General features: G+C 45.5%; 4 protein-coding genes across 7 annotated transcripts; 2 read left to right on the top strand and 2 right to left on the bottom strand.

Annotated features, from left to right (window-relative positions):
• The first annotated feature begins 16,911 nt into the window (after positions 1 to 16,911).
• Positions 16,912 to 17,786, top strand: LOC121536273 (potassium voltage-gated channel subfamily E member 2-like). The gene is made up of 2 exons (XM_041843538.1): positions 16,912 to 17,045; positions 17,246 to 17,786. The coding sequence occupies exon 2, from the start codon at positions 17,252 to 17,254 to the stop codon at positions 17,582 to 17,584; it is 333 nt and encodes a 110-aa protein (XP_041699472.1). The 5' UTR covers positions 16,912 to 17,045; positions 17,246 to 17,251; the 3' UTR covers positions 17,585 to 17,786.
• A 39,076-nt stretch (positions 17,787 to 56,862) lies between these two features.
• On the top strand, positions 56,863 to 73,938 carry LOC121536850 (calsequestrin-2). The gene is made up of 11 exons (XM_041844447.2): positions 56,863 to 57,434; positions 64,193 to 64,277; positions 64,436 to 64,536; positions 64,640 to 64,751; positions 65,511 to 65,584; positions 67,464 to 67,594; positions 67,706 to 67,751; positions 67,896 to 67,950; positions 71,333 to 71,433; positions 71,545 to 71,619; positions 71,749 to 73,938. The coding sequence occupies exons 1-11, from the start codon at positions 57,198 to 57,200 to the stop codon at positions 72,037 to 72,039; spliced, it is 1,308 nt and encodes a 435-aa protein (XP_041700381.1). The 5' UTR covers positions 56,863 to 57,197; the 3' UTR covers positions 72,040 to 73,938.
• A 4,487-nt stretch (positions 73,939 to 78,425) lies between these two features.
• Positions 78,426 to 122,865, bottom strand: LOC121536274 (vang-like protein 1). 4 transcript variants are annotated; one of them, XM_041843542.2, is made up of 11 exons: positions 122,742 to 122,865; positions 120,535 to 120,565; positions 110,414 to 110,443; positions 110,194 to 110,334; positions 99,636 to 99,810; positions 88,143 to 88,574; positions 87,883 to 88,058; positions 85,708 to 85,841; positions 81,412 to 81,577; positions 79,191 to 79,425; positions 78,426 to 78,937 (listed from the first exon to the last, which is right to left on the bottom strand). In XM_041843542.2, the coding sequence occupies exons 4-11, from the start codon at positions 110,253 to 110,255 to the stop codon at positions 78,677 to 78,679; spliced, it is 1,641 nt and encodes a 546-aa protein (XP_041699476.2). In that variant the 5' UTR covers positions 110,256 to 110,334; positions 110,414 to 110,443; positions 120,535 to 120,565; positions 122,742 to 122,865; the 3' UTR covers positions 78,426 to 78,676. The 4 variants fall into 4 exon arrangements, with proteins under 4 accessions (XP_041699476.2, XP_041699474.2, XP_041699475.2 ...); XM_041843540.2 differs by having other exon boundaries at positions 110,194 to 110,443; XM_041843541.2 differs by lacking the exon at positions 120,535 to 120,565.
• A 4,825-nt stretch (positions 122,866 to 127,690) lies between these two features.
• LOC121536275 (helix-loop-helix protein 2-like) lies at positions 127,691 to 129,781 on the bottom strand. Its single transcript, XM_041843543.2, has 2 exons — positions 129,151 to 129,781; positions 127,691 to 128,221 (listed from the first exon to the last, which is right to left on the bottom strand). The coding sequence occupies exon 2, from the start codon at positions 128,167 to 128,169 to the stop codon at positions 127,816 to 127,818; it is 354 nt and encodes a 117-aa protein (XP_041699477.1). The 5' UTR covers positions 128,170 to 128,221; positions 129,151 to 129,781; the 3' UTR covers positions 127,691 to 127,815.
• Between the last annotated feature and the right edge of the window lie 14,398 nt (positions 129,782 to 144,179).

Raw genomic sequence — 144,179 nt, 5'->3', positions numbered from 1 at the left:
GCATTTGGATGATCCAGAAGAGGATTGGGAGAATGTCATATGGTCAGATGAAACCAAAATATAACTTTTTGGTAAAAACTCAACTCGTCGTGTTTGGAGTACAAAGAATGCTGAGTTGCATCCAAAGAACACCATACCTACTGTGAAGCATGGGGGTGGAAACATCATGCTTTGGGGCTGTTTTTCTGCAAAGGGACCAGGACGACTGATCCGTGTAAAGGAAAGAATGAATGGGGCCATGTATCGTGAGATTTTGAGTGAAAACCTCCTTCCATCAGCAAGGGCATTGAAGATGAAACGTGGCTGGGTCTTTCAGCATGACAATGATCCCAAACACACCGCCCGGGCAACGAAGGAGTGGCTTCGTAAGAAGCATTTCAAGGTCCTGGAGTGGCCTAGCCAGTCTCCAGATCTCAACCCCATAGAAAATCTTTGGAGGGAGTTGAAAATCCGTGTTGCCCAGCGACAGCCCCAAAACATCACTGCTCTAGAGGAGATCTGCATGGAGGAATGGGCCAAAATACCAGCAACAGTGTGTGAAAACCTTGTGAAGACTTACAGAAAACGTTTGACCTGTGTCATTGCCAACAAAGGGTATATAACAAAGTATTGAGAAACTTTTTTGTTATTGACCAAATACTTATTTTCCACCATAATTTGCAAATAAATGCATTAAAAATCCTACAATGTGATTTTCTGGAATTTCTTTTCTCATTTTGTCTGTCATAGTTGATGTGTACCTATGATGAAAATTACAGGCCTCTCTCATCTTTTTAAGTGAGAGAACTTGCACAATTGGTGGCTGACTAAATACTTTTTTTCCCCACTGTATATGTGCTTTCTTGAGCAGGGGGACCTTGCGGGCGCTGCAGGATTTCAGTCCTTCACGGCGTAGTGTCTTACCAATAGTTATTGGTGACTATGGTCCCAGCTGCCTTGAGATCATTGACAAGATCCTCCCATGTAGTTCTGGGCTGATTCCTCACCGTTCTCATGATCATTGCAACTCCACGAGGTAAGATCTTGCATGGAGCCCCAGGCCGAGGGAGATTGACAGTTCTTTTGTGTTTCTTCCATTTGCGAATAATCGCACCAACTGTTGTCACCTTCTCACCAAGCTGCTTGGCGATGGTCTTGTAGCCCATTCCAGCCTTGTGTAGGTCTACAATCTTGTCCGTGACATCCTTGGGAGCTCTTTGGTCTTGGCCATGGTGGAGAGTTTGGAATCTGATTGATTGATTGCTTCTGTGGACAGGTGTCTTTTATACAGGTAACAAACTGAGATTAGGAGCACTCCCTTTAAGAGTGTGCTCCTAATCTCAGCTCGTTACCTGTATAAGAGACACCTGGGAGCCAGAAATCTTTCTGATTGAGAGGGGGTCAAATACTTATTTCCCTCATTAAAATGCAAATCAATTTATAACATTTTTGACATGCGTTTTTCTGGATTTCTTTGTTGTTATTCTGTCTTTCACTGTTCAAATAAACCTACCATTACAATTATAGACTGATAATTTCTTTGTCAGTGGGCAAACGTACAAAATCAGCAGGGGATCAAATACTTTTTTTCCCTCACTGTACATACAGTGGGGGAAAAAAGTATTTAGTCAGCCACCAATTGTGCAAGTTCTCCCACTTAAAAAGATGAGAGAGGCCTGTAATTTTCATCATAGGTACACGTCAACTATGACAGACAAATTGAGATTTTTTTTCTCCAGAAAATCACATTGTAGGATTTTATATGAATTTATTTGCAAATTATGGTGGAAAATAAGTATTTGGTCACCTACAAACAAGCAAGATTTCTGGCTCTCACAGACCTGTAACTTCTTCTTTAAGAGGCTCCTCTGTCCTCCACTCGTTACCTGTATTAATGGCACCTGTTTGAACTTGTTATCAGTATAAAAGACACCTGTCCACAACCTCAAACAGTCACACTCCAAACTCCACTATGGCCAAGACCAAAGAGCTGTCAAAGGACACCAGAAACACAATTGCAGACCTGCACCAGGCTGAGAAGACTGAATCTGTAATAGGTAAGCAGCTTGGTTTGAAGAAATCAACTGTGGGAGCAATTATTAGGAAATGGAAGACATACAAGACCACTGATAATCTCCCTTGATCTGGGGCTCCACGAAAGATCTCACCCCGTGGGGTCAAAATGATCACAAGAACGGTGAGCAAAAATCCCAGAACCACACGGGGGGACCTAGTGAATGACCTGCAGAGAGCTGGGACCAAAGTAACAAAGCCTACCATCAGTAACACACTACACCGCCAGGGACTCAAATCCTGCAGCGCCAGACGTGTCCCCCTGCTTAAGCCAGTACATGTCCAGGCCCGTCTGAAGTTTGCTAGAGTGCATTTGGATGATCCAGAAGAGGATTGGGAGAATGTCATATGGTCAGATGAAACCAAAATAGAACTTTTTGGTAAAAACTAAACTCGTCGTGTTTGGAGGACAAAGAATGCTGAGTTGCATCCAAAGAACACCATACCTACTGTGAAGCATGGGGGTGGAAACATCATGCTTTGGGGCTGTTTTTCTGCAAAGGGACCAGGACGACTGATCTGTGTAAAGGAAAGAATGAATGGGGCCATGTATCGTGAGATTTTGATTGAAAACCTCCTTCCATCAGCAAGGGCATTGAAGATGAAACGTGGCTGGGTCTTTCAGCATGACAATGATCCCAAACACACCGCCCGGGCAACGAAGGAGTGGCTTCGTAAGAAGCATTTCAAGGTCCTGGAATGGCCTAGCCAGTCTCCAGATCTCAACCCCATAGAAAATCTTTGGAGGAGTTGAAAGTCTGTGTTGCCCAGCGACAGCCCCAAAACATCACTGCTCTAGAGGAGATCTGCATGGAGGAATGGGCCAAAATACCAGCAACAGTGTGTGAAAACCTTGTGAAGACTTACAGAAAACGTTTGACCTGTGTCATTACCAACAAAGGGTATATAACAAAGTATTGAGAAACTTTTGTTATTGACCAAATACCTATTTTCCACCATAATTTGCAAATAAATTCATTAAAAATCCTACAATGTGATTTTCTGGTTTTTTTTTCCTCATTTTGTCTGTCATAGTTGACGTGTACCTATGATGAAAATTACAGGCCTCTCTCATCTTTTTAAGTGGGAGAACTTGCACAATTGGTGGCTGACTAAATACTTTTTTCCCCTCACTGTACATATGCTGCCTGCAGGGTGGTATTTGACCCTCTCTGCTGCTGTTGGGTCAATGGTGTCTCAGGCTCTCAGTCTCACATCCTCAAAGAGAGTGAAATCCACAGGGATCTAACAGTTCATCTCACTGGTTAGGATCAGTCATCTGCCACTCCACATCCCCAGCCGAAACCAATGATATCATCCTCCTCGGTGGAAAATTACAGGCAGTCAGACCACTCTTTGTTTATTGTTGTTTTGGGCCAAGATAACAAGAGCAACAGGACAAAGAACAAATACTATTGTAATAAAGTAGCCAATGTGTTATGATGAGTTCTCTGGTATCAAGGAATTCAGGATGCAAGAAGATAATTAAACAATTGCAGTGGAGAGTTGATACAATGTACAGTGAGGGAAAAAAGTATTTGATCCCCTGCTGATTTTGTACGTTTGCCCACTGACAAAGACATGATCAGACTATAATTTTAATGGTAGGTTTATTTGAACAGTGAGAGACAGAATAACAACAAAAAAATCCAGAAAGAACGCATGTCAAAAATGTTATAAATTGATTTGCATTTTAATGAGGGAAATAAGTATTTGACCCCTCTGCAAAACATGATTTAGTACTTGGTGGCAAAACCCTTGTTGGCAATCACAGAGGTCAGACGTTTCTTGTAGTTGGCCACCAGGTTTGCACACATCTCAGGAGGGATTTTGTCCCACTCCTCTTTGCAGATCTCCTCCAAGTCATTAAGGTTTTGAGGCTGACGTTTGGCAACTCGAACCTTCAGCTCCCTCCACAGATTTTCTATGGGATTAAGGTCTGGAGACTGGCTAGGCCACTCCAGGACTTTAATGTGCTTCTTCTTGAGCCACTCCTTTGTTGCCTTGGCCGTGTGTTTTGGTCATTGTCATGCTGGAATACCCATCCACGACCCATTTTCAATGCCCTGGCAGAGGGAAGGAGGTTCTCACCCAAGATTTGACGGTACATGGCCCCGTCCATCGTCCCTTTGATGCGGTGAAGTTGTCCTGTCCCCTTAGCAGAAAAACACCCCAAAAGCATAATGTTTCCACCTCCATGTTTGACGGTGGGGATGGTGTTCTTGGGGTCATAGGCAGCATTCCTCCTCCTCCAAACACAGCGAGTTGAGTTGATGGCAAAGAGCTCCATTTTGGTCTCATCTGACCACAACACTTTCACCCAATTCTCCTCTGAATCATTCAGATGTTCATTGGCAAACTTCAGACGGGCCTGTATATGTGCTTTCTTGAGCAGGGGGACCTTGTGGGCGCTGCAGGATTTCAGTCCTTCACGGCGTAGTGTGCTACCAATTGTTTTCTTGGTGACTATGGTCCCAACTGCCTTGAGATCATTGACAAGATCCTCCCGTGTAGTTCTGGGCTGATTCCTCACCGTTCTCATGATCATTGCAACTCCACAAGGTGAGAACTTGCATGGAGCCCCAGGCCGAGGGAGATTGACAGTTCTTTTGTATTTCTTCCATTTGCGAATAATCGCACCAATTGTTGTCACCTTCTCACCAAGCTGTTTGGCGATGGTCTTGTAGCCCATTCCAGCCTTGTGTAGGTCTACAATCTTGTCCCTGACATCCTTGGAGAGCTCTTTGGTCTTGGCCATGGTGGAGAGTTTGGAATCTGATTGATTGATTGCTTCTGTGGACAGGTGTCTTTTATACAGGTAACAAACTGAGATTAGGAGCACTCCCTTTAAGAGTGTGCTCCTAATCTCAGCTCGTTACCTGTATAAAAGACACCTGGGAGCCAGAAATCTTTCTGATTGAGAGGGGGTCAAATACTTATTTCCCTCATTAAAATGCAAATCAATTTATAACATTTTTGACATGCGTTTTTCTGGATTTCTTTGTTGTTATTCTGTCTTTCACTGTTCAAATAAACCTACCATTTAAATTATAGACTGATCATTTCTTTGTCAGTGGGCAAATGTACAAAATCAGCAGGGGATCAAATACTTTTTTCCCTCACTGTATTTAATAATACGGTACCAGATTCAACATAACAAGCTGCACGTGAGTGGCCTCTTGCTATCTGAATGATAGACAAAGAAAATAGTCTATGTTACACAAGTCTTCAACAACATCTGATAACCATCAGTGGACACTCCCCACCCTGATGGTATCAGCTTGTACCCCAGGCAGAATATTCCATCTATCAATCATTCTAAGATAAACATCAGTGGGCTCCCTAGACCTCCTAGCATCCAGACTCTGTGGCACCAAGAGTGACCTATATTAATGGATTGACCTCATTCCTAAAACCCTGTAGAAACACGTAATATCACTATATTACAAATATATTACATATACAGTACACTGAGTACACGAAACATGAACACCTGCTCTTTCCATGACAGACTGAACAGGTGAATCCAGGTGAAAGCTATGATCCCTTATTGATGTCACTTGTTAAATCTACTTAAATCAGTGTAGATGAAGGGGAGGAGACAGGCTAAATAAGGATTTTTAAGCCTTGAGACAATTGAGACATGGATTGTGTATGTGTGCCATTCAGAGGGTGAGTGGGCAAGACAAAAAATTTGCCTTTGAACAGGGTATGGTAGTAGGTGCCAGGCGCACTGGTCTGTGTCAAGAACTGCAACCTTGCTGGGTTTTTCACTCTCAACAGTTTCCTGTGTGTATCAAGAATGTTCCACCACCCAAAGGACATCCAGCCAAGTTGACACAACTGTGGGAAGCATTGGAGTCAACATGGGGGGGTGAAACTCAATATTAGGAAGGTGTTCCTAATGTTTGGTATACTCAGTGTATATTGAATATAAATACACTTTAAAATGTGTTTGATGTTTTTAACAAATTATTATGGTGTAATGAAGTCAATTAAGTTCTGTTCTGTCTCCAGGGAGATGCCCTTGAGAGAGTTGAGAAGAATCTCAATACACCAATCACGTCTCAGCAGGGCCAGACAGGGTTAAGAAAGCTCCTCTGAACTAGTCTAAATATCTTGTGTGAAGGTTAAGATAACTGAGGTTGTGCAGCTAGAACATTATGCTCGACAGGTTCTTACTAGATATCATTGTGTATCTAAGTTTCAAAGTGTGTTTGGAACCCCATGCCGGTTAATGGGGTAGAGTTTCAAACAGCCAACCTCCTCAATCTTCACTCACGTGTAAATTCACCTGTATTTACAATACCTGCAGGAGAGGGGGGAGGTGAAGGAAACGTTTTCAACCCCAGAGCCCATCAGAGCCCACTCTGGGAACATCACGCCAGCATCCTCACATCACACGTGGGAGTATGAATGTTTGCATCAGAGCCCATCAGAGTCAAATTCCCAATGAGAAGGAATTTCACTGGAACCATCACACCAGCATGCTCACATCACTTTGTTTGTGTGAGTGTGTGAAAATATGAAAAGTTATCATACATATTCAACACAAATGATAACAATCAACTGAATTGTTTAATGAATTATATATGCAGGACTCTGTACAGTCAATTGCCTTGTGTGGTTGAGAATATCCTACACAAGTGAGTGAGTCATTGACCAATGGTTTGTGAACGTAAACACTTAATTCCAAGGTATTCCTGCTCATGGGGGGTGACGGTCCGGAATCAAACATGGTGGGAATGTGGTCTGAGCATTAACTAACGCTGTGTAATATACCACAAACACAAACCAGACGCATTCCACTCATACCATATACTCCTGACCAAACTATGGGCGGCGTGTCTGGGATTCAGAAGATTACAGAATTAATCCACAGAAAAAAAGACCTCAATGGCAAAATGAAATATGTACCTCTCTTTGGAATCACAGTGTCAGATGAGCAGGCTATTTGGGGACATGGGAATCAGTGGACAGTCAATGAGGCTTATCATAAGCTCAGCTCACTTAGCTAGTAATTTTCCTCTCAATGTATTGTTAGGTTTAACATTCCACAGCCAATGACGTGTTAGCAATGCACATAGTTCCTCCTATATGTGCAACTTAATTGGTGGTTGTGAAATAGGTAGTCACGGGACAGAGACATAGGAGAACACACACACATCCACTGACATATGTACACAGATACAGGACACGCATAATTCCATGTGGGATTGTACAGTATAATCGTGACCTCTGACTCTCACAGACACTCACCCCCTATTCAACCCTCAAAGCTGTTGACTGTTTATGTATCATAATAATATAATCCAGGCATGACTTCACACACACAAACCCCACACATGCACATACACACACACACCAAGCACATTTAAAAAGGTTGACCCTATGCTTAATCACTATGGCACCCAAGTTGTTAATTGTGTGTGTTTGTGTACATGGGTCTTTGCATCCGTTTCAATGTCTGATTATGTAATATGAGTCTCTAACAGGAGGTCCATGACACATTGGTTCCTGTGATGCTGCTCTCATAAAGAAGTCCTTCCTCCAGGTCATTGTTATTCCGGTCAACTTGTGCGTGTTCTGTTTTAAAATGTCCCTCAAGTCATCCTGCGGCGAGACATCAAATGACCTTCCAGTCATGTCTGGGTGTTGTTATGCCTCTAAATTCCCCCACCAATAGAGAGTGTTAGTTTCCAGTAACACCTCCCGTCTCCAATCTGCATGTTACATGTTGCAACATGCCCTCTTTTCAATAAATTAACTTTTGGGTGGTGGTTTCTTCACAAAACAAATACATAACAATATCTTACTTAGAAACAACTTGCTGCTAGTATTCATGGTTGAGTCCTGAATGACTGATAAACAAAAAACTATATCACTACATTTTGAGTGTTTTGTTTCTGCTGAGGACTCTTAAAATGAAAGGATTAGTTTTTTTATTTATTTTTATTTATTTCACCTTTATTTAACCAGGTAAGCCAGTTGAGAACAGGTTCTCATTTACAACTGCGACCTGGCCAAGATAAAGCAAAGTAGTGCAATAAAAAACAACACAGAGTTACATATGGGGTAAAAAACATAAAGTCAGAAATACAACAGAAAATATATATACAGTGTGTGCAAATGAAGCAAGTTATGGAGGTAAGGCAATAAATAGGCTATAGTGCAGAATAATTACAATAGTATTAACACTGGAATGCTAGATGTGCAAGAGATTATGTGCAAATAGAGATACTGGGGTGCAAAAGAGCAAAATAAATAACAATATAGGGATGAGGTAGTTGGGTGGGCTAATTTCAGATGGGCTGTGTACAGGTGCAGTGATCGGTAAGGTGCTCTGACAACTGATGCTTAAAGTTATTGAGGGAGATAAGAGTCTCCAGCTTCAGAGATTTTTGCAATTCGTTCCAGTCATTGGCAGCAGAGAACTGGAAGGAATGGCGGCCAAAGGAGGTGTTGGCTTTGGGAATGACCAGTGAGATATACCTGCTGGAGCGCAGACTACGGGTGGGTGCTGCTATGGTGACCAATGAGCTAAGATAAGGCGGGGATTTGCCTAGCAGTGATTTATAGATGGCCTGGAGCCAGTGGGTTTGACGACGAACATGTAGTGAGGACCAGCCAACAAGAGCGTACAGGTCACAGTGGTGGGTAGTGTATGGGGCTTTGGAGACAAAACGGATGGCACTGTGATAGAATACATCCAATTTGCTGAGTAGAGTGTTGGAGGCTATTTTGTAAATGACATCGCCGAAGTCAAGGATCGGTAGGATAGTCAGTTTTACGAGGGCATGTTTGGCAGCATGAGTGAAGGAGGCTTTGTTGCGAAATAGGAAGCCGATTCTAGATTTAACTTTGGATTGGAGATTCTTTATGTGAGTCTGGAAGTTGAGTTTACAGTCTAACCAGACACCTAGGTATTTGTAGTTGTCCACATACTCTAGGTCAGACCCGTCGAGAGTGGTGATTCTAGTCGGGTGGGCGGGTGCCAGCAGCGTTCGATTGAAAAGCATGCATTTAGTTTTACTAGTGTTTAAGAGCAGTTGGAGGCTACTGAAGGATTGTTGTATGGCATTGAAGCTCGTTTGGAGGTTTGTTAACACAGTGTCCAATGAAGGGCCAGATGTATACAAAATGGTGTCGTCTGCGTAGAGGTGGATCTGAGAGTCACCAGCAGCAAGAGCGACATCATTGATATACACGGAGAAAAGTGTCGGCCCAAGAATTGAACCCTGTGGCACCCCCATAGAGACTGCCATAGGTCCAGACAACAGGCCCTCCGATTTGACACACTGAACTCTATCTGAGAAGTAGTTGGTGAACCAGGCGAGGCAGTCATTTGAGAAACAAACATCATCTGGATGAATGTTGACCTGAAAAAGAGAGGTGTACCACTGCAGATTATTGTTTTGTTGGACACACCGATATTAGACACCTGACCCTTTGATATGAAAAAATAACAAAAAAATTACAATATAAATTAAATAATAGAAAAAATAGAAAAAACATAACAAAAAAGGAATGGTTGTCCCACTGGCTATAAGGTGAATGCACCCATTTGTAAGTCGCTCTGGATAAGAGCGTCTGCTAAATGACTTAAATGTAAATGTAAAACCCAGAGAATAGAACACAATGTGAATGCACTTATTGTACTTTACATTAGCATATCTGTAGATATACATGCACATTTCATTTGCACATGGAAGATAGTGGTGGTGGTGAATGGTGAGAGAGCGCTAACTCTTCCATAAGTATTGTTATCAATCAATAATGACTGTCACGAATTCCGCCGAGACTGCTCCTCCTCCTTGTTCGGGCAGGCTTCGGCGTTCGTCGTCCCCGGAGTACTAGCTGCTACCGTTTGATGTTCTCTATGTTTGTTTGGTTTTGTCTGTTTGGTGCACCTGTGTCTTATCACTTATTGATTATGTCACCTATAAGTTTCCTTTGGTTTTGTTTGTAGTTGTGTGTTGTTGTCCGCCTGTCCGTTGGGGTTTTGGATTTTGCTCTGGTGTATTTAAGTGTATTGACGCACTGTTTGCGCATCGCTTATATTTCGTGTTTTACGCACTGTTTGCGTATCGCTCGCCTCCGTTGCTTGAGGCCCGTTCTTTTTGTATTGTCATATTTCTGACTAGTAAAGTCTGTTGGACTAAGCTTCTGTGTCCTGCGCCTGACTCCAACACCACATCCACTTCAAACACTGACAGAACAACACACCATCAATGGAGTCAGCAGGAGCAGCGGCGGCGAGCGAGTCGCTGGAGGATCGGGTCAGCTGCCAGGACGCCAGGATCCAGCAACTCGGATCCAGTGGGATTCGGCTCTCGCTCCCGAGGGCGTATGATGGTACAGCAGCCGGGTGTCAGGGGTTCCTCCTTCAGGTGGAACTCTACCTGGTCACCATACACCCGGCGCCCTCGGGATACGAGAGCGTGTCCGCCCTCATCTCCTGTCTCTCCGGCAAGGCGTTGGAGTGGGCCAACGCCGAATGGAGGGGAATAGACGCCGCCACCATCAGCTACGCGGAGTTCTCCCGCCGCTTCAGGGCTGTTTTCGATCACCCTCCTGAGGGTAAAGCGGCGGGGGAGCGTCAGTTCCACCTCCGACAGGGGAAGAGGAGCGCACAGGATTTCGCCCTGGATTTCCGGACTCTAGCGGCGGCTGCGGGGTGGAATGAGAGGGCCCTCATCGACCATTATAGGTGTAGCCTGCGAGAGGACGTTCGTCGAGAGCTGGCCTGCAGGGACACCAATCTGTCCTTTGACCAGCTAGTGGACATGTCCATCCGTCTGGATACCCTGCTGGCCACCCGCGGACGTCCCGAGATGGGGCCGTCCATTCCATTCCCCAGCACCTCCGAGCCGAGCCCAATGGAGCTCGGGGTGCTGGCGCTAGAGGGAGAAGGAGAGAGAATCCGAGGGGGCTGTCCCCTGCACCAGCTGTGGCCGTGGAGGACACACTGCGGCTAGGTGCTGGGGAGGGTCTCCAGGGAATCGGGACAACAGGTCGCGCACTGGAGAGTCATTTCAGGTGAGTAGGCGCCCCACTCACCCAGAGCTCTCTGTTGTTCACTTTTGTATACCTGTAGTATTTCCTCAGGTTGCATCTCATTCCCAGCATAAGGCGCTAATCGATTCAGGCGCAGCTGGGAATTTTATTGATCGGAAATTTTGTTCTAGGTTAGGGATTCCCCTCCTGCCCGTTGATGCACCCTTTCCTGTCCATGCCCTAGATAGCCGCCCGTTGGGGTCTGGGTTGATTAGGGAAGTCACAGCGCCACTAAAGATGAAGACGCAGGGGGGTCATGAGGAGATTATTCAGTTGTACCTAATTGACTCTCCTGCGTATCCCGTGGTGCTGGGGCTTCCTTGGTTAGTCACCCATGACCCCACCATTTCGTGGCAACAGAGGGCTCTCAAGGAATGGTCTGGCCAGTGTGTTGGGCGATGTCTAGGTGTTTCCGTGGGGGCGACCACGGTGGAGAGTCCGAACCAAGTGCCAGCAATGCACATTCCCCCTGAGTATGAGGATTTGGCACTCGTGTTCAGCAAGACGAGGGCGACACGATTGCCACCTCATAGGCAGGGAGATTGTGCGATAAACCTCCAGACAGGTGCGGCACTTCCGCGGAGCCATGTGTATCCTCTGTCTCAAGAGGAGACGGCGGCTATGGAGACATACATAGCTGAGTCCCTGAAACAGGGATACATACGGCCCTCCACTTCCCCTGCGTCCTCAAGTTTCTTTTTTGTGAAGAAGAAAGATGGAGGTTTGCGCCCGTGTATTGATTATCGTAGTCTCAATCAGATCACTGTGAAATACAGTTACCCTCTTCCTCTGATTGTGAGTATGACTGAATCATTACGCGGGGCATGGTTCTTCACAAAACTGGATCTCAGGAGCGCTTATAACGGTGCACCCGGAACCCGCTTTAGCGTTCCAGGTAGAGGTGGACGCGTCAGAGGCCGGTATTGGGGCAGTACTGTCGCAACGCTCAGGCACGCCACCTAAGCTCCGTCCCTGCGCTTTTTATTCTAAGAAGCTCAGCCCGGCGGAGCGTAATTATGACGTAGGGGACAGGGAGCTGTTAGCCGTGGTTCAAGCCCTAAAGGTGTGGAGGCATTGGCTTGAGGGGGCTCAACACCCTTTTCTCATTCTGACCGACCATCGTAACCTGGAGTACATCCGGGCAGCTAGGAGATTAAACCCTCGTCAGGCTAGGTGGAACATGTTCCTGACCTGGTTCGTTTTTAAGATCACGTACATCCCAGGGTCCCAGAACGGTAAGGCAGACGCCCTGTCCCGGCGGTATGACACAGAGGAGAGGTCCATTGAGCCCACTCCCATACTGCCGGAGTCTTGTCTGGTGGCACCGGTGGTATGGGAGGTCGATGCGGAAATTGAGCAGGCGTTACGCACCGACCCTACTCCCCCAGAGTGTCCAGTGGGTCGGACGTACGTGCCGCTCGAGGTCCGTGATCGGCTCATTTATTGGGCTCATATGTCACCCTCCTCTGGACATCCAGGTATTGGCCGGACAGTGCACTGCCTTTGTGTTAAATACTGGTGGCCAACATTGGCTAAGGACGTGAGGGTTTATGTCTCCTCCTGCTCGGTGTGCGCTCAGTGTAAGGCGCCTAGACACCTGCCCAGGGGGAAGTTACAACCCCTGCCCGTTCCACAATGGCCGTGGTCTCACCTCTCGGTGGACTTTGTCACGGACCTTCCCCCCTCCCAGGGGAATACCACTATTCTGGTCGTTGTGGATCGGTTCTCTAAGGCCTGTCATCTCATTCCTATGCCGGGTCTCCCCACTGCCCTACAGACCGCTGAGGCTTTGTTCACCCACGTCTTCCGGCACTACGGGGTTCCCGAGGATATAGTGTCTGATCAGGGTCCCCAGTTCACCTCTAGAGTCTGGAGGGCATTCATGGAACGCTTGGGGGTCTCGGTTAGCCTTACCTCGGGTTACCACCCGGAGAGTAATGGGCAGGTGGAGAGAGTAAACCAGGATGTGGGTAGGTTTCTGAGATCCTATTGCCAGGGCCGGCCGGAGGAGTGGTCGGGGTATATCCCCTGGGCAGAGATGGCTCAGAACTCTCTCCGCCACTCCTCAACTAACCTGACCCCTTTTCAGTGTGTGTTAGGTTATCAGCCGGTCCTGGCACCATGGCATCAGAGCCAGATCGAGGCTCCTGCGGTGGATGAGTGGTTTCGGCGCTCGGAGGAGACGTGGAACGCTGCCCACGTCCATCTGCAGCGGGCCATCCGCAGGCAGAAGGCGAGCGCCGACCTCCACCGCAGTGAGGGTCCAGTCTACGCCGCTGGAGATCGAGTCTGGCTCTCGACTCGAAACCTGCCCCTTCGTTTGTGGGGCCATTTAAAGTCCTGAGGAGATTGAATGAGGTGTGTTACAGGTTGCAACTGCCCAATGACTATCACATTAACCCCTCATTCCATGTGTCTCTCCGCAGGCCGGTGGTAGCTGGTCCACTCAAGGAGAGTGAGATAAGGGAGACCCCTCCGCCCCCACTGGACATCGAGGGGGCTCCGGCGTACTCAGTCCGGTCCATCGTGGATTCGAGACGTCGGATGGGGGGTCTACAATATCTCGTGGAGTGGGAGGGGTACGGTCCGGAGGAACGGTGCTGGTTGCCTCGGAGGGATATTTTAGTTCCATCCCTCCTGACTGAGTTCCATCGTAGTCATCCTACGCGCCCTGCTCCACGTCCTCCTGGCCGTCCCCGAGGCCGGGGTCGGCGCACGGCTGGAGCCGCACGTCAAGGGGGGGGGTACTGTCACGAAATCCGCTGAGACTGCTCCTCCTCCTTGTTCGGGCAGGCTTTGGCGTTCGTCGTCCCCGGAGTACTAGCTGCTACCGTTTGATGTTCTCTATGTTTGTTTGGTTTTGTCTGTTTGGTGCACCTGTGTCTTATCACTTATTGATTATGTCACCTATAAGTTTCCTTTGGTTTTGTTTGTAGTTGTGTGTTGTTGTCCGCCTGTCCGTTGGGGTTTTGGATTTTGCTCTGGTGTATTTAAGTGTATTGACGCACTGTTTGCGCATCGCTCGCCTCCGTTGCTTGAGGCCCGTTCTTTTTGTATTGTCATATTTCTGACTAGTAAAGTCTGTTAGACTAAGCTTCTGTGTCCTGCGCCTGACTCCAACACCACATCCACTTCAAACACTGACAATGACAAACCTCCTGGCATTGACAATTTAAATGGAAAGCAACTGAGGATGGCAGCTGACTCAATAGCCTCTCCTATCTGTCATATCTTTAATCTAAGCCTAGAGGAAAGTCTTTGTCCTCGGGCCTGGAGGGAAGCCAAAATCATTCCGCTACCCAAGAGTGGTAAGGCCACCTTTTGTCACGTCTCCTCCCGTTGCTCTTCTCCGGCACTCTGTGTCGCCGGTCTACTGAGCCACCGGTCTGAGCGCACCACCTTGGCAACACCGGAATGGAAACCCAACACACCCTAATCACCTCCAGCGCACCTGCACCTCATCATCTCATCACCACCCCTATTTAGCCCTGGACTGTTCTGTATGATGTTGTGTGTGATTGTTAAGCTTCGTGTTGTTTACTCTATCTTTGTTATTTCTCTTTCGCATTGATAAGTAAACCTTGACCTTGTTAATTCCTGCGTCTGCGTCCTGCCTCTTTGTAAACTCAGTACTTGTCACTCCTTTACTGGTTCTAACAGCCGACCTATCAGCTTGCTGCCAGCTCTTAGCAAACTGTTGACGTTTTTTGGGGACCAAATACAATAATATTTTTCTGTAAACAAATTAACAACAGACTTTCAGCATGCTTATAGAGAAGGGCAGTCAACATGTATTGCACTGACACAAATGACTGATGATTGGTTGAAAGAAATTGATAATAAGAACATTATGGGAGCTGTACTGTTAGACTTCAGTGCAGCCTTTGATATTATTGACTATGACCTGTTGTGAAAACGTATGTGTTATGGCTTTTCAACCTCTGCCATATCGTGGATTCAAAGCTATCTATCTAATAGAACTGAGGGTTTTCTTTAATGGAAGCTTCTCTGATGTTAAACTTGTAAAGTGTGGTGTAGCGCAGGGCAGCTCTCTAGGCCCTCTACTCTTTTCTATTTTTTACTAATGACCTACCACTGGCATTAAACAAAGCATGTGTGTCCATGTATGCTGATGATTCAACCATATACGCATCAGCAACCACAGCAAATGAAGTCACTGAAACCCTTAACAAAGAGTTGCAGTCTGTTTTGGAATGGGTGGCCAGTAATTAACTGGTCTCTAAAACTAAGACCATTGTATTTGGTACAAATCATTCCGTAAGTTCTAGACCTCAGTTGAATCTGGTAATGAATGGTGTGGCTGTTGAACAAGTTGAGGAGACAAACGTGTGTGTTCGCGTGTGTGTGTCTGTATGTGTTTGCTAGCTCTCAGCCACATTAAACAGTTAGTATATCAGGTTTATGTACCTGTCCTGTTCCAGGTCCTCCATCCAAGGGGAGTGGCAGCGGTGTGACCATGGAAAAGGTTCAGCAACTTTACTCAACGGTTTCACTTGGAGCCCTGTCTGATTATGTAATACAGTATAACTATCCTCAGGTGAACAACTTAATGCCTAACACAAATATGTGAGGAAAACCAGTGATTCAATTGAGCTGGAGCTACCCAGAGCCGGGCTCCTGCACCTTGGATCAAAGAGAGACCCAGGTAGAGCTAAGCTCCAGCACCTTAAGGGTCCAAAGAGGAGTAGAATAGAAAGTAGGATCAAATTCCTAACCCTAACCCTAGTTTAATGTCCACACCCCCATTCAATCCAAACACTAGCAATAACCCTAACCCTTACCCTAGCTTCATGTCGACACCCCGGTCCAACCCTAACCCTGGCCTTAACCTTAACCCTAATCCTTACCCTAACTTCATGTCCACACCCCAGTTCAACCCTAACACTAGCCATAACCCTAGCTTCATGTTCAACCGTAACCCATGCTTTGTCCCGCAACGAGACATTATTTACAGATGGCTTGTTGCGGAAGCTTCCTTAGCCTGGCATCCTTGATCAACCAAACCTAAAATATTTGGTTTACTAAACCCTAACCCCTCCAAATAGGGCTCCCTCACCTCCGAATTCCCAATTTAACCTGAGGTACACATGGTGACATTACACCAGAATAAGTTGTCTGTTATCTAGTGGCAAATGTGGGTACTGCTATGGAATTTCACAAGCGGGAACAATGTCAGTACTACAGACAATAATTGGCAGAGGGCAAGACAGTGGGGTAGGCTAAAGAAGAGCTCCACCAATAGCGTCAAATTATATATATACACTTTTGCAAAGACTATTACACTTAACACTATTGTCTTGAATGCTAGCATGTTTGTTGTGTCCTATTGCTCAGGGATAAGATTGTATCTAATTTTTGAGATCATGAACCTTGATACTGTGCATCGTGGTACTGCCTGCCCCCATGTGGACTTCTCAAGTATTAGAACACATTCCACAAATGATAGTAGTGCTGCTGTTTAAAATTAAAATGTAGGCTACAGTGTGTGTTTGCGAGTGGCAGGGTGAGAGTGACCCTCACCACTACTCCCCTTTCCATATCAGCTGAGCTTGATGCTTTTCTCAAGGTCATCAGGAACACACACGCATACTCTCTCTCTCACACACACACACACACACACACACACACACACACACACACACACACACACACACACACACACACACACACACACACACACACACACACACACACACACCACAGGCAAACACTGTAAATAAAATATGAGTAGTGTTTCTTTTTGTAACTGGCTCTGTCCTAGGCTGAGGTTGACTGGTTAGTTGGTCGGTTGTGTGGTAGGATATTTGTCTCTTTCTCATCCTACTTCCCTCCTCCAGGACCCTGCCTCTATCTCGACGCCTGTGAATGTAACATCTCTTCAACCACCCTAGACTGATACTGGAAACCCTGAACAGGTCAGATTTTTTTTCTCACAACTGGACGGGATGAAGGTTCACCATTTGTCTGATTCTTTATATAATGTAATGTCTGTGTATGTGCTTGTTTTTGTTCTTATATGAAGATTCAATGCACAGATCATAGAAAGACAGTACAATGTCAATGTCTTCTCTTCTGCCATTGATCCAATTCGATCTCTGCTTACCCTGCCCACCAGGTGATCATGCTGCCTAATTGGTCAAATATGACCCTCCACCTGGAGGACTCTCTGACCCGTGCCCTGGGCCGTTATCTTGACAACTGGAGCCGTAACTCCTCAAAGGCAGAACAGGCTCTGGACAACACTCTGGCAGAGGAGAACTTCAGGAACGTCGTTTGGTACCTGATAGTAATGATTGGAATGTTTGCCTTCATTGTCGTGGCGATCCTGGTGAGCACAGTGAAGTCAAAGCGGTGCGAGCATTCTGACGACCCCTACCACAAATACATCGAGGAGGACTGGACTGCCCAGCTCCAACAGCAGAGAGTCGTCATAAACAACCCCACAGCCAACTAATCTAATTTATATGCACACACTCCATGTACAAACACACACATATACCATGTACAAACACATAGGCACACACACACGCACGTACAGACACACAATGCTACTAAAGTCAAATAATCTTATAGTATTAGTAACAAAAGTGTTGTAGTGACTGTATAACTGATATGTTGATCATGGATAGTAATCAAAATAAAGAAGTGGTTCATTACTGATCTGGCCTCATTACTAGGAGTCTAATTGTCTGCGTTAAAGAAGTAGGGACAAGTAATGGGGCTGTCAAACCACGAGTGCTCAGTAGAGGGCAGCACACACACACACTCCTACCAAAAATAGATTAGATAAGAGTCTAAACCATGTCTAAGCCGGGGGAGGGGGGCGGGGGTTTACTAAGATATATGGAATTATTTTAATATATATGGAATTGTTTTAAGAAGGTCATACCATGATCATTTTGCTATTTGATTTAGAATTTTAAGACCCTTGAAGTACTAAATATACAGTACCAGTCAAAATGTGGTGAGTGTGGTGAAAGGAGTCAGGCACAGGAGGGTAATTACATTTACATTTTAGTCATTTAGCAGACGCTCTTATCCAGAGCGACTTACAGTTAGTGAGTGCATACATTTTTTCATACTGAATACAGAGTTTATTCCTTCGTTGACACATAAATGCGCTCCAATAGCGATCAATAAACAGGCACAGGGGAAACCAACATCCCTGGCAATTACACTGTAACAGAATCCAATAATACATAGGCACAGGGGGGAAATCTACCCTGGTAACACAATGTTATGAGTAGCTCACCCGAGCTACATTACTCTCACAATTAACAATCACCCACAAGGACAAGGGGGCAGAGGGAACACTTATGCACAGACTAATTAGGGGATAGGAACCAGGTGTGTGTGATCGACAAGACAATTGTGATGATGATTGGGGCGGCAGTGGTTAGTACTCCGGTAATGACGAACGCCGAAGCCTGCCCGAATAAGGAGGGGAGGCAGCCTCGGCGCAGCTCCAGCAGCGTGCCGACCCCGGCCTCGGGGACGGCCAGGAGGACCCGGAGCAGGGCAAGCCGGATGGCGACGGTGGAAATCCTGCAACAGGGAGGGATAGAGGATATCCCTCACCGGGACCCAGCACCGTTCCTCCGGACCATACCCCTCCCACTCCACGAGGTACTGAAGGCCCCCCACCCGACGCCTCAAATCCAGGATGGCACGGACAGAGTACGCCGGGGCCCCCTCGATGTCCAGAGGAGGTGGAGGAACCTCCCGCACCTCAGACTCCTGGAGCGGACCAACCAGCACCGGCCTGAGGAGAGACACATGAAACGAGGGGTTAATATGGTAATCAGGGGGGAGTAACAACTTCTACGTAACCTTGTTGATTCTCCTCAGGACTTTGAACAGCCCCACAAACCGCGGGCTCAGCTTCCGGCAGGGCAGGCAGAGGGGCAGATTCCGTGTCGAGAGCCAGACCCTATCCCCCGGTACGAGGACCGGGGCCTCACTGTCGTGACGGTCAGCGTTGGCCTTCTGACGATGCACGGCGCGCTGGAGGTGAACGTGGGCAGTGTCCCATGTCTCCTCCGCACACCGAAACCAGTCATCCACCGCAGGCGCCTCGGTCTGGCTCTGGTGCCACGGTGCCAGAACCGGTTGGTAACCTAAAACACATTGAAATGGTGTTAGGTTAGTAGAGGAGTGGCGGAGAGAGTTCTGGGCATATTCTGCCCATGACAAGAACACCGACCACTCCCCCGTCCGGTCCTGGCAGTAGGACCGCAGGAACCTACCCACATCCTGATGTACTCGTTCCACCTGCCCATTTGACTCGGGGTGGAACCCAGAGGTCAGGCTGACCGAGACCCCAGACGTTCCATGAACGCCCTCCAAACCTTGGACGTGAACTGGGGACCTCGGTTGGACACTATATCCTCTCGCACCCCTTATTGCCAGAAGACGTGAGTGAACAGGGCCTCCGCAATCTGTAGGGCCGTGGGGAGACCGGGCAGAGGAAGGAGGCGGCAGGACTTGGAGAAACGGTCCACAACGACCAGGATGGTGGTGTAACCTTGGGAGAGGGGAAGATCAGTCAGAAAATCTATGCTAAGGTGAGACCATGGTCATTGTGGAACTGGTAACGGTTGTAGCTTACCCGCTGGGAGGTGCCTAGGTGCCTTACTCTGGGCGCACACCGAGCAGGAGGAGACGTACACCCTCACATCCTTAGCTAAGGTAGGCCACCAGTACTTTCCGCTCAAGCAGCACACTGTACGACCGATACCTGGGTGACCAGAGGAGGGTGACGTGTGTGCCCAGAAGATCAGACGATCACGGATAAGAGCTGGCACGTACCGCAGCCCAGCTGGACACTGCGGTGGAGATGGATCTGTGCGTAATGCTCTATATCCGCGTCCATCGCCCATACTACTGGCGCCACAATGCAGGAGTCCGGGAGTATGGGGGTATTGTCTCTGGGTATGTGTCATACAGCCGGGACAGTGCGTCTGCCTTCACGTTCTTCGTACCCAGAATGTATGATAGTGTAAAATCAAACCGGGTGAAGAATAGGGCCCAACTGGCCTGGCGAGGATTCAGTCTCCTCGCTGCCCGGATGTACTCCAGGTTACGGTGGTCCGTCCAGACGAGGAAAGGGTGTTTCGCCCCTTCGAGCCAATGCCTCCACATGGTCAAAGCTCGGACAACAGCCAACAGCTCCCGATCACCAACGTCGTAGTTCTGCTCCGCCGGGCTGAGCTTCTTCGAGAAGAAGGCACAGGGGCGGAGCTTGGATGGCGTCTCCGAGTGTTGGGACAGGACAGCGCCTATCCCTACCTCGGACGCATCCACCTCCACTACGAACGGTAGTGATGGATCGGGGTGGGCCAGTACCGGAGCTGAGGTAAACAGACCCCGCAGTCTCCTGAAGGCCAGATCCGCCTCAGCAGCCGGGACGGCCCACCCTTCAACAGGGATATGATGGGAGCTGCGACTTTGCCAAAGCCCCGGATAAACCTTCGGTAGTAGTTGGCAAAGCCAAGGAATCGCTGCACCTCCTTTACCGTGGTTGGAGTCGGCCAATTACGCACGGCTGAAATGCGATCTCCCTCCATCTCCACACCTGAGGTGGTAATGCGATATCCGAGGAAGGAGACGGACTGCTGGAAAATACACTTCTCTGCCTTGGCATAAAGGTCATTCTCCAACAGTCTGGCCAGCACTTTGCGAACCAGGGACACATGCTCAGCGCGAGTAACGGAATATACCAGGATGTCATCGATGTAGACCACTACACCGCGACCAAGCATGTCCCGAAACACCTCGTTCACAAAGGACTGGAAGACGGATGGAGCATTCACCAGGTATTCATAATGCCCCGTAGTTGTGCTGAATGCTGTCTTCCACTCATCCCCCTCCCGAACACGCACCAGGTTGTACGCACTCCTGAGATCTAGCTTTGTGAAGAAGCACGCCCCATTCATTGACTCGATCACTGAAGAAATGAGGGGGAGAGGATAACTAAATCTAATCGTCTCCTTGTTCAGTGATCGATAATCAATGCACGGGCGCAGACCGCCGTCTTTCTTCTTCACAAAGAAGCAACTCGAGGAGGCGGGTGAAGTGGAGGGACATATGTACCCCTGGCCCAGGGACTCTGAGACGTATGTTTCCATAGCCTCCGTTTCAGCCTGCGACAGGGGATACACAAGACTCCTGGGAGGTACAGCGCCTACCCAAAGGTCTATCGCGCAATCCCCCGCCCGATGAGGTGGTAATTTAGTAGGACGCATCTTGGAAAACGCGTGCGCCAAATTGAGGTATTCGGGGGGAATGCGCATGGTGGAGGTACCGTCTGGACTTTCCACCGTGGTTGCACCAACGGAAACATCAAGACACCTACCCTGACATTCATGCGACCACCCCGTGAGAGCCCTCTGCGGCCATGAGAATGTGGGGTTGTGGAGTGCTAGCCAAGGGATACCTAATACCACAGGGAAAGCAGGAGATTCACTAATCGAAAAAATTACTTGCTCACAATGAGTCTCCTGGGTGATCATGGTGACCGGTATAGTGACTTCCGTAACAAACCCGGACCCTAATGGTCGACTATCGAGTGCTCTGATGGGGAGTGGAATGGAGAGGGGAACCAATGAAATGCCTTGACGGCGTGCGAATGCCCTGTCCATAAAGTTCCCAGCTGCGCCTGAATCGACTAGCGCCTTACACTGGGGAACTACCATGTGATCGGGAAAGTGGATAGGTAGGGTACAGTGCACAACAGAGGGCTCTGAACAAGTGTGGGTGTTTGATACCTGGGGTGATGCGTGCTCCATCGGCTAGGGATCCGAGTAGTCTGGGGTGGAAACGGACAGACCCCTACCAGGACGTCCTCTGGCTGCCAGCAGGTTGTCCAAACTAATGGCCATGTCCACCAGTTTATCGAAGGACAACATGGTGTCCCGGCAGGCTAGCTCCCGTCGGACGTCCTCCCGCAGATGGCACTGGAAATGGTCGATCAAGGCCCGCTCGTTCCACCCGGACCCCGCTGCCAGCGTCCGAAACTCCAACGCGAAGTCCTGCACGGTCCTCGTCCCCTACCTCAGGTGGTCCAGCCGCTCACCTGCCTCTCGACCCTCGGGCGGGTGATCGAAGACTGCCCGAAAGAGGCGAACAAACTCCCTGTAGTCCTCCAATGTGGCTCCTCCCTCGTCCTACACCGCGTTGGCCCACTCCAGGGCAGAGGGAACACTTATACACAGACTAATTAGGGGATATGAACCAGGTGTGTGTGATTGACAAGACAATTGTGATGATGATTGGGTCGGCAGTGGTTTGGGTCGGCAGTGGTTAGTACTCTGGTGACGACGAACGCCGAAGCCTGCCCAAATAAGGAGGGGATGCAGCCTCGGCCGAAGCCGTGACACAAAAGTTCGGACACACCGACTCATTCCAGGGTTTTTCTTTATTTTTACTATTTTCTACATTGTAGAATAATAGTGAAGACAACAAAACTATGAAATAACACATATGGAATCATGTAGTAACCAAAAAAGTGTTAAACAAATCAAAATATATTTTATATTTGAGATTCTTCAAAGTAGCCACCCTTTGACTTGATGACAACTTTGCACACTCTTGGTTCACTCAACCAGCTTCATGAGGTAGTCACCTGGAATGCATTTCAATTAACAGGTGTGCCTTCTTAAAAGTTAATTTGTGGAATTTCTTTCCTTCTTAATGTGTTTGAGCCAATCAGTTGTGTTGTGACAAGGTAGGGGTGGTATACAGACGATAGCCCTATTTGGTAAAAGACCAAGTCCATATTATGGCAAGAACAGCTCAAATAACAAAGAGAAACGACAGTCCATCATTACTTTAAGACACCAGACCAGGGCGGGTGATATTGTGGGGGCCAGTGCAGGCTGTGAAGAGGGGAGCCAACAAGATGCTGTGGTAGATCCGGTGACGGCTGCCCCCTCTGCCTCAGGAGTACCTCAACGCTGAGGGCTTGTAAGACCACCAGGGGAGGAGCAGGAGTCATATTGACCACTGGCATGGTGTCAGCTGAGGACACCAGGATGGAAGACCGCAGGGCCACAGCGGCAGAGCTCGATGAGGACCCTGGGACTGGATACTTAGGCAGCTGGAGCCACGAAGCAGCAATGGGAGGTGGCCACCAGACAGGCCGGACCCAGGCAGAGGGACCTGGTGAGGGCCCCAAATCAGGACGTTGGGCCTCAGCAGCAGAGCTCGATGATGGTCTCAGCAAGACAGGCGGTGGAGGTTCAGCCGCAGGTCTCGACGATGCTCTCAGGACTTGAGACCACAGATCTGCAGCAGCAGAGCTCGATGAGGGTCTCTGGGTTGCAGATGGCGAGGCCGCCCCATCGACAACAGGAGAGGTCACAGGGACAGGAGTTGGGGTCGGCTAGATCTCCACAGCAGCGATTGGCGGAGATCTCAGGACGATAGAAGGCCGGACCACCACGTCAGCGAAAGCAGAGGGCTCTGGGACCGGAGCTGAGATCAGCTGGATCCCCACAGCAGCAACAGGCGAAGATCTCAGGAGAGGAGACAGCTGCACAACTGAAAGAGAGAGAGAAAAAGACCCAAAGGCGGGCGAGCGCTGGACCCTGGGTCCAAGAGAAACTAAGTGAGTGCCCAGAGCTGTTGACTTGGGACCTGACAGAGCTAGTGACTTGGGGCTTGACTGGGCTGCAGACTGTGAGCTAGGGGATGTTAGATCTATCAGGACAGAAAGCTCGGAGTCTACTGGGATAGGAAACTGGGAACCCAGCTTAGCAGGAAACTGTGAAGCCACTAGGTGATCAGGGAACTGAGGGCTAAGATACTCTGGACCTACTGGGCTATAGATTGAGGACCTAGTAGGGCAGAAGGTGAGGTGTCTCCTACGACAGGACACTGAACACCTCGGTCAGGAGGGTCCCCCACGGGGACATCAGGAGGGTCTCCCAAGGCTGGAACTAGCGGGAAATAGTTTGGAGGGGCTAGCAAGAACCCCAGGGCTGAGACCGGCAGGTTCCACCAGGCAGGGACTGACAGGGCCTCGACAGCAGACATGGACCGAGACACTGCAGCAGAGACTGGAGGGGGCTCCCAGGAAGGAGCAGGGAGCCGTCTTTGGACAGCAGTAGGCTGGACATCGAAGGTAGGACTAGGCAGATCCCACCAGACAGGGACCGGAGAGGTCTGAGTGGCAGGGCTGGACATGGCGCCTTCAGCAGCTACAGATAGGACTCCCGCATTATGGACCAACTGACATCCAGAGGTGTCAGCTGGAGTAGGAGTAGGGTTCTCCCTCAGGGTGAACTCTGGTATCTCCTCCGTCCCTGAAAAAGGCTGTAGGTCTTCCTGCTCGCGAACAGGCAGGGAGGTAAGGATTAATCTTGGGTCCAGAACAGGGGTCGGCAGAACCTCTGTCACTGGAGATGGCACAACTGTGGGAACCAGTTTAGACTCTGTGACAGGAGCTGGTTGAAGTACAGCTGTGGGAGTGGTGAGCTGAAGCTCAATGGCAGGAGCCGGTGTAGTAGGCCCCTCTACTAACTTGAGCTCCATTGTCGGAACAGCCTGGATCTGCACGGCTGGGGTTGGCTGGAGCACAGTGGAAGGGTGCTCTGGCAGGGTGAGCTCTGGTAGCTCCTCTGGCCCTGGAGAAAGCTGTGGGCACCGCTGTGAGGGACTCCACAGCAGGGGTCGGATCCGAGACCTGGACTAATGGTGAAGCTGATGTGAAATGGCGCTGTGTCTAGAGCATCTTCTGACATCTGGCGTCAATTAGCTGGTCGGGCTGGCGCCGCAGAACCTCATTCTGGCGCTTCTGGTGTAGTATCTGTCGCATGACAATCTCTGAGATGATGTCATCAACTTCTTGGGCAGCTTGGTGGCACAGGTCCCTGTTCTCCCCCTCTAATATGTTTTCCAGTTTTAAGAGGAAAGAACTGTTGAAGGACTGGCTGAGACGGTCAGGTGACAGCTGGCAGTGTCCATCAGGTAAGTACTGGCGACGGTGATCGGGTGGACTGTAGGAACCTTCCATCTTCCGGACTAATTCAATGAGCTCATCAAATCTCGTCACACTGGCTGTGTAAACGCAGCGAGACCTCTCCGGTTGTCACTGGCGATCCACGCTCAGGTCGACGCTGATCCCGGTAATCTCTAGTCGAGATTCGACGCTGATCCTGAGGATCTCTGGTCGAGGTTCGACGCTGATCTTGGCGATCTCTGGTCGAAGTTAGCATGAGGTGGGAACCTGGTGAATTTGCAACCAATGAAAAGGCTGAGGCTCTGTCCTCTATTCTGCTGATCAGCCTCAGTGGTGACTTGGACCGGTGATGAGTTGTTGAAGGGGAAGAAGGCCACTTTGACTGCAGTATATACCGTCTCAAGTGCTCAAGAAAACCCTCTAGCTGCTCTCCCTTGTAAGAGTGGTATGTGGATGTGTGTGGTAGTCTGTGCCTTGACTCATAGCCATCGCCGTAATTGTCGAGATATTGTGGCAGGTGAGCTGGTCGGCGTGGACGGACCACATCTTGTGGAGTATATTCTCTGTTAACTGGCATCCTTGGGCTGGATCCGGCTCGTAAGGACCATGAAACATAGGGGTAGGGTTGTAGAGAATCAAATGACCATGAATATAATAAGAAACCTTAGGTGCTGGCTTAAGGCCGATAGCAACCACTACAGAATGTACGGTCAGAACAAGGATGAGGCGGATGTCCAGGTTAAGGGGAGTTTACTGGAAGATGTCCACACTCACTCACACACACATCACACACACATCTGACCGCTCATGGTTCAGATAACTGAGAATCATATCCAGTGAGAACTGACATTAACTATGTGGTCCTGAAAGGAAAGAGGAGAAAGAAAACTTAGGCTATAGCACTGCTATAATATGAATGACATGGCTTCCCGAGTGGTGCAGCAGTCTAAGGCCCTGCATTGCAGCGCTAGAGGAGTCACTACAGACCCGCCCGGGCTGTATCACAACCGTCCGTGAACGGGAGTCCCATAGGGTGGCGCACAATTGGCCCAGCATCGTCCTGGTTAGGAGAGGGTTTGGCCGGAGGGGCTTAACAGGTAGGCCGTCATTGTAAATAAGAATTTGTTCTTAACTAACTTGCCTAGTTAAATAAACGTTAAATAAATATAAGCTAGCACAGGTAAGTATATAACAGTTAGGGCTATACACTACAGCAGGCATAAGGCCTAGTCACATGGCAATAGACTAAACAGCCTATTGGACTTGTACACATGAAACTCAGGCAAATGTGCTCAAATAAACATTACATTAATGTTGAAATGTATACATAAAATAATTACAATGAGCATGAGTGATATACACTACCGTTCAAAAGTTTAGGTTCACTTTTTTTGTCCATTAAAAAAACATCAAATTGATCCGAATAAAGAGGCGTGAAGAGGCGACTCCGGGATGCTGACCTAGGCAGAGTTGCAAAGAAAAAGTCCAGTGTCTGTGTTCTTTTGCCCATCTTAATCTTTTATTTTTATTGGCCAGTCTGAGATATGGCTTTTTCTTTGCAACTCTGCCTAGAAGCTGCCAGTTGAGGACCTGTGAGGCGTCTGTTTCTCAAACTAGACACTCTAATGTATTTGTCCTCTTGCTCAGTTGTGCACTGGGGCCTCCCACTCCTCTTTCTATTCTGGTTAGAGCCAGTTTGCGCTGTTCTGTGAAGGGAGTAGTACATTTACATTTTAGTCATTTAGCAGACGCTCTTATCCAGAGCGACTTACAGGAGCAATTAGGGTTAAGTGCATTGCTTAAGGGCACATCGACAGATTTTTCACCTAGTCTGCTCGGGGATTAGAACCAGCGACCTTTTGGTTACTGGCACAACGCTCTTACCCATTAAGCTACCTAGTACACAGCGTTGTACGAGATCTTCAGTTTCTTGGCAATTTCTCGCATGGAATAGCCTTCATTTCTCAGAACAAGAATAGACTGGAGTTTCAGAAGAAAGTTATTTGTTTCTGGCCATTTTGTAATGTAATCGAATCCACAATTGCTGATGCTCCAGATACTCAACTAGTCTCAAGAAGGCCAGTTTTATTGCCTCTTTAATTAGCACAACAGTTTTCAGCTGTGCTAACATAATTGCAAAAGGGTTTTCTAATGATCAATTAGCCTTTTACATTTAACATTTACATTTAAGTCATTTAATAGACGCTCTTATCCAGAGCGACTTACAAATTGGTGCATTCACCCTATAGCCAGTGGGTTAACCACTTTACAATTTTTTTTATTTTTTTTTGGGGGGCTAGAAGGATTACTTCATCCTATCCCAGGTATTCCTTAAAGAGGTGGGGTTTCAAATGTCTCCGGAAGGTGGTGAGTGACTCCGCTGTCCTGGCATCGTGAGGAAGCTTGTTCCACCATTGGGGTGCCAGAGCAGCGAACAGTTTTGACTGGGCTGAGCGGGAACTATGCTTCCGCAGAGGAAGGGGAGCCAGCAGGCCAGAGGTGGATGAACGCAATGCACTCGTTTGGGTGTAGGGACTGATCAGAGCCTGAAGGTACGGAGGTGCCGTTCCCCTCACTGCTCCATAGGCAAGCACCATGGTCTTGTAACGGATGCGAGCTTCAACTGGAAGCCAGTGGAGTGTGCGGAGGAGGGGGGTGACGTGAGAGAACTTGGGAAGGTTGAACACCAGACGGGCTGCGGCATTCTGGATGAGTTGTAGGGGTTTAATGGCACAGGCAGGGAGCCCAGCCAACAGCGAGTTGCAGTAATCCAGACGGGAGATGACAAGTGCCTGGATTAGGACCTGTGCCGCTTCCTGTGTAAGGCAGGGTCGTACTCTCCGAATGTTGTAGAGCATGAACCTGCAGGATCGGGTCACCGCCTTGATGTTAGCGGAGAACGACAGGGTGTTGTCCAGGGTCACGCCAAGGCTCTTCGCACTCTGGGAGGAGGACACAACGGAGTTGTCAACCGTGATGGCGAGATCATGGAACGGGCAGTCCTTCCCCGGGAGGAAGAGCAGCTCCGTCTTGCCAGGGTTCAGCTTGAGGTGGTGATCCGTCATCCATACTGATATGTCGGCCAGACATGCAGAGATGCGATTCGCCACCTGGTTATCAGAAGGGGGAAAGGAGAAGATTAGTTGTGTATCGTCAGCGTAGCAATGATAGGAGAGGCCATGTGAGGATATGACAGAGCCAAGTGACTTGGTGTATAGGGAGAAAAGGAGAGGGCCTAGAACTGAGCCCTGGGGGACACCAGTGGTGAGAGCACGTGGTGCGGAGACAGCTTCTCGCCACGCCACTTGGTAGGAGCGACCGGTCAGGTAGGACGCAATCAGGAGTGAGCCGCGCCGGAGATGCCCAGCTCGGAGAGGGTGGAGAGGAGGATCTGATGGTTCACAGTATCAAAGGCAGCAGACAGGTCTAGAAGGACAAGAGCAGAGGAGAGAGAGTTAGCTTTAGCAGTGCGGAGAGCCTCCGTGACACAGAGAAGAGCAGTCTCAGTTGAATGACCAGTCCTGAAACCTGACTGGTTTGGATCAAGAAGGTAATTCTGAGAGAGATAGCAAGAGAGTTGGCTAAAGACGGCACGCTCAATAGTTTTGGAAAGAAAAGAAAGAAGGGATACTGGTCTGTAGTTGTTGACATCAGTGGGATCGAGTGTTGGTTTTTTGAGAAGGGGTGCAACTCTCGCTCTCTTGAAGACGGAAGGGACATGGCCAGCGGTCAAGGATGAGTTGATCAGCGAGGTGAGGTAGGGGAGAAGGTCACCGGAGATGGTCTGGAGAAGAGAGGAGGGGATGGGGTCAAGCGGGCAGGTTGTTGGATTAGCAAACACAATGTGCCATTGGAACACAGGACTGATGGCTGCTGATAATGGGCCTCTGTACGCCTATGTAGATATTCCATAAAAAATCTGCAGTTTCCAGCTACAATAGCCATATACAACATTAACAGTCTACACTGTATTTCTGATCAATTTTATGTTATTTTAATGGACAAAAAAATTGCTTTTCTTTCGAAAACAAGGACATTTCTAAGTGACCCCAAACGTTTGAATGGTAGTGTATATAGAATAGAAAATAGCCTAGCACCATAAATGAGCAATGCTAACAAACGGCTAATCGTTAACAGTCATGCTAAATGCTCATGCATTCCAATGCAAAATGCTAACGGTAGTGCTAACAAGCTCAACACACGGTAATTGTACACAATAAATGACACAGATCTAAGCTGCCCAACTAGAACTAACCAGAAGGGATGGCTAGTATCAGCTAACTGAAGCTGGCCGTTTTAACAGTTATTTTATTGTGTTATTTAAAAAATATATTTAGTTTATTTAGTAAATATTTTCTGAACTCTAGTTCTTACATTTTACATTTTAGTCATTTAGCAGACGCTCTTATCCAGAGCGACTTACAGGAGCAATTAGGGTTAAGTGCCTCGCTCAAGGGCACATCGACAGATTTTTCACCTAGTCGGCTCGGGGATTAGAACCAGCGACCTTTCGGTTACTGGCACAACGCTCTTCACCACTAAGTTACCTGCCGCCCATGCAGTTCTTGAACTGCATTGTTGGTTAAGGGCTTGTAAGTAAGCATTTCACGGTAAGGTCTACACCCGTTGTATTCGGCGCATGTGACAAATACAATTTGATTATGGGGTATTGATTAAGAAAAAAATGAATTTTATAAATTTTAGACTAAGGCTGTAACGTAACAAAATGTGGAAAAAGTCAAGGGGTCTGAATACTTTCCGAATGCACTATAAACAGGTTATTTGACATTTTTGCAAATGTATTACAAATAAAAAACTGAAATATCACATTTAAATATCTATTCAGACCCTTTACTCAGTACATTGTTGAAGCACCTTTGACAGCGATTACAGCCTTGAGTCTTCTTGGGTATGACGCTACAAGCTTGGCACACCTATATTTGGGGAGTTTCTCCCATTCTTCTCTGCAGATGCTCTCAAGCTCTGTCAGGTTGGATGGGGAGCGTCACTGCATCTCCAGAGATGTACGATCGGGTTCAAGTCCGGGCTCTGGCTGGGCCACTCAAGGACATTTAGAGACATGTCCTGAAGCCACTGCTGCATTGTCTTGGCTGTGTGCTTAGGGTCGTTGTCCTGTTGGTAGGTGAACCTTCGCCCCCAGTCGGAGGTCCTGAGCAGTCTGGAGCAGGTTTTCATCAAGGATCTCTCTGTACTTTGCTCCGTTCATCTTTCCCTCGATCCTGACTAGTCTCCCATCCCCACAGCATGATGCTGCCACAACCATGCTTCACTGTAGGGATTGTACCAGGTTTCCTCTAGACGTGACGCTTGGCATTCAGGCCAAGGAATTCAATCTTGGTTTCTTCAGACCAGAGAATCTTGTTTCTCATGATCTGAGAGTCCTTTAGGTGTCTTTTGGCAAACTCCAAGCGGGCTGTCATGTGCCTTTTACCGAGGAGTAGCTTCAGTCTGGCCACTACCTTAAAGGCCTGATTGGTGGAGTGCTGCAGAGATGTTTGTCCTTCTGGAAGGTTCTCCCATCTCCACAGAGGAACTCTGGAGCTCTGTCAGAGTGACCATTGGGTTCTTGGTCACCTTCCTGACCAAGGGCCTTCTCCTCCGATTGCTCAGTTTGGCCAGGCGGCCAGCTCTAGAAAGAGTCTTGGTGGTTCCAAACTTCTTCCATTTAAGAATGATGGAGGCTACTGTGTTCTTGGGGACCTTCAATGCTGCAGAAATATTTTGGTACCCTTCCCCAGATCTGTGCATCGACATAATCCTGTCTCTGAGCTCTATGGACAATTCCTTCGACCTCATTGCTTGGTTTTTGCTCTGACATGCACTGTCAACTGTGGGACCTTACATAGACAGGTTTGTGCCTTTCCAAATCATGTCCAATCAACTGAATTTACCACAGGTGGACTCCAATAAAGTTGTAGAAACATCTCAAGGATGATCAATGGAAACAGGATGCACCTGAGCTCAATTTCTAGTCTCACAGCAAAGGGTCTGAATACTTATGTAAATAAGGTATTTCGATTTTTTTTTATTTTTATAAAATTGCTAAAAAAAAATTGTCATTGGGGTATTGTGTGTAGATTGATGAGGAACATTTTTAATTTAATCTATTTTAGAATAAGGCTGTAACTTAACAAAATGTGGAAAAAGTAAAGGGGTCTGAATACTTTCCGAATGCACTGCAGCTCTGTCTTCATGCATGGATAGCGTGACGCACACACAGAAAATAATGATATACAGTATTTGACTTTCACCTAATGTAACTCCAGTCCAAACCCAAAGCAAATTTAGAACCAACCACAGCTAAGTCTCTATTAGTGTAAAAGCCAAACAAAACTTGTAATGTAACAAAATGTGGGAAAAGTAAAGGGGTCTGAATACTTTCCGAATGCACTGTACTTCCATTAACTTTTTCATCTGGTACCGGGGGACCTTCAGATGAGTTTTGTGAGGCCTGTGGGCGTCCTAGAGCAAAACATGTAGGTGTTCGTGAGAGTCTCAACTTTCCACAGAGGGGTCACATTAGTGTATAGCCCAAACTGTTCGGACGCTACAGACAGAAGTTGGCAGATCGGCTGTACGGACTTCAGTCGTAGAGCAAAACGGAGAACAGCATCGTGTTCGTGAGAGTCTCATCTTTCCATAGAGGGGTCATAATAGTTCCTAAGCAAACTGTTCGGACACTACATATGATTTTTTGAGAAGACCGATTTTCGAATGTGGTGGATGAAGATGCTCCCAATGCAACCCCCCCAGATATCTCTGGCTTAAACTGACTGATTTGTATGGAGATTTTTGTATTATGCTAATTACATTTCCTCAGACATCGACCTCAGTGGGTTTTAAGGCCTATAAAAGACAAACTGAAAGCAGAGAGACAGCAAAGGGGTGACAGACAGAGGAAGAGAGAGAGAGAAAGAGAGCGAGAGAGAGAGATGAAGAGGACTTATAAGAGCAGCAAAAATAGAGGTGCAGCTGCTACTCCATGACACTTTTCCTGCTCTGACTGCCCTCATGAGACTGCATGGATGTGTGTGTGTGTGTGAGAGAGAGAGAGAGAGAGAGAGAGAGAGAGAGAGAGAGAGAGAGAGAGAGAGAGAGAGAGAGAGAGAGAGGGAGAGGGAGGGAGAGAGAGAGAGCATGGATGTGAAGTCTGGAGTTGGCTCCGTGACAATCCCTGCAAGTGAACTCAACAAACACACAACCTTTCTTCTTTGCCAGTATAAACCTTAGCAATAGCAGGCCTAATCACTAATCACAGTGCATTGCAGTTGTCATAACACCAAGCACGGCTTGCTAGCAGGTTACTACTTCAACTGAGACTCTGAGAAATACAATGTACTATACACGCAGGCTGAGCCATTTCAGCCCCAGTGACATTGATATCAGGTTACTTCCTCTGTCGGGCTAAAAACAAACCTAGACAGAAACGCCTCAGTGTAGAGGTCTAAGAGGGACTGATTTATTGATCCCACAGCTTGTCAACCCCCACCCGCCCACACCAGCTGTCTTTTTGTCCGACTCCTATCGGCTACCACAAGAACTGGACCGAACCCAACCCAGACCAGGCGCCAGAACGAATCAGTTGGACAGGCATTTGATTTCCATAGGCGGGCCCGTTTTTTCACCGGACCTATGTGTACACGCGCTTGCATGCATTTTTTAAATGGGTGTTATAGTAAAGACCATAGGCAGCTCGTGAGTTTCAAGTTTGGGGAAGCTTACAATTTGTCCTAACATTTTGACCGATCTTCGTGCCAGTTTTCGTGGAACAGTTTCATTTCAATAATAATGTTTTCGTTTCTCAAAATCATTGTCACATGGTTAATCATAAAAATATGAAGTAAAATGATAAAAATCTAAAATCTAAAATTCAACTATGGCAAGAGCACTAGCCTCTGCCATATGGACACAATAATACACTGTGATCCATTGGAAATGAGAGCATATAACTCAGAGATAGCCAATGCAGCAGTAGGTCTATAACTTCCATCATGAACTAAGTCAAATACATAGGCCTAAAGCCGACAAATAAAAACAGTAGAACATATCCTGATGAAAAATCTGGTTCTTTCATCTCTCTTCTCCACCTGTCTGCCTCCCTTTCTATCTGTCTCAGTACCGATTTTAACTCCCTAAAACTTTTTTAGATGCATGCCAGCAAAGCCACAACACAACACTAAACAATACATTAATTGCACTATAATGGTGACAAACTGTTCCCAAAAACTGTTAGGGCCTACATAAAGCTGTCCCAACAGCAGAGCTTTCTTTTCAGCACCATGGAGTGAATCCTTACCACATCTACACCTGGCTATCAGCGGAGCCTTGTCTGGCAGCGAAACAGTTCATTCAGCCTCATTTACTTCCTTTTTAAAAAACATAGCTGATAAGGCTGACTTGCTTAAACAAATGTGGTTTCTACTGACAATTGAGATGTACAAACTATGGCATAAGGGAACGATGAGCAGATAAGAGGCAATCCGTAATTTCAATTAAGACATTAATTAACGTGCTAAAACGGATGTAGTCATAACTATTTGTTCAGCACTTTTGAAATGTACAGCGACAGAATTCAGAACATGGGCCGTTCTTAAAGTATTCTCCCTGTACACCAAGTCAGTTCTTACAGTATTCTCCCTGTACACCAAGTCAGAACCGTAGGATGAATAAAGGGGTCATATAAACAGACAATGAAAGCTCTTCCAATATTCGATGATGATCAGTACTTAATTTGAGCCGGAACAGGATCCGGCACCTCTCCGATTTGACTTTGTTTTTTTCCGGCACCTATTTGCCCAGATCCGGTACCTCTCGCGGAATGATATATTAATGATTTAATTATTAGCACTGTAGACATTCTAATAAAAGCGATCAGCATAAAATCAAGTTGCCTCCTCGTTATTTCTCCCTCCCCCCAGAAAGACCATCATGTAAAAGCGCGGTGATCCTTCTATGTAATCATCCTGCCACACTGATTCCAGACCTGCTCTCTTATTTGTACATAGAGGTTATGGGAGGGCCACTGGGGTAAGTAACTGATCTTGACACAGGTCTTGGTAGTGGTGGTCAGCTAGTGAAGAGGTCCCTACGTAATCACGTCACGTAGTCTAGTCTAGTCGTCTCCCTACTGAATTTGAATCGTGGGAAAGCCAAATAAAATATTGGTAAGAAAAGGCAATCGAGTTAAACAATTTTCAAGATAAAAAATCCAGAGAAAGGGGGTAAGAAGTGCTCGGAGAAGGTGCGATTTTCAGTTGAAGAACAAGCAAATGTATAACCCCTGGATTGTCATGCAGAATTCAAAGTTAGCTGTACTGTGGGGATCTAGATGTGATGCCTAGCTTAGAAAGAATGCATTAATGATTAAACATAATAGGTTTGTACTGTACTGATATAAATTGTTTCACATAACAAGCTGTGATTCATGTGAGGAATGTTAGGGAGTAGGGTGAGACAGACTTGTATTTCTCACAGACACATACACACTGCCTCTTTGTTAAACCGCGCTCAAGGACGTGTACTGCAAAAAGGTGCTGACTCTACAAGTTGTGATGATAACAACTTATGCCTGGCAACAGTGTGCAACAGTGAAGCGCCAAGGGGCTGGGACCAGCCTGTGCGCCAACGATTGGCTGAGTAAGTCTAAACCACGCTCAGTCTCTACCCTGATAGGCCCAGCAAGGAGCGGGAACTATCTCTGTCAGAGTATTTGAAGAAGAACTTAGAACAATGGATCAGTTCTCTGAGTGCCCTGCGTGGTATTTCAGTGGACCCGTATATACGAACATCATATTTACCATTGAAGTGGTTTGCATTAATTAAAATACTAGTCTATTTTAGAAGACGTGTATTGACCTCTTTTGTTCCTAATACCAGATTTGAATTGACGCAACTTAACAATTGGTGACCCCGACGTGATCTGGTAGAAGGGACTTCGCTGGGTATTGTCCGGCCCATTGGACATCTCTGTCATTGAACGGTGTGTTTCACAAAGAGTCCGGACTACTAAAAACAGGTAAGCAGACCCTATTGTTATATAACTAAAGTTCTGCACATTGGCTTTATCCAAATTAATTTTGTGAAACACCTGTTTGATGTAAGTGAACTAAATTATGAAACTATTATGAGTAGATAAGCACCATATTGTGACATGCAAACTTGTGGTGAATGTGATGTTAAACCTTGGTACCATAGAGTATTGTTTCACCGGCACATACCAGAAGGCTAGGTACAGCTAGGATCGGGGAAAAATACTGAAATCCCCAGGCTAGGACCACCAGGGGTGGGAACTGGGGGTACAGGGAATTATTGGCTTAAAAGTGTTGCGCTATTGACACATATCAGAAGGCTAGATAAGGCTAGGATCATAGGGGCACTTACATTTTAGTCGACTCCAGGCTAGGATCACAAGTGGTGAGAACTAGAGGCGTAGGGAATTATTGGCTTAAAAGTGTTGCGCTATTGACACGTATCAGAAGGCTAGATACGGCTAGGATCATAGGGGCACTTACATTTTAGTCGACTCCAGGCTAGGATCACAAGTGGTGAGAACTGGAGGCGTAAGGAATGATTGGTTAAAAGTGTTGCACTATTGACACGTATCAGAAGGCTAGATACGGCTAGGATCATAGGGACACTTACATTTTAGATAGTGTTGCACTACTGACACGTACCAGAGGGCTAGATACGGCTAGGATCAGAGGGGCACTTTAAAGTATAGGGTGTCGTATGCATGAGCGTGTGAATGATCCCAGTGTAATAAAATAGTGTTTGCAGACGAAATAAAAGAGGGAATGCGGGTTATTAAAATTAATAAACCTGTATACCTTGATAGAAAACTAATTAGGAATTAAAGACGTCTGTGGCTGTCCAAACTGTATAATTTGTGAATAACGGTTGGGTTTGTGGTTGCTTAAACCGTATAACCCGTTAATAACAATTGGGAACATAAAGGTAAAATAATGAATAACTAGTATGACTAAACTGAAACGTTTGAACTGATATAACTGAACTGTAACGTTTGATGTTTGACATAGCATAATACTGGTTTTAAATAATTATGTTGAAGCAATTTGGTTTAGTATTTGATTTAACGTTTAATGTTTAACATAGCATAATACTGGTTTTAAATAATTATGTTGAGGCAATTTGGTTTATTATTTGATTTAACGTTTGATGTTTGACCCTGCAAAATATTGGTTAAATAATTAGACTGAAATAATTTGGTTTATCGTTGAAATATAAATATGCACCGACTTTAACTATTAAGGTGGGAATAATTTGATTTAAATAAATAGACTAACGTACTTTAAATAATGGCAGAACATTGGAAACGCTAAAACGAAAAGCAGACAATGCCTGTTCCGACTGGACACAGGAGGGGAGGGGCTGGAGACAGCGAGAGTGTGGCTTTTGGAGAAGTCAGGAGAGACTGGGGGGCGCCACCACGGGGCGATTGTTTGAGAGGTACCTATACATTTCTAACGATATATACATATGAACTTGCTCACCCGAACGTAGACCTACATCATGGGTGAGAAAGTAGAGAATATTTACATTTGCATTTTTGGTCATTTGGCACATTGAGTGCCTTGCTCAGGGGCACATCGGCAGATTTTTCGCCTGGTCGGCTCGGGGATTGGAACCGGCGACCTCTCGGTTGTTGGCGCGGCGCTATTGGTCACTAAGCTGCCTGCCGCCCCATATGAGTTTAAGGTTGTGCCGTTGTTTGATCATGTGATAAGGTTTAGGGCTCCTGAGTGGCGCAGTGGTCTAAGGCACTGCATCGCAGTGCTAACTGTGCCACTAGAGATCCTGGTTCGAATCCAGGCTCTGTCGCAGCCGGCCGCGACCGGGAGACTCATGGGCGGCGCACAATTGGCCCAGCGTTGTCCAGGGTAGGGGAGGGAATGGCCGGCAGGGATGTAGCTCAGTTGATAGAGCATGGTGTTTGCAACGCCAGGGTTGTGGGTTCGATTCCCACGGGGGGCCAGTATAAAAAAATAAATAAAAAATTCACTAACTGTAAGTCGCTCTGGATAAGAGCGTCTGCTAAATGACTAAAATGTAAATGTAAATGTAAATGTTTAATGAGTAATCGGACCATAGCTAATGTGGGTATGGAAGTAATGTATAAACAGTGGAGAGCCAATAGGGGGCTCCATTGAACTATTATGTTTTGCTGGGCATTTCGGTGGCATGAGGTGAAATCTGTATGTATGAGGGGAATTCGATTATGTATTATTATAGTATTATGGACAATCCGTAATAAATAAACTGAACCAAACAAGACATTACTACAGCAATAGAGGATGGTTAATGTTGTTACGTTCGTTTTTAAACCCGATGATAGAGGTAAATGCAGAACGCTGTTAGAGAGTGTGTTTTATTTTTGCTACTAGGGTGTTTGAGATGAAAGGGCTGGCTAGTCGGGAGTGATGACGTGGCTGGTTGTGCGACATGGAAGTGGTTGTTTGGCGTACTTTGAAAGCATCGCGGAATGTGTGGGGTGACTGGCAATGTATGGAGAGGGTCCCTGGTTCGAACACAGGTAGGGATAGTGGGTAAAGCTTTCGCATTGGGGCTATAGACCTAGATTACTATGTGGATTGAGAAATGTGAAAGGTTGAATTAGATAGCTTAAGTAGAAGTATTCTAGAAAGGTCTATGAAAATATGTTACAAGGTCCCCGCGCCTTCCCCGTAGTTAAAAAATGATAGGGATATGAATTAAATGTGTGCTGGTAAATTATAGCAAGTATTTGTTTTATTAATTAGGGCCTAATCAGAGAGAACAGTTAAAGAAATTGAATAGCGAACTGAAATGGCGATAGAGCTGTGAAAATTGAGTTGAGGACAAAGGAGAGTAATTTATGGCTCTGGTTAGCGGCAGAAAATAAAAATAAAAATAATAGAGACAGTCAAGCGAGTTGGGTTGAGCTGTGGGATTTCAAGTGGAGGTCTGAATGCTTGACTGGAAGGCAGTGCTTTGATAAATTCTAATTGTTATTACTTTATTCGATAGGTTGCTTAACACCAGTGGTGTATACAAATAAGTTGGTAAATTGTAGAACGATAATTTATTTTCATTACGGGGACCAGGGGATGCAAGTGGCTTTGGCTCTTGTGCTGGGGGAATAGCGCCAGCCTGTGGTGGGTTCTGGATTTGTTAAATAAACAAACATATATTTTAAACTATAGTAATGCAATAGGCTACAATTATAACATTATCAGAAAAAGGTACAATTTAATGTGAAATAGTTATTACAATTATTATTAATAGTTATTACAGTTATTATCATTGATCCACTAATGATAGAAGGATAGTAGAGGAAAGGCAAGGGATTACATCTCATTTAGGGAAAAGAAGAAGAGTATGAAGATATATTAGGGAGAAAATACCATTAACTGAGGGATATAAAACGTTTAGCTGAAAAGAAAACAGGAATAATTTACCTTACACCCTAATATAGACATTGCATTACATTTGATGTAACCGTGATTGTATTGGCTAAAAAAATGAAGTGACATTTACAGGGGGGACAGGAACAATAGAAGGGGAGACAGATTTTCCTAGGGGGTTGAACAAATAATTGATAATGGATCATTTGAGATGAGATCACATGTGAATTTTGAGTGGTTTTATGGATTAGTTATGAGGAATTAGATTGATACAAACAATTATTGATGGGTTAGGACTGGGGATATCTGTATCATGTTTTGTGTGTACTACCATCTTTAGATTATAACCAGGAGAAAGAGAATTAGCTCATCTCATTGGAATGTTGCCCAGGGCTAGGGGGAGCAGTAGTGAAGTTAGGCAGTATTTAGGTCATAAAAGTGAGCTACCAAATCAAGTGAGGCCTGGCTATTTGTGGTTGTTGTTTTTCAAATTGGGTTTTTCAAACAAAAAACAACACACCTAGTATGATGTTTATAAAGCCTTGTTGTTTCAATTTTGGGGCGTTTTCAGCAGGTCAAGGGTGATAGGTCTTGGAGGAGCACGCACAGTGAATTTTATGGAGTTTTTCGGTTTTGGCTGAGTTTGGGGTATATATGATTTCTTATGAGAATGAATGTCATGAGGACTTAATGAACACTTGGGATAAGTAACATTTATGAAATATTTAGAATAATGGTAATGTTTGGTATACTATGGGATGGAACAGTTCGTTGAATAATTTCAATTGCCTCTGAACTCTGTTTTAACCTTCTGGTGTTAATTAATCATCCACACTAGTAAATTCTAAAGACATGAGAGGAGGAATTTAAGATAGTTTATTTTACTAAATTGAGGGTAATTTACAATACTGTGAAAAGTGTGAAGAAGATTATAATTTGGTAATAATATATATGATTTGAACCATAAAATAACAGAAGAGAGAGAGAGAGCTTTCCCTGAATGAGGGATACCTGTTGCTAGTCAATTGTACTAATATTGGATTACTTTTACGGGATAGAAGTAAATTGAGGTATTATCAAATGTTGTCATTTAAATTTCATTATTAGTTTGCTTTAATAAACAACAAGTTGGTATTTGAAACTACATTTTAATGCAATGAGCTGCAGTAATCAGAGGAAGGCACAATCTAATGCGAAACAGCTATAACCTAGATCATTTATTTAGTAATGAGATCAGGAAGGGAGGTGTCACGAATGTCAGTGAAATGCGGTGGAAGAAGTCAGGCGCAGGACACAGAACTCTCGGAAACGTACTTTACTCAGAATGCAAAGAACACGAAACAGAATACCTCCACACAGGGAGGAACTAACTCGCTCACCAACGACACACGTCACAAAGAAACAATCACACACAAAATCCAAATGAGAGACAGGGGTAAATATATGGCATACAATCAAACATAATGGGGAACAGGTGTAAACAATACAGACTAAACTAGACAAACACTGAAACATCGATCGGCAGCAGCTAGTACTCCGGGGACGACGAACGCCGAAGCCTGCCCGAGCAAGGAGGAGGAGCAGCCTCGGCAGAATCCTTGACAGTACCCCCCCCTTGACGCGCGGCCCCAGCCGTGCGCCGACCCCGGCCTCGGGGACGGCCAGGAGGACGCGGAGCAGGGCTACTCGGTATACTCAGGTGGAAATCCCTCAACAGTGAGGGATCTAGGATGTCCCTCCTAGGGACCCAGCACCGTTCCTCCGGACCGTACCCCTCCCACTCCACGAGATACTGCAGACCCCCCATCCGACGCCTCGAATCCACGATGGAACGGACTGAGTACGCCGGAGCCCCCTCGATGTCTAGTGGGAGCGGAGGAGCCTCTCGTATCTCATTCTCCTGGAGTGGACCAGCTACCACCGGCCTGAGGAGAGACACATGGAACGAGGGGTTAATGCGGTAATTAATGGGAAGTTGTAACCTATAACATACCTCGTTCAATCTCCTCAGGACTTTAAATGGCCCCACAAACCGCCGACCCAGCTTCCGGCAGGGCAGGTGAAAGGGCAGGTTTCGGGTCGAGAGCCAGACCCGATCTCCCGGTGCATAAACCGGACCCTCACTGCGGTGGCGATCGGCGCTCGCCTTTTGCCGTCTGATGGCCCGCTGCAGATGGACATGCGCAGCGTTCCATGTCTCCTCCGAGCGCCGAAACCACTCATCCACCGCAGAGCACTCTGGCTCTGATGCCAGGGTGCCAGGCTCCGGCTGATAACCCAACACACACTGAAAAGGCGTAAGATTAGTGGGAGGAGTGTCGGAGTGAGTTTTGGGCTATCTCTGCGCAGGGGATATACCCCGACCACTCCTCCTGCCGGTCCTGGCAATAGGACCTCAGAAACCTACCCACATCCTGGTTTACTCTCTCCACCTGCCCATTACTCTCAGGGTGAAAACCCGAGGTAAGGCTAATCGAGACCCCAAATGTTCCATAAATGCCCTCCAAACTCTAGAGGTGAACTGGGGACCCCGATCAGACACTATATCCTCAGGCACCCCGTAGTGCCGGAAAACGTGAGTAAACAGGGCGTTGGCCGTTTGTAGGGCTGTAGGCAGACCTGGCATAGGAATGAGACGGCAGGCCTTAGAAAACCGATCCACAACAACCAAGATCGTGGTATTCCCCTGGGAGGGGGAAGGTCCGTGACAAAATCCACCCGACAGGTGAGACCACGATCGTTGTGGGAACGGTGAGAGGTTGTAACTTCCCTCTGGGCAGGTGTCTAGGTGCCTTACACTGGGCGCACACCGAGCAGGAAGAAACCCCTCACGTCCCTAGCTAAGGTGGGGCCACAATTTCCATTAGGCAGTGCACCGTCCGACCAATACCAGGATGACCAAAGGAGGGTGACGTGTGAAGCCCAAATAATCAGTCGATCACGTACCTCCGCGGCGCCGTACCCCGCCCCTCTGGACACTCTGGGGAGTAGGGTCGGTACGTAACCCCCGGCTCGATTTCAGCGTCGACCTCCCACACCACCGGTGCCACTAGACAAGACTCCAGAAGTATGGGAGTGGGCTCAATGGACCTCTCCTCTGTGTCATATCGTCGGGACAGGGCGTCTGCCTTAACGTTCTGTGACCCTGGGATATAAGTGAGCTTAAATACAAACCGGGCAAGAAACATGGCCCACCTAGCCTGACGAGGGTTCAGTCTCCTCGCTGCCCGGATGTACTCCAGGTTACGATGGTCAGTCAGAATGAGAAAAGGGAGTTTAGCCCCCTTAAGCCAATGTCTCCACACCTTCAGGGCTTGAACCACCGCTAGCAGCTCCCTGTCCCCCACGTCATAATTGCGTTCCACCGGACCGAGCTTCTTAGAATAGAAAGCACAGGGGAGAGTTTTGGAGGCGTGCCCAGCGCTGAGACAGTATAGCACCGATCCCCGCCTCGGACGCATCCACCTCAACTTGGAACGCCAAAGAGGATCCGGATGTGCCAGCACCGGAACCGAGGTGAACAGGTCCTTCAAATGTCTAAACGCCCTGTCGCCTCAGCCGACCACTGCAAGCCACCGGCCCCCCTTTAAGGGGAGGTGATGGGAGCTGCTACCTGTCCAAATCCCCGGATAAACCTCCGGTAGTAATTGGCAAAACCCAAAAACGCTGCACCTCCTTAACCGTGGTGGAGTCTGCCAATTACGCACGGCTGAAACGTGGTCAATCTCCATCTCCACCCCTGACACGGGACAACCGATGTCCCAGGAAGGAGATGGACTCCTGAAAAACAGACATTTCTCCGCCTTCACATACAGGTCATGCTCCAACAGTCTACCCAGCACCCGACGTACCAGGAAACATGCTCGGTTCGTGTAGCGGAGTATATTAGAATGTCATCAATATACACCACTACCCCCTGTCCATGCAAATCCCGGAAAATCTTGTCCACAAATGATTGGAAGACTGAAGGAGCATTCATTAAACCGTATGGCATGACGAGGGTACTCATAGTGACCCGAGGTGGTACTGAATGCTGTCTTCCACTCATCTCCTTACCTAATGCGCACCAGGTTGTAAGCGCTCCTGAGATCCAATTTTGTGAAGAATCGCGCCCCGTGTAATGACTCCGTCATACTAGCAATCAGAGGGAGGGGATAGCTGTATTTAATTGTAATCTGATTGAGACCACGGTAATCAATACACGGGCGTAAACCCCCATCCTTCTTCTTCACAAAAAGAAACTTGAGAACGCAGGGAAGTGGACGGCCGTATGTATCCCTGTCTCAAGGATTCGGTGACGTATGTCTCCATATCTGCCGTCTCCTCCGAGACAGAGGATACACATGACTATGAGGGAGCGCGCGCAACCTGGAGGTCTATCGCACAATCCCCCTGTCGATGAGGTGGTAATTGAGTCGCCTTATTCTTACAGAAGGCGAGTGCCAAATCGGCATACTCAGGAGGAATGTGCATTGTGGGCATTTGGTTCGGACTTTCCACCGTCGTTGCCCCTACGGAAACACCTACACACCGCCCCACACACTGATCAGACCATCCCTTGAGAGCCCTCTGTTGCCATGAAATGTTGGGGTCATGAGATGTTAACCAGGGAAGCCCCAACACCACAGGAAACGCAGGAGAGTCAATTAAATACAACTGTATAATCTCCTCATGGCCCTTCTGCGTCTTCATCTTAAGTGGCACTGTGACCTCCCTAATCAATCCCGACCCCAAAGGACGGCTATCTAGGGCATGGATGGGGAAGGGCACATCGACTGGTACAATAGGGATCCCTAACTTATATGTGAAATGGCGATCGATAAAATTCCCAGCTGCGCCTGAATCTACTAGCGCCTTATGCTGGGAGTGAGAAGAAACCTCTGGAAACACAACTTTAATACACATATGTACAACAGAGAGCTCTGGGTGAGTTGGGTGCTTACTCACCTGGAATGACTCATCAGTGCGTTGCCTACTGCCTCGATTCCTAGGAGACCCTCCCTAGCACCGAACCGCAGTGTGTCCTCTGCGGCCACAGTTGGTGCAGGGGACGGCCTCTCTCCTGGTCTCCCTCCTAGTCTCCCTAGCACCAGCACCCCCGAGCTCCATAGGGCTTGGCTCGGAAGTGCTGGGGGATGGAATGGACGGCCCCAGCTCCGGACGTCCGCGGGTAGCCAACAGGGTATCTAGGCGAATCGACATGTCCACCAGCTGATCGTAGCTTAGGTTGGTGTCCCTGCAGGCCAACTCTCGACGAACGTCCTCCCTTAAGCTGCACCTGTAGTGGTTGATGAGGGCCCTCTCATTCCATCCCGCATTGGCAGCCAGAGTCCGGAAGTCCAGTGCGAACTCCTGAGCGCTCCTCTTCCCCTGTCTGAGGTGGAACAGACTCTCACCCGCCGCCTTCCCCTCTGGGGGATGATCGAACACCGCCCTGAAGCGGCGGGTGAACTCCGCATAGTTCACTGTAGCGGCGTCTATTCCCCCCCACTCGGCGTTGGCCCACTCCAGTGCCTTGCCGGACAGACAGGAGATTAGGGCGGACACGCTCTCGTATCCCGAGGGCGCCGGGTGGATGGTTGCCAGGTAGAGTTCCACTTGGAGTAGGAAACCCTGACACCCGGCTGCGGTGCCATCATAAGCCCTCCGGAGCGAGCGCCGAATCCCACTGGACTCCTGATGTGAAACGATGGGTATGGCTGATGGTGGTGGTATCGTTGGAGGAGGTGTGGGCAAACCTCCTCTTTCCCATCGCCTCAAGGTGTTAATCACCCCTTCCATGGCGGTACCAAGATCCTGGAGCATAGCCGCCTGTTGTAAAATGCGCTCTTCCAGTGATCCCGTTGGCACCGCCGCTCCTGCTGACTCCATGTCGTGGTGTGTGATTCTGTCACGAATGTCAGTGAAATGCGGTGGAAGAAGTCAGGCGCAGGACACAGAACTCTCGGAAACGTACTTTACTCAGAATGCAAAGAACACGAAACAGAATACCTCCACACAGGGAGGAACTAACTCGCTCACCAACGACACACGTCACAAAGAAACAATCACACACAAAATCCAAATGAGAGACAGGGGTAAATATATGGCATACAATCAAACATAATGGGGAACAGGTGTAAACAATACAGACTAAACTAGACAAACACAGAAACATCGATCGGCAGCAGCTAATACTCCGGGGACGACGAACGCCGAAGCCTGCCCGAGCAAGGAGGAGGAGCAGCCTCGGCAGAATCTGTGACAGGAGGAGCAATAAAGAAGCAAGGGACAGTCAAAAAAAAATAAAAAAATAAAAATAAGGGATGGCAATTGGATAATGAATTACCAATATTACCTAAGTGATTGTTTAGGTAGGTGGTAATATTGACACATGAGCAGAACATGTGTCAAAAGGGGGATGGTAGGATTAAATAATAAATATATACGAAGGAGAGGACAAAATACAAAAAAAAAAAAAAAAAAGAATAGAAATTGAGAGCTGAACATGTATGTGTGAAGATAGTTTATTAACCACACCCGTATGTTAGAGGTTTTGTGCCCCACAGGTGAACTAAAGGAGAAGGTGACCCACTCTATCTAACCAGGTGACTGGTGAGCATCTAGTCCCTAAAGAAGAAAAACTGGAAGCAAGCCTGTTGGGAAGGGCCCTACCAAGTCCTATTGGTCACTGCCTTTGCCAGTAGAATAGCTGAGAGATCCACCTGGGTGCATGTCACACACTGCAAAAACGTAAACCCAGCTACACCTGATGAACAAACACAGAGTTAGGAGAAAGAACCGATCACCACTAGGCCTCGGGGGTTGGCTCCTTAACGAAGATTCCCTTACCCTGTCTGATCATCCCTGTGTGAGTTCGATAGAAGGTAAAATAATGGGTTGGCCTCCGGTGTCTGACATGTTCTCAGGGCGAGGGTGGGGATTCACAGGTCTCCTGATGGTAGGTAGCTGTCTGATTGTGGGGGCCATATTCCTAACACACTCAAACCCTCCTGATCCGCCAGAAGTAGTAGTTAACCTAACACAAGTTGATAAAATAATACCTGAGCACAGTCTACGAAGGCATAGGAGACAGCTAGACGTAGGGAAAGGGGAAGTACTAGGGACTGTAGGGAAGGACATCACCTTTTGAGGTCTTTGCGGACCAGTTGGGGAGTTGGGGACTACTGGCTGGTAGTATCGTAAAGGATGGGAGATATATATGTATGTCACCATGTACATCCTGGGACTATGTAGTTGCTCATACCGGGATATGTAAATCTCCATACACAGTTTAAGGACAGGTGTAGAATTGTGAAAGTAGGGAATTACCAGAAATGGCAGTGCGACCCATATAAGGGTAGGTACTGTCTGAAAGTCTGAATTACGCTAAAACAGGTTACAGACCTGACAAGTGAGATATCCTCTTCAACTGGGGCACCCTATAGAGTAAACCTCTCTGAGGGAGGTAGTGAGACCGGGGCTGTGGTGAAGATAGTGCAAACTATAGACCTGAAGGAAGTAGTACAGGTGGAGACGGGGTATAGAGATCCTAACCTGTGGTTGGAATGGATTCAGTATACGGCAAGAACTATGTCTAAAGAGGACTGTTATGCCTGTGGGACAGCCAAACCAAGGTTAACAACTACTCCGTTCCCCTTGACAGGCTTTAACTCTCCATCAGGTTTATCCTCCATGATTAAATTGTTCAAGCCACCTGGGAATGTGGTGAAGGAGTCTTGTAGTAACTTGCACTATCTGTATCCCCCGATAACAAAGTCACCCCGACCTAGGTTGCCTCCGTTTGAAGTCTCAGGGGATTCTTATTATTGTTTTTCTAGGACTAATAAGATAGGATACAGGGTAGGGCATCTTAGCTCCTGCTCCCACACAGAGAATGTCACAACTAAAGAGACCATGACTAATCTCTCCTCTTTGTTGCAGCCAGAGGATTTTAGGAGCCAAAACCAGGCCCGTGCTGACATCTGATGGTTGTGTGGTGATAACAGATTGTGAACTCACCTACATACGCAAACAATCAAACGTGTCAGAGATTGGTGAGTTGTCACGTAGAAAGTGGGACCTCCTCCCGGGATCCTTTGATGAAAGGATATATATTGATGGGATAGGAGTACCTCGAGGGGTTCCAGAAGAATTCAAAGCTAGGAATCAGATCGCAGCTGGGTTTGAATCAAGTCTTTTCTGGTGGTCAACAATTAATAAAAACGTAGATTGGATCAATTATATTTACTATAACCAGCAAAGATTTATAAACCACACTCGTGATGCAATAAAGGGATTGGCTGAGCAGACAGCGGCAACTAGCTTAATGGCATGGCAGAATAGAATAGCTTTAGATATGCTTTTGGCTGAGCGGGGCGGAGTTTGTGTTCTGTTTGGATCTATGTGCTGTACTTTCATCCCCAACAATACAGCACCGGACGGGTCCATGACCAAAGCGCTTCAGGGACTCACCACGCTGGCGAACGAACTGGCTGAGAACTCTGGTATTGATAGCTCCCTAAACGGTTGGTTTGATAACATATTTGGTAAATGTAAAACTATTGTTGTAACTATTCTGGGTGAAGTTATAGCTTCTATGGGTATACTTGTTCTTTGTGGATGTTGTCTTATTCCCTGTGTCCGAGGGTTGGTGAGAAAGGCGATGGAGAAGGCGGTTTCCCAACAGATGGTGAGATACGGCCCAATCCCGGACTCCGACCTAAGGAATGAAGGATATGACCTACCAGGCTTGGTGGAGTGACACCCTAGAGGGTGTCTAAAGGGGGCCAAAATGTACTTCCCTGTTTGTGTTTTATGTTTTAATAATCTTGTGTTTTGTGTTCTATTAATCCTGTGTTTTATGCTTTATTAATCAAGTTAACCATTGTGAATGTTTGTCTTTCCTTATGTGAAGGTTTGAAGTTCCTGGGTGGCTGGTAGCCAACCTAGTACAAGTTAGGTGTAGATGGAAGGACTGAAGGCATTTTTATTATCATTATTGCCTATTAATAAAAGTGTGATTCTTTTTGTTTGTATTGTATTTTAATGAGTGACACCCTAGAGGGTGTCAATAGGGGGATTCCTGAATTTCCCTGAAATTTCTTATTTTGGGTTTTCTTGTTTTAGGTTCACACCCAGTGGGTGTGAAAAGGGGGATTGTGGGGATCTAGATGTGATGCCTAGCTTAGAAAGAATGCATTAATGATTAAACATAATAGGCTTGTACTGTACTGATATAAATTGTTTCACATAACAAGCTGTGATTCATGTGAGGAATGTTAGGGAGTAGGGTGAGACAGACTTGTATTTCTCACAGACACATACACACTGCCTCTTTGTTAAACCGCGCTCAAGGACGTGTACTGCAAAAAGGTGCTGACTCTACAAGTTGTGATGATAACAACTTATGCCTGGCAACAGTGTGCAACAGTGAAGCGCCAAGGGGCTGTGCGCCAACGATTGGCTGAGTAAGTCTAAACCACGCTCAGTCTCTACCCTGATAGGCCCAGCAAGGAGCGGGAACTATCTCTGTCAGAGTATTTGAAGAAGAACTTAGAACAATGGATCAGTTCTCTGAGTGCCCTGCGTGGTATTTCAGTGGACCCGTATATACGAACATCATATTTACCATTGAAGTGGTTTGCATTAATTAAAATACTAGTCTATTTTAGAAGACGTGTATTGACCTCTTTTGTTCCTAATACCAGATTTGAATTGACACAACATAACAGTACAAAATGCAAAAAGGTAGAAAAAAGGTAAAATTGTTGCTGTACATTGATGTCTAGAAAATGAGGCTATAATAAATTCGGACTTGTGTAAGCCCCGCAGCTATATTCAAGTATACCACAGTGACGTCTAAAATGCTTTGAATTAATTAGCACCTTGGAGAGTGCTGACCGTTTCACCACCATTGATAGTAGGCTACTTGGCTGCTACGTTGTGTTTGACACTTATTTTCTCAATGTGTTTCGGTACCTCAGAGCCCCCAGGATACTTTGTCATCACTATGTGTTCCGGGACCTCCCGATTTACAAATTAAGCACTGATGATGACATTTCTCTAAAACAGGTTATAAGCTACATGTGCATGTCCAAGCCAGAACAGTATGCTAAGTTATGAGGGAGAAAGGGACCAAATGATTAGGGTGAAGCACATGGGCTACTAACATCTTACTACACAACATACACTTAGTATTACTTATTTAGCTACAGTATACATATCTCCCTGGCATATTACATCATTAATGCAGCAGCATACAATACGTTTTTGGACTCACCTTGTTGTGCTGTGCTCACCTGAACAGGAAGGTGGCGCGGCGGTCCTTCTGTGGACACATTTTGTCATCAAACTTTGTCATCAAAGTCGGGCATTCTCTGGATTTATTGTGCTTTCAAGACAACTGGGAACTCGGAAAAAAAACAAGGTTGAATCGTGGCATCAGTGATCCTCAGGTCGGAGCTCTAGAAAGAGTTCCAAGTTCCCGACTTGGAATTCCGAGTTGGATGACCGTTCAAAACGTATTTTCCCAGTCAAAGCTAGATTGTCTTGAACTCACTGAAATCTGAGATTTCCCAGTTCCGAGTTTCCAGTTGTTTTGAACACGGCAGAAGTCATACTGGATTGACACCAATGTATTCAACATGGAAATCATACTTTCAAAATCCTAGCTAGCAAGCTAGACAAGCAGTCATCATCAATCGGTGCTCATCGGCCATTGGACATAAACATTACACAACAAGTTGGAAATCGCAAATTCAACAATGAGTGTTTTTTAAGAAATCAGTGGCTAATTGCAAGGGTTGCAAAGCAATCAATATTTTGCTTCCCCTGCCTGCTATTCGGTGGAGAGGGTGTGTGGTCCAAGTCTGGGTTTAAGGGTCTCATTTCCAAGATTAAAAGGATAAACATTCACACGCAACACCATGGTCCAGAAAAGGTTGAATACATTGGCCATACTGTCAATCCAGCATGACTTCAATGAGTTCAAGACAACTGGAAACAATGAAAAAAACTAGCTCCGACAGGGAAAATACGTTTTGAACTTCGAACTAGGAATTCCAAGTAGGGAACTCGGGCCTCTTTCTAGAGCTCCGACCTGAAGATCACTGACGTCATGATTCGACCTTGTTTTTTTCATTCTGAATTCCCAGTTGTCTTGAAAGCACCATAAATACAGAGAATGCCAGACTTTGATGAAAAAGTTTCATGACAAAATTTGCCCACAAGAAGGACCGCCGCGCCAACTTCCTGTTCAAGTGAGAACAGCACAACGGTGAGTCCCAAAATGTATTGTATGCTGCTGCATAAATGATGTAATATGCCAGGGAGATATGTATCCTGTAGTAAGAAAGTAATACTAAGTGTATGTTGTGTAGTAAGCTGTTAGTAGCCTATGTGCCTCACCCTAATAATTTGGTCCCTTTCCCCCTTATAACTTAGCCTACTGTTCTGACTTGGTGGTGCACTTAGCCTGTTTTAGAGAAATGTCATGATCGAATATTGTAAGAGCTTTCATTGTCTGCTTATATGCCCCCTTTATTTATCCTATGGTTCTGACTTGGTGTACAGGTAGAACACTGTAAGAACGGCCCATATTCTGAATTCTGTCGCAGTACATTTCAAAAGTGCTGAACAAATAGTTATATTGACTATGTCAATCTTAGCTCGCTCATTAATGTGTTAATCGAAATTAAGAGTTGCCTCTTATCCTCTCATCGTTTCCTTATGCCATAGTTTGTACATCTCAATTGTCAGTAGAAACTACATTTGTTTAAGCAAGTCAGCCATATCAGCTGTTTTTTAAAAAGGCAGTAAATGAGGCTGAATGACCTGTTTCGCTGCCAGATAAGGCTCCGCTGATAGCCAGGTGTAGATGTGGTAAGGATTCCCTCCATGATGCTGAAAAGAAAGCTCTGCTGTTGGGACAGCTTTATGTAGGCCCTAACAGTTTGTGGGCACCGTTTGCCACTGTTATAGTGCAATTAATGTATTGTTTAGTGTTATATTGTGTAGTGGCTTTGCTGGCATGCATAAAAAATGTTTTTTGGGAGCTTACCCCACCAAGATTTACATGCTAAAATCGCCACTGGCTAACACACATGCTTACACACACTTGTATACACAGCTGTTTCAGTGATTGTCAGCAAATGCACTATGACAGTGGTTCCCAAACTGTGGGTCGGGACCAACTTGTGGGTCACAGCAGGGGTCCAGGTGGGTGACATTGCCCTTAAAAATAAACAACAACAAAAACATTTGGGATAGAAAAATGCTTTCAGTGTAGACTTAAACAACTCAAACCAAATAGAAAGTATGTAGAAAAGATCATGGACTTATAGATTTTTTAAATAATAGCCTATAATCTTTGAGAATTTACAATCAACAAAATAAAAGCAGTCAGGCCCCCATTGATATTGTTATAATAATTTAGCTAGCATAAGAACACATTAGCCATGTCAAAATGCGTAGAATTGTAGGAAATTAGTTTAAAGATGGCAACATTTTCTTTTAGCTCCATGGCAAAATACATAGAATTGCAGGAAATTGGCTTTAAAATTGCAACGTTTTCTTTCAGCTCCATAGCAGGATGTGTGGAATTGCAGGAGATTAGCTTGAAACTGCAGAGACAATATTTTTTACTTATTCTTTGGTCTGTGTATGTTTTTTCACCGCTCAACTCTTATGGTGGGTCACGACTCAAAAGACACCTCAATTGGTGGGTCACAAAGCAACATTTTGGGAACCCCTGCACTATGAGACCCCCCGGGGTCAAGGGTCAAGGGAAGAGTTTCAGTGTCATCACTTTTGGGGGTATCACCAGACACACAAACACATGTGTACACACACGTACACTACCAGTCAAAAGTTTGGACACACCTACTCATTCAAGGCTTTTTCTTTATCTTTACTATTTTCTACATTGTAGAATAATAGTGAACACATCAAAACTATGAAATAACACATATGGAATCATGTAGTAACCAAAAAAGTGTTAAACAAATCAAAATATATTTTATATTTGAGATTCTTCAAATAGCCACCCTTTGCCTTAATGACAGCTTTGCACACTCTTGGCATTCTCTCAACCAGCTTCATGAGGTAGTCACCTGGAATGCATTTCAATTAACAGGTGTGCCTTGTTAAAAGTTAATTTGTGGAATTTATTTCCTTCTTAATGCATTTGAGCCAGTCAGTTGTGTTGTGACAAGGTAGGGGGGGTATACAGAAGATAGCCCTATTTGGTAAAGACCAAGTCCATATTATGGCAAGAACAGCTTAAATAAGCAAAGAGAAACGACAGTACTTTAAGACATGAAGGTCAGTCAATACGGAACATTTCAAGAACTTTGAACGTTTCTTCAAGTGCAGTCGCAAAAACCATCAAGCACTATGATGAAACTGCCAGTCATGAGGACCGCCACAGGAATGGAAGACCCAGAGTTACCTCTGCTGCAGAGGATAAGTTCATTAGAGTTACCAGGCTCAGAAATTGCAGCCCAAATAAATGCTTCACAGAGTTCACGTCACAGACACATCTCAACATCAACTGTTCAGAGGGGACTGTGTGAATCAGGCCTTCATGGTCAAATTGCTGCAAAGAAACCAATACTAAAAGACACCAATAAGAAGAAGAGACCTGCTTGGGCCAAGAAACATGAGCAATGGACATCAGACCGGTGGAAATCTGTCCTTTGGTCTGGAGTCCAAATTGGAGATTTTTGGTTCCAACCGCTGTGTCTTTGTGAGACGCGGTGTGGGTGAATGGATGATCGCTGCATGTGTAGTTCCCACCGTAAAGTATAGAGGAGGAGGTGTTATGGTGTGGGGGTGCTTTGCTGGTGACACTGTCTGTGATTTATTTAGAATTCAAGGCACACTTAACCAGCATGGCTACCACAGCATTCTGCAGCAATACGCCATGTGACACTCTGGCTCCGGGACTTTGATTATTGAGCCAGGGTTGTTCATTTTCTGTTGGGTGTATTTCTATGTTTGCTTTTCTGTCGGGTTTATTTCTAGGTTTTGTCAATGACTCCCAATCGGAGGTAACGAGTGTCAGCTGTCGGCTCGTTATCTCTGATTGGGAGCCATATTTATACTGTGGGGTTTCACTTTGTGGTTGTGGGTTTTTGTTCCATGTTTCTGTCAGTGTTACAGAGGACTTCACTATCGTCATTTGTTGTTTTTCGTGGTTGCTTTATAAAATAAAGTCATCATGTTCACTCCACGCGCTGCGTATTGGTCCGCTTCTTCAGACGATCGTGACAGAAAAACCCACCACAAAAGGACCAAGCAGCGCGTCCAGGAGCAAAGGGTCTGGACATGGGAGGAGCTGTTGGACGGAAAAGGGTCCTGGACGTGGGAGGAGATCCTGGATGGGATGGATCGCCGTCCATGGAGCGAAACGGTGGAGAGGCGACGGCGAGAGGAGCAACAGCGTCGGCAGGGCTATCGTCGGAAGGACGGGAGGCAACCCCAAAAAATTTTTGGGGGGGGGCACATGGCTTGGGCGCCTGAACTGCCCGTCTGCTCAACGGCGCCTGTACTGCCCGTCTGCCCTATGGCGCCTGAACTGCCCGTCTGCCAAAGCGCTGCATAAGCCGCCCGTCTGTACTGAGCCTGCAAAGCCGCCCGTCTGCCATGAGCCTTCAGAGCCGTCCGCCAGACCGGAGCCGCTAGAGCCTTCCGCCAGACAGGAGCCGCTAGAGCCTTCCGCCAGACAGAAGCATACACCAGCTATGGAATCAGCAGGAGCCGACGCAGCCCGTACAAGACTGGAAGCCCAGGTTCGGGACCAGCAAGAGCAGCTCCTGCAGATGGGAACTCGCCCTGCTGGAGGTGATGACCACTCTCCGAGGCTGGGGTCCGCCTCCACCGCCAGCCGCCCAGCCAGCACCGTCAGCCAGCCATGAGCAGCCAGATCCGTCAGCCAGCCACGAGCAGCCAGATCCGTCAGCCAGCCATGAGCAGCCAGATCCGTCAGCCAGCCACGAGCAGCCAGATCCGTCAGCCAGCCATGAGCAGCCAGATCCGTCAGCCAGCCATGAGCAGCCAGATCCGTCAGCCAGCCACGAGCAGCCAGATCCGTCAGCCAGCCATGAGCAGCCAGATCCGTCAGCCAGCCATGAGCAGCCAGCACCGTCAGCCAGCCATGAGCAGCCAGATCCGTCAGCCAGCCATGAGCAGCCAGATCCGTCAGCCAGCCATGAGCAGCCAGATCCGTCAGCCAGCCATGAGCAGCCAGATCCGTCAGCCAGCCACGAGCAGCCAGATCCGTCGGCCAGCCATGAGCAGCCAGATCCGTCGGCCAGCCATGAGCAGCCAGATCCGTCGGCCAGCCATGAGCAGCCAGATCCGTCGGCCAGCCATGAGCAGCCAGATCCGTCGGCCAGCCATGAGCAGCCAGATCCGTCGGCCAGCCATGAGCAGCCAGACCCGTCGGCCAGCCATGAGTCGTCCAGCCAGGATCCGCCAGAGCCGTCCAGCCAGGATCCGCCAGAGCCGTCCAGCCAGGATCCGCCAGAGCCGTCCAGCCAGGATCCGCCGGAGCCGTCCTGCCAGGATCCGCCAGAGCCGGCCAGCCAGGATCCGCCAGAGCTGTCCAGCAAGGATCCGCCAGAGCCGTCCAGCCAGGATCCGCCGGAGCCGTCCAGCCAGGATCCGCCGGAGCCGCCCAGCCAGGATCCGCCGGAGCCGTCCTGCCAGGATCCGCCAGAGCCGTCCAGCCAGGATCCGCCAGAGCCGTCCAGCCAGGATCCGCCAGAGCCGTCCAGCCAGGATCCGCCAGAGCCGTCCAGCCCGGATCCGCCAGAGCCGTCCAGCCAGGATCCGCCGGAGCCGTCCTGCCAGGATCCGCCAGAGCCGGCCAGCCAGGATCCGCCAGAGCCGTCCAGCAAGGATCCGCCAGAGCCGTCCAGCCAGGATCGCCGGAGCCAGTCCAGCCAGGATCCGCCGGAGCCGGTCCAGCCAGGATCCGCCGAGCCGTCCTGCCAGGATCCGCCAGAGCCGTCCAGCCAGGATCCGCCAGAGCCGTCCAGCCAGGATCCGCCAGAGCCGTCCAGCCAGGATCCGCCAGAGCCGTCCAGCCCGGATCCGCCAGCCAGCCAGGATCCGCCAGAGCCAGCCAGCCAGGATCCGCCAGAGCCGGCCAGCAAGGGATCCGCCAGAGCCGTCCAGCCAGGATCCGCCGGAGCCGTCCAGCCAGGATCCGCCGGAGCCGTCCAGCCAGGATCCGCGAGCCGTCCTGCCAGGATCCGCCGAGCCGGCCCAGCCAGGATCCGCCAGAGCCGTCCAGCCAGGATCCGCCAGAGCCGCCAGCCAGGATCCGCCAGAGCCGTCCAGCCAGGATCCGCCAGAGCCGTCCAGCCCGGATCCGCCAGAGCCGTCCCAGCCAGGATCCGCCCGGAGCCGTCCCTGCCAGGATCCGCCGGGCGGCCAGCCAGGATCCGCCAGAGCCGTCCCAGCAAGGATCCGCCAGAGCCGTCCAGCCAGGATCCGCCGGAGCCGTCCAGCCAGGATCCGCCGGAGCCGTCCAGCCAGGATCCGCCGAAGCCGTCCCGCCAGGATCCGCCGGAGCCGTCCTGCCAGGATCCGCCAGAGCCGTCCAGCCAGGATCCGCCAGAGCCGTCCAGCCAGGATCCGCCAGAGCCGTCCCAGCCAGGATCCGCCAGAGCCGTCCAGCCCGGATCCGCCAGCCAGCCAGGATCCGCCAGAGCCAGCCAGCCAGGATCCGCCATTCAGTCCGGAGCTGCCCCTTAGTCCGGTACTGCCCCTTAGCCCGGTGCTGCCCCTTAGTCCGGAGCTGCCCCTTAGTCCGGTACTGCCCCTTAGCCCGGTGCTGCCCCTTAGTCCGGTGCTGCCCCTTAGCCCGGTGCTGCCCCTTAGCCCGGTGCTGCTCCTTAGCCCGGTGCTGCCCCTTAGCCCGGTGCTGCCCCTTAGCCCGGTACTGCCCCTTAGTCCGGTGCTGCCCCTTAGTCCGGTGCTGCCCCTGAGTCCGGTGCTGCCTCTTAGTCCAGTGCTGCCCCTTAATCCTGTGGGGTTTAGTTGGGGGGTGGTCATGTGGAGGAGGTTACTAAAGCGGGTAGTGACTATGGTGGGGTGGGGACCACGACCAGTGCCAGAGCCGCCACCGTGGACAGACGCCCACCCAGACCCTCTCCTAGACTGTATGCTGGTGCGCCCGGAGTTCGCACCTTTAGGGGGGGGTACTGTGACACTCTGGCTCCGGGACTTTGATTATTGAGCCAGGGTTGTTCATTTTCTGTTGGGTGTATTTCTATGTTTGCTTTTCTGTCGGGTTTATTTCTAGGTTTTGTCAATGACTCCCAATCGGAGGTAACGAGTGTCAGCTGTCGGCTCGTTATCTCTGATTGGGAGCCATATTTATACTGTGGGGTTTCACTTTGTGGTTGTGGGTTTTTGTTCCATGTTTCTGTCAGTGTTACAGAGGACTTCACTATCGTCATTTGTTGTTTTTCGTGGTTGCTTTATAAAATAAAGTCATCATGTTCACTCCACGCGCTGCGTATTGGTCCGCTTCTTCAGACGATCGTGACACGCCATCCCATCTGGTTTGGGCTTAGTGGGACTATCATTTGCTTTTCAACAGGACAATGACCCAACACACCTCCAGGCTGTGTAAGGGCTATTTTACCAAGAAGGAGAGTGATGGAGTGCTGCATCAGATGACCTGGCCTCCACAATCCCCCGACCCAATTGAGATGGTTTGGGATGATTCGGATGGCAGAGTGAAGGAAAAGCAGCCAACAAGTGCTCAGCATATGTGGGAACTCCTTCAAGACTGTTGGAAAAGCATTCCAGGTGAAGCTGGTTGAGAGAATGCCAAGAGTGTGCAAAGCTGTCATCAAGGCAAAGGGTGGCTACGTTGAAGAATCTCAAATATAAAATATATTTTGATTTGTTTAACACTTTTTTGGTTACTACATGTAGAAAATAGTAAAAATAAAGAAAAACCCTTGAATGAGTAGGTGTGTCCAAACTTTTGACTGGTACTGTACATGCACACACATACTCACACACATAATATCCCACTTACGTCTCTACACTATGACAATTAGAACTTTAGACATGCAGACCCCAGATTGCTATCACCCCCAAATCTCCTCAGCATATCTCTCTCTCATTCCTTCCAACATGCCAAACAGAGACATCATGGTGTGAGAGTGTGAGCAGAGAGCTGAGGCCCAGTGTAAAAACCCACTATCTCCCGTTGTCCTTTCTCTCTCTTTCGCTCTCTCACCTATTTATTTTTAGCACTTAAACAACTGGTCTCCTAAAAATGGGCATGTGTGTGGTGGGCAGGGGGAGAGGGGCGCTGCTATGTACGGTATCCAGCCACCCAGCGCGCTCCAGGCCTGTCAGGGCTGTTCTTTCCTTTTGTCTCGGCAGGAGAGAGGGAGCAAGGGAGCGAAACGGGGAGAGAGGGTCGCTGGCTCCTGAACAAACGTTAGACGTTGGACTATAGAGGACGGCTTGGAAGGAGTCTCAAGGAGATTTATACAATAACTGAAGGGCAACCTGTTATTCTACATCTGTCTTTCTATTGTTGTTTTAAAAATTATTTTTCAATTTTGGAGAGTTTGTTTTCTTTCCTAAGCCTATGCACTCTTGTGGAGGCCGTAACTAGTGATTAAAGGTTACTCTGTGATTCTCTGGGTGCCTGGTCGTTCCTAACTCGGACCATGCGTTCCCTTTGGCTGCTCCTGATCCCATGCCTGTCCCTGGCACCCCTCGTCCAGGCTGAGAAGGGCCTGGAGTTCCCTCGCTATGACGGAAACGACAGGGTCATCGACATCAATGACAAGAACTACAAGAAGGCCATGAAGAAGTACACCATTCTCTGTCTGCTGTACCACCAACCCATCCCTGATGGCAAGGAGCTGCAGAAACAACACCAGATGACTGAGATGGTGCTGGAGGTAAGCCTGAGGAGGAGGAGGAGGAGGAGGGGAGGAAAAGGGAGATGGTGGGGGAGGAGGGAGGTGGGGGAGGAGGAAGGAGTGGGGGAGTAGGAATAGAAATAGGAGGAGGAGGTGGGGATAAAGGAGTAGGAGCGAGATGGTGAAGAGGAGATGATGAAGATACACTGGAGGAGGAAAGAGAGATGAGGAGGAGGAGGAGGAGGAGGAGGGGGGAACACCTGGGCTGGACTGAGATGATTTAACAGTCAGCTAGACCTACAGTATTACTCCATAAATCATTTACAGTACCAAGACATTACAGTGTTCCATGGAGCCCAGAACTTACTGAGGGGGTTGCTGACTGGGGTTAAAAGAAAAATAAAGAGGTGTAATGGGGTTGCACTCAAAAATATGTTGCACAAAGCTTACTTCATTACACGCTAACTGTGAATGAAAAATGTAAAACATTGAATAAAGAAGTAAGCTTTATGCGACCTATTTTGGAGTGCGATGATGTTGGACTTTCAAGAAGCAAAGTGTCACTTGCCACATCATCATAATGATGCGTTTTGCATCATCCTGATGATGTGGCAAGTGACACTATTGCCGCGTTCACGTGCTAGTTGGAAGTAGGAAACTTTGAAATGTCTGACTTTCTAATTCGTTGAATGCGGCACGTGATTAACTACAACCAGTTAGCAAGTCGGACATTTCCTAGTTTCCTAGTTCTGACTAGCACATGAACGCGGCATTTTACTTCTTGAAAGTCCAATATCTTGAAAACTTAACTGCTGACATGCAAAACATTTTAGGACTCTATCAACAGTGGACTAATGGAAAAAAATCCCAAAAGATAGTTTTTGAGTGGAGTTTTCCTTTAATGTGTACACTGAGTATACAAAACATTATGAACACCTGCTCTTTCCATGACATAGACTGACCAGGTGAACCCAGGTGAAAGCTATGATCCCTTATTAGTGTCACTTGTTAAATCCACTTCAATCAGTGTAGAATGATTTTTAAGCCTTGAGACAATTAAGACACGGATTGTGTATGTGTGCCATTCAGAGGGTGAATGGGCAAGACAAAAGTGCCTTTGAACGGGGTATGGTAGTAGGTGCCAGTCACAACTCTGCTGGGTTTTTCACGCTCAACAGTTTCCCGTGTGTATCAAGAATGGTCCAGCACCCAAAGGACAACCCTGTGGGAAGGTGTTTTTAATGTTTTGTACACTCACTCAATGTACAGTGATGAAAAAAAGTATTTGATCCCCTGCTGATTTTGTACGTTTGCCCACTGACAAAGACATGATCAGTCTATAATTTTAATGGTAGGTTTATTTGAACAGTGAGAGACAGAATAACAACAAAAAAATCCAGAAAAACGCATGTCAAAAATGTTATAAATTGATTTGCATTTTAATGAGGGAAATAAGTATTTGACCCCTCTGCAAAACATGACTTAGTATTTGGTGGCAAAACCCTTGTTGGCAATCACAGAGGTCAGACGTTTCTTGTAGTTGGCCACCAGGTTTGCACACATCTCAGGAGGGATTTTGTCCCACTCATCTTTGGAGATCTTCTCCAAGTCATTAAGGTTTCGAGGCTGACGTTTGGCAACTCAAACCTTCAGCTCCCTCCACAGGTTGTCTATGGGATTAAGGTCTGGAGACTGGCTAGGCCACTCCAGGACCTTAATGTGCTTCTTCTTGAGCCACTCCTTTGTTGCCTTGGCCGTGTGTTTTGGGTCATTGTCATGCTGGAATACCCATCCACGACCCATTTTCAATGCCCTGGCTGAGGGAAGGAGGTTCTCACCCAATATTTGACGGTACATGGCCCCGTCCATCGTCCCCTTTGATGCGATGAAGTTGTCCTGTCCCCTTAGCAGAAAAACACCCCCAAAGCATAATGTTTCCAACTCCATGTTTGACGGTGGGGATGGTGTTCTTGGGGTCACAGGCAGCATTCCTCCTCCTCCAAACACGGCGGGTTGAGTTGATGTCAAACAGCTCAATTTTGGTCTCATCTGACCACAACACTTTCACCCAGTTCTCCTCTGAATGATTCAGATGTTCAAACTTCAGACGGCCCCGTATATGTGCTTTCTTCAGCAGGGGGACCTTGTGGCGCTGCAGGATTTCAGTCCTTCACGGCATAGTGTGTTACCAATTGTTTTCTTGGTGGCTATGGTCCCAGCTGCTTTGAGATCATTGACAAGATCCTCCCGTGTAGTTCTGGGCTGATTCCTCACCGTTCTCATGATCATTGCAACTCCACGAGGTGAGATCTTGCATGGAGCCCCAGGCCGAGGGAGAATGACAGTTATTTTGTGTTTCTTCCAATTGTGAATAATCGCACCAACTGTTGTCACCTTCTCACCAAGCTGCTTGGCGATGGACTTTTAGCCCATTCCAGCCTTGTGTAGGTCTATAATCTTGTCCCTGACATCCTTGGAGAGCTCTTTGGTCTTGGCCATGGTGGAGAGTTTGTAATCTGATTGATTGATTGCTTCTGTGGACAGGTGTCTTTTATACAGGTAACAAGCTGAGATTGGGAACACTCCTTTTAAGTGTGCTCCTAATCTCAGTTCGTTACCTGTATAAAAGACACATGGGAGCCAGAAATCTTTCTCATTGAGAGGGGGTTAAATACTTATTTCCCTCATTAAAATGCAAATCAATTTATAACATTTTTGACATGCGCTTTTCTGGATTTTTTTGTTGTTATTCTGTCTCTCACTGTTCAAATAAACCTACCATTAAAATTATAGACTGATCCTTTCTTTGTCAGTGGGCAAACGTACAAAATCAGCAGGGGATCAAATACTTTTTTCCCTCACTGTATGTGCAGTGTGTGTTGCTCTCAAGGTCAGTGTGTGTGTGTGTGTGTGTTTGTGTGTGTGAGGCTTCACAGTTCTGTCCAGCGCTGTCAGTTAAGGTTATTTCTGTTAATTCATTCGCCACTTCACTCTCGTGGTAATGTATGTCATTCACCCCAGCTCTCTGCCACAGGCAGAAATAGGACCGGCACTCATGCTCTGTATGTTATTGAGCTATACATGTGAAGGGCATTGCAGTGTTTGTCTCTCTCCCTGTTTTGCTTTTAAATTTAAGATACTCAAGATACTATATCAATTACATTTGTATTGAATAGCTAGAGGGTTAGCTAATTGATTATAGAATTTCATAATGCCCTATGACTGCATCTACAGTCTAATGTGCTATGAATATGTTTATAATGTATCAGCACTTCATAAGAAGCTACTTCAAGTAAAGTGTCAGTGTAGTATCCTACTGCAACAGTGTGATATCTGAGCTGTGACAGTGGGCTACAGTGAGCTACTTTGGCCTAAGCTCCTCTCCATAGCTGTCCTGTGCTCCTCATGGCTTGTGTTTAGTTAGAGTGTGATGTGCCGCAGGTAATCTGAGACAAGTCTCCCACTCCTGATAATAGCCCCAGATATTTAACTCACCACAGGTGGGTAAAGTCAACTTACACACAGCATAGTCAACTTACACACAGCATTGACACACACACTTACCCCACAGACATGCCACAAGGGGTATTTTCACAGTCCCCAAATCCAGAACAAATTCAAGAAAACATACAGTATTATATAGAGCCATGATTGCATGGAACTCACTTCCAACTCAGATTGCTCAAATGAACAGCAAACCTGTTTTAAACCCCCCCCCCAGGTAAAGCAATATCTCACCGCACAACGCATCTCCCTGATTTGACTTAGATATTTTGTGTGTATGTACTGATATGTAGGCTATGTGTGACATTTTACATGTATGCAGTTCTGACCTTGAGATGTTCTTGTCTATTAATGTTCTGTATTATTTAATGTTTCATGTTTTGTGTGGACCCCAGGAAGAGTAGCTGCTGCTATTGCAACAGCTAATGGGGATCCTAATAAAATACCCCAAAATACTGCACTAGGGTTAGGGTCCAGGGTAATCATAATTAACTGTACTTGCTCTTTTTCTTCACTAAAGGATATCTGTATAAGATTACCATATCTGGGTTCAAAACTATTTCAAGTATTCTGTTGTTGAAAACACAAATAGTTGAATATTGGCATGTATTTGAAAATACTCAAATACACAGTATTTATACAAATATTAAAATACTCCCATGCATTTGAACCAGGTCTGTTTGCTATTTGAAAATAATGCATTTGGAAATAAGTATTTGCAAATACTTTTAAAAAGTAGTCTATGTATAGAAAGTTATTTGAAAATACTTTCAAATACTTGCAATATACAGTGGGGGAAAAAAGTATTTAGTCAGCCACCAATTGTGCAAGTTCTCCCACTTAAAAAGATGAGCGAGGCCTGTAATTTTCATCATAGGTACACGTCAACTATGACAGACAAAATGAGGAAAAAAAATCCAGAAAATCACATTGTAGGATTTTTTATGAATTTATTTGCAAACTATGGTGGAAAATAAGTATTTGGTCAATAACAAAAGTTTCTCAATACTTTGTTATATACCCTTTGTTGGCAATGACACAGGACAAAAATTTTCTGTAAGTCTTCACAAGGTTTTCACACACTGTTGCTGGTATTTTGGCCCATTCCTCCATGCAGATCTCCTCTAGAGCAGTGATGTTTTGGGGCTGTCGCTGGGCAACACGGACTTTCAACTCCCTCCAAAGATTTTCTATGGGGTTGAGATCTGGAGACTGGCTAGGCCACTCCAGGACCTTGAAATCCTTCTTACGAAGCCACTCCTTCGTTGCCCGGGCGGTGTGTTTGGGATCATTGTCATGCTGAAAGACCCAGCCACGTTTCATCTTCAATGCCCTTGCTGATGGAAGGAGGTTTTCACTCAAAATCTCACGATACATGGCCCCATTCATTCTTTCCTTTACACGGATCAGTCGTCCTGGTCCCTTTGCAGAAAAACAGCCCCAAAGCATGATGTTTCCACCCCCATGCTTCACAGTAGGTATGGTGTTCTTTGGATGCAACTCAGCATTCTTTGTCCTCCAAACACGACGAGTTGAGTTTTTACCAAAAAAGTTCTATTTTGGTTTCATCTGACCATATGACATTCTCCCAATCCTCTTCTGGATCATCCAAATGCACTCTAGCAAACTTCAGACGGGCCTGGACATGTACTGGCTTAAGCAGGGGGACACGTCTGGCACTGCAGGATTTGAGTCCCTGGCGGCGTAGTGTGTTACTGATGGTAGGCTTTGTTACTTTGGTCCCAGCTCTCTGCAGGTCATTCACTAGGTCCCCCCGTGTGGTTCTGGGATTTTTGCTCACCGTTCTTGTGATCATTTTGACCCCACGGGGTGAGATCTTGCGTGGAGCCCCAGATCGAGGGAGATTATCAGTGGTCTTGTAGGTCTTCCATTTCCTAATAATTGCTCCCACAGTTGATTTCTTCAAACCAAGCTGCGTACCTATTGCAGATTCAGTCTTCCCAGCCTGGTGCAGGTCTACAATTTTGTTTCTGGTGTCCTTTGACAGCTCTTTGGTCTTGGCCATAGTGGAGTTTGGAGTGTGACTGTTTGAGGTTGTGGACATGTGTCTTTTATACTGATAACAAGTTCAAACAGGTGCCATTAATACAGGTAACGAGTGGAGGACAGAGGAGCCTCTTAAAGAAGAAGTTACATGTCTGTGAGAGCCAGAAATCTTGCTTGTTTGTAGGTGACCAAATACTTATTTTCCACCATAATTTGCAAATAAATTCATTAAAAATCCTACAATGTGATTTTCTGGATTTTTTTCCCTCAATTTGTCTGTCATAGTTGACGTGTACATATGATGAAAATTGCAGGCCTCTCTCATCTTTTTAAGTGGGAGAACTTGCACAATTGGTGGCTGACTAAATACTTTTTTTCCCCCACTGTAAGTAGTTGATTTGGGCCCCATTATTTCAAAATACTGAAATTAATGGAAAATATCTACATAATAAATAATCAAGTACACATGTATTTGAACCCAGGTCTGAAGATTACATCCATGTTGCATTATTTAATAAGGAGCTTACAGAGTGAGATTTGTTTGAAGAGTCCACAGCCTATCTGATATTCCTTCATCACTCTGTCAATGTGTCATTGACATAATATATCTCATGCTTGGACAAAGGCTACTTGTTTCATGTTGCATTTACTCTACATTGTAGTTTTCTGTCTTTGTTCGTTGGTTTTGGTTTGCTATAGGTTGAGAGATGTACACTGTACAGCAAATCCCTTTTAAGGTGTGTACAGTTTTGCTGAGCTGGAAAAAACACAGCCCCAATTTGACCTAGGATCTGCCAGAGCTCAAGGCCTTGGCTGGCAGAGCCTCACCTAATTGAGACCACAATGGCTGCAGCATTCTGGCCTGCATGTACATGTAGAGCAGTGCAGTTTTAGTCATTCTATAACTGTCTCCCTCTGTGTGTGTGTGTGTGTGTGTCGCCTTGAGGCGTTTGATGTAGGATCTTAATTTGAACCAGTTTGCTACAGCAGGAAAATAATCATGCAGCAACAGGAAATGTGAATTATTATGTGGATTATAATTAATGGATATTTTTGGTAGGGGTTGATACATTTTAAAGTGGATATTATAAACTTTAGAAGCCTTTTTAAATCTTGAATACACTACAAGTTTGCATTGCCTGCTGTATAGGACATTTCTCAGCAACAAAAGAGTGATCAAATGAAGATCTTACATCTGTACCAATAAGGGCTCTATTTGACACTGTTCCAATTTTAGTGTTATGATGATGTTGAAATAACGTCACTAACTGTCTTGTCATCTCCAGCTGGCTGCCCAGGTTATGGAGGAAAAGGAGATTGGATTTGGAATGGTCGACTCCCACAAAGACGCCAAGGTTGCCAAGAAGCTGGGTAAGAAAACACATTAACACTTCAGCCTGCACTATAGTTGCCAAATAGTATGATACTGCATGACTATGAAGCACCAAAAGGCTTTTGTACAGCCTTTAGTGAATGGCTGTAAATAATGGTCTGTATTTGACCCCCTGAACCCTAAACTATGACCCCAGGCCTGGTGGAAGAGGGAAGTGTGTACATGTTCAAGGGAGACCGTGTGATTGAGTTTGATGGCCTGCTCTCTGCTGACACCCTGGTGGAGTTCCTACTAGAAGTGAGTGGACTGGGAGTGCCTCATTGATACTAGGCACAGATCTAGGATCAGCTTACTGTTGTGTCCCTTTCCCTGTACAACAATCTCTCTCTTCTCTCTCTAGCTGTTGGGGGAGCCCGTGGAGGTGATAGGAAATGCTCTGGAGCTGAGGGCCTTCGACAGGATGGAGGAAGACATCCGCCTTATTGGATACTTCAAGAACGAGGAATCAGAACGTGAGTGTGTGTTTCTGCCAGTCTGTGTGTTTCTGTATGATGGCAGTGGTTGGACTGCTATTGGATGATCCCCTGGGCTTGATAATAACCAGATGATTTTTAAACGCCCCATCACCATGGATATCATTTATTTCAGTCATTTAGCAGACACTCTTATCCAGAGTGACTTACAGTAGTGAGTGCATACATTAAAATAATTTTTTCGTACTGGTTCGCCATGGGAATCGAACCCACAACCCTGCCATGCTCTACCAACTGACCTACACAAGCTACATGACCGCTGTGAGGGTCAAATGTTTTCCCATTTACCCTAAGACACAGTACATTTACATTACATTTACGTCATTTAGCAGACGCTCTTATCCAGAGCGACTTACAAAGCACCTCACTCATGATGAGCACAATGACGGCTGTCTCGCCCCTGACCAACTGTGGGAGCCTAGAACTAGGGGTCAACAGGGTTCAGTTATTTCAGTGCCTGAATGTGTCAACGGCATCTCCCTAAAGGCCAATGCTAGCCTAGCTAGCACACACAAGCTAACAGATGCTCTGTATCCGGCTATGCTAATTGATAGCACCAGTCGGGAATTAGACTTTAATGCTGAAGGTCTACCTCTCTTCACAATGGATAAGAAATGGTGTAGCAGGTGGTTATACAGTAGTACAGCAACTTCAAAATAAGTTAAGTGTCCTCTCTTCCATCCCTCACTCCTCCAATGCACTCCTTTCTCTTCTTCATAAATCTCTCGTCTCCTCCAGACTACCATGCATTCAAGGAGGCTGCAGAGCAGTTCCAACCCTACATCAGATTCTTCGCCACCTTTGAGAAATCTGTGAGTATACTGACATCCATAACTTGAAATCCTGTTGCCTTGGTCTGTGAGTAGGGGTCCTGTCAGGGCAGGGCATGGGGTCCTGATTGGTCTGTGAGTAGGGATCCTGTCAGGGCAGGGCATGGGGTCCTGATTGGTCTGTGAGTAGGGGTCCTGTCAGGGCAGGGCATGGGGTCCTGATTGGTCTGTGAGTAGGGGTCCTGTCAGGGCAGGGTATGGGGTCCTGATTGGTCTGTGAGTAGGGATCTTGTCAGGGCAGGGCATAGGGTCCTGATTGGTCTGTGAGTAGGGATCCTGTCAGGGCAGAGTATGGGGTCCTGATTGGTCTGTGAGTAGGGATCCTGTCAGAGCAGGGCATAGGGTCCTGATTGGTCTGTGAGTAGGGGTCCTGTCAGGGCAGGGCATGGGGTCCTGATTGGTCTGTGAGTAGGGATCCTGTCAGGGCAGGGCATGGGGTCCTGATTGGTCTGTGAGTAGGGATCCTGTCAGGGCAGGGCATAGGGTCCTGATTGGTCTGTGAGTAGGGATCATGTCAGGGCAGAGTATGGGGTCCTGATTGGTCTGTGAGTAGGGATCCTGTCAGGGCAGGGCATAGGGTCCTGATTGGTCTGTGAGTAGGGGTCCTGTCAGGGCAGGGCATGGGGTCCTGATTGGTCTGTGAGTAGGGGTCCTGTCAGGGCAGGGTATGGGGTCCTGATTGTCTGTGAGTAGGGATCTTGTCAGGGCAGGGCATAGGGTCCTGATTGGTCTGTGAGTAGGGATCCTGTCAGGGCAGAGTATGGGGTCCTGATTGGTCTGTGAGTAGGGATCCTGTCAGAGCAGGGCATAGGGTCCTGATTGGTCTGTGAGTAGGGGTCCTGTCAGGGCAGGGCATGGGGTCCTGATTGGTCTGTGAGTAGGGATCCTGTCAGGGCAGGGCATGGGGTCCTGATTGGTCTGTGAGTAGGGATCCTGTCAGGGCAGGGCATAGGGTCCTGATTGGTCTGTGAGTTGGGATCCTGTCAGGGCAGAGTATGGGGTCCTGATTGGTCTGTGAGTAGGGATCCTGTCAGGGCAGGGCATAGGGTCCTGATTGGTCTGTGAGTAGGGGTCCTGTCAGGGCAGGGCATGGGGTCCTGATTGGTCTGTGAGTAGGGGTCCTGTCAGGGCAGGGGGTCCTGATTGGTCTGTGAGTAGGGATCTTGTCAGGGCAGGGCATAGGGTCCTGATTGGTCTGTGAGTAGGGATCCTGTCAGGGCAGAGTATGGGGTCCTGATTGGTCTGTGAGTAGGGATCCTGTCAGAGCAGGGCATAGGGTCCTGATTGGTCTGTGAGCAGGGGTCCTGTCAGGGCAGGGTATGGGGTCCTGATTGGTCTGTGAGTAGGGATCCTGTCAGGGCAGGGCATGGGGTCCTGATTGGTCTGTGAGTAGGGATCCTGTCAGGGCAGGGCATAGAGTCCTGATTGGTCTGTGAGTAGGGATCCTGTCAGGGCAGAGTATGGGGTCCTGATTGGTCTTTGAGTAGGGATCCTGTCAGGGCAGGGCATAGGGTCCTGATTGGTCTGTGAGTAGGGGTCCTGTCAGGGCAGGGCATGGGGTCCTGATTGGTCTGTGAGTAGGGGTCCTGTCAGGGCAGGGGGTCCTGATTGGTCTGTGAGTAGGGGTCCTGTCAGGGCAGGGCATGGGGTCCTGATTGGTCTGTGAGTAGGGGTCCTGTCAGGGCAGGGCATAGGGTCCTGATTGGTTTGTGAGTAGGGGTCCTGTCAGGGCAGGGCATGGGGTCCTGATTGGTCTGTGAGTAGGGGTCCTGTCAAGTCAGGGGGTCCTGATTGTCTGTGAGTAGGAGTCCTGTCAGGGCAGGGCATGGGGTCCTGATTCAAGGTGTTTGTGGTGTTTAAGGTGGCCAAGGAGCTGACCCTGAAGATGAACGAGGTGGATTTCTACGAGCCCTTCATGGAGGAGCCTGTCACTGTCCCTGACAGGCCCAACTCTGAGGAGGAGATCGTGGCCTTTGTCACTGAACACAGGAGGTAAGAAAGGGATCAGTATGGCTGTCAGAACACAGTCATTTCACTCTGATCAGTGTGATTAGTGACTCTGAACAGATAGGGTTGTGTAAGAGTGTTTGTCTTTGTTTTCAGACCAACACTGAGAAAACTGCGTGCTGAGGACATGTTTGAGACCTGGGTGAGAAGTTTTATTATTTTTCAGTTCAGTTCAAAGCCTCTGAATAGCGCATTACTCAATGTAACATACATATAAGTGTTTTGATGTGCATTCTTGTTTTACTCGCCTTAATCCTTCTCATGATGTTGTCTCTGTTATTCTCAGGAGGACGATGTGGAGGGGATCCATGTAGTGGCCTTTGCAGAGGAGGAGGACCCTGGTAAATGCCATTATATCAATATCATTACCCAATTTTAGCATTGAGCAAGGCAAACAGTATAAAAGCACAGCTCTGCGGTACAGGTTCCTGAGGAGAGGAACGTCACATAGCTTTTAAAAGAGCAACCTCATACACAGTGCTTTCAGAAAGTATTCAAACACCCTTGACTTTTTCCACATTTTGTTGTGTTACAAAGTGGGATTAGCTGGATTAAAATGGATTTAATTGTCATTTTTTGTCAACAATCTACAAAAAAATTCTAAAAATATATGTTTTATTAATGGAAAATAAAACACTAATATATTTTGATTAGACAAGTATTCAACCCCCCTGAGTCAATACATGTTAGAATCACCTTTGGCAGCGATGACAGCTGTGAGTCTTTCTGGGTAAATCGCTAAGAGCTTTGCAAACCTGGATTGTACAATATTGGCCCATTAAACTTTTTAGAATTCTTCGAGCTCTGTCAAGTTGGTTGTTGATCATTGCGAGACAGACATTTTCAAGTCTTGCCATAGATTTTCAAACCGATTTAAGTCAAAACTGTAACTAGGCCACTCAGGAACATTCAATGTCATCTTGGTAAGTAACTCCAGTGTATATTTGGACTTTAGTTGTAGGTTATTGTCCTGCTGAAAGGTGGATTTGTCTCCCAGTGTCTGTTGGAAAGCAGACTGAACCAGGTTTTCCTCTAGGACTTTGTCTGTGCTTAGCTCTATTCCTTTTCTTTTTATAAAAAAAACTCCCTAGTCCTTGCTGATGACAAGCATACCCATAACATGATGCAGCCACCACCATGTTTGAAAATATGAAGAGTGGTACTCAGTGATGTGTTGTGTTTGCCCCAAACATAAAGCTTTGATTTCAAGCAAGTTCATTTCTTTGCCACCCTTTTTGCAGTATTACTTTAGTGCCTTATTGTAAACAGGATGCATGTTTTGGAATATTTTGTATTCTGTACAGGCTTCCTTGTCTTCACTCTGTCATTTAGGTTAGTATTGTGGAGTAAATACAATGTTGTTGATCCATCCTCAGTTTTCTCCTATCATAGCCATTTAACTCTGTAACTGGTTTAAAGTCACCATTGGCCTCATGATGAAATCCCTGAGCGGTTTCCTTCCTCTCAACTGAGTTAGGAAGGATGCCTGTATCTTTGTAGTGACTGGGTGTATTGATACACCATCGAAAGTGTAATTATTAACTTCACCATGCTCAAAGGGATATTCACTGTCTGCTTTTTTGTTTTTTTACCCATCTACCAATAGGTGCCCTTCTTTGTGAGGCATTGAAAAACCTCCCTGGTCTTTGTACACTGCTCAGAAAATAAAGGGAACACTAAAATAACACATCCTAGATCTGAATGAATGAAATAATCTTATAAAAAACTTTTTTCTTTACATAGTTGAATGTGCTGACAACAAAATCACACAAAAATTATCAATGGAAATCAAATGTATCAACCCATGGAGGTCTGGATTTGGAGTCACCCTCAAAATTAAAGTGGAAAACCACACTACAGGCTGATCCAACTTTGATGTAATGTCCTTAAAACAAGTCAAAATGAGGCTTAGTAGTGTGTGTGGCCTCCATGTGCCTGTATGACCTCCCTACAACGCCTGGGCATGCTCCTGATGAGGTGGCGGATGGTCTCCTGAGGGATCTCCTCCCAGACCTGGACTAAAACATCTGCCAACTCCTGGACAGTCTGTGGTGCAACGTGGCGTTGGTGGATGGAGCGAGACATGATGTCCCAGATGTGCTCAATTGGATTCAGGTCTGGGGACGGGCGGGGCCAGTCCATAGCATTAATGCCTTCCTCTTGCAGGAACTGCTGACACACTCCAGCCACATGAGGTCTAGCATTGTCTTGCATTAGGAGGAACCCAGGGCCAACCGCACCAGCATATGGTCTCACAAGGGGTCTGAGGATCTCATCTTGGTACCTAATGGCAGTCAGGCTACCTCTGGCGAGCACATGGAGGGCTGTGCGGCCCCACAAAGAAATGCCACCCCACACCATGACTGACCCACCGCCAAACCGGTCATGCTGGAGGATGTTGCAGGCAGCAGAACGTTCTCCACGGCGTCTCCAGACTCTGTCACGTCTGTCACGTGCTCAGTGTGAACCTGCTTTCATCTGTGAAGAGCACAGGGCGCCAGTGGCGAATTTGCCAATCTTGGTGTTCTCTGGTAAATGCCAAACGTCCTGCACGGTGTTGGGCTGTAAGCACAACCCCCACCTGTGGACGTCGGGCCCTCATACCACCCTCATGGAGTCTGTTTCTGACCGTTTGAGCAGACACATGCACATTTGTGGCCTGCTGGAGGTCATTTTGCAGGGCTCTGGCAGTGCTCCTCCTGCTCCTCCTTGCACAAAGGTGGAGGTAGCGGTCCTGCTGCTGGGTTGTTGCCCTCCTACGGCCTCCTCCACGTCTCCTGATGTACTGGCCTGTCTTCTGGTAGCGCCTCCATGCTCTGGACACTACGCTGACAGACACAGCAAACCTTCTTGCCACAGCTCGCATTGATGTGCCATCCTGGATGAGCTGCACTACCTGAGCCACTTTTGTGGGTTGTAGACTCTGTCTCATGCTACCACTAGAGTGAAAGCACCGCCAGCATTCAAAAGTGACCAAAACATCAGCCAGGAAGCATATGAACTGAGAAGTGGTCTGTGGTCACCACCTGCTAAACCAGTCCTTTATTGGGGGTGTCTTGCTAATTTCCTATAATTTCCACCTGTTGTCTATTCCATTTGCACAACAGCATGTGAACTGTATTGTCAATCAGTGTTGCTTCCTAAGTGGACAGTTTGATTTCACAGAAGTGTGATTGACTTGGAGTTACATTGTGTTGTTTAAGTGTTCCCTTTATTTTTTTGAGCAGTGTAGTTGAATCTGTGCTTGAAATTCACTGCTCGACTGATGGACCTTACAGATAATTGTATGTTTGGGGTACAGAGATGGGGTAGTCAATGAAAAATCATGTTAATTACCATTATTGCTTATTGTCTGACCTGTTAAGCACATTTTTACTCCTGAAGTTATTTAGGCTTGCCATAACAAAGGGGTTGAATAGTTATTGACTTAAGACATTTCAGCTTTTCATTTATAATTCATTTCATAAAATTTTTAAGAACATAAATCTACTTTGACATTGTGGGGTATTGTGTGTAGATGACTGACACAAAATTTAAATTTAATTTTAAATTCAGGCTGTAACACAACCAAATATGTAAAAGTCAAGGGGTGTGAATACTTTCTGTAGGCACTGTATCAGTCTTATCTGAACCTGAGAATCACTGAAATGGATCATAGCTTCCAGGAAATTCAACAAACTTCCCAGGGCGTGATGAAACTAACCTTCTTGATGCGTTGTTCAGATGGTTATGAGTTCCTGGAGCTGCTGAAGGAGGTGGCCAGAGACAACACCCACCACCCTGGTCTCAGCATCATCTGGATCGACCCTGATGACTTCCCCCTGGTGAGACAGACGGACAGACCGACAGAGACAGACAGGGCTAAAGGAACTCTTCTACAAGTCCGTACAGTTCTCAGGTCTCACAGTGTGTTCTCTCTCTCTCTCTCTCCTCAGCTGATCCCCTACTGGGAGAAGACCTTCCAGGTGGACCTGTTCAAGCCTCAGATCGGAGTGGTCAATGTTACTGATGTGAGTCCCCTAACAGCTCCAGTACAGCATAAGAAATTGGTGGCAACCTGTCCGGAATTGTGAAATTCAGATCTAACACGATGGCTTCTGACCTTTGACCTCTCTTTCTTTCTCCCTCCCTCTGGACAGGCTGACAGCATCTGGCTGGAGATGGACGAACAGGACCTGCCCACAGCCCAGGAGCTGGAGGATTGGATAGAGGACGTCCTGTCTGGCAAGGTCAACACCGAGGATGACGATGATGATGACAACGACGATGATAACGATGAGGACGACGAAGATGATGACGAAGACGAAGACGAAGATGATGACGAAGATGATGACGAAGACGATGACGAAGATGACGACGAAGATGATGACGAAGATGATGACGAAGATGATGATGATGACGACGAAGATGATGATGACGAAGATGAATAAATCAAAAACTACAAATGTGTAATCTAAAATTCATAACATTGTTGTATAGTCTCTTTACTGTACTATCATCAAAGTGAACAAGTTCAGGGAGAGAGGAATAGACCTGAACGCTTTTAGAAAATATTTTGTACAATGTGTACATACATCACTGGCCAAACTCAACCTTTCTGCATTAGAAGAAAACCCCATCAACAGATTTTGTTTTTCAAGAATCTAATAAAAATACTGTAGATAAATGGAAATCTATTTGAAAGAGAGAAGTAACAATGTGTTGACCAACAGAGATACTTCAGAAAGCCCCAAACAGTACTTTCCATCCTTCCCTTAATGGCTGGCAACCACGACAAATACATCAATCTAACTTTTGTTTGCTCAATGAAGTGCTGCTGCACACTATCCTAAATATCACTGAAGTCAAACAAAAGGTTGGTATCTTTGTTTTTCTGTGCCCTTTATTATATGCTCTGTGTGTAGATAATTGCGTTTTAGGTTCTACTTCCTGGATTCAGTGCAAATACACACCTGTCTCACCCTTCCCAAGGGGCTATATCTTTCTTATTACTATTGACACTTTCCAATTTCCACAACACTATCTCTCCTTTCATCTCCTCCATCTCCGTATTCCTATGTGTTGTGTTTGAGTATGCAACAGCCGCAAAGTGAGATATCAGCATTACACACCCAGATGGGAGAGGAAAGCCTATTTAAATGCTAATTCTTCAAGTCTCAATTTCTCTCATTTATTCTCTCCCCATGTTTCGTTCTCTCTTTATCTTTGTCTCTTTCCCTCGACTCATCCCTTGTTCTTGCTCTCCCTCAGTGGGCTATTAGAAGAGATGTGTAGTGGCAGGAGAGAGTTCAGTGTTCCGTAGGACACGGGCACAGTAGGGGGAAGGGGGCTTCAGATATTAACTCACCGTCTATACGCAACCTTCATATTACAACCACTAACTCTCGATCTCCTCACATACTGTATAGTACACAGACAAATACACTGCACCACACACGCACTTGCGTTCCAAAAATAAAGTCATACAGTATGAGAATGTTGAAAATGTTCATACAAATATTTATTTTACAAACGTGTATCTTGATACAGTTATTGTAATTCCATATCTGTGATCTTAAAAAAAGCAAACAGTGAAAACTTAAGACTGAATTTGTCAGTATGAAATTCAGGATGGCTTGCACGCACGCACACACACTATTGGACAAACATACTTGCATACAATAACACAAACAAGTTGAGCATACATCATGTGTGTTTCAAAACATAGGCACCTTTGTAGTGAAGGATACATAACAGGAGACCAAGGCCCCATTCCAATACTTCCTTTCTCCCTTCCTTGAAGTAGTCACATATCTGAATTGGTTGGATTAGGGAAAGCATTGGTTGGCAACCTGATCTATCCAAAACGTATGACTTGAAGAAAACCAAGAATAAAAGATGAATTCGAACAAGGCCAAAATTCACAGCCATGATTTCAACACTACAAAATCCTAAACATTTTAATTTTTAGTGACAACAATGATTGTACAATTGCCTATAATTATCATATAGTCTTGAAAAATATGCACATGTAATAGGGAAAATTTGGATACAAAAATGCAATATTAAAACAAATAAATACTGTATATAAGAGTCCACAGATTAGTATAAAAATCCCATAGCAGTGGTAGTACTACTAGTTGTGGCTAGATGGCACTACAGCTTCTGTTGTGAATGTAGACATCCCTCACTATCAGGAGACTTGTCTGCACATCAATACTGAGGAATATACCATATCCAACATCCAAACGTAAAAAAAATACATTAGAAATGTATCACTTGGGCCTATTGGAATCAGTTCCAGGATATTTAGATATGTGTATGTGACCAATAAATTTTTTTGATTTTGATGAGTGGTATCAGATCAGTCAGTCATATCTGGAACACAATCCATTACTACAGCTACTTTTATGGTCTTCTCAAACTCTCCTAAGAGAGAGGATATTGTACCATCCTCCTTTTATCTGTTGTCTTCTCTAATATCTGAAGATGGAAAATGTTGAGCCTCAATCTGTTTCACTTAGCTTACAGGGTTAGGTTCTGTAGAAATGTAATAACAGCTTTATTTCATCTGGAGACAAGATAATATAATAATAATAATATGCCATTTAGCAGACGCTTTTATCCAAAGCGACTTACAGTCATGCGTGCATACATTTTTGTGTATGGGTGGTCCCGGGGATCGAACCCACTACCTTGGCGTTACAAGCGCCGTGCTCTACCAGCTGAGCTACAGAGGACCACACAAGACACAAATCTATTGCATATGTCTTATCATTAGATCCCAAAAGTATAGAATATGTCTGTATAAATGCTCTCCCCCCCCCTCTCCCTCCCTCCCAGCTTGTTTGTTTTCTCAACTGTGAGTTCATGGTTAGAGGAGACAGTATTTAGCAATAGTCCGCTTTGGGTTTGAGTAAAACAGATTCTGACACAACCTCTTACAGATATGTCTAGGAATCCTGGGTAGTACAATGACTGAACATAACCGTGGGCAGCCAGACAAGGTAGAAATGTATCAATTAAATGGAAAGAACCCACACTTTTCAATAAAAACACATACACAATTTATCAATTATATATACAAACACATGTACAATTAATTGGTCCTCTGTAGCTCGTTTATTTATTTAAGACAAGCAGTTTTAGTTTGAGACAACTGAACCTGAACTGTTGGTGATTAGGTAGTATTTCATTCATAGTACGGCAGACGATATGAAAATCCATCCTGGTTCGAATCCAGGCTCTGTCGTAGCCGGCCGTGACCGGGAGACCCATGGGGCGGCGCACAATTGGCCCAGCGTCGTCCAGGGTAGGGGAGGGAATGGCCGGCAGGGATGTAGCTCAGTTGGTAGAGCATGGCGTTTGCAACGCCAGGGTTGTGGGTTCGATTCCCACGGGGGGCCAGTATGAAACAAATTAATAAATAAAAAATAATGTATGCACTTACTAACTGTAAGTAGCTCTGGATAAGAGCGTCTGCTAAATGACGTAAAATGTAAAAATGTAAAATACTCACTGTTGCTATAGCAACCCTAGGGAGGATCCAGAGACAGGTACATGTAGAGCAAGATTGTGTGTAGATACAGCTTGTATGTGTACACACACACACGCGCGTGCGCAGACCACACAGAGGGAGAACAAAAATGCTGCAGGGGTCATCTACAGTGCATAGAAAAAACCTTGACATAATTCAGTGTTCCAGTTAGCCTCCAGACAATAGAAACCAGAGCATATTTCCCATCTCTCTCCATCTTCACTGCAAAGGAGCTATAGGGCTGGGGATCCATAGTGTTGACCAACTATGCTAACACTTCATCTTGGTACAATATCCCATATGCATCTGTTCATATAAAAACACAGTGCATTTGGAAAGTATTCAGACCCCTTGACTTTTTCCGCATTTTGTTACGTTACAGCCTTATTTTAAAATGGATTTTTTCCTCATCAATCTACACACAATATCCCATAATGAAAGCGAAAACAGGTTTAGACATTTTTGCACATTTATTAAAAATAAAAAACATAAATCCCTTATTTACCTTACTTAAGTATTCAGATCCTTTGCAATGAGACTCGAAATTGAGCTCAGGTGCATCCTGTTTCCATTGGAGATGTTTCTACAACTTGATTGGAGTCCACCTGTGGTAAATTCAATTGATTGGACATGATTTAGAACACCGGTCTATACAATGAGGGAAACAATTATTTGATCCCCTGCTGATTTTGTACATTTGCCCACTGACAAATACATGATCAGTCTATGATTTTAATGGTAGGTTTATTTGAACAGTGAGAGACAGAATAACAACAAAAAAATCCAGAAAAACGCATGTCAAAAATGTTATAAATTGATTAGCATTTTAATGAGGGAAATAAGTATTTGACCCCTCTGCAAAACATGACTTAGTATTTGGTGGCAAAACCCTTGTTGGCAATCACAGAAGTCAGACGTTTCTTGTAGTTGGCCACCAGGTTTGCACACATCTCAGGAGGGATTTTGTTCCACTCCTCTTTGCAGATCTTTTCCAAGTCATTAAGGTTTCGAGGCTGACGTTTGGCAACTCGAACCTTCAGCTCCCTCCACAGATTTTCTATGGTATTAAGGTCTTGAGACTGGCAAGGCCACTCCAGGACCTTAATGTGCTTCTTCTTGAGCCCCTCCTTTGTTGCCTTAGCCGTGTGTTTTGGGTCATTGTCATGCTAGAATACCCATCCACGACCCATTTTCAATTGCCTGGCTGAGGGAAGGAGGTTCTCACCCAAGATTTGACGGTACATGGCCCCGTCCATCGTCCCTTTGATGCGGTGAAGTTGTCCTGTCCCCTTAGCAGAAAAACACCCCCAAAGCATAATGTTTCCACCTCCATGTTTGACGGTGGGGATGGTGTTCTTGGGGTCATAGGCAGCATTCCTCCTCCTCCAAACACGGCGAGTTGAGGCCAAAGAGCTCAATTTTGGTCTCATCTGAACACAACACTTTCACCCAGTTCTCTTCTGAATCATTCAGATGTTCATTGGCAAACTTCAGACGGCCCTGTATATGTGCTTTCTTGAGCAGGGGGACCTTGCGGGCGCTGCAGGATTTCAGTCCTTCACGGCATAGTGTGTTACCAATTGTTTTCTTGGTGACTATGGTCCTAGCTGCCTTGAGATCATTGACAAGATCCTCCCGTGTAGTTCTGGGCTGATTCCTCACCGTTCTCATAATCATTGCAACTCCACAAGGTGAGATCTTAAATGGAGCCCCAGGCCGAGGGAGATTGACAGGTCTTTTGTGTTTCTTCCATTTGCGAATAATCGCACCAACTGTTGTCAACTTCTCACCAAGCTGCTTGACGATGGTCTTGTAGCCCATTCCAGCCTTGTGTAGGTCTACAATCTTGTCCCTGACATCCTTGGAGAGCTCTTTGGTCTTGGCCATGGTGGAGAGTTTGGAATCTGATTGATTGCTTCTGTGGACAGGTGTCTTTTATACAGGTAACATGCTGAGATTAGGAGCACTCCCTTTAAGAGTGTGCTCCTAATCTCAGCTCGTTACCTGTATAAAAGACACTTGGGAGCCAAAAATCTTTCTGATTGAGAGGGGGTCAAATACTTATTTCCCTCATTAAAATGCAAATCAATTTATAAATTTTTTGACATGCGTCTTTCTGGATTTCTTTGTTGTTATTCTGTATCTCACTGTTCAAATAAACCTACCATTAAAATTATAGACTGATCATTTCTTTGTCAGTGGGTAAACGTACAAAATCAGCAGGGGATCAAATACTTTTTTCCCTCACTGTATAAGGTCCCACAGTTGACAGTGCATTTCAGAGCAAAAACCAAGCCATGAGGTCGAAGGAATTGTCCGTAGAGCTCCGAGACAGGATTGTGTCGAGGCACAGATCTGGGGAAGGGTACCAAAACATTTCTGCAGCATTGAAGGTCCCCAAGAACACAGTGGCCTCCATCATTCCTAAATTTAAGAAGTTTGAACCACCAAGACTGTTCCTAGAGCTGGCCGCTCGGCCAAACTGAGCAATCGGGGAGAAGGGCCTTGGTCAGGGAGGTGACCAAGAACCCGATGGTCACTCTGACAGAGCTCCAGAGTTCCTCTGTGGTGATGGGAGAACCTTCCAGAAGGACAACCATCTCTGTAGCACTCCACCAATCAGGCCTTTATGGTAGAGTGGCCAGACGGAAGCCACTCCTCAGTAAAAGGCACATGACAGCCCGCTTGGAGTTTGCCAAAAGGCACCTAAAGGACTGACCATGAGAAACCAGATTCTCTGGTCTGATAAAACCAAGATTGAACTCTTTGGCCTGAATGCCAAGCGTCACGTGTGGAGGAAATCTTGTACTATCCATGCAGTGAAGCATGGTGGTGGCAGCATCATCATGTTGTGGGGATGTTTTTCAGCGGCAGGGACTGGGAGACTAGTCAGGATCAAGGGAAAGATGAACGGAGCAAAGTACAGAGAGATCCTTGATGAAAACCTGCTCCAGAGTACTCAGGACCTCAGACTGGGGCGAAGGTTCACCTTCCAACAGGACAATGACCGTAAGCACACAGCCAAGACAACACAGGAGTGGCTTCGGGACAAGTCTCTGAATGTCCTTGAGTGGCCCAGCCAGAGCCCGGACTTGAATCCGATCGAACATCTCTGGAGAGACCCGAAAATAGCTGTGCAGCAACGCTCCCCATCCAACCTGACAGAGCTTGAAAGGATCTGAATACTTATGTAAATTAGATATCTTTTATTTATTATAAAAACCTGTTTTTGCGTTGCCATTATAGGTATTGTGTTTAGATTGATGAGGGAAAAAAACTATTTAATACATTTTAGAATAAGGCTGTAACATAACAAAATGTGGAAAAAGTCAAGGGGTCTGAATACTTTCCGAATGCACTGTCAATACAATAAAAAATCTCAAAGTAGCCAAATATAATCTTTATAAATACCAGTAATATAAATAATTGAAGAGACTCAAAATACAACAATAAGAGCATAAAGTAAAAAAGGGTTTAAGAAACAGAACAAAAAAACATACCAAAATGGTAAGATACTGTAATTATAGAATAGCCACGGTCCTTCGTGTCTGTTAGACTGATGTTTCAGATTGGAGACACAGGGTAAACTTGTGTGACTTGGGGTCGACGTACTCCTCGGTCATTTGAATGTAGGGGATGGACTTGACCGCGACCGCTAGGCTGAAGTCTAGACACCTAAGTGAGAAGACCATGCCCTCCTTTAGACCGCTGGTGACCGCAGCCTCGCTGACCAGAGTCCACTGACCGGCCATCCAGCGCTCTTGACCGTACTGCAGCGTAGGACCAGGGGACAGGTAGGCCTCCAGGAATGCCTGAACACACACACAGACACACACAACACATTTCAGAATAGCTGACACAGTTGTAAGGATATAATATAAGTAGCTTGTGGACATGCCTCCAATGCTGGTCATACTTGCCCAGTTCCAAATCAATCCCTATCCATTTTTCTTTTAGGAAGCTCAACTGAGGGGTCATCATGAAGAGTATTGTGTTAGGCCGGGGATGGGGACTGACTTGGCACTAGAGCAGGGCTAATGGGTTGAGAGGTTGATTCTTGCTTACCTTGGGGCTCATGTTGTGTTTGAGGCAGAAGGCCAGGTGTCTCTGGATGCTGTTCATGCTGTGGCAGTGCTGCCTCTTGGTGGTTCGGAGGTATTTCTGCAGGGCGCGGGCCATGGAGGGGAAGATGGCCAGGGCCGCCTCCCGTACGTCCATCACATCCCCGGGGGACGCTTCCTGCTCCTCCTGCTGCATCCGCCTCACATGCATGAAGGCCTCCTCCACAGCCACCACCAGCCTAACGTTACAGCAATGTACACACAGACACAACATTCAGTATACTGTACATTCATCTTTTCTTACACCCTAACATTACTATCCTAACGTTGGGTCAGTAACCGAAAGGACGTTGGTTTGAATATCTGAGACGACAAGGTGAGAAATCTACCGATGTGACCATGAGCAAGGCACTTAACCCTAATTTTCTCTAGGGCCGCCGTCCTACTATGGCTAACCCTGTAAAACAACATTTCTCTGCACCTATCCGGTGTATGACAATAAAACATCTATTACAGCAATGTACACACAACATTCAGTATACTACTGTACATTCATCTGTTCTTACATCCTACAGGTTATAAAAACACACATGACATGTCCATCTATGTATACCCTCATCTCTATTTTAAACCCTTGCATTAAGCATCATACAGCGCTTTCAGAAAGTGTTCACACCCCTTTACTTTTTCCACATTTTGTTGTGTTACAGCCTGAATTTAAAATTGATTAAATTGAAAATGTCACTGGCCTACACACAATATCCCATAATGTCAAAGTGGAATTATGTTTTTACAATTTTTTACAAATGTAATTAAATGAAAAGCTGAAAAGTCTTGAGTCAATAAGTATTCAACCCCTTTGTTATGGCAAGCCTAAATAAGTTCAGTAGTAAAAATGTGTTTAAAAAGTCACATAATAAGTTGCATGGACTCACTCTGTGTGCAATAATACTGTTTAACATGATTGTTGAATGACTACCTCATCTCTGTACCCAACACATACAATTATCTGTAAGGTCCCTCAGTCAAGCAGTGAATTTCAACCACAAAGACCAGGGAGGTTTTCCAATGCCTCACAAAGAAGGGCACCTATTAGTAGATGGGTAAAAAAAAGCAGACATTTAATATCCCTTTGAGCATGGTGAAGTTATTAATTACACTTTGGATGGTGTATCAATACACCCAGTCACTATAAAGATAAAGGCGTCTTTCCTAACTCAGTTGCCAGAGAGGAAGGAAATCGCTCAGGGATTTCACCATGAGGCCAATGGTGACTTTAAACCAGTTACAGAGTTTAATGGCTATTATAGAAGAAAACTAAGGATGGATGAACAACATTATAGTTACTCCACAATACTAACCTAAATGACACAGAGTGAAAAGAAGGAAGCATGTACAGAATACAAATATTCCAAAACATACATCCTGTTTGAAACAACGTACTAAAGTAAAACTGCAAAAAAAATATGCAAATAATTGGATTTTATGTCCTGAACACAAAACGTTGTTTGGGGAAAATCCAACACAACACATTACTGAGTACCACTCTTCATATCTTCAAGCATGGTGGTGGCTGCATCATGTTATGGGTATGCTTGTCATCGGCAAGGACTAGGGAGTGTTTTAGGACAAAAACAAACAGAATAGAGCTAAGCACAGGCAAAATCCTAGAGAAAAACTTGGTTCAGTCTGCTTTCCAACAGACACTGGGAGACAAATTCACCTTTCAGCAGGACAATAACCTCAAACGCAAGGCCAAATATACACTGGAGTGGCTTACCAAGACGACATTGAATGACTGGCCTAGTTACAATTTTGACTTAAATTGGCTTGAAAATCTATGGCAATGATCAACAACCAACTTGACAGAGCTTGAAGAATATAAAAATAAATGTACAAATATTGTACAATCCAGGTGTACAAAGCTCCTAAAAACGTACCCAGAAAGACTCACAGCTGAAACATGTATTGACTCAGGGGTGTCAAAACGTATCTAAATGAGATATTGCTGTTTTCATTTTCAATACATTTGCTATGATTTCTAAAAACATGTTTTCACTTTGTTGTTATGGGGTATTGTGTGTAGATGGGTGAAAAAAAATGATTTAATCCATTTTGAATTCAGGTAACAACAATGTGGAATTAGTCAAGGGGTATGAATACTTTCTGAAGGCACTGTACCTATGTATCTTTCATCCTTCTTTCTTGCACTCTCTTTCTCTCACCTGGCTCTGCGTTTGCGGACCCGTCGGTCATAGTCTGCCTCTTCGTAGTAAAGCTCGTTGTGAGTGGTGTCTCTGTGCCTGGCTGCTGCAGAGATCATGGCCCGAGACTTACCCCCCACCTGCAGTCCCCCCGACACCTCTGCCGGCCCCGCCGGGTTCCCTGGGCCTACGAACAGGAAGCACAGAGGCATAATCGGAAGGTCACTGTGTGGCCCAATCAGCATATCAACCCGGGGGAAACACAGATCTCAGTGAGGATTCTAAATCTAAAAATCTCATCAGGCAGTTTTACAGTTCAAATCCTTTCACTGTGAGACTGATGAAATATTCAGCTTGGTAGTCACAGCTGATTATATGGTTTAGCCATCTGCCAAATAACAACAGAGTTAGCTAAAGCAGAAACTAACACATCTGGCTACCAGGCTAGTACATATTCATCAAATAAAATACAATAATACCAGTTTGATTATATAATTCACATCTCTCTATGGTGAATACCAATAACTAACCCAGAAGTAGTAAAAGCATAAATAAGGGTTCCTGGGATATATGAATATGGAGTAGTGGAATCTGGTCCATATTCATGAGCGATATGTGGGTATGAGGGGAGTTCAGTACAGTAACCCCGGCAGATACAGGTCAAGAGAGATGAATCAATTAATCATTAACACCAAGGTGTGTATGTGTGTGTGTGTGCGCGCATGTGTATGTGTGTAAGGGTGAACGAAGCACACGCTTGTTTAGCACAGCCTGTTTCCGTTTGAAAAATACATGTTTTATGAAATGTTCTGCATTCCTATTCTTTCTAAATCGCCCAAAATAAATATGGGTGAGTTCCATTAGGGCAGATCTGGAGTGGAAAGATGTGGGCTGTTTAAAAACACTAGCAGCCCTAAAGACCCACTTTGCTTGCCTACAGAAACACTTCAACTTCTGACTTGACTGGAGAACACACTCAGAGAAGGAGAGAGCGAGAGAGCGCGAGACAGACAGAGACAGAGACAGAGAGAGAGAGAGAGAAAGAGAGACAGACGGAGAGAGAGAGACAGACAGAGAGGAGAGAGGAGAAAGTGATAAAGATAGGTAGAGAGGTAGGGTAGAGAAAGAGAGATGAGAGAGAGAGGAGAGTGAAAGTGATAAAGATAGATAGAGTGAGTGAAAGAGAGAGAGGTAGGGTAGAGAAAGAGAGGTAGGGTAGAGAAAGAGAGGTCGGGTAGAGAATGAGAGGTAGGGTAGAGAAAGAGAGGTCGGGTAGAGAATGAGAGGTAGGGTAGAGAAAGAGAGGTAGGGTAGAGAATTAGAGGTAGGGTAGAGAAAGAGAGGTAGGGTAGAGAAAGAGAGGTAGGGTAGAGAAAGAGAGGTAGGGTAGAGAATGAGAGAGGTAGGGTAGAGAATGAGAGAGGTGGGGTAGATAATTAGAGAGGAAGGGTAGAGAAAGAGGTAGGGTAGAGAATGAGAGAGGTAGGGTAGAGAATGAGAGAGGTAGGGTAGAGAAAGATAGGTAGGGTAGAGAAAGAGAGGTAGGGTAGAGAATGAGAGAGGTAGGGTAGAGAAAGAGAGGTAGGGTAGAGAATGAGAGAGGTAGGGTAGAGAATTAGAGAGGTAGGGTAGAGAATTAGAGGTAGGGTAGAGAAAGAGAGGTAGGGTAGAGAAAGAGAGGTAGGGTAGATAATGAGAGAGGTAGGGTAGAGAATGAGAGAGGTAGGGTAGAGAATTAGAGAGGAAGGGTAGAGGAAGGGTAGAGAAAGAGAGAGGTAGGGTAGAGAATGAGAGAGGTAGGGTAGAGAAAGATAGGTAGGGTAGAGAAAGAGAGGTAGGGTAGAGAATGAGAGAGGTAGGGTAGAGAAAGAGAGGTAGGGTAGAGAATGAGAGAGGTAGGGTAGAGAATTAGAGAGCAAGAGGGGTAGGGTAGAGAAAGAGAGAAAGAAAGAGAGAGATTGCAGGGGAATGTGCAGAGTAAGTTACTGTGATGAATTATTGAAAGGCTGAAATGCCAAACCCTCTGAAGCCCTCCCTCCCCATCCCATCACCCATCCCATACTTTGACAAGGGGAGGGTGGGAGGGTTCTGTGAGGACACCGTACCAGCATACTCCTCTACCAAACTCCACAACAAAGACCATAGAGAAGAACCATAAAAGTGGTCTCGCACTGAGTTGGGAACACCCAAGGCCTCCAGGGGCAGTCGGTGCCTGTGTGTGTGTGTGTGTGTGTGTGTGTGTAGCATATCTGGTGAATGAAAGAAGTGGTTAGATTGGTATGTATCTGTGTGTGCATGCATAGAAGCAGTGCAAACATTGTGGGTGAGGGAAGGGAAGTGATGAGTGAGGTTAGTAGTGTACACTAGGTTAGTAGTGTACACTAGTGAAAAGTGTGTGGACACACAGAAGAGATCTTTACCCAGCTTTACTTACTGTCATATTCCAAAAGGTAAGCTCTCAGTTTAGCTTTAAACATTGCTTAGGGTGGCATGGGAGAGTAGATAGAGAGATAGCATCACAACGAAGCACATACAGTGGGGGAAAAAAGTATTTAGTCAGCCACCAATTGTGCAAGTTCTCCCACTTACAAAGATGAGAGAGGCCTGTAATTTTCATCATAGGTACACGTCAACTATGACAGACAAATTGAGGAAAAAAAATCCAGAAAATCAATTTGTAGGATTTTTAATGAATTTATTTGCAAATTATGGTGGAAAATAAGTATTTGGTCACCTACAAACAAGCAAGATTTCTGGCTCTCACAGACCTGTAACTTCTTCTTTAAGAGGCTCCTCTGTCCTCCACTCGTTACCTGTATTAATGGCACCTGTTTGAACTTGTTATCAGTATAAAAGACACATGTCCACAACCTCAAACAGTCACACTCCAAACTCCACTATGGCCAAGACCAAAGAGCTGTCAAAGGACACCAGAAACAAAATTGTAGACCTGCACCAGGCTGGGAAGACTGAATCTGCAATAGGTAAGCAGCTTGGTTTGAAGAAATCAACTGTGGGAGCAATTATTAGGAAATGGAAGACATACAAGACCACTGATAATCTCCCTCGATCTGGGGCTCCACGCAAGATCTCACCCCGTGGGGTCAAAATGATCACAAGAACGGTGAGCAAAAATCCCAGAATCACACGGGGGGGACCTAGTGAATGACCTGCAGAGAGCTGGGACCAAAGTAACAAAGCCTACCATCAGTAACACACTACGCCGCCAGGGACTCAAATCCTGCAGTGCCAGACGTGTCCCCCTGCTTAAGCCAGTACATGTCCAGGCCCGTCTGAAGTTTGCTAGAGTGCATTTGGATGATCCAGAAGAGGATTGGGAGAATGTCATATGGTCAGATGAAACCAAAATAGAACTTTTTGGTAGAAACTCAACTCGTCGTGTTTGGAGGACAAAGAATGCTGAGTTGCATCCAAAGAACACCATACCTACTGCGAAGCATGGGGTGGAAACATCATGCTTTGTGGCTGTTTTTCTGCAAAGGGACCAGGACGACTGATCCGTGTAAAGGAAAGAATGAATGGGGCCATGTATCGTGAGATTTTGAGTGAAAACCTCCTTCCATCAGCAAGGGCATTGAATATGAAACGTGGCTGGGTCTTTCAGCATGACAATGATCCCAAACACACCTCCCGGGCAACGAAGGAGTGGCTTCGTAAGAAGCATTTCAAGGTCCTGGAGTGGCCTAGCCAGTCTCCAGATCTCAACCCCATAGAAAATATTTGGAGGGAGTTGAAAGTCTGTGTTGCCCAGCGACAGCCCCAAAACATCACTGCTCTAGAGGAGATCTGCATGGAGGAATGGGCCAAAATACCAGCAACAGTGTGTGAAAACCTTGTGAAGACTTACAGAAAACGTTTGACCTGTGTCATTGCCAACAAAGGGTATATAACAAAGTATTGAGAAACTTTTGTTATTGACCAAATACTTATTTTCCACCATAATTTGCAAATAAATTCATTAAAAATCCTACAATGTGATTTTCTGGAAAAAATGATGAAAATTACAGGCCTCTCTCATCTTTTTAAGTGGGAGAACTTGCACAATTGGTGGCTGACTAAATACTTTTTTCCCCCACTGTACATAGACAAATACGGTGGACAGACAGCTGAGAGAATGGAGAGACAGGTAGAGCGAGAAAGAGAAAGAATGAAAGAGACAGAGTTGCACTTTAAGATGCAATTACAAAGAGGAAAAGAGAGATGATTGGAAGTTGGATGACACATACAGGGACACAAATCAAACGTAACCATTGAAGAAAACCATTGAAGAAACACAGAATCTGTAGCTGTACTAACCATCCACGATGTAGACCTTGAGGCCGGCCAGATGCTTGGCGGCACGGTGCTTGGAGGCGGAGAGAAGGGCGGGGTTATGAAGAGGGAAGTCTCTGTAGTAGAACTCTAGCAGAGACAGAGCTGCCCTCTGAACACTGAGACAGACAGAGACAGAGACAGAGACAGAGAGAGCGAGAGAGCGAGAGCGAAAAGGCCATAAAGGGGTAGGAGGGGAGAGAAAACAGATAGATCTATTATAAAAGAAGGTCAGAAAATAAGTCCATTATTGTCCCTGCTAATTTGATTCACCTGATAAATAGCTCTTACTGAGCAGCATGCCTCATATCTACACTACTCCCCCAGACCAGACTACTGCAGACCAGGGCTACGTTATACAGCGTTCCCTGCTTTCAACTGTCCTCCAGTCTCAGGCCTTTCTACAGGAGATCAGTCAGTATCAGACAGAGAGGCTAGAGGTGAGGCAGCTTAGAGAGATAGAACCACACATATACTGTATCAATGCCTGGTCAAATCTATGTACACTTAGCTAACCTTTCTGCTAGGGATCAGCACGGTTATTCAAATATCTGACGGACGTTAGTATTCAAATACTTGTGTGAGTATTCATTCAAATGATTAATTTCATAAAATAACAAGGTGCACAGAGCGCCCCATAAATAGACCGGTAGCCTTCATGTGTGTAGCTTTTTGTTGATGTTGGCCAATCAAAGCGACAAAGAGGCTCAATGTGTAGTGGAGTGAGAGTTCACTTATGCAATGCAAAATTGAATAAAATTAAATAATTAAAAGTTAGCGAAATGAGAAGGAGTAGCTACAATGACCAACCAACAGGTAGGCTATTTTATCTGAATGGGGTTTGGGAGAAAGCGAAGCATGTGGCCTCAATTAGCCTGGCTAGCTATAGCTGGCTAGCTTAGCTTGTTAGCTTCTCTAGACCACTCCAGTCAAGACAGACACTGTTATATGGGATGATAAATAACGTTGTGGCTGCTACAAGTTGGCTAGTCTTGGCTGTAGCCGAGTTGCCTTGGCGTCCCTCACGCTGTCTGCTCGCTCCCATCTCACACACTGCCCCATCCGCAGCTGCAGCAATAGAGTGCCAGCCTCTCTTTTAAAAAAAGTTTTAAAGTATAAAAAAAACTAAATGTTTTTTGAATATCCGACAAAAATTCATGAAATCATTGAATTAATGATTTTTTTTCAAACCCCCATCCCTAATTTCTGCAGCAGTGTCTGATACTTCAGAAGTACTGTTGAGAATATTTAATGTCCAATGCAGCCGTTTTTATCTCAATATCAAATCATTTCTGGGTAACAATTAAGAGCAATTTCACCATGGAAGGCCCAAAGGGCATTCTCATAATTTTCACAATTTAACAGTATTATTCCAACCTCATAGTGTGGAAATATATATAAAACACAGGAAAATCATGTTTTTGATTGCACTGGGCCTTTAAACCATATGCTTTTGATAAGAGAAACAGCTCTGGGTAGAAGTTGTCCTAAGGCACAGATCTAAGATCAGTTTACTCTCCATAAATCCTGAACAGTTATGAAGAAAATGCCAAATCTGACTGTAGATCAGTGTCTGGAAGGTAAATTCATCATACTGTATCAAAGCCCCCCTTTCTTAGGCCCAGCCCACCTAATTCCCAGAATAGCACCCTAGAGCGAAAGGACTGGACTGGAGCATTCTGGGTGATTTAGTAAGTAAATTACTGCCACGCTTCCCCCTGAACATGAGTCTCCAATTACCCACAGTTCAACAGGGCAGTCGGGTGTGTGTGTGTACTGTGTGTGAGCTTGTACTGTATGTGTGTGTGCGCGCGTGTGTTTGTGTGTGTGTGTGTGTGTGTGGGGGGGCATTCTAAAGGCATTCTCTAATAGTCTGATTGTCTGTAAATGTTTCTGCTATCTGATTGATCAGCTGACTGGCTTCTGCTTAGTGGCATCAGGGGACACAACAAGGTTTCTCAATTCATCAGGGCCACACCATTCAGTTCCCTCCTTGTTGTATACAGACAGACTGAGTTCAAGTGGAAGTAACATTTCGGTTGGACCTTAATGTGAATAAAGTGATCTTAATCTTCATATTGCTGGTAGAAGAATGACGTCGCTACGGTTAGCAGCACCATTTTAGCAAGAGATTGTTGTGTGCTTGTGTGTGTGTATTACCTGAGCTGTCCCAGGTTGTAGCAGCGTGTCTCTCCGTCAGTGGAGCGTATAACACACAGGCTATAGCAGGGCTGGAGATGTCTGATCTCCAGCAGTACGATGGCCAGGTAGTGGACAAACAGCAGAGAGTCCACCAGAGACACAGCAAACTGGACGATACCTTGGTAGTCCTCATCCTGGAGAATACACAACACAGGATTAACACACACACACACACACACACACACACACGCACGCGCACAATTATGAATCATACACACCTGTGAGTCGAGGATGCGGACCCCATAGAACAACCAGTAGGAGAGTGTGAGTAGTAGTGTGAGCGTGGCCAGGAGAGCACGGTACACACACACTCTGGGCAGGCTGGCACTGGCCTGGCGCAGGAAGATAGCCCAAACAGCAAGCAGAAGAATGAGGAGTTTACAGGACACAGAGAGGAAGAGGCCCTCACAGGCAGAGCCACAGGCCTGCAGCCTAGCCGGCCACAGCACTGCCGGGAGGACCAGGAATGCCAGGGGGGTGGCCAGGACCAGTAGCCCCACACAGAAGCCCAGAACCAGGGGAGTGTAGCTCCGACATCCCTGCCCCTGACCGTCCTCCGGTCCCTTCCACAGACCAACCACCTCCTCCTGGGATAGACTGAGCTCTGAGGTGCCGGTTACCGCCGTGGTGGTCTCCCCCCAGTTATCATCCTGAGAAAGAGAAAGAGAGAGAGAGAGAGGGGAGGGAGGGAAAGAGAGGAAAGATGGAGAAAGGAGCGGGAGATGAGAGAAAAAGAGAGAGATAAGAGAGGACATAGGGAGAGAGGAGATGGAAAGATATTAAAACTTAGCATATTGTTGATCATCTCTGACTGATAGCACGGACACATCCAGAAAAGAGAGGTTGAGAAAGAGAGAGGTGAAAATAGTAAGATAGAAAAGGACAGAAATACTCTGTGGAGGGATGGTATGAGAGAGACAAGCCAAAGTGACAAACACACACTGGTAGATACACATTCTGGTGTGATTCCAGTCTATGTCCCTTGCATATACAAAGCCAGACAGACTGGAGACACACTGACTAAATCCCTTGAGATTTATTGCAAACATCTCATCCATCATTCTATTAAAGGAGGCCTTTGGTTTTACTGGAGTTCTGTGTTACCGTGACAGGCTTTCAGCTCCCCACTGATCCACACAGTCAGACTGCTCATCATGACCAGGTAGGGATGACACACACACACGGCTGATGTTATGCAGGCCTATCATTGCAAATTAGAGTCAAATCTCATCTCCCAGCTCAGGATGCAGTTTATCATAAATGTGCCTGAGGAGCAAAGAGCACAGCGAGACACTGATTAAAATACCTGTCTGCTGAAGAGAGCATTTCTCTTACTTTCAATTATTCAGCTATTTATTTCTCTGTTAATTTTTTCCCTTTCTCGCTTTCTCTCTCTGTCAGGTAAGGAGCTGGGAACAGAGAGTGTGTGTGCGTGGATTGGAATACCACAGCCCCTCTTCTTGTGTCAGCCCACACAAGCATGCATACACTTACATAGCAAACACTAACCCACACGACACCCCTAAAACTTCATCCCTTGACAGATGGACACACCACCTGACATGCCATTAGGAAATTACACTGGGAGAGAGACGTAGAGAAATAAGGGGAGAGAGAAATCCTCATTGTGATTGCTGAGTAAAAGCAGCTTTATAACCCTCTGTGGTTTGATGTTAAATGGTGGTGAGGCAACACGATCTGATAGTTTCCCTCCGGAATTTGACGTTTTATGGATGAACATTATTTTTGATGCAATCATTCTGTGTGGTTACAGGGTTAAAACAGAAGCAACTCAAATGTTAACAGTTAATGCATTAACTCCAAGTGGTTAAGGTTAGGGCAATGGTTTGGGGAAGGCTTAAAACTAAATAATTAAAAAACGATGCGCTATTACCATCAAGTATTCTCACGGCTTGCTAGAGCATTGTGAACTGTGGTGGCGCAGTGGTCTGAGCAGGGCACTTCGGCTCTGAGCATCCCGAGTTTGCGCCCAGTACTGGGCAGTAGTTTTTCAATTGTTTCCTGAGCGCTGAGGAAGGCCTACAGTGCATTTCGGAAAGTATTCAGACCCCTTCCCCTTTTCCACGTTTTGTTATGTTACAGTCTTATTCTAAAATTGCTTAAATGTATTTTTTTCCTCATCAAATCTACACACAATACCCCATAATGACAAAGCTAAAACAGGTTTTTAGAAATGTTTGCAAATGTATAAAAAATAAACATGTATTCAGAACATTTGCTATGAGACTTGAAATTGAGCTCAGGTGCATCCTGTTTCCATTGATCATCCTTGAGCTGTTTCTACAACTTGATTCCACCTGTGGTAAATTCAATTGATTGGACATGATTTGGAAAGGCACACTCACACACGTCTATATAAGGTCCCACAGTTGACAGTGCATGTCAGAGCAAAAACCAAGCCATGAGGTCGAAGGAATTGTCCGTAGAGCTCCAAGACAGGATTGTGTCGAGGCACAGATCTCGGGAAGGGTATCAATAAAATGTCTGCAGCATTGAAGGTCCCCAAGAACACAGTGGCCTCAATCATTCTTAAATGGAAGAAGTTTGGAACCACCAAGACTCTTCCTATAGCTGGCCGCCTGGCCAAACTGAGAAATCGGGGGAGAAGGACCTTGGTCAGGGAGGTGACCAAGAACCCAATGGTCACTCTGAAAGAGCTCCAGCGTTTCTCTGTGGAGATGGGACAACCTTCCAGAAGGACAACCATCTCTGCAGCACGCCACCAATCAGGCCTTTAAGGTAGTGGCCAGACTGAAGCCACTCCTCAGTAAAAGGCACATGACAGCCCACTTGGAGTTTGCCAAAAGGCACCTAAAGGACTCTCAGACCATGATAAACAAGTTATTCTGGTCTGATGAAAACAATATTGAACTTCAAGCGTCACGTCTGGAGGAAACCTGGCACCATCCCTATGTTGAAGCATGGTGGTGGCAGCATCATGCTGTGGGGATGTTTTTCAGCGGCAGGGACTGGTCGACCAGTCAGGATCGAGGGAAAGATGAACGGAGCAAAGTACAGAGAGATCCTTGATGAAAACATGCTCCAGAGCGCTCAGGACCTCAGACTGGGGCGAAGGTTCACCTTCTAACAGGACAACGACCCTAAGCACACAGCCAAGACAACGCATTAGTGGCTTCGGGACAAGTCTCTGAATGTCTTTGAGTGGCCCAGCCAGAGGCCGGACTTGAACCCGATCTCTGGAGAGACCTGACAATAGCTGTGCAGCGACGCTCCCCATCCAACCTGACAGAGCTTGAGAGGTTCTGCAGAGAACAATGGGATAAACTCCCCAAATACAGGTGTGCCAAGCTTGTAGCGTCATACCCAAGAAGACTCGAGGCTGTAATCGCTGCCAGTTCCTTAAACAAAGTACTGAGTAAAGGGTCTGAATACTTAGAAAAAAATTAAAACTGAAATATCACATTTACATAAATTTGCACAAATGTATGAAAGAACGTTTTGCTTCGACATTATGGGGTATTGTGTGTAGATTGATGAGGAAAAAAAACAATTTAATCAAGTTTAGAATAAGGCTGTAACCAGGGACGGCCTGTTCAATAGGGCGATATGGGCGACGCACTGCCAAACGGGAAAAGGAAGGGATTTTTTTTCTAATCAATTATATCACGGCAACAGTAGTTATCAGTGTTGTAATCTATACGTCTGATCTGCCACAGTGCCACACTGCCACTAAATGTCGAATCAGGCTAAAGTCGTGCTTCAAATGGCTCCACCCCCTTTTGGGGCGATTTCAGTCAGATTGAAAATCGCCCAGAACTTCTGTCATAGACTCCCATGTAAAATCTATTTTTTTCAAATTTCAGAGCCTTCAATACAATCTCAATGGGTGTCTGTGGGCTTGCACTTACGCGCTTTCGTCATACGTTACGTAACCATGAACGTAACTGAGAAAAGAGTGGATTGTTTGAAAGAAATTCCTTTTTGTCGGCGAACAAATGAAGATAAATTGGCAACGAAACAATTAGGACCTCCCAGACCAAATTTAATAATTCAACAGGTTTCTACTAAAGGCGGAAAGTCCTACACCCGAGGATTTTCCAAAAATTGGTACGAACGAAAAAAGACATTGCCACTCACTCAACTGGATGACGAGGGATACAGGCTAGCTGTCCGCCGCCACAACGATGAGGTTAGTGTTGATAATCACAAGTTTACTGGATGTGGATATGGTGTAATAAAGGCAGTTTATTCAGAGGTAAATATATCTGGAATCGCGTTCACGGACCCGTTCGTCAAACTCTTAGGGAGCTATAATTAGCCCACCCAACTACCTCATCCCTATATTGTTATTTATTTTGCTCTTTTGCACCCCAGTATCTCTATTTGCACATAATCTCTTGCACATCTAGCATTCCAGTGTTAATACTATTGTAATTATTCTGCACTATAGCCTATTTATTGCCTTACCTCCATAACTTGCTACATTTGCACACACTGTATATATATTTTCTGTTGTATTTTTGACTTTGTTTTTTACCCCATATGTAACTCTGTGTTGTTTTTATTGCACTGCTTTGCTTTATCTTGGCCAGGTCGCAGTTGTAAATGAGAACCTGTTCTCAACTGGCTTACCTGGTTAAATAAAGGTGAAATAAAAAATAAATAAAAATAAAAAAGTATACTAGATTTGACTTTGACATGCTCTACATGCCATCATTACATTTACATTTTAGTCATTTAGCAGACGCTCTTATCCAGTTAGTGAGTGCATACATAATATTTTTTTTTTTTCATACCCCCACGTGGGAATCGAACCCACAACCCTGGCGTTGCAAACGCCATGTTCTACCAACTGAGCTACATCCCTGCCGGCCATTCCATCCCCTACCCTGGATGACGCTGGGCCAATTGTGCGCCGCCCCATGGGTCTCCCGGTCGCGGCCGGCTACAACAGAGCCTGGATTTGAACCAGGATCTCTAGTGGCACAGCTAGCACTGTGACCACTGCGCCACTCGGAAGGCCATGAAATGGATTAGCGCAAGCCCTACCATTGTCATGAAGGTAGGCCTTAATAAGGATGACATGGTCAGGAGAGACATTATTAGCAAATAGGGTGGGCAGAAAGGAATATTTCAAGGTTCATTTGATTTAATTTCAAAATAAATGTCCAATTTGTTTGCTTCATGTAATGTATCATCCTGGTGTAATGAATATGCAGTTCAACATTATCACCACACGGTGTCAGCGCTAGCATTTGTATTATAAGCTTTACTACATGTAAACAAACCATTAGCTTGGTCTCGTAACTTGAGGTCGATAATACATGCCTAGCACAAGCAAGAGGTTCATTAAAACTGCAGTATGTTTATTAATTGAAACTAAGTGGGCGATACACCAATGTAAAATATAGTTGCGTTTTGGAGGAACTGGAAGCAGACGAAGAGGTAGGAGTGACATATTAGTGAGGGGGAGAGAGGTTGATAGTGGGGTAATAACTGCTGCTAGCTAACGTTTGATGTAAACAATGTGGCAGTCAAACATTGAACTCGTACATTTAGTTTAGTTATATTGTTGGTTGTCGTGAGAGAGATTCTATCTAGCTGGCTAACAAGGTAAACTGATCTTTCTCGCTTCACATAACGCTAGCTCTGATAAAATGTTGTGCTAGCCAAATGTAACACCACCAAAGTAAACAGATAATAAACGGGAAATAAACATTGTCTGATGATTTTGTTTAGTGGATCTGGTACCTACAAGTAAATGTGTGTATATAATTCATTTGTTCAATCTTTTGGTTAGATCAAGAAATATGAGCTAATCATTTTGTGCTAGCTAGCCAACTAACTTGCTAGTTAGCAATTATGGCATGCTGCAGCACTGGATGTTTACTGGGGTACCTCTTGATGCGCTTGCAAATAGAACAAGTTAGTTTTGACAGTTGAAAAGGTCTATAGAAATCATATTAAATTACTAGAGGGACTATGTCATGAACCCTCAAAGTTCCAGAATGGGGTGAAAATGGCAGCCATATTGGTCAGGGAGAAATCCAAACCAGTCTAATTGGAATTAATGGCAGTAGAGGCATAATCCTGATTTTACTTATGCAGGAAAAAATAACAAAGGCATGTGAAAAATCAGAAATTGGGTAATATAATTAAGCAATAAGGCTCTGCGTTGCGTCGTGCCTAAGAACAGCCCGTAGCCGTGGTATATTGGCCATATACCACAAACCCCCGAGGTGCCTTATTGCTATTATAAATTGGCTACCAACGTAATTAGAAAAGTAAAAATAAATTATTTGTCATGCCCGTGGTATACGGTATGATACAGTGGTGGAAAAAAGTATTTAGTCAGCCACCAATTGTGCAAGTTCTCCCACTTAAAAAGATGAGAGAGGCCTGTAATTTTCATCTTAGGTACACGTCAACTATGACAGACAAATTGAGGAAAAAAATTCCAGAAAATCACATTGTAGGATTTTTTATGAATTTATTTGCAAATTATGGTGGAAAATAAGTATTTGGTCACCTACAAACAAGCAAGATTTCTGGCTCTCACAGACCTGTAACTTCTTCTTTAAGAGGCTCCTCTGTCCTCCACTCGTTACCTGTATTAATGGCACCTGTTTGAACTTGTTATCAGTATAAAAGACACCTGTCCACAACCTCAAACAGTCACACTCCAAACTCTACTATGGCCAAGACCAAAGAGCTGTTAAAGGACACCAGAAACAAAATTGTAGACCTGCACCAGGCTGGGACGACTCAATCTGCAATAGGTAAGCAGCTTGGTTTGAAGAAATCAACTGTGGGAGCAATTATTAGGAAATGGAAGACATACAAGACCACTGATAATCTCCCTCGATCTGGGGCTCCACGCAAGATCTCACTCCGTGGGGTCAAAATGATCACAAGAACGGTGAGCAAAAATCCCAGAACCACACGGGGGGGACCTAGTGAATGACCTGCAGAGAGCTGGGACCAAAGTAACAAAGCTAGTTGTAACACACTACGCCGCCAGGGACTCAAATCCTGCAGTGCCAGACGTGTCCCCCTGCTTTAGCCAGTACATGTCCAGGCCCGTCTGAAGTTTGCTAGAGTGCATTTGGATGGTCCAGAAGAGGATTGGGAGAATGTCATATGGTCAGATGAAACCAAAATATAACTTTTTGGTAAAAACTCAACTCGTCGTGTTTGGAGGACAAAGAATGCTGAGTTGCACCCAAAGAACACCATACCTACTGTGAAGCATGGGGGTGGAAACATCATGCTTTGGGGCTGTTTTTCTACAAAGGGACCAGGACGACTGATCTGTGTAAAGGAAAGAATGAATGGGCCCATGTATCGTGAGATTTTGAGTGAAAACCTCCTTCCATCAGCAAGGGCATTGAAGATGAAACGTGGCTGGGTCTTTCAGCATGACAATGATCCCAAACACACCGCCCGGGCAACAAAGGAGTGGCTTCGTAAGAAGCATTTCAAGGTCCTGGAGTGGCCTAGCCAGTCTCCAGATCTCAACCCCATAGAAAATCTTTGGAGGGAGTTGAAAGTCCGTGTTGCCCAGCGACAGCCCCAAAACATCAATGCTCTAGAGGAGATCTGCATGGAGGAATGGGCCAAAATACCAGCAACAGTGTGTGAAAACCTTGTGAAGACTTACAGAAAACGTTTGACCTGTGTCATTGCCAACAAAGGGTATATAACAAAGTATTGAGAAACTTTTGTTATTGACCAAATACTTATTTTCCACCATCATTTGCAAATAAATTCATTAAAAATCCTACAATGTGATTTTCTGGAAAAAAATGTCTCATTTTGTCTGTCATAGTTGACGTGTACCTATGATGAAAATTACAGGCCTCTCTCATCTTTTTAAGTGGGAGAACTTGCACAATTGGTGGCTGACTAAATACTTTTTTTCCCCACTGTATAAGGTCCCACAGTTGACAGTGCATGATCCCCAAGAACACAGTGGCCTCCATCATTCTTACATAGTGGGGATGAAAATAACTTAATTTAGGCTGTAATGACCTCAAATTTGACATATTATGTCGTCACACCGTTGATATAGCAACGGACCCTAATAAGTTATCGAATCCCATTGTGACGCGGGGGGGACACTTTTTGGCAGTGGGACACTATTTGGCATGACAGGCCCCTAACTTTCCCATTGTTATGTACATCTTAATGTGCTCTCACTCTTCTCAATGTCAAAGATCAGGGATCATCAACTAGATTTAGCCGCGGGCCGATTGTTTTCTTGAGCAGATGGTCGGTAAGCCAGAACATAACTACAAATAATTTATAGACTGCAAATTGACCGCAAGAAGGCCAAACATAAATAATATTTGACTTAAACATAATCATTTCAAACTTTGCTTACATTGTAAACGATCACATCTCTCTATTATGTATGGGAATACTTGGGAACAGATTTCCACAGCTAAAATCAGTTGGAGCTGATTTCCAGTAAAAAAATTTACAGTCTTTTTGTCCAACAATGACAATGAAAAGAAATACAAATAAAAACGATATACATTTTTTTTATGGTCTGGTGCCAAATAAAAATACCCGTGGGCCAAATTCGGCCCCCAGGTCGTCAGTTGGGGAACCTTGCTATATATAATCTAACATCCCCTTAAAGCATGGTAAATACAACTAATGAGTCTCTGTGTAGTAATGGTAGAACAAATGCAGGCTAAACCCTCTCCATTTACACTGACTGACTCTGTGGCTTAATCCCACAGATGAACTCAACACTAATCAGAGTTTACCCTGGCATACAGACAAAGGCAAAGAGACGGAGAGAAGAGGGGACAGAGAAGGACAGAGACACAGAGAGAAAGTGAGACAGACATAGGTGACAGAGAGAGACAGAGTCAGAGAAAGCAGTAGCGGTGCATGGGTAAAATCATTTGGCAAGCCAGAAAAAAAAATTCATATTACAACCTACATGTTGTGATAATTGCATTGTTTGCTCTATAACCTGTTAGTTCATACGCCTTGCCACTGTGATATATAGGCTTAAAGGCCGAGACAATAAGAAGACCCAGTGTCAGAATAAATCCAAACTGGCTTCCCTTGACACTTTCTTTTAGAGTGCCAGGACCATTCACAGTTGAGCTCACTCAGTTTAGCGCAACGCTGATTGGCTATTATTTCATAATTTTCTTTATCAAGGGAGGCCAAATGCTCGCTGGCTTCCCTTTCCTACAATGCTACGGGCAGCAACAATGTCATACTCTTTGGACCAGACAGCATCAGATAGATGGCCTACACATATAGAGGTGTGCTGTTTCGCTCACTCGGACGCTTTCTCCAGTGAGATACATTCAGCCTCTTGCGAATTGAAGGAAAAATATGAAACACAGAGAGATGAAAGATACATGTTGTTTTTTTTTGGGGGGGGGAGTCTGGCTTCCCTTGGCACCCATGAATACACTCCACTGAGAGAAACAGAGAAGGAAATGAGAGAGAGAGAGAGAGAGAGAGAGAGAGAGAGAGAGAGAGAGAGAGAGAGAGAGAGAGAGAGAGAGAGAGAGAGAGAGAGAGAGAGAGAGAGAGAGAGAGAGAGAGAGAGAGAGAGAGAGAGAGAGAGAGAGAGAGAGAGAGAGAGAAGAGAGAGAGAGACCTGCTTGGCAGCCCTCTTTTCTGGCAGACGGTGAATATAGATTATTCAGAGCCCTGGTTAGGCCTGTTACACACTATAACAAAGCACAACAACACACACTAACACTGACTGACTAACAGGCTTCACTTCGCTCACAGACACAGTAATCTACTAACCCAACACACAAAGGAGCCTCACTGGTATGATTGGAGGTCATTCTGACATCTGTGTCACATGGGAATACTGGAAAAAAGAGCAATGACATTCACTGGAACACAAAGGAACCTCACTGGTATGGCTAGAGGTTTTTCTGAAATGTGTAATATATGTGTATCAAAGGGGGCAAAAGCACAAAAGAGCAAAGACATTCCCATCACCTTGCACTACTTCCAAAAGCCTCAGTCCTGCATCATGTGACACACTGCCAGTGAAGAACAGCAGCCAAAGCCAACCTCATAGTCTCCAGGTACAACACAACAGTGCCATGCCACAGAACACCCAGACATATGACATTCTTCGCACACCTCTGGCATCCATTGTTGGCAACCTCTATGAATCACACACACAGAGACACTCCACACTTCAGACACGCACGCAAGCTCATGCGCACAGCCACACACGCACACAGACAGTCACACAGACACGAACACACATACACCCTTACATCATAGGCATGCATGTAAAAGCTGAAGATGATCTATATCAGCTTTCCTCAGAGTTTTATTTTTTGCTGCATGCTAAGGCTAATCTCAGCCTATGTGAATTCCTCTGTGCCAGAGCGTATTAGCATTAGCCGTTGCCATTTGAAAGAGCAGTGCTCTTAAGTAGCAGTGGCAGGGATGGGTGGCTGTCATTTGGAATCATTGCACTGCTCTGTAATGTAATATGACTAGTTAGTAGACAGTGGCTGAACTACACTGCAGACAATATTATTATTATTACAATAGGTGTGTAAGCCACAAGCTTAAAATCACAGCACGTCACAATGGAATGTTAGCATCACGCTAGTCCAGGGTTTCCCAAACTCGGTCCTCGGGACCCCAAGGGGTGCATGTTTTGGTTTTTGCCCTAACACTACACAGCTGATTCAAATAATCAACTAATCCTCAAGCTTTGATCATTTGAATCAGTGGTGTAGTGCTAGACCAAAAAACTAAAACGTGCACCCCTTGGGGTCCCGAGGACCGAGTTTGGGAAACGCTGCGCTAGGCTGATACAAACATCCCAATAAATACACATGGAATGAGACAAGTGGATGGACGGACAGCCAAACACTGTTTGCAGATGTATACAAATGTAAGCTATGCTTCGGTAATGCAGCTGAGATGTAGCTGGTACTGCACTACATGCTACAGACCATTCATGCACGTGCAAGCTCATAAATGCTCTATGCATCCACACACACACTTAGATTTTATGTAGGACCTTCCACAGAGAGTAGGTCAGAGTCTGTGAATGGAGCCCAAGGCAAGACAGAGTAACAGCTATCCTAACACACTATAACCTTCCTCCTATCTCTCCCTCCATCCATCACTCCCTCACCTGATCCTTCTCCCTCTAGCCAGTCTGTCTGCTGACTTTAGCTCCGATAGCACAGAGCTAAATCACCACCCCATTGTCAGAGCAGTTATATCATAGCCTTGCTTCCAGAGATAATAACCTTATGTGGTTTTAAGATCATTTACTGCAAATAAAGCCACATTCTGATTCACACACAGAACGGCTCCATATAGAATGACATTACTAAACACACACAGCACAGAAACACACATACACACGCGGAAACAAAACACGGGAAGTGTATTTCGCAAAGCCCAAAGGGAGAGATGCAAATCCTCTGACCTATTTGGCCTCTGATCACCATGGCGATTATGACCCTGTCACCATGGCAATTGTGATGGGCCCAGCTTTTGAGTTTATAGCAGCATGGTGCAGGACTCACAGCTGGGTCCCTGTAGAGCTTCTGCTTGACTTAGAGAATGACATTGGTTGACTGATGATTGCTTGTGTATAGGGTTCCTGTAAGCAGGTTCTGTATTGTACAGTATAGCTGTGCAGGGCTTTTTGAACCTCTCAACCAAGGTTTGTGTGACTTTTGATGTGTTGGGTTGGAGCTTACCTGGAGGCTTGGCGCCTCGTCTCCAGCCACAGAGGTAGGAACTTTCAGCAGGGGCTCGCTGTTGTGGGTGGGGAAAGCCTGAGTGGGCCCGTCGGGGGTGTTGATGATGACAGACCTCTCTGACCGGCTACTGTCCTTACTGCTGAGCTTACGACGCTCACGCCGACTCTGCTCGCTACAGAACACACACACACACACACACACACACACAGAGGGGGGCAAACACACCGACAGTAAGTATATGGCAACTGACAAGCGGATGAGGGTTGGGATGAGAGAGGAAAGCCAATTTCCTCTTAATAGTCTCTCTCACACCCCCTCTCTCATTTCCAGAACAAGTCAGAGTGAATCAGTGAAATAGGTTGAAGGCAGTGACGACCATAACCCATGAGCTTTACCCATCTCTCTCCCTCTCTCGCTTTTATTTCAGGTTTTTTTCTGGAAAAGAAAAGGGGCTTAGTTGGTGGGCGTGGCAGGGGATGCGATAGGGGGAGTGGCAGGGGGCGTGGCAATGAGCACAATCTGCAAGGCTACATTTTAGAAGCCAATTTCCTGCAATTCTATACATTTCTCCATGGAGCCGAGAGAGAAGTTTGCAGCTTTAAAGCTAATTTCCTGAGATTCTACATACAGTTGAAGTCGGAAGATTACTTGTGCATGACACAAGTAATCTTTCCAACAATTGTTTACAGGCAGATTATTTCACTTATAATTCACTGTATCACAATTGCAGTAGGTCAGAAGTTTACATACACTAAGTTTTTCATAATCCAAGATGACATAGCAGTGCGGTCGTGTATTATGTTGTGTCATCGTGTAAATAGCCAGTTTTTTTGTTTTTTTCCGTATATATTTCTCTCTCTCACTTTCCATCCTTAACTAAATATACTTTCCTGCAACCCGCCTCACCCAATGTGGAAAAAAGAGCAATGACATTCACTGGAACACAAAGGAACCTCACTGGTATGGCTAGAGGTTTTTCTGAAATGTGTAATGTATGTGTATCAAAGGGGGCAAAAGCACAAAAGAGCAACCTTTTATCAAGAACCCACGGCTGAAACTAGCCAGCTAACTAGCTACTTGCTATTGCTATTAGCCACCGTTAGCGGTCTTCACCACTGTCTGTGGCCTGCACTACCTACCAGCCATCAAAAGCCTGGACAATTATCGGCCAGTCTGAACAGCGTGCTATCGACCCAGAGCATTTAGGATTTTCTGCCGTATGGATGTTGTTGGCTAATCACCACCTATCACCACTTGTCCCAAAGCTAGCACCAGTTAGCCTTGAGCTAGCCTCGAGCCAGGCCCATCTCCCGGCTATCCACCTCTCTGTCATCCGGACGGGACCTCCTAGTGTCGACACGGAGCCCCGCCGATCCATCACGACTGGTCTGCCGACGTAATCGTCTGATGTGTTTTCAACAGGCTTCCCGTTGCGACGACCACGAAGATCCATCTGCTAGCACCGGCCCGCTAGCACACGCAATCAACAGCCGTGCCTCCTGCTCGCCTGTGCTGTAGCAGCCTACGAACTGCTCCCGGACTTACCTATTGCTGTTCACTGGACCTTATGATCACTCAGCTACACATCTGATGCCCGCTGGACTGTTCCTTTACACGGTACCCCATCCTGTTTATCTGTTTAGCTTCAGCCCAAACTTTCGTCGCCATTACCAGTTGTTGTCTTAGCCCTTTCGAATAACACCTGTGGTTGCATTATGCCTCTCTCCCATGTCAATATGCCTAGCCTATTGCTGTTTGGGTTAATTGTTAATGTACTATTTCACTGTAAAGCCCCCAGTCCCGCTCAACCTGCCTCAGATAGCTTCTTTATCCCACCCCCCATACATGCAGAGACCGGTTCAATCAGTACCTCCAGTGATGCTATCTCTTTCATCGTTACCCAATGCTTAGGTGTACCTCCACTGTACTCATATCCTTCCATATCCTTGTCTGTACATAATGCCCTGTATCTATTCTATAATGCCCGGAAATCTGCCCCTTTATTCTCTGTACCCAACGCACTAGAAGACCAGTTCTTAAAGCCTTTAGCCATATACTTATTCTATTCCTCCTCTGTTTCTCTGGTGATGTAGAGGTTAACCCAGGCCCTGTAGCCCCCAGTATCACTCCTACTCCCCAGGCGCTATCATTTGTTGACTTCTGTAACCGTAAAAGCCTTGGTTTCTTGCATGTTAACATCAGAAGCCTCCTCCCCAAGTTTGAGTTATTCACTGCGTTAGCACACTCTGTGTCACGATCGTCTGAAGGAGCGGACCAATACGCAGCGCGTGGAGTGAACATGATGACTTTATAAAATAAAGCAACCACGAAAAAACAACAAATGACGATAATGAAGTCCTCAGTGACACGACTGAACACGGAACAATAACCCACAAAACACAGGAGAAAACACACAGAATATATATGGCTCCCAATCAGAGATAACGAGCCGACAGCTGACACTCGTTACCTCCGATTGGGAGTCATTAACCAATCACCAAAAACACAAACAAATGAAACTCACCCAACCCAACACCACCAAATAAAATACACCCTGGCTCTAACACACAGTCCTTGGAGCCAGAGTGTGACAGTACCCCCCCCTAAAGGTGCGCACTCCGGGCGCACCAGCATACAGTCTAGGGGAGGGTCTGGGTGGGCGTCTGTCCCCGGTGGCGGCTCTGGCCCCGGTCGTGATCCCCACCCCACCGCAGTCACAACCTGCTTCGGTAGCCTCCTCCCAATGACCACCCTCCAACTAACCCCACCTGGACTAAGGGGCAACACCGGACTAAGGGGCAGCATCGGACTAAGGGGCAGTACCGGACTACGGGGCAGTACCGGACTAAGGGGCAGTACCGGACTAAGGGGCAGTACCAGGCTAAGGGACAGCACCAGGATAAGGGACAGCACCAGGATAAGGAGCAACACCGAGCTAAGGGGCAGCACCTGACTAAATGGCGGATCCTGGCTGGCTGGCTCATGGCTGGCTGACGGATCTGGCTGCTCATGGCTGGCTGACGGATCTGGCTGCTCATGGCTGGCTGACGGATCTGGCTGCTCATGGCCGACTGACGGATCTGGCTGATCCTGTCTGGCAGAAGGCTCTGGCTGATCCTGTCTGGCAGAAGGCTCTGGCTGATCCTGTCTGGCAGAAGGCTCTGGCTGATCCTGTCTGGCAGAAGGCTCTGGCTGATCCTGTCTGGCGGAAGGCTCTGGCTGATCCTGTCTGGCGGAAGGCTCTGGCTGATCCTGTCTGGCAGACGGCTCTGGCTGATCCTGTCTGGCGGAAGGCTCTGACGGCGTTGGGCAGACGGGCAGTTCAGACGGCGTTGGGCAGACGGACAGTTCAGGCCCCGTTGGGCAGACGGCAGACTCTGGCCGTCTGAAGCGCATCGTAGGCCTGGTGCGTGGTGCCGGAACAGGAGGTACCGGGCTGAGGACACGCATCTCAGGGCTAGTGCGGGGAGAAGCAACAGGGCATGCTGGACCCTGGGGACGCACCGTAGGCCTGATGCGTGGTGCCGGAACAGGAGGTACCGGGCTGAGGACACGCATCTCAGGGCTAGTGCGGGGAGTCGGAACAGGGCATGCTGGACCCTGGGGACTCCCATAACGCCTAGTGCGGGGAGCCGGAACAGGGCATGCTGGACCCTGGGGACTCACCTCACGCCTAGTGCGGAGAGCAGGAACAGGCCGGGCGGGGCTGGCGACGCGCACCGTATCCCTGGTGCGAGTGGCCGGAACAGGCCGGGCCGGGCTGGCGAAGCGCACCGTATCCCTGGTGCGTGGAGTAGGAACAGGCCGGGCTGGGCTGGCGAAGCGCACCGTATCCCTGGTGCGTGGAGTAGGAACAGGCCGGGCTGGGCTGGCGGAGCGCACCGTATCCCTGGTGCGTGGAGTAGGAACAGGCCGGGCTGAGCTGGCGACGCGCACCGCATACTTGGTGCGTATGGCAGGAACAGGCCGAACCGGGCTGGCGACGCGCACCTTACACTTAGTGCGAGGGACCGGAACAGGCCGTACCCGTGCGGGGAACACACACTACTGGCTGCACCTCGGGACTAGGAACGGGCCGGACCGAACTGGTTACACACCCCAGTACCTCACGCCGTGCCTCAACACCTTCCTTCCCTGCTTTACCCAGTAGCCCCCTTGACCTGGTAGCCCACTGAATCCGTCCCTTCTCTGCCTCCGTCAGCCCCCTTAACCTGGCAGCCCTCTGACTCTGCCTAGTGGCAGCCTCCTGCTGCTCCGTCGCCCAAGCCATGTGCCCCCCAAAAAATTTCTTGGGGTTGCCTCTCGTCCTTCCGACGATGATGGCCCTGCTGATGCCGTTGCTCCTCTCGCCGTCGCCTCTCCACCGTCTCGTTCCATGGTCGGCGATCCATACCATCTAGGATCTCCTCCCAAGTCCAGGACCCTTTACCTTCCACCAGTTCCTTCCATGTCCAGACCCTTTGTTCCTGGACGCGCTGCTTGGTTCCTTTATGGTGGGTTTTTTTTGTCACGATCGTCTGAAGGAGCGGACCAATACGCAGCGCGTGGAGTGAACATGATGACTTTATAAAATAAAGCAACCACGAAAAAACAACAAATGACGATAATGAAGTCCTCAGTGACACGACTGAACACGGAACAATAACCCACAAAACACAGGAGAAAACACACAGAATATATATGGCTCCCAATCAGAGATAACGAGCCGACAGCTGACACTCGTTACCTCCGATTGGGAGTCATTAACCAATCACCAAAAACACAAACAAATGAAACTCACCCAACCCAACACCACCAAATAAAATACACCCTGGCTCTAACACACAGTCCTTGGAGCCAGAGTGTGACACTCTGCCAACCCTGATGTTCTAGCAGTGTCTGAATCCTGGCTTAGGAAGGCCACCAAAAATTCAGAAATGTCCATCCCGAACTACAACATTTTCCGTCTAGATAGAACTGCCAAAGGGGGCGGAGTTGCAATCTACTATAGAGATAGCCTGCAGAGCTCTATCATACTATCCAGGTCTGTGCCCAAACAGTTTGAGCTTCTACTTCTAAAAATCCACCTTTCCAGAAATAAGTCTCTCACTCTTGCCGCTTGCTACAGACCCCCCTCAGCCCCCAGTTGTGCCCTGGACACCATATGTGAATTGCTTGCCCCCCCGCTTCTCCGTCACCCAAATTCAGATAGCTGATGTCCTGAAAGAGCTGGAAAATCTGGACCCCTACAAATCAGTTGGGCTAGACAATCTGGACACTTTCTTTCTAAAATTAGCCGCCGAAATTGTCGCAACCCCTATTACTAGCCTGTTCAACCTCTCTTTCGTATCGTCTGAGATCCCCAGAGATTGGAAAGCTGCCGCGGTCATCCCCCTCTTCAAAGGGGGTGACACTCTAGATCCAAACTGTTACAGACCTATATCCATCCTACCCTGCCTTTCGAAAGTATTTGAAGGCCAAGTTAACAAACAGATCACCAACCACTTCGAATCCCACCGTACCTTCTCCGCTATGCAATCTGGTTTCCGAGCTGGTCATGGGTGCACCTCAGCCACGCTCAAGGTCCTAAATGATATAATAACCGTGATTTATAAAAGACAGTACTGTGCAGCCATCTTCATCGACCTGGCCAAGGCTTTTGACTCTGTCAATCACTGCATTCTTATTGGCAGACTAAATAGCCTTGGTTTCTCAACTGACTTCCTCGCATGGTTCACCAACTACTTTTCAGATAGAGTTCAATGTGTCAAATCGGAGGGCCTGTTGTCTGGACCTCTGGCAGTCTCTGGGGGTGCCACAGGGTTCAATTCTCGGGCCGACTCTATTCTCTGTGTATATCAATGATGTCGCTCTTGCTGCTGGTGACTCTCAGATCCACCTCTACGCAGACATATACATCTGGCCCTTCATTGGACACTGTGTTAACAATCCTCAAAACGAGCTTCAATGCCATACAACACTCCTTCCGTAGCCTCCAATTGCTCTTAAACACTAGTAAAAAATAAATGCATGCTCTTCAATCGAACGCTGCTTGCACCCACCCGCCCGACTAGAATCACTACTCTCGGCGGGTCTGACTTAGAATATGTGGACAACTACAAATACCTAGGTGTCTGGTTAGACTGTAAACTCTCCTTCCAGACTCACATTAAGCATCTCCAATCCAAAGTTAATTCTAGAATCGGCTTCCTATTTCGCAACAAAGCCTCCTTCACTCATGCTGCTAAACATGCCCTCGTAAAACGGACTATCCTAACAATCCTTGACTTCGGCGACGTCATTTACAAAATAGCTTCCAGCAAATTGGATGTAGTCTATCACAGTGCCATCTGTTTTGTCACCAAAGGCCCATATACTACCCACCATTGTGACCAGTACGCTCTCGTTGGCTGGCCCTCACTACATATTCATCGCCAAACCCACTGGCTCAAGGTCATCTATATATCACTTCTAGGCAAATCCCCGCCTTATCTTAGCTCATTGGTCACCATAGCAACACCCACCTGTAGTATGCGCTCCAGCAGGTATATCTCACTGGTCATCCCCAAAGCCAACACCTCCTTTGGCCGCCATTCCTTCCAGTTCTCTGCTGCAAATGACTGGAACGAACTACAAAAATCTCTGAAGATGGAGACAATTATCTCCCTCATTAACTTTAAGCATCAGTTGTCAGAGCAGCTTACCGATCACTGTACCTGTACACAGCCCATCTGTAATTAGCCCACCCAACTACCTCATCCCCATATTGTTATTTACATTGTTATTTATTTTGCTCATTTGCACCCCAGTATCTCTATTTGCACATCATCTTCTGCACATCTATCACTCCAGTGTTAATACTAAATTGTAATTATTTTGCACAATGGCCTATTTATTGCCTTACCTCCATAACTTACTACATTTGCACACACTGTATATAGATTTTCTATTTTCTATTGTGTTATTGACTGTATGTTTTTGTTTATTCCATATGTAACTCTGTGTTGTTGTTTTTATCGCACTGCTTTGCTTTATCTTGGCCAAGTCGCAGTTGTAAATGAGAACTTGTTCTCAACTGGCTTACCTGGATAAATAAAATGTCAAATAAAATAAAATAAATAAAAACGTTTTCTGTGCCTTTAAACAGCTTGGAAAATTCCAGAAAATGATGTAATGGCTTTAGAAGCTTCTGATAGGCTAATTGACATCATGTGAGTCAATTGGAGGTGTACCTGTGGATGTATTTCAAGGCCTACCTTCAAACTCAGTGCCTCTTTGCTTGACATCATGGGAAAATCAAAAGAAATCAGCCAGGACTTCAGAAAAAAATTGTAGACCTCCACAAGTCTGGTTCATCCTTGGGAGCAATTTCCAAATGCCTGAAGGTACCACGTTCGTCTGTACAAACAATAGTACGCAAGTATAAACACCATGGGACCACGCAGCCGTCATACCGCTCAGGAAGGAGACGTGTTCTGTCTCCTAGAGATGAACGTACTTTGGTGCGAAAAGTGCAAATCAATCCCAGAACAACAGAAAAGGACATTGGGAAGATGCTGGAGGAAACAGGTACAAAAGTATTTATATCCACAGTAAAACAAGTCCTATATCGACATAACCTGAAAGGCCGCTCAGGAAGGAAGAAGCCAATGCTCCAAAACCGCCATAAAAAAGCCAGACTACAGTTTGCAACTGCACATGGGGACAAAGATCATACTTCTTGGAGAAATGTCCTCTGGTCTGATGAAACAAAAATAGAACTGTTTGGCCATAATGACCTTCGTTATGTTTGGAGGAAAAAAGGGGTAACTTTCAAGCCGAAGAACACCATCCCAACCGTGAAACACATGGGTGGCAGCATCATGCTGTGGGGGTGCTTTGCTGCAGGAGGGACTGGTGCACTTCACAAAATAGATGGCATCATGAGGAAGGAAAATTATGTGGATATAGTGAAGCAACATCTCAAGACATCAGTCAGGAAGGTAAAGCTTGGTTGCAAATACTAACTGAGTGTATGTAAACTTCTGACCCACTGGGAATGTGATGAAAGAAATAAAAGCTGAAATAAATCACTCTCTACTATTATTCTGACATTTCACATTCTTAAAATAAAGTGGCGATCCTAACTGACATAAGACAGGGAATTTTTACTAGGATTAAATGTCAGGAATTGTGAAAAACTGAGTTTAAATGTATTTGGCTGAGGTGTATGTAAACTTCCGACTTCAACTGTACAGTATTATGGCATGGAGCTGAGAGAAATAAATTGTTTTAAAGCTAGTTTCCTGCAATTCTATGCAATTTGCCATAGACAATGCTGTGTTCTTTTGCTCAAACTTCATAACAAAATGAATACTGCTAAATTCATAGTTTTGGGAAAATTCAATTCTCCCCGTCTAGCTTTTATTTTGGTGATTGTTAGCTAGTTTTCAAAGACTATATTATTTAAAAAAAACTATAATTTCATAATATTTTCTACATACTTAAATTCACATTTAAAAGCATTTTTCCATTCCGAAAATGAATAAATATGTATGAATGCATGAATTCAGAAAGTACTCAGACCCCTTCCCCTTTTTCACATTACAGCCTTATTCTAAAATTGATTAAATTATTTGTTTTTGCTCATCAATCTACACACAATACACCATACTAACAAAGCGAAAACAGGTTTAGACATTTTTGAAAATATATTAAAACTACAAAACAGAAATACCTTATTTACATAAGTATTCAGACCCCTGGCTATGAGACTCGAAATTGAGCTCAGGTGCATCCTGTTTCCATTGATCTTTGAGATCTTTCTACAACTTGATTGGAATCCACCTGTGGTAAATTCAATTGATTGGACATGATTTGGAAAGGCACACACCAGTCTATATAAGCTCCCACAGTTGCCAAAAACAGCATTGAAGGTCCCCAAGAACAGTGGCTCCATCATTCTTAAATTGAAGAAGTTTGGAACCACCAAGACTCTTCCTAGAGCTGGCCGCCCAGCGAAATTGAGCAATTGGAGGAGAAGGGCCTTGGTCAGGGAGGTGACCAAGAACCTGATAGTCACTCTGACAGAGCTCCAGAGTTCCTCTGTGGTGATGGGAGAACCTTCCAGAAGGACAACAATCTTTGCAACACTCCACCAAATCAGGCCTTTATAGTAGAGTGGCCAGATGGAAGCCACTCCTCAGTAAAAGGCACACAACAGCCCGCTTGGAGTTTGTCAAAAGGCACCTAAAGGACTCTCAGACCATGAGAAACAAGATGATCTGATCTAATGAAACCAAGATCTAACTCTTTGGCCTGAATGCCAAGCGTCACGTCTGGAGGAAACCTGGCACTATCCCGACGGTGAAGCATGGTGGTGGCAGCATCATGCTGTGGGGACATTTTTCAGCGGCAGGGACTGGGAGACTAGTCAGGATCGAGGGAAAGCTGAACGGAGGAAAGTACAGAGAGATCCTTGATGAAAGCCTGCTCCAGAGCGCTCAGGCCCTCAGACTGGGGCGAAGGTTCACCTTCCAACAGGACAATGACCCTAAGCACACAGCCAAGATAACACAGAAGTGGCTTTGCGACAAGTATCTGAATGTCTGAGTGGCCCAGCCAGAGCCTGGACTTGAACCCGATTTAACATCTCTGGAGAGACCTGAAAATAGTTGTGCAGCGACGCTCCCCATCCAACCTGACAGAGCTTGAGAGGATCTGCAGAGAAGAATGGGAGGAACTCCCCAAATACAGGTGTTCCAAGATAGTAGCATCATACCCAAGAAGACTTGAGGCTGTAATCACTGCCAAAGGTGCTTCAACAAAGTACTGAGTAAAGGGTCTGAATACTTATGTAAATGTGATTTCATTTTTTTATATACATTTGCAAACATTTCTAAAAATCTAATTTTGCTTTGTCATTATGGGGTAGTGTGTGTAGATTGATGAGGGAAAAAACTGAAATGTTACAAAATACGGAAAAAGTCAAGGGGTCTGAATACTTTCCGAATGCACTGTACATATTCACACACACTGAACAAAAATAAATACGCAACATGCAACAATTTCAAAGATTTTACTGAGTTAAAGTTCATATAAGGAAATCAATCAATTTAAATAAATTCATTAGGCCCTAATCTATGGATTTCACATGACTGGGCAGGGGGGCAGCCATGAGTCGGCATAGGACCACCCACTTGGCAGCCAGGCCCATCCACTGGGGGGCCAGGCCCAGCCAATCAGAATGAGTTTTTCCCCACAAAAGGTCTTTATTACAGACAGAAATACTCCTCAGCACCCCAGTGTATATTATATATATATATATATTATTTATTTTTTTACATTGTTTGGACTTAGGCGACCCGAAAAAAACCGCTTAGGCAGCCTGCCCAAGGATTACAATGGCAGAAAAATTCCTGTTATTTGTTTTACAACAACCAACATGTAGCTAGGCTTAAATGACAAACAAATACACAGTGGGTACAACCAGCATCCAGTTGCTCTGCAGCAGATCAAGACATAAGCCTCTCCCTGATGGCGAGTGTGTGTGTGAGAGTGCGAGAGAGGCGAAATCAGGAAAGAGATCAGGTCTTACCCATGTCTGTTGGATATGTTGGAGTGGCTGGAGTAGCCAGAGTGGATAGACTCAGTGTCCATGGCAACGCTGTTCAGAGCCAGCGATTGGCCAGGTGTCTGAGGAGGGTCTCAGGGTGTGGTGCAGCAGGGTGATGGTGGTCTGATCCAGGAAGAGATGGGTTAACTAACTAAACAGACTGGCAGCAGACTGAAAACATCAGGGATCTATGTTGACAAACCTGTAGACGTCCTTTAGTAGACATATTGACCTGTGAGAAACAGAGACAGAAAGAGAGACAGAGAGAGAGATCTGTTATCAATTAAAAATACAGCTCAGTTCTGCACTTGCTACCAGAGGCCTATTCACAGAGTACACTGCAGGTAAAGCTAAAAGCAAGGCAAACTAAAGAGTTACGTGCCAGCCCGTACCTGTTGGGACTTAGAGGCGAGTGTGTTACAGTGATAGACTGCCAGGGAGACAGAATATTTAGTGAAGTATTCTCCATTTCATTATTATTCAAGATACAGTAGGTGATCTGAGGATTATGGTAAAGTTGGACACAGATGATTTGAAGCCCAATCCCATCAAAGAAGGTACATCAGGTCCTCACATCATAGACCAGACAGCTTGATCCTCTGTGATGAAACATACACACAGACACACATATAGATATAGGATCTTAATTTGATCACCCTGTTGCAGGATAACTTTCATTTGAGGTTTAAAAAGGCTTCTGAAGTTTGTAATTTCAGACTTGATTTTCCTTACGTAAAATGTATCAACCCCTACAAAAATATGCATTAATTATAATCTACATAATAATTTAAAATGTCCTGTTGCTGCAGGATTATTTTCCTGCTGTAGCAAACTCGTTCAAATTAAGATCCTACATCAGTGTACAGTGCATGAGAACATGATTGCGTGCAGATGGGCTGTGTACAGGTGCAGTGATCGGTAAGCTGCTCTGACAACTGATGCTTAAAGTTAGTGAGGGATATAAGTGCCTCCAGCTTCAGAGAGTTTTGCAGTTCGTTCCAGTCATTGGCAGCAGAGAACTGGAAGGAATGGCGGCCAAAGGAGGTGTTGGCTTTGGGGATGACCAGTGAGATATACCTGCTGGAACGCATACTACGGGTGGGTGTTGCTATGGTGACCAATGATCTAAGATAAGGCAGGGATTTGCCTAGAAGTGATTTATAGATGGCCTGGAGCCAGTGGGTTTGGCGACGAATATGTAGTGAGGGCCAGCCAACGAGAGCGTACAGGTCACAATGGTGCGTAGTATATGGGGCTTTGGTGACAAAACGGATGGCACTGTGATAGACTACATCCAATTTGCTGAGTAGAGAGAGGCTATTTTGTAAATGACATCGCCGAAGTCAAGGCTCGGTAGGATAGTCAGTTTTACGAGGGCATGTTTGGCAGCATGAGTGAAGGAGGCTTTGTTGCGAAATAGGAAGCCGATTCTAGATTTAACTTTGGATTGGAGATGCTTAATGTGAGTCTGGAAGGAGAGTTTACGGTCTAACCAGACACCTAGGTATGTGTTGAGTGTGAGTCACTGAGCATGTCTTGCTACTTCTTCTCACCCCCCAAAACTGGAGGCAGCCAGCCAGCCACATACTGTAACCCTCCAACCCCCTTCCCCCAGCTCTGGTGTGATCCATGCTCCAGACAGGGGTCATTATGCCTCGGTCAGACCGACAGCGTCATTGCGGTTTGGTACACCAGAAGTACATTCATTTCCAATGGAACGCTGAGTTTGCCGTGCAGCATTGCGTTGCAGAGGCAGTTGCAGTGCATTCTGTGTGGTGCATACGTTGGATTGTACAGTCGTGGTCAAATGTTCTGAGAATGACACAAATACTAATTTTCACAAAGTCTGCTGCCTCAGTTTTGATGATGGCAATTTGCATATACTCCAGAATGTCATGAAGAGTGATCAGATGAATTGCAATTAATCGCAAAGTCCCTCTTTGCCATGAAAATGAACTTAATCCCAAAAAAACATTTCCACTGCATTTCAGCCCTGCCACAAAAGGACCAGCTGCTATCATGTCAGTGATTCTCTCGTTAACACAGGTGAGAGTGTTGACGAGGACAAGGCTGGAGATCACTCTGTCATGCTGATTGAGTTAGAATAACAGACTGGAAGCTTTAAAAGGAGGGTGGTGCTTGAAATCATTGTTCTTCTTCTGTTAACCATGGTTACCTGCAAGGAAACACGTGCCATCATCATTGCTTTGCACAAAAAGGGCTTCACAGGCAAGGATATTGCTGCTAGTAAGATTGCACCTAAATCAACAATTTTTCGGATCTTCAAGGAGAGAGGTTCAATTGTTGTGAAGAAGGCGTCAGGGTGCCCAAGAAAGTCCAGCAAGGAGAAGACAAGGTGAGCGCTACCATCAGTCCTGTGTCATGCCAACAGTAAAGCCTCCTGAGACCATTCATATGTGGGGTTGCTTCTCAGCCAAGGGAGTGGGTTCACTCACAATTTTGCCTAAGAACACAGCCATGAATAAAGAATGGTACCAACACATCCTCCGAGAGCAACTTCTCCCAACCATCCAAGAACAGTTTGGTGACGAACAATGTATTTTCCAGCATGATGGAGCACCTTGCCATAAGGCAAAAGTGATAACTAAGTGGCTCGGGGAACAAAACATCGACATTTTGGGTCCATGGCCAGGAAACTCCCCAGACCTTAATCCCATTGAGTACTTGTGGTCGATCCTCAAGAGGCGGGTGGACAAACAAAAACCCACAAATTCTGACAAACTCCAAGCATTGATTATGCAAGAATGGGCTGCCATCAGTCAGGATGTGGCCCAGAAGTTAATTGACAGCATGCCAGGGCAGACTGCAGAGGTCTTGAAAAAGAAGGGTCAACACTGCAAATATTGACTCTTTGCATAAACGTAATGTAATTGTCAATAAAAGCCTTTGACACTTATGGAATGCTTGTAATTATACTTCAGTATACCATAGTAACATCTGACAAAAATATCTCATAACACTGAAGCAGCGAACTTTGTGAAGACCAATACTTGTCATTCTCAAAACTTTTGACCACGACTGTATGCGTAGACTTGATAGAAATCGTAAGCAAAAGGTGAATGTTGCACTTTTGTTGCACACATATCCACTAAAATGTTGGATTACATAATGAAAAAAGTTTCAATTCAGAATTGATTACGCAGTATTGATGCAATGACACCTTCGTCTGATCGAGGCGTTACACCCAGTCATGCCTGACTCTGGTGTGATTGGTGCTCCAGACAGGAGTCTTTACACCCCGTCATGCCTGACTTTTCATTTAGCTACTGGATCCATTTGTCCCCATGCAGTTGCCCCGACAACCCCCTGCCAATCACCACTCCCTCATCTCAGGATTATGCAAATATCACTTATAAATTATCTCCCTGACCCATGGGACACAAACACCCAAATAGCACACTAAGCAAATGTGCATGCAAATCTACAGTGTTTATGGTGATTCCTCTGTGTGTGAATATCTGGTCTTGGTTCTTTGAGTATAACAGTGATCATGATATTATATCATGACTACTGTATGGGTTGCAATGCCAAGCACACTGCCCAGCTCAATAAATCATTTTGAAGCATATAGTGTTACCTGTATGTTTTTAGCATGTGGCTAGCTGAGGAATGTAAGGACTCCAGATATATGATACAACGACTGCAGCTGAAAGCATCTGCAGTATCTGTCTGTAACCCAAGAACCGTGAGGGTTTCTAAATAAAAACACAAGCATACCAGGAATTCTTTGAAAAATACATGAACGTGTCAAAAAGGGGAGGAACGACACATACACCTTCTAGGGCTAACATTACTCCAGTATCACATTCTAACCCTGGTGAGAAGGAGAAAGAGCAAGCAGAATTAAAGCGTCTACTGTTGCCTTGGTAACAACAGTCCTTGTGTGTGTGAGTGAGAGAGAGGAAGGCACATTGGCACTGTGAGTGAAGTGAATCATAGGCTTAAGAGTACCTGTGCACTCCCTTCTCATATTCATCACTCTCACATAGTCCCCTTTCTCTCTCTCACACACACACACACACACACACACCAAATGCAAGGCTTTAACCCCTGGAGTGCTGATGTCTCCACATGTGTTTGCAGTGGTATGTGGGGCAGCCATCTCCCTTAGAGAAGTCAGCCAGTCATCCGAGAGTCAACATAAAGAGGTATAGCCAACCGGGTCATGTGGAAAATCATAACCTATAGGCAAGACAAACTATCAGTTACAAACCAACACATTAAACACTAAACATGAATACAGCCTACTGAAATAACAATGAGTGTGACAGCTGTCTGTCTTTATATGCATCCCTAGCTTCAGTAACGCGTCTTGAAATGTATGTAGGGTATGTACTGTAAGTACTTATAGTGGGGAGAACAAGTATTTGATACACTGCCAATTTTGCAGGTTTTCCTACTTACAAAGCATGTAGAGGTCTTTAATTTTTATCATAGCTACACTTCAACTGTGAGAGACGGAATCTAAAACAAAAATCCAGAAAATCACATTGTAGGATTTTTAAGTAATTAATTTGCATTTTATTGCATGACATAAGTATTTGATACATCAGAAAAGCAGAACTTAATATTTGGTACATAAACCTTTGTTTGCAATTACAGAGATCATACGTTTCCTGTAGGTCTTGACCAGGTTTGCACACACTGCAGCAGGGATTTTGGCCCACCCATACAGACCTTCTCCAGATCCTTCAGGTTTCGGGGCTGTCGCTGGGCAATACGGACTTTCAGCTCCCTCCAAAGATTTTCTATTGGGTTCAGGTCTGGAGACTGGCTAGGCCACTCCAGGACCTTGAGATGCTTCTTACGGAGCCACTCCTTAGTTTCCCTGGCTGTGTGTTTCGGGTCGTTGTCATGCTGGAAGACCCAGCCACGACCCATCTTCAATGCTCTTACTGAGGGAAGGAGGTTGTTGGCCAAGATACATGGCCCCATCCATCCTCCCCTCAATACGGTGCAGTCGTCCTGTCCCCTTTGCAGAAAAGCATCCCCAAAGAATGATGTTTTCACCTCCATGCTTCACGTTTGGGATGGTGTTCTTGGGGTTGTACTCATCCTTCTTCTTCCTCCAAATACGGCGAGTGGAGTTTAGACCAAAAAGCTCTATTTTTGTCTCATCAGACCACATGACCTTCTCCCATTCCTCCTCTGGATCATCCAGATGGTCATTGGCAAACTTCAGACGGGCCTGGACATGCGCTGGCTTGAGCAGGGGGACCTTGCGTGCGCTGCAGGATTTTAATCCATGACGGCGTAGTGTGTTACTAATGGTTTTCTTTGAGACTGTGGTCCCAGCTCTCTTCAGGTCATTGACCAGGTCCTGCCGTGTAGTTCAGGGCTGATCCCTCACCTTCCTCATGATCATTGATGCCCCACGAGGTGAGATCTTGCATGGAGCCCCAGACTGAGGGTGATTGACCGTCATCTTGAACTTCTTCCATTTTCTAACAATTGCGCCAACAGTTGTTGCCTTCTCACCAAGCTGCTTGCCTATTGTCCGGTAGCCCATCCCAGCCTTGTGCAGGTCTACAATTTGATCCCTAATGTCCTTACACAGCTCTCTGGTCTTGGCCATTGTGGAGAGGTTGGAGTCTGTTTGATTGAGTGTGTGGACAGGTGTCTTTTATACAGATAACGAGTTCAAACAGGTGCAGTTAATACAGGTCATGAGTGGAGAACAGGAGGACTTCTTAAAGAAAACTAGCAGGTCTGTGAGAGCCGGAATTCTTACTGGTTGGTAGGTGATCAAATACTTATGTCATGTAATAAAATGCAAATTAATTACTTAAAAATCATACAATGTGATTTTCTTGATTTTTGTTTTAGATTCCGTCTCTCACAGTTGAAGTGTAGCTATGATAAAAATTACAGACCTCTACATGCTTTGTAAGTAGGAAAACCTGCAAAATTGTCAGTGTATCAAATACTTGTTCTCCCCACTGTATGTGTGAAATACACCATATATGCATAAATATATTTTCTATAATGACATTTCTGTATGCCATTGTGGTTCAGTGGAATGGGGAGATCAGAAAGTGAAACTAATGTAACATAAACACTCATTAGGCTGTTTATCTAGGATGTGAACAGAGACTCAGGTCAGGGAGCCAGTCAAGCCAAGAGTATAGGCATGCTTATTATAGCATCCTCAGAGATGCATACTTCCATACTAATAACATTAAAAGCATTACTGTGTCTTAAAGAGAAGTCTATGGAAGAATTACAGTCATGAGAGAGACAGACAGTATGAAAGGTCAGTTAGGCATAAAATTTTCCCTACAGATCACTCTCGTCTCATGCCATCAGCTACACAGCCAAAGAATGATGTGCTATGTGTGTGTGCCTGCGTGGACTTAGAAATGTGTGTGTGTGTGTGCATACTGCACTCTCTCTCTCTCTCTCTTTGTACTCATTTGCCCCAGCTGTAGTCATTTGGCCCATAGACAGGGCAGAGGGGAAGGGCGTTGTGTGATCAGCGATGCCAACACATTCAGTTGTATGCAGCCTGCCAGCATCCTGTGTGGCACAGATTAACCTAGCCTGCAGGGATCCCTGGTTACCATGGCGTTCCACATTGTGCCCTCCCTTCCCTATTAGCCCCCCCCCCCCCCTCTCTCTCTCTGAATGCCCTGCCCTGATGGTGGCAAAATGCCACGCTATGCCAGGGATTTAGCATGTGTTATGGTATTTTTGTTTGTTTATTTAGCAGTTTAACACATATGCCTACCCACCACCCCAAACAAAGATATGTACTATATTCACATGGGCGACAAACAAGGTAAATGATGAAAGACGACGGAAACACAAAGCCACAGTTATAAACAACAAATAACAGACAGACACAAAGGCAGAGATGAGCCAGATACAGGAACACACAGATCCTGTAGATAGAATGTGTCAAGTAAGCTGAGGTTTAAGTCTGTTGGAAATTAAATAAAATGGTGACAGAGAACCTCAGCAGTGCTATTTATAAAGAGAGCAAACTGCGCATTGACTAGAGATAACCCTAGAACAGCTGTTGATTAACACAATACTGCAACACACCCACACTACACACACATAGCACGCACGCATGTAGGCACACACAGAGGGGCCTTTGGGCGGTATGGGGACCCAGTAAAAGTTCACATTATTTATGAGGTGACCCTGCAGCTTGTGTTGTGAACTCTGCCTGGTAAAGCCAGACATGTCTGACAGTGTGGGTTAATTAACAGTGAGAGTCAAATGATGCCACTCAGGGCAGAACGTAAGCTTTACACAAATACAGCTTAGATAGAGGTTGTACAGCTGAGACTCTAAATGGTAACATGTGACATATGCATATGGTATGTGTGTGTTCCTCCAATAATTATTGAGCCATTCATTGATCTGGTTAAGATACCATAATGCATGATGACTCATAAATCATTACATTTTAGTCATCTTATCCAGAGTGACTTACAGTTATTGCATTCATCTTAAAGGGATAATCCAGCCCCAGAAATACAAATCATGAAACTCCTGTCAATTTGGTGAAAGCCTATGCTCTGTCAGTGGGTAAAATAAAAAAATGACCCATGATTTAACTTCTGTGGTCTGTCTGTGAAATTCAGGAAATCGTGTAGGAACGCGTCATAGCTACATAATTCTCCTCACTGGAGAAAGAGATAGCACACCATCACATTTCATAACGCTTTTAAAACAATTACCTGCACTCCAGATCAGCCAATAGATGGAATGGGCATACTTGTCTAGAACACGTCCATCCGCTTATATCGTCATGACAAAGTATATATTTTGCTTAGATGTGCTCAATCTGAACAGTGTACCAAATTATTCAAGTACCATGTCGAAATGTGCCCTGTGTCTGTGGGAAACAGAAAGGAGGAAATATGAATCTCATTGGGCAATGAATGGAGAAACACTGGACCCAACTGACTGTCGAACCATCGCGTTCACGTTGTCATGCTGCGTCACGCGGATGCTAAGCTAATCGTCACACAATCCCTTCTCAAAGTCAGTGTTGAGAAGCCTGCCTATTTTCCTTAAACGTACGCAATGTCACGATTCCAAAGCTATACGATATTACAGAGAACAAGTTAATTATCTCACATCTTGGAAAATATTTGCAACTTTGTACTTCTTGTTCAAACGTCATGCTAATGTTTGGTTTTTTGACTCCCATTCAAATCAAATCAAATGTTATTGGTCACATGCGCCGAATACAACAGGTGCAGACATTACAGTGAAATGCTTACTTACAGCCCTTAACCAACAGTGCATTTATTTTAAACAAAAAAAGTAAAAATAAAACAACAACAAAAAAAGTGTTGAGAAAAAAAGAGCAGAAGTAAAATAAAGTGACAGTAGGGAGGCTATATATACAGGGGGGTACCGTTGCAGAGTCAATGTGCGGGGGCACCGGCTAGTTGAGGTAGTTGAGGTAATGTACATGTGGGTAGAGTTAAAGTGACTATGCATAAATACTTAACAGAGTAGCAGCAGCGTAAAAAGGATGGGGTGGGGGGGCAGTGCAAATAGTCCGGGTAGCCATGATTAGCTGTTCAGGAGTCTTATGGCTTGGGGGTAGAAGCTGTTGAGAAGTCTTTTGGACCTAGACTTGGCATTCCGGTACTGCTTGCCGTGCGGTAGCAGAGAGAACAGTCTATGACTAGGGTGGCTGGAGTCTTTGACAATTTTGAGGGCCTTCCTCTGACACCGCCTGGTATAGAGGTCCTGGATGGCAGGAAGCTTTGCCCCAGTGATGTACTGGGCCGTACGCACTACCCTCTGTAGTGCCTTGCGGTCGGAGGCCAAGCAGTTGCCATACCAGGCGGTGATGCAACCAGTCAGGATGCTCTCGATGGTGCAGCTGTAGAATTTTTTGAGGATCTGAGGACCCATGCCAAATCTTTTTAGTCTCCTGAGGGGGAATAGGCTTTGTCGTGCCCTCTTCACGACTGTCTTGGTGTGTTTGGACCATGATAGTTCGTTGGTGATGTGGACACCAAAGAACTTGAAGCTCTCAACCTGTTCCACTACAGCCCCGTCGATGAGAATGGGGGCGTGCTCAGTCCTCCTTTTTTTCCTGTAGTCCACAATCATCTCCTTTGTCTTGGTCACGTTGAGGGAGAGGTTGTTGTCCTGGCACCTTCACTTCTTGAAGGAGAGCTCTCCTTGTCCCAGAATCACACAGAATGCACTGCGCGGCCCATTGACGACTTATGGGCAACGTACACAATGGGCGTTAATACGATTCTAATGGAGTTTCCCCATCTCCTCAAAAGTATCTCTGTGGGAAAGCAACATTACTCCGCACTCACTCTGGGCAGACACACTGTTAATAGCTCAGTGGCAGAGACGGACTACACGTTAAACTCTGTGAGTAAGACTCTTAAATTGATGCAGTTTGTTTAGGCAATTTTACAGCTAGCTAGCTAGCTACTTCACATGCTGATATTGACTTTGGTATTATTGTGTGTAGCTATGTTTTCTAGCAGGCTACCTAGCTAGCCAGTCAGCCCAGAGAGGGAGAGCATTGCATAGTGTTTTAATTTTTTTATTATTGGACTTGGGCTGCAACAGATTTCAAAAAAAATATTTTCACATGTTTCTAAATTTTTTATCTTCACATAATAGTGTTTTTTAACACTGTTAATCATAGGAATTAGTGGTTTGGCGTGGATTATCCCTTTAAGATAGCAGCGCCTTCAGAAAGTATTCATACCCCTTGACTTATTCCACATTTTGTTGTGTTACCGCCTGAATTCAAAACGGATTAAATAAATGTATTTTCTCACCAATCTACACACAATAATCAAAAAGTGAAAACATGTTTTTTGAATTTTTTTGCACATTTATTTAAAATGAAATACAGAAATAGCTCAATTACATACAGTACCAGTCTTGAAGGAGTTCCCACATATGATGTCTTCACTATTATTCTACAATGTAAAAAAAAATACAAATAAAGAAAAACCCTTCAATGAGTAGGTGTTCTAAAACTTTTGACTGGTAGTGTAAGTATTCACACCCCTTTGCTATGACACTCCAAATTGAGCTCAATTTAATCAATTTTTATTTCAGGCTGTAACAACAAAATGTGGAATAAGTCTAGGGGTATGAATACTTTCTGAAGGCACTGTAGGTGGGACAACCACATATCTCAGTCATAGTAAGTACATTTTTCCTTAATAAAGTAGCTTTCACCAAAGTCTGTGCTAGTAAGGGAGGAAAAAAGTGAAGTGCGAGTGTTAGTTCACAAAATGCTTATTTTTTAAGGGGGGGGGGGGTGTGTGTTCAAGTACAAACAAAAATACCTACATTCACATAAGATATTATCATCCAGGGTCAGCTAGTTGGAGAAAAAAAATACATTAAAACAAAGACAAACATACAGGGTTCTACTGCACACAACAGAAGAGCGTTAACATTGGTCAAACATTCACACTCAACAGTAAAAAAAGAGAAGCGAGCTGACACACTTCTCTGGTATGCAATCCAACCTCCCTGGTTCCAAACCCATTCATGTGGATGAAATAATAGCCCAAGTACAGTGATCATGATTCAAGATAGGCCGGCAGGAGAGAGGAAGGAAGGAGGAGGAGGAGGAGGACTTGAGCAATAACACTAACAGGGTAACAGACTTGGGATATGCCTACTATAATGGGTATTACTGTTGCACAGACATAGGACACCTGCCTCCCAAAACAGCACACAGGTGTAGTAAGCCAGTTATTCCAACCTTTTTTGGTTACTGTACCACCAAATGAATTTCGCTCTGCCCGGAGTACCCCTGAAATACCCCCTCATGTGCATTTTACCAGTAAGCCTATGGTCTCACGAGTGGATGGGCCAAGTACCCCCAGAGGTCCTACTACCCCTGGTTGGGAACCACTGTAGTAAACGACCTCATCCACTGATATACCCATATGAGAGTGCTTGGAAGCTGACAGGCACCTACAAACTCCATATCCTGCATTCAAATGCGCTATAGCAGGCTATTCCAGGTGTGCACTGAGGTGACCTACTAGAGTGGGGAGAACGGTGAACCTAGCCCAGTGAACATCGCATCCGATCGATCCATTTACGAGTTCAAAGAAAGGAGCCGACCTTTGAGATATAGTGACCCCGGTTAACAACCCACGAAAGCTATAAAACGAGCCAAATGGCTATTACACCGGGTAGCCATAGCCGTGGGAAGATGTTTGGGGTTTTCTTTTTGACTACACAGCTAAATCTCTTAAAATCTCATAAGAAATAGAGGTGGTGTTTTTGGTGTAACAGTAAAGTTATACTATTATATTTGGTTATGTTATGTAGAATACTAATTAATCATGATGTGATCTTCCAAGACATTGATTCAGCTTTGATCTAACTTTAGTAAACGAGCACCACTGTGAGAAGTGGCTGAGTGAAGCTCCGTGTGCTCCGGACCACTGCGGTCCGCTGTGCACCTACCCAACTCGTTTTGCCTCAGCTAAATTTGGTGATGCAGAAATGAGAGACCACATGTGGCCTTTTTATGAAAATCTGGGAATATTTGGCCAAGGAAACATTTCTGGTTGATCTCAGGGAATGTAAAACAGTTAGGAAGGGAAACTGTTAAAACGGGATTGAGTTAAATCGCAGCAAATATGTTGAATTAGCAACTAATAAGCATGGAGAGCCTCACAAGTTTGACGAAATTACCCAATATCTTTCAGTCTAATACTGCCATTCAATTACTTTTGTAGAGCTTCATCACAACACATTTCACTGCACCTATTTGGTGACAATAAAACATGTATATTTTTTAAACACGGTTTGTGTAAGTTGTTAGGCCTACGGTCCTCTTCAAGTTCAGCTGGAGCAAAGATTATGGATATACTGACAAGATACATGTCTCTCCGCCCTAACGATGTAGCCTGCTGCGCTTGCAGAGGGCTATATCTGTCTGCTAATACAGGGTTTCCAAAACTCGGTCTCCCCTCCCCTCCCCTCCCCAAAGCACTAAACAGCTGACTCAAATAATCAAAGCTTGATGATGAGTTGGTTATTTGAATCAGCGGGGGGCACCAGGACCGAGTTTGTGAAACACTGTGATAATACAGGACTAGTAAAGGCCCAGTGCACTACTTTTGTGAAGAAAAAACAACAACATTACAACATAAAATTATATTTGTATTATTGTTTTTTTTTATTCAGATTTTTCAGAGGACCCTCAGCACCCATACTATCACTGTAGCCTATCTAGTTTGTAGTGGATCATGAATGAGTTGCCAGCTGAGTAGGCTAATTTAAAACGTTATGCAGTTGTATTGCGACAAATATAATCAACATCAAAACATCATAGCAGTGAGAAATATCAACCAAGTCAATGTAATGCGACGCCGGCGAACCATCACTCGATTCGCGGCGGCACTGAACTTCACTCTGATCATGGTCTCGTGCTTCGAGCTCCCGTTGTTGAGCCACCGAATAGTGCTGAATTCCGATATGAATCACAAATGAATTGGATACAATATATTTACAATGCGCACACAACTCACCTTTTCACGGGGGCGGCATTCCTTCACCTGCGTTTGGGCGTGAAATACAGCCTGCTATACTTGCAGCATGGCACACCTAGGCTGTAAATTGAACTGATCCACAGGCGGTGTTGCTGCTTCTCCATGGGAGTAGTACAGTTGTGGACTGACAGTGAAGGGATTCTGGGCGATGAGAGGTGTACGCTAGGGGGCATCGCTGTGTAGGCAGTTATCAGCGTCTCCCAAATGTAGAATCTATTAATTTATTTATTAGCAATTCAATCAGTGAAATGTAGTCTTTCCTATGTATAATTATAAGTGCAGTACCATAGGAACACACACACACAGGGAATGGGTCAAAGGCAGTCAGCTGTGACAACCCTAATCCATGACACTGTAGCCTGGGCTATACTTTGCTGTACAATAGATTAGGAACCACGTAAACGTTGTTTAATTTCTGTCCTTAACCACTTCATCTAATTAGACCTTACGGTGTTAGCATATGTGAAGGACTGAATGAATTATATGATGACTCCACCACCCTCCTAACATCTGCCACAGCCTGCTTTTACCTGTACAATTCTCTCAGATCTGTCAATATTGAAGGGGTAGCTGTGGCTAGAGATTTGCATTGAGCATTTGCCAGACTCTCCTTAGTCAGTTTGTTTGTGTATGTTCCCATCTTTAAAAAATGCACTCACATTCGAAGAGCTGCTGATCATTGACATGCGGGTGCTGGCTGAACATGTAGTTTTATAAACCAACAGAGGGCAGCCTTGCACCACAAAACTCACCCATTTGCAACGATTCTCTCTCTCTCTCTCTCTCTCTCTCTCTCTCTCTCTCTCTCTCTCTCTCTCTCTCTCTCTCTCTGTGAGACAATTCCATTGTTAGTAAAGAAAAACATGTCTGACGTGTCCAGCTGTCAGGGTTCTCACAAAAATGACCAGTGAGGTGGGGAGGGGCAAGGATAGAGAGAGAGATGGGCGTTACACAGTGCATTCGAAAGTATTCAGACCCCTTGACTTTTTCAACATTTTCTTACATTACAGCCTTATTATAAAATTGATTTTTTTTATGTATCTCATCAATCTACACACAATACCCCGTAATGACAAAGTGAAAACAGGTTTTTAGAAATGTTTGCAAATTTATTACAAATAAGTATTCAGACCCTTTGCTGTGAGACTCAAAATTGAGCTAGGTGCATCCTGTTTCCATTGATCATCCTTGGGATGTTTCTACAACTTGATTGAAGTCCACCTGTGGTCAATTCAATTGATTGGACTTGATTTGGAAAGGCACACACCTGTCTATGTAAGGTCCTACAGTTGACAGTGCATGTCAGAGCAAAAACCAAGCCATGAGGTCGAAGGAATTGTCCGTAGAGATCCGAGACAGGATTGTGTCGAGGCACAGATCTGGGGAAGGGTACAAAAACATTTCTGCAGCATTGAAGGTCACCAAGAACACAGTGGCCTCCATCGTTCTTAAATGGAAGAAGTTTGGAACCACCAAGACTCTTCCTGAGCAATCGGTGAAGAAGGGCCTTGGTCAGGGAAGTGACCAAGAACCTGATGGTCACTCTGACAGAGCTCCAGAGTTCCTCTGTGGAGATGGGAGAACCTTCCAGAAGGACAATTATCTCTGCAGCATGCCACCAATCAGGCCTTTATGGTAGAGTGGCCAGACGGAAATCACTCCTCAGTAAAAGGCACATGACAGCCCGCTTGGAGTTTGTCAAAAGGCACCTAAAGACTCTCAGACCATGAGAAACAAGATTATCTGGTCTGATGAAACCAAGATTGAACTCTTTGGCTTGAATGCCAAGTGTCACGTCTGGAAGAAACCTGGCACCATCCCTACGGTGAAGCATGGTGGTGGCAGCATCATGTTTTGGGGATGTTTTTCAGCAGCAGGGACTGGGAGACTAGTCAGGATCGAGGGAAAGATGAACAGAGAAAAGTACAGAGCGCTCAGGACCTGAGACTGGGGCGAAGGTTCACCTTCCAACAGGACAACAACCCTAAGCACACAGCCAAGACAATGCAGGAGTGGCTTTGGTACAAGTCTCTGAATGTCCTTGAGTGGCCCAGCCAGAGCCCGGACTGGAACTTGATCGAACATCTCTGGAGAGACCTGAAAATAACTGTGCAGTGACGCTCCCTATCCAACCTGACAGAGCTTGAGAGGATCTGTAGAGAAGAATGGGAGAAATTCCCCAAAAACAGGTGTGTCAAGCTTGTAGCGTCATACCCAAGAAGACTTGAGGCTGTAATCGCTGCCAAAGGTGCTTCAACAAAGTACTGAGTAAAGGGTCTGAATACTTATGTAAATGTTATATTTCCTTTTTTTTCTAAAAATTAATTTGCTAACATTTATTTTTTTAAACTATTTTTGCTTTGTCAATATGGGGTATTGTGTGTAGATTGATGAGGGAAAAATCGATTTAATCAATTTTAGAATAAGGCTGTAATGTAACAAAATGTAGACAAAGTCAAGCGGTCTGAACACTTTCCGAATGCACCTTATATATAAGGAACAGCCAAACCTGGAGGTGGTCCCCCACCTCCAGTTGTGTGGGACTCCTAGGCCCATCTGTATGTGGATAAAAAGGTTCTATAAGCCAGCTCAGACCCAGTGCTGGCCCAAGCCTAGGCCCCTGCTGCTGGAGTAGGCACAGATAATACCCCATCCCTTCCCTGGGGCCACATTACACCACAGCAGAGAGAGAGAGAGACAGAGAGAGACAGAGAGCGAGAGAGAGAGACAGAGAGCACACAATCAGATATTGTTTATAATGGATAGATGACAAGAATGTGAAATCGAATGAAAATAAAATAAAAATATGAAAGGATGGAATCACCCTTTATGATATGTGTAATTAACATTTTGTGGTCTGTGGAAAATATAAAGAAATGCTATTGTTTGACTATAGATGAAAAGGACTTCATATAGAATACAATGCATTACATGACTCTGATTCAGAGGTTGGGTTAAATGCGGTAGACACATTCAGTTGTGCAACTGACAAGGTATCCCGTTTCACTTCCCTTTCACATATGTAGGCTATGTGATATTTCATTTGATTATCTTCTTCTTATAACTTGGCTTTGTGGCATTTAGTTGATGCAAGCTCTCTAGCTATCCGACTTTACTTGATGTAGCCTATAGCCTATATACATTTTTTTATTTAGTTGTAATGAATTACCTGGAACAAAGTAGCAGTCTGTTTCAATAGTTTTTGTTGTCTTACGAATTAGAACCACAACATGCTTATTCTGCATTCACAAAACTGGCATGAATTTCCATGTAGAAAATCGTGTTTGTTTATAAATATTGTATGTTTTTAAAGTAGGATTTTCTGTGCTCCTTTTAGGTCAAATTATTTACCAAAGTGTTTTCCAATATTCAAATAATAAACGGTAGGCTATATAATTATTGTTAGGCCTATAGCCTACAATTATTGTCGTTTTTATTTCTTCCAAGAATAAGCTCTTTGTCCAGCCAATATGCTTTTTTTCTCTTGTCAGTAATTCCCAAGTCACCTCTCCCTAAATGTGTGCGTGCGTGCGTTCGTGCTTGTGTCCCGCGGGACGTGGCAGACGGATGGGCCGTAATGTGGTTGTCTCGGCTCGTCTGGACGAACACCTGCCCTGTCCGTGGGGAGAGAGTCTGTCCACCGACTACAGAGCGACGAAGCCCCGGCTCGGACACTGGCCCAGGGCCCCAGACCTCGCCTCTCCAAACTGAAGAAAATGTTTAAATACCCTTGCGTCACCGAAATCTTTAGCAGACTTTTTTTTCACCTGAACGTCTGTCTATCCAGAATGTCCATACAACACCAAACATTTAATAATATTTTAACTTAAAAAGCTGTTTATTTGATTTAACAAATGCTGTTTCAATGTTTCATATCCATGGGTTACTACAAAAGGACACCCTGAAATGTTAAGCAATCTTTGGAAAGCAGGTATTGGCTACAGTAAACTATGGAGTTTTTTCCACCTAACACATTTTAGTCTAAAAAAGCTGAACATGAAACCAACAAACTTCTGGACAATCGAAAAATCTAACAATTAAATTGTCGGCCTAAAGCTGAAACTGTCTCACCCTACTAAACGAAATATTGCAATTTCCCTTGCAATCTTTGAATTTAACAGGGATTTCAAAAACAATTTTGGAAATGTTAAACAGATAAAACCCGATAGAAACTGCAATTAAAGAGCAACAATATCCGTTCTGTTGTCAGAGTATAAATTAGTGTTGTATAATTCAAATAGATATGCATGTGCAAACACCAGACATAAGAAATGACACAATGTAAACATTAATTGACAAATAAATAACTTACTAGGACTAATGCACAAATCAACAACGAATACAGCATAAAACATCTAATTTCTGTAAATAAGTGCCCAGTTATATTCTACTTTGATCTTCAGCGCTGATTTCAGCACATCTCTGCAGCTATAGGTCCTATAAATCAGCCCTGTCCATGGAGATAAGTTTGGCCCTAGCAGTCATAGGCTATAAGCTAGCAGTACTATAGCTTTTCAATATTAGACTACTAGGCCTATAAGAAGTAGGACGACCCGATATTATTGCGTTTTCTGACACAACAAATTTGGGATTGAGGTGACTCAGCAGCAGCACTGAATAAGTCTGTGGGCAAGTCTAGTCGGGCAGCAGTTTCTCTCTGTCACAGCACTGAGAAAGAGGTCCTGTTTTATTATGTGAACCTGGCCTAGTGGCACCACACCAGGGGACTTTGGCAGACACCACAGGCACGACAGGGCTCCCAGGCCAGATATGTGGCAACATTGTCCATCAAGCATTCTTATGCAGTTCACCCTTCCCGGTCTCCATGGAAAGATCTCAATTACATACCCCTCGCATCCTCTCTCCTCTCACCTTGGCTCCTTTTCAAAACCCATTGGAGGAGAAGGTCAGAGAGGCGGGACCTTTGGCTTTCTCATCCAATTCGTTTTGAGAAGGAGAAGAGGAGAGAGGACGCGAGGAGTATGCAATTGAGATCTTCCCCATGTTCAGTCTTCTCTCCTTCACTGACAGGTGTCCATCCCTAACGCGTGCCCTACGCGTCCAGCACATGATTGAGGTAAGTGATGTAGCAGATTGCAAGCCGGAGGATCTCGATCTTGGACAGCTTCTTGTCTGGCGGAAGTGTCGGGAGAAGTTTCCTCAGCTCTGCGAACCCAACGTTGAAGGCCTCTACGCGGATCCGCTCTCTCGTGGCGTGTGCGGACCGGTACTTGTCTGTGGCACGCCGCCGCCTCCTCTTCTCCTCCCTGCTGAGGGAAGGCATGGACAGAGATCGCGCCTTGCCCTCGCCCTCTGCGGGCTCCGCGGGCAGGGGGGCGCACTCCATCTTGATGCCGTTCAGCAGGGTCTCTGTGTCGGCGTCTGGCTGGTCTGGACTCAGCATCATCTTCAGGCAGTCTGTTCTGTGGTCAGTTTTCAGATCAAAGGTTCAACAACCCCTGTGTGAGAGATATGGGTTTAGTCTTATAACAGAGGCGCGATCAGGGGTGACAATATGTTAAGTTTCTGAGGACAATTCGATTTTTAAAAGTGAGAGAATATTTTGGTGAGACGGATGTTCGTGCATCACTGTCTAGGCCTATTAGTCTGTGTCTACACAGACAGCCCAATTCTGATCTTTTTTTCACGAAGTGGTCTTTTGACCAATCAGATCAGCTCTGAAAAAAAAAAATCTGATGTGAAAAGATCTGATGTGATTGGTCAAAAGACCAATTAGTGGAAAAAATATCAGAAGTGGGAAACCTGTGTAAACACAGCCATACTGTCTGATGCATGTGCTTCTTTCCCTGTTGATACCATATGGATTGTCTTATCTGGATTTTTTAAAAGCCCTATGTCGGGTCTATCGAAATAGCCTATTATCCTACTACTCATAAAGTTGAGCAATTCTGGCTAGTCTGCCCATTTTAAAACTGTCTCGTCTGTCCATTTTATGGGAACAAATTTCCACAGGCTGCATTCGATTAAATCCAATAGCTGCGAACATACATCACATAACACAGCAGACATCAAATCATCAGCTGACTTAATTGAAATTAATTATTGGGAGAGCTCTGAATTCACGTGAGCAGCTGACCATCTGTCTCTCAGACGATTCACGTGCTGTATAGGCTATGATTGGATGACGCGCGTCTGAAATACGCTGATACACAAACGAGCTATCCTTTATGTGCGTCATATAAAGGCACAATATTTATCATGTTACTTTTAGAGTTTAGAGGGGATAACATAAATAATCATATAACACTTGAATTATTTCCATACCAAAATAAACATAATAACTGTAAAATGGAAACAGATATGCCTATAAAACGTTCTTATGTTCTTCCAAAATGTTTGTTTCAATTGTAGGAATGTTTAAATTCACCTTATACATTTGTTGAACTTTATCCAAGAAGGGTGTACCGCTGAGAAGTTATTTCCACGGTAAAAACTGTGACTCTAGTTGGTTTCTCTCACGGTCAAACATCTCCAACACTTCTCATCAACATTTCATGTTCGAGAAAAACTAAATTTAAAGGTGATGCCATCAAAGGTCTTCAAATGAGATGTTTGACTATTCAAAACTATATACGCGCCCATTAACTAGGCTATAACCAGGTGTTTCTGTTTTCTTTCACTTTTTCGGAGCATCACTTGATTGCATCACTTGATTGTCTGAGGATAAAGACCTTCAGAAGTGTTGCCTCTTGACCTCCGCAATAGGAAAACAAAGAAAGTTGTCGTCAGGACAGGGTGCGCTCGTGGAGAGAATGACTCCTTCTGTAGTCCGTCTTGTTTTTTCGTGATATTATGATAATATCAGATGCACTATAATAAACTGCATGCCAGGGGCCATTCTTCTGTGAGGGGAACGATTACAGGGAATAATTTTGCCTCCTCTAGACTTGTCTCTCCTCCGCACGTGCCGACCCTCTTGCGCGTGCCAGATCATGTGAGAGATAAGACGAGCCGACCCCTTAATAAAGCCTCCCGCGGAGTGACGGCACAAGAAGGAATACATGTGGAATTGTATTGTCTGCTTTTTTCTTCGTACACCCTCCCTCCCCCTCTCCCTCCTCCCTCCTTCTTCCCCTGCAGGGATATATGGACACCAATGGTGACATATGGTAGTGTGTATTGGACAGATCCCGGTACTGGACACACATTTTAACCATTTGACTAAATGTGTTCCTGAGATGATCATGATGTCCATAAGTGACAGGACACCATATTGCTTAATCCATTTTATTGATGTAATGCAACTATTCCGGTAATGATTTTCATCTGTTTCTGTGCCTGGTGTGGGATAAAAGTATGGGTATGTGTGTGCTTAATTTGTATCTATATGTTATCTCCAAAACACATCAACGCCATTACTGAATCAACCTGAAACAGCTGCTATCTTACTCCCCCATCCAGTCACACATAGCTGACCACCACAGTCAAAGCAGATAGCCACCAGCCTGTTTTAGGAGCACCTTTAGTATTGAATAAGTAACAAGGTCTATGGGTCCCAGGCAGCCCAGCCATAGTCATGGTGATGAGAAATGCAGGTTTAACAGCTCAAAAAGCACATAGATGGTCTGGGAGCAGTAAAGGAGGAGAGAAGATAGGGCTTTGCCATCTCATATGCTGTAAAACTACAGCATAACACCTGCTCTGCTATCACTGTCACTTTAATAGGCCTGGGGAGCTAATAGAGCTACTCTACAAGGTTGGTAGGGTGAGGTGGAGGAGGGATGGAGGACATATTGGAAGTCACATGTTTCACTGTATAACCAATGAGAGACATAAACAGATCAACAGCAAGCTCAATAAACATTATTCTATTACTTGGACCAGTTTCCCCAAATATCATTATACACTGCTCAAAAAAATAAAGGGAACACTTAAACAACACAATGTAACTCCAAGTCAATCACACTTCTGTGAAATCAAACTGTCCACTTAGGAAGCAACACTGATTGACAATACATTTCACATGCTGTTGTGCAAATGGAATAGACAACTGGTGGAAGTTATAGGCAATTAGCAAGACACCCCCAATAAAGGACTGGTTTTGCAGGTGGTGACCACAGACCACTTCTCAGTTCCTATGCTTCCTGGCTGATGTTTTGGTCACTTTTGAATGCTGGCGGTGCTTTCACTCTAGTGGTAGCATGAGACCGAGTCTACAACCCACACAAGTGGCTCAGGTAGTGCAGCTCATCCAGGATGGCACATCAATGCGAGCTGTGGCAAGAAGGTTTGCTGTGTCTGTCAGCGTAGTGTCCAGAGCATGGAGGCGCTACCAGGAGACAGGCCAGTACATCAGGAGACGTGGAGGAGGCCGTAGGAGGGCAACAACCCAGCAGCAGGACTGCTACCTCCACCTTTGTGCAAGGAGGAGCAGGAGGAGCACTGCCAGAGCCCTGCAAAATGACCTCCAGCAGGCCACAAATGTGCATGTGTCTGCTCAAACGGTCAGAAACAGACTCCATGAGGGTGGTATGAGGGCCCGATGTCCACAGGTGGGGGTTGTGCTTACAGCCCAACACCGTGCAGGACGTTTGGCATTTGCCAGAGAACACCAACATTGGCAAATTCGCCACTGGCGCCCTGTGCTCTTCACAGATGAAAGCAGGTTCACACTGAGCACGTGACAGACGTGACAGAGTCTGGAGACGCCGTGGAGAACGTTCTGCTGCCTGCAACATCCTCCAGCATGACCGGTTTGGCGGTGGGTCAGTCATGGTGTGGGGTGGCATTTCTTTGGGGGGCCGCACAGCCCTCCATGTGCTCGCCAGAGGTAGCCTGACTGCCATTAGGTACCGAGATGAGATCCTCAGACCCCTTGTGAGACCATATGCTGGTGCGGTTGGCCCTGGGTTTCTCCTAATGCAAGACAATGCTAGACCTCATGTGGTTGGAGTGTGTCAGCAGTTCCTGCAAGAGGAAGGCATTGATGCTATGGACTGGCCCGCCTGTTCCCCAGACCTGAATCCAATTGAGCACATCTGGGACATCATGTCTCGCTCCATCCACCAATGCCACGTTGCACCACAGACTGTCCAGGAGTTGGCGGATGCTTTAGTCCAGGTCTGGGAGGAGATCCCTCAGGAGACCATCCGCCACCTCATCAGGAGCATGCCCAGGCGTTGTAGGGAGGTCATACAGGCACGTGGAGGCCACACACACTACTGAACCTCATTTTGACTTGTTTTAAGGACATTACATCAAAGTTGGATCAGCCTGTAGTGTGGTTTTCCACTTTAATTTTGAGGGTGACTCCAAATCCAGACCTCCATGGGTTGATAAATTTGATTTGCATTGATAATTTTTGTGTGATTTTGTTGTCAGCACATTCAACTATGTAAAGAAAAAAGTATTTAATAAGATTATTTCATTCATTCAGATCTAGGATGTGTTATTTTAGTGTTCCCTTAATTTTTTTGAGCAGTGTATTTAGCTCATGCTACCACCAGTCAGAGTGTGTAGGGGTGTCATGGTAATAAGAAGGTCATACTGCTAGAATGAACACACACTGTCACAGGGGAGGGGTGTGTGTGTGTGGTGTGTGTGTGTGTATATGGGTGTTGGTCAGAAAAAAGTGTGTGTGTGTGTATAGTGTGTGTGTGTGTGGTGTGTGTGTATAGTGTGTGTTCCACAGTAAAACAGCTGTTTACAGTAATTGGACCTTACAGAGGGTGGACTGCTGCACCCCTCACCTTGGCTCAGAGGCCAGGGGAGAAGGAGAACAGGACCGAGCCAGACTGAGGGGTGTCATACAAGGCCAGGGGTGGGGGGTGGGGGGTGGGGATGCTCAGTGCTATCATGTAATTAGGCTGTTTCTCTGTCAAACCAACTCCCCCCCCCCCACACACAGACCCTGTCACCACTCATCACAGATTCACATATAAACTCACTGTTTCCCTGTAAATCTTCAATGCATAATACAACAATGGTACCACATGAAAACTAACTAATGAAGTACTTTGCTTTTAATGCTTGAAAAAGTGTGCAGATTAAGAAAAATACCTGCATAACAAAGCCCAGTGGTTAGGGTTAGGGGAGAGTCATGTTGTGTACTATGAAAAGGAAGCGTCTCAGTTCCATGTTGTCATCATGTTGCGGTGCTTTAATCGTGCAACAGCATATTCAGCTGCCTGTCACCCAGACGGGAAGGATAGATCACACCTATTGATTTTCTGTGGCACCTTTTGACAGGATGATGGATTGGGAATCCTTTCAACAGCTTAATTCACCTTAAACACTGAATCAATGGGGATCGATTCTACCAACTTGTGCTCTCTCCAGCGTACTGTAGCCTACCAACCAGATAGCCACCCAAACAATGGGCCCTTGTGGGAAGCACTCATTGTACAGTACAACAGTAACAATATGTCAACTTCGCTTTCAAGTACATTTCTGTGTAGTTAAATCAAATTAAGACTCTCCCCCTTCTCTTCTTCTGCTCCACTCTCATTCTCTCTCACTCTCCCTCTCTCTCTTCTGGGTGTACCCCTAGTCTGCTTTAGCCTGGACACCATCTGTTCCATCATGTAAAAGGATGGAGGGAGCCACAAACCTTATCTCTCATCTGTCTGTGTGTGTGGAACCAAGTCAATCTGTGACCCTTAAAATATGGGTCCTTCCTTGTATGTGTAGGGACATTTTATGAGAGTTGTTATTTTCTGTTTCACTGTTGGTTAGTTTAAAAAAGTGTGGAATCAGTTGTTTGGAATGGTAATTTTTATTGAGTATTTAACTAGAAACCACCTTGCTGCTTTGTGATTGGTGGAATGTGAGTTAATTTAAAGAGAGAACAGGAAGTAGCTGAGTTCTTGCATGACTGTATCTGTGTGCAGTTGATGATTCAATCTACAAAATAGTAATCAGTCTCCATCCAGTTTATGTTCTTTGTAGAGTCATCCATCCACCATTGAAAGAACCCTTAAACTACATATGTGTCATTGTGGATCCAAATAAAATATTCAAGTGTGTGTGCGTGCGTGAGTGTGTGGTCTCCCTGTCTCCCTTGAGTCCAGGGTGTTTGAGGACCATCTGTTTCTTTGTATTAAGCTTTCTTTTTCCTTCCTTTTACCATTCCCTCTGTTTCAGGTCTGTATCGGCAAGGTTTTGAAGCCGTCCCATTTCTTTCACTCATATTCTGACTGTTTGCTTGTCTCTGTATCTTTCATTGTTTGGGTGGAGACTCTCATCCACTGTAGATGGTGAAGTACGGTGATTGACCAACATGCAGAGTGAAACTCAGTTCATTTCTCTGTTCTCTGTTTTCTCTCTCTCTGTCTGTCTGGTTGCCATCTGCTGTCATCTTTTGTTTCTGCTGGTCTGGAATCAGATGGCATCTAATCGATCACCTTTGTAACCATGGCTACTGTGCCGACAGGAGAGGGAGGACATGAGGAGTAAGGGAGGGAATGAAGGAAAAAACGAGGGATGGAGTGAGAATTCCATTGCTTCACAAACACACAAGTGTGTGCGCAAAAAAACAAAACATTTAATAGATAAAGAAAATAATAATAAATCCCCTTTGCTGCATGTGTGCTGAAAATTATTTGGGTAATAATTCATCCCCTGCTTTTTGGTTCATGCTAAGACAGACTGAGCTCAGGAAAGGTACCTGCAGAAATCAATACAAATTATTCCAAGGTTTTCCAAGTTATATTGCTCCGATTCGGAATGTAGTTTTACAGGCAGAGGTATTTTATTTATGGAATAATACTAGCCCAACTGTATGGCTGCTAGATCTCACAGACATACACACATTGTGTGTGGGTGCCTGTCCCCATTTCCCTTCAGTCATCTCCTCTCACCTGAAGCAACATTCCCCACCCCTCTGATGAAGACTGACAGGAATACAATAGAATATAGAAAATAGTAGAATACAATAGAATACTGTACAGTAGTCTATTCATTCCATGTTAGCTTTTAATCCACTCCAGTTTTTCACCCAAGCTTCCTTCCACTTAATTCCCACACTGAACAGTGATTAAAATACAAGCAAGACAAAACAAAACAATATAAAGCAGCAGAAAAACAAACGCTTAGCAAATGTGTAATTGGTTCGGAGAAGCGTGAATGGAAAAGGAGAGGAGATGCATTCGCTGTGGGCAGAACACACACCTGAGACTGAGAGCATCACTGTGGGGCATCCCCATGTATGTATGACTGTTGGTGAAATGCTAATGTTAGCTTCCCCATTAAAAAATCCATCCACTTCAATTAGAGATGCACGCTAAGCAGCTAAATGCTACGTAAATCTCAGTGATATAATGAAATAGGCATCAGACAGGACACCTGTTTCTGGTTTACAGGGTGGTCAGGAGGGAACTGGATAGGTATGTCAATGTCACACTGGTTCCTCTGAAGTGAGACCTGTAATCCACAGAAATTGAGAAATCAAGAGAGAGGAGAGAGAAAGAGGTTAAAGAGAGAGATTACCATTTGCCTCTACCCTACCATAGAGACCCATAGTGTCCCAAGGAGTGATTCTGAACAACATATGTCAGGATCAATTAACTAGTATATGGTTTATCTGTAACATGCTACGGTAATGTACAGACCCACACAAGAGGCTTTCAACAGAATGTCTATTATAAACTCCCTCTGTGTCGGGGCTCTCTCTGTTATGAGTGAACATCACTTCAGCCCCCTCGCCCTGAGGGAGTACAGGTAAAGAAAACAGAAAACATCCCAAGATGGGTGCCCAATCATCCTTGAGAGGAGAAGAGAGAGGGAGAGAGGAGTGAAAGGAGAGGTAGGGAAGAGAGAGGAGAGGAGTGAATAGGAGAGGAGTAAAGCAGAGGACAGGAGATAAGGAGAGGAGAGTAACACACCCTTGGAGGATGTGAGTGACCTTTCCACTATACAACTATGCAGTAAACTCAGGGTCTAATACATATATTCAGGCCTGACTGTGAAGGTTTTCACCCAGCTCAGTACAATCTATACAGGCTGGAGATCACTTATGAGTGCTGCACTGGGACATGCAGAACGTGTGAATGTGTCTATGTATGTGTGTGTGTGCCTGTTTGCTCGCTTCCACAGATGTGTGTTTGCCTGTAGGCTCTGAGTGAGTCTGATAACAGTCTGTTGTATGTCTCCATCTCCATCTCTCTCTCTCTAGGGATCTATCCAATTTTCCTGACACAGATTAAGCCTAGTTTAGGACTAAAGCATTGCCAATGGAGATTCTCCATTGAAAGAGCTTTTTAGTCCAGAACTTCACTGAACCAAAATGGTTCCATATAGAACCCTGCATGGTGCCATTTATGAATTATGGCTACTACTATGAAATAGTAATATTTTGAGCTAAGAATGTAATTTAATAAAACATTAAATAATGGACAAAAGAATACCAGCATAGTTTTTAGAATGTATTGTCATTATATGTGCTGGTGGCCAGGGAGCAATCTCTTTGTTTGAATGATGGCCCACGTCAACTCCGGCTCACTTCTTTACAATACATTACAATATATGTTGTCCATTAGTTACAGTGAACAACAAAAATGTGTCTTCTGCTCAGTTCTCAACCCCCCCAACAGCAGACCTCACACATACACCTGGATGGGGAGCACGTTGTGGAGTTAAGGGCCTTGCTCAAGGCCTAACGGTAGGGGAATGTTTTGAGGATGTGAACCCAGCAGCCCTCCAGTTGTCAGATCAAATCCACCCATTTTTGTCCAGCGCCCGGCCCAGGATTCGAACTGGCCACCTTTCGGCCACAGGTCCAACTCCTTAGCCACTGGGCTACCTGCTTGACTGGTTCCAGAGAAGAAGAAAAAATTAAGAAAAACACGAGTTAATCTCCAAAAATAAACACGAGTTAATCTCCAGAAATAAACATGACTTAATCTCCAGAAATAAACATGAGTTAATTGTCACGGTTTCGGCCGAGGCTGCTCCTCCTCCTTGTTCGGGCAGGCTTCGGCGGTCGTCGTCCCCGGAGTACTAGCTGCCACCGTTCGATGTTTCATGTTTGTTTGGTTTTGTCTGTTTGTACACCTGTCCCTTGTTAGTGTTTGATTTGGTTGCCTATTTAGTTTTCGTGTGTGGGGGCAGGTGTTATGTGGTATTGTTTATTGTCAAGCTGTTGCTCTTTTTGTATTACTCTCGTGTTTGTTGTTTTCCGAGAGTCCGCACTGTGTGCGCTATCTTCATTTTACGCACTGTGTGTGTTGTGCGTAATTTGTATTTTGCCTCCCGGTGGGGTTGGCTGTTCGCCTGTTTGGTGCTGCATTTTGTTAACTAAAGTCTGTTGACGAACGCCCGTGTTTCCTGCGCTTGATTTCCTCACCGCATCTACACTCAGCTACTGACATTAATCTCCAGAAATAAACATGAGTTAATCTCCAGAAATAAACATGAGTTAATCTCCAAAAATAAACACGAGTTAATCTCCGAAAATAAACACGAGTTAATCTCCAAAAATAAACACGAGTTAATCTCCAGAAATAAACATGAGTTAATCTCCAGAAATAAACATGAGTTAATCTCCAGAAATAAACATGAGTTAATCTCCAAAAATAAACACGAGTTAATCTCCAAAAATAAACACGAGTTAATCTCCAGAAATAAACATGAGTTAATCTCCAGAAATAAACATGAGTTAATCTCCAGAAATAAACATGAGTTAATCTCCAGAAATAAACATGAATTAATCTCCAGAAATAAACACGAGTTAATCTCCAGAAATAAACATGAGTTAATCTGCCAAAATATACAAAATCCTATACAGACATAATTATTATAATGTAGAAGAACAACTTACATGCATTTGTTGTCAGCACCAGTCAAAAGAGATATATGCCTCTGATAGTTCTGAGTTACTGCCAGGTTCAGGAAAATATACTGTGTTAAAAGTCATGTAATGATTAAATAGGCTAGTTATACATAATATATTACAAATAATTTATACATACCTCCTCTCAGTCAGCAGGTAAACAGCAGATACACTTTATTTATCTAGCCTATAGTTTATCCTATGACTTTGGCTTCATATATTTGAATTAAAAAATCAACTTTGCTTACCTTAATACATTGAAAAATAACTTGCTTATTGGTAGGCTACTTGCAAGTTGGTTCAACCACCATCCTCTTGCCTCATCAAGCTGGAATGGATTGGCCGTTGTTTTTTTAATCCAATGGCATTGGCAGTTACATTTGGAATTGACTGATCCAAACGGTTCTATATAGCAGGTGTTCCCAAACTCGGTCCTGCCGTGTCAGACGTCTGCTAGCCATTTTTCTGACCAGGCGAAATCATGCAGCAGCATCATTAATATGGATACAAATGTCAACGGAAAACAGTTAAAACAAATTAAAAGGTTATTTTAGCTGGAATTTCAGAGTTTGATGTGACTGTTAGCTTTTGTTAGCTGTTGATTTCTAAAATCCCCATTATGCTCTGGGGTAGGGATAGAACCCCTCAAAGTTCTTTGCCTTCACTGGGTATATACACTCATTGGCCAGTTCATTAGGTACGACAATCTAGTACCGGGTCGAACCCCCCTTTGCCTCCAGAACGGCTTGAATTTTTTGGGGCATGGAAACGTTGCTGAATTGGTATCAAGGGAACTAACGTGTACCAGGAAAACATTCCCCACACCATTGCACCACCACCACCAGCCTGTACCGTTGACACCAGGTAGGATGGGGCCATGGACTCATGCTGCTTATGCCAAATCTTGACTCTGCCATCAGCATGACGCAACAGGAACCGGGATTTTATCAGACAAGGCAATGTTTTTCCACTCCTCAATTGATTGTGTACCCACTGGAGCCGCCGCTTCTTGTTTTTAGCTGATAGGAGTGGAACCCAGTGTGGCTGCAATAGCCCATCCGTGACAAGGACCAACGAGTTGTGCGTTCCGAGATGCCGTTCTGCACACCACTGTTGTACTGCGCCATTATTTGCCTGTTTGTGGCCCGCCTGTAAGCTTGCACGATTCTTGCCATTCTCCATCGACCACTCATCATCAAGCTGTTTTTGCCCACAGGACTGCCGCTGACTGGATGTTTTTTGTTTGTTGCACCATTCTCGGTAAACCCTAGACACTGTCGTGCAAGAAAAGCCCAGGAGGCCGGCCGCTTCTGAGATACTGGGACCGGCTCACCAGGCACCGACGATCATATCACACTCAAAGTCGCTTAGGCAACTAGTTTTGCCCATTCTAACATTCAATCGAACAGTAACTGAATGCTTCCATGCCTGTCTGTCTGCTTTATGTGGCAAGCCATGGCCATGTGGCTTGTCTGTAGGAGCAAACCATTTTCGTGAACGGGGTGGTGTACCTAATAAACTGGCCACTGAGTGTCTAAATATATAACTTTTTTTAGTAAAGGGTTCTTTAATCTCGTCCAAAGAACCAAAAGGTTCTATATAGTTCCCCCCCCAAAAAATGGCTTTCGAAGAGTGTATGCACTAAAATTCTGGGCTCAACCTGTTGCTAGGTAACCCTGGGTCACAGCTGTTGGCTAAGTCAGACCCTTATTCTACCATTATGGTGGCGCTGGGCCTAATTTATTAGTCTGATACAGGCAGGATGAGCTTGTACAGGAGTAGGGCCTTGCAAAACGCTACTGCACAACTCAGTTCTATATCCAATTTCTGCTGCATTTCTTATGAAACTGCAAAGACATTCTATTTTATATAGACTATTTCTGGAGATAAATTGGACCTGCTACCTGTCTGATGAGAACCTACAGTATATCTGCATGTGTCTCACCCAGCAGTCTGCTTTAGCCTGACTCGCATGGTAACGTTGTCAGCATGATTAGATGTTTGTGTGCCATGGGGTTTCGTGCCCTCTTCTACCCAGATTGTCGGTGTATAATTTACACACATAGGCCTACCTATTATGGGATGATAAGGTCTCACTAACCCGCGGGAGCGCCAAATAATTCAGCACCATGGACAGCGCGTTGGTGTTGGCGTGGCTCCACGAAGTTGTCCATGATGCTCATATTGACAGCTCCTAAAAGTGTCCTGCTGTGACATCCATCAATTTGATGTTTGGACATGTTTGGTAGGACATGGCCTACCAAAATTTAATGAACACTTAAGCGGTGGAACCAATCAATCCCCCTGTTTTAACGCCATGGACTTAATTGGAGCATCCACGTGCACCCCGCGTTCTCTAATTAAGTAAACACGCTTTTGAGAAGTTTGTTCTGATGAGAGGATCGTTTTCTTAATGCTTTAAATTTCGGACAGTTCTTCTGGGCCGGTTTTGATCAAAACCCAACGCACCTGCACTTTTAGAAAGGGTCTCTCCCTCGAGACCCGGGAGCGCAGACTCCCCTGGCTCTTGCCTCGAGCCAATTACGCGCCATCTGCCCATCTCCTCGCGCCTCCACCAAAGCCGTGGCTGATTGCTATAATATTATACGGCGCAAATGGATGCAACTGGGGGACAGGGAATGAAGAGTGACGGAACGGGAATTAATCGAATCTAGCAGCAGAACCGAGCTATTCCCTTCAAGGATGGATGGACGGACCCGAACCTGCCCAAAAACCAATCCCATTATTTATAAACCCACAGCTGTAGACCGAAGGATGGACAATTAGAATTTGTTTGGACATTTTAACTTATTTTTTCTTGGGAAGTCCCACACACTGTGGAATAACACATGCAAATCGATTGCTCAGTTTGTTAAGTGCGTTGAATGTGATTTACCAGATCTAGTGACAAAAAATGTGTTCAAGTTGAAGTTCACTATAGGACAGGAAAAGCTAAACACATGGTTACCTACCATGACTAATCAAGATATAGGCCTACATACAGACCTCACAGGCCGCTTTTACACAGACAGCCCAATTCTTATATTCTTTTCCACTAATTTGTCTTTTGACCAATCACATATCTTTTCACATGAGATATTTTTCAGATGATAGAAAAAAAAATCCGAATTGGGCTGCCTGTGTAAAAGCAGCCATATTGCATTGATTTGTTTTTCAATAATATTTCTCTCATACATTTATTCTTCCTCGTGCAGGCGTGTTGTCTGCACGTAGGCCGACATTATTGGATTGTGGCACGAGAACAGAAGGATTTATATTCAACAACAATATAAAAGCAACAAGTAAAGTGTTGGTCCAATGTTTCATAAGTGTTGGTCCCATGTTTCATGAGCTGAAATAAAAGAACCCAGAAATGTTCCATACTCACAAAAAGCTTATTTCTCTCCAATTTTGTGCACAAATATGTTTACATCCCTGTTAGTGAGCATTTCTCCTTTGCCAAGATAATCAATCCACCTGACAGGTGTGGCATATCAAGAAGCTGACTAAACAGCATGATCATTACACAGGTGTACCTTGTGCTGGGGACAATAAAAGGCCACTAAAATGTGCAGTTGTGTCACAACACAATGCCACAGAGGTCTCACGTTTTGAGGGAACATGCAATTGGCATGCTGACTGCAGGAATGTCCACGAACGCTGTTGCCAACATCGTTTTAGAGAATTTGGCAGTATGTCCAACCGGCCTCACAACCGCAGCCCACGTGTAACCACACCAGCCCAGGACCCTCACATCCGGTTTCTTTTCCTGCGGGATTGCCTGAGACCAGCCACCCGGACAGCTGATGAAACTGAGGAGTATTTCTGTCTGTAATAAAGTCCTTTTGTAGGGAAAAACGAATTCTGATTGGCAGGTCCTGGCTCCCCAGTGGGTGGGCCTATGCCCTCCCAGGCCCACCCATGGCTGTGCCCCTGCCCAGTCATGTGAAATCCATATATTAGGGACTAATGTATTTATTTCCATTGACTGATTTCCTTATATGAACTGTAACTCAGTAAAATCTTTGAAATTGTTGCATGTTACGTTTATTTTTGTGTTCAGTATATGCATAACAAGCCACACCAATAATGTTGGAATCCATCTCGAATAAAACCGATAATTTAACACTGTTCGAAAGCATTGCAAGGAAACGAGAGACAACGAGACATCTGATGCCTCTATTGGAAGTCCCATCTGTTTAATCATAATGTAGCCGGTGTTCGTTCCCAATACATAGGCCTAGGGATGGGGAGTAACTGACTACATGTAATCTGATTACAAAACTACTAACTAAATAAGTGACATTACCAGCTAAAATATTGTAATCAGATTAGATACTTTTGAACAACTACATTACTTATTGGACTACTTTTAAATGTAGAAACTCAAAAAGTTACGTTACTGATTACAGTTTTGGACAGGTAACTAGTAACGGATTGCATTTAGAAAGTAACCTTCCCAACCCTGGTAGGGCCTACAGTATTACCACTTACTGCGATATTGCCACCATTAGAATAATCCCAAATGATCAATGGATGATATTGCCTCCATCAGAATAATCCCAAATGATCAATATATGGTTCAAAACAGCAGAAATGCTAATAAAATATAAATTAACATGGCAAACATACCATTAATCGATGTTGTACCTGGTACTATCACAACCTGTGTTAAAGGCCCAGTGCAGTCAAACTTCAGATTTTCCATATTGTACAACAGCTGATGAAACTAACACTGTAAAAGTGTGAATTTGATCAGTGTTATTTCCTGATAGTTGCTGGTTGAAAATACAATATACACAGGACCTTCTAATCAGCAAGTTTGCATGGGCAGGAGTTTCAGCTTTCCACGGTGACATCACCATGCTGTAAATTGGTTAATAGACCATTAACAGAGGGTTCCAAACCTCTGCCAATAAGAGCTAGTTTTCCCCTCCCCACTCAGTCTACACCCCAGATAGTCCTAGCAAAATTCTTGCTTGAGAAATACGCTACATGGCCAAATGTATGTGGACGCCCCTTCAAATTAGTGGATTTGGCTATTTCAGCCACACCTGTTGCTGACAGATGTATAAAATCGAGCACACAGCCATGCGATCTCCATAAACAAACATTGGCAGTAGAATAGCCCGTACTGAAGAGCCCAGTAGCTTTCAACGTGGCACCGTCATAGGATGCCACCTTTCCAACAAGTCAGTTCTTCAAATTTCTGCCCCGGCCAACTGTAAGTGCTGTTATTGTGAAATGGAAATGCTAGCAGCAACAACGGCTCAGCCACACAAGCTCACAGAACGGGACCGGCGAGTGCTGAAGCGCGTAAAAATTGTCTGTCCTCGAATCATAAAATGGGTTTCCATGCGAAGCGTCGGATGGAGTGGTGTAAATCCATTGGACTCTGGAGCAGTAGTAACTCGTTCTCTGGAGTGATGAATCACGCTTCACCATCTGGCAGTCTGACGGACTAATCTAGGTTTGGTGGATGCCAAGAGGACGCTACCTGCCCCAACGCATAGAACCAACTGTAAAGTTTGGTGGAGGAGGAATAATGGTCTGGTGCTGTTTTTCATGGTTTGGGCTAGGCCCCTTAGTTCCATTGAAGGGAAATGTTAACGCTACAGCATACAATGACATTCTAGATGATTCTGTGCTTCCAACTTTGTGGCAACAGTTTGGGAAGGTCCTTTCCGGTTTCAGCATGACAATGTCCCTGTGCAAAAAGCAAGGTTCATACAGAAATGGTTTGTCGAGATCGGTGTGGAAGAACTTGACTGGCCTGCACAGAGCCCTGACCTCAACCCCAGCGAACACCTTTGGGATGAATTGGGACACCAACTGCGAGCCAGGCCTAATCGCCCAACCTCACTAATGCTTGTGGCTGAATGGAAGCAAGTCACAACATCTGTTGGAAAGCCTTCCCAGGAGAGTGGAGGCTGTTATAGCAAAGGGGGGACCAACGCCGTATTGATCACCATGATTCTGGAATGAGATGTTTGATGAGCAGGTGTCCACATACTTTAAACCATGTAGTGTAGTTGTGCTAAAACACAATTTTTGGCAAATCTAATGGAAATCAATTACAGTAAGGTACTTATTCACCCAGAAATTGATAAACTAGCTGCATTGAGCCTTAGATTTGAGATGTATGCTGGTTCCCAGATGTTCCTCTTATGACCCACACATGGGCCTTGAGAACATGCAGAAATCTGCTCCTTGCTGGATAAATTGTGAAATGACACTGTGATAGTATCAGTCATGCTGATAATTGCAGCACAGTAGTCAGTCCAACAGGTTTAAGACTGACCTGGTTGACCGTAATAACCTAAATGACTAGATTGTGGACTCTAAAGCGATGCACTCTGAATGTACAATCGTAGGTCACCTATGAAATCACATTGTGAAACACACCAATCGCCTATTAACGTGCCTTTACCAGTCAGCATGGCCGGTCATTTTAATTTGTTTGCCACCCAATGAGCAATGTTGTGCCAGTGCCAAAGGATTAACAGTAAATTGTGTGGTTATTACTTTGATTAGATCAGTGACAAAAAAAAAAAAAATGTTTACGGTTAGTGTTCATGAGTCCTTCCAAAATACAGCCACAATTCATGGGCCACCATCTGGGATGCTCA

The sequence above is a fragment of the Coregonus clupeaformis genome, chromosome 23, assembly GCF_020615455.1.
Source record: "Coregonus clupeaformis isolate EN_2021a chromosome 23, ASM2061545v1, whole genome shotgun sequence".
NCBI lineage: Eukaryota > Metazoa > Chordata > Actinopteri > Salmoniformes > Salmonidae > Coregonus > Coregonus clupeaformis.
The sequence above is the reverse complement of the archived record's forward strand: the minus strand, read 5'-3'. Positions and strand labels throughout refer to the sequence as shown.

Excerpts from the sequence above, each read along its gene's own strand:
- LOC121536275 (XM_041843543.2), bottom strand. The coding sequence starts at position 128,169 with ATGATGCTGAGTCCAGACCAGCCAGACGCCGACACAGAGACCCTGCTG.
- LOC121536274 (XM_041843540.2), bottom strand. The coding sequence starts at position 110,255 with ATGGACACTGAGTCTATCCACTCTGGCTACTCCAGCCACTCCAACATA. Across the intron at positions 99,811-110,193 it reads AACATATCCAACAGACATGG|CGAGCAGAGTCGGCGTGAGC; the intron begins GTAAGACCTGAT and ends TGTGTTCTGTAG. Across the intron at positions 79,426-81,411 it reads GTCCGCAAACGCAGAGCCAG|GCTGGTGGTGGCTGTGGAGG; the intron begins GTGAGAGAAAGA and ends CTGTAACGTTAG.
- LOC121536273 (XM_041843538.1), top strand. The coding sequence starts at position 17,252 with ATGCTGCCTAATTGGTCAAATATGACCCTCCACCTGGAGGACTCTCTG.
- LOC121536850 (XM_041844447.2), top strand. The coding sequence starts at position 57,198 with ATGCGTTCCCTTTGGCTGCTCCTGATCCCATGCCTGTCCCTGGCACCC. Across the intron at positions 67,595-67,705 it reads TTTGTCACTGAACACAGGAG|ACCAACACTGAGAAAACTGC; the intron begins GTAAGAAAGGGA and ends CTTTGTTTTCAG. Across the intron at positions 67,752-67,895 it reads AGGACATGTTTGAGACCTGG|GAGGACGATGTGGAGGGGAT; the intron begins GTGAGAAGTTTT and ends TGTTATTCTCAG.